At 43.5% G+C, this 143145-nt stretch overlaps 6 protein-coding genes and 1 long non-coding RNA gene across 11 annotated transcripts in view; 5 read left to right on the top strand and 2 right to left on the bottom strand.

Moving 5' to 3' along the window:
• mpl (MPL proto-oncogene, thrombopoietin receptor) overlaps positions 1-1351 on the top strand; it is a 7451-nt gene extending 6100 nt beyond the window's left edge. The window contains 7 exon segments of the mRNA XM_035524035.1: positions 1-42; positions 204-277; positions 279-320; positions 322-364; positions 475-553; positions 664-751; positions 887-1351. The exon segment at positions 1-42 is cut by the window's left edge and continues 102 nt beyond it. Coding sequence (XP_035379928.1) covers positions 1-42; positions 204-277; positions 279-320; positions 322-364; positions 475-553; positions 664-751; positions 887-1351 — 833 coding nt within the window.
• A 1113-nt stretch (positions 1352-2464) lies between these two features.
• orc1 (origin recognition complex, subunit 1) lies at positions 2465-11638 on the bottom strand. 4 transcript variants are annotated; one of them, XM_035523957.1, is made up of 19 exons: positions 11567-11638; positions 11219-11321; positions 10872-10999; positions 10610-10782; positions 9641-10001; positions 9202-9442; positions 8855-8977; positions 8469-8531; positions 6027-6116; positions 5672-5915; positions 5355-5461; positions 5033-5134; positions 4763-4934; positions 4574-4681; positions 4321-4470; positions 4050-4169; positions 3741-3907; positions 3569-3656; positions 2465-3478 (listed from the first exon to the last, which is right to left on the bottom strand). In XM_035523957.1, exons 2-19 carry the CDS (start codon positions 11314-11316, stop codon positions 3284-3286), a joined length of 2730 nt encoding a protein of 909 aa, XP_035379850.1. In that variant the 5' UTR covers positions 11317-11321; positions 11567-11638; the 3' UTR covers positions 2465-3283. The 4 variants fall into 4 exon arrangements, 3 of the variants coding, with proteins under 3 accessions (XP_035379850.1, XP_026854643.2, XP_035379851.1); XM_026998842.2 differs by having other exon boundaries at positions 11455-11610; XR_004775782.1 differs by lacking the exon at positions 2465-3478 and having other exon boundaries at positions 3572-3656; positions 4042-4169.
• A 53-nt stretch (positions 11639-11691) lies between these two features.
• prpf38a (pre-mRNA processing factor 38A) lies at positions 11692-15677 on the top strand. Its single transcript, XM_026998859.2, has 10 exons — positions 11692-11895; positions 12418-12577; positions 13340-13461; positions 13562-13647; positions 13755-13865; positions 14120-14226; positions 14600-14626; positions 14832-14935; positions 15127-15175; positions 15358-15677. Exons 1-10 carry the CDS (start codon positions 11766-11768, stop codon positions 15401-15403), a joined length of 942 nt encoding a protein of 313 aa, XP_026854660.1. The 5' UTR covers positions 11692-11765; the 3' UTR covers positions 15404-15677.
• A 393-nt stretch (positions 15678-16070) lies between these two features.
• On the top strand, positions 16071-24596 carry pomgnt1 (protein O-linked mannose N-acetylglucosaminyltransferase 1 (beta 1,2-)). 2 transcript variants are annotated; one of them, XM_035524734.1, is made up of 22 exons: positions 16071-16179; positions 16666-16816; positions 17011-17113; positions 17485-17600; positions 17928-17993; positions 18372-18485; positions 18604-18721; positions 18844-18942; positions 19246-19373; positions 19656-19726; positions 19818-19893; positions 20013-20096; positions 20247-20288; positions 20665-20723; positions 20932-21004; positions 21191-21319; positions 21495-21620; positions 22157-22221; positions 22334-22378; positions 22666-22801; positions 22903-23012; positions 23090-24596. In XM_035524734.1, exons 2-22 carry the CDS (start codon positions 16685-16687, stop codon positions 23169-23171), a joined length of 1974 nt encoding a protein of 657 aa, XP_035380627.1. In that variant the 5' UTR covers positions 16071-16179; positions 16666-16684; the 3' UTR covers positions 23172-24596. The 2 variants fall into 2 exon arrangements, with proteins under 2 accessions (XP_035380627.1, XP_026854683.1); XM_026998882.2 differs by having other exon boundaries at positions 16661-16816.
• A 42960-nt stretch (positions 24597-67556) lies between these two features.
• Positions 67557-77246, bottom strand: LOC118241023. The gene is made up of 3 exons (XR_004775787.1): positions 77157-77246; positions 74161-74268; positions 67557-68910 (listed from the first exon to the last, which is right to left on the bottom strand). It is a non-coding gene; the product is annotated as an uncharacterized LOC118241023 (long non-coding RNA).
• On the top strand, positions 77213-116117 carry LOC118241022 (phosphatidylinositol 3-kinase regulatory subunit alpha-like). The gene is made up of 5 exons (XM_035524015.1): positions 77213-77463; positions 78349-78722; positions 114487-114579; positions 114960-115037; positions 115503-116117. The coding sequence occupies exons 2-5, from the start codon at positions 78398-78400 to the stop codon at positions 115511-115513; spliced, it is 507 nt and encodes a 168-aa protein (XP_035379908.1). The 5' UTR covers positions 77213-77463; positions 78349-78397; the 3' UTR covers positions 115514-116117.
• Positions 116118-123578: 7461 nt separating this feature from the next.
• Positions 123579-133336, top strand: LOC113570437 (phosphatidylinositol 3-kinase regulatory subunit alpha-like). The gene is made up of 5 exons (XM_035524031.1): positions 123579-123756; positions 125915-126046; positions 129379-129580; positions 131458-131543; positions 133254-133336. Exons 1-5 carry the CDS (start codon positions 123579-123581, stop codon positions 133334-133336), a joined length of 681 nt encoding a protein of 226 aa, XP_035379924.1.
• The last annotated feature ends 9809 nt before the right edge of the window (positions 133337-143145 follow it).

Below are 143145 nucleotides of genomic sequence, written 5' to 3'. Positions count from 1 at the left end.
ATGAGGTCCGATACCAGCTCCAAGGAGAGACTGGATGGAAGGTGTGGAATTAGCATATGCAGCAATCTTACTGCAACAGTAATAAGACTGTTGAACAAAGTATGATTGAAAGCAAAAAGAGTAGAGATCGGAATAAGCAATGAGGTATCACTGTTTATTTCTGTACCTAAGGAAGCATATTAAACTTCTTAATTTTTCTACAGATTTCACAATGAGGAATGCCAAGACTAATACTTGTTTGGATATACAAACAGGTAGCCAGTATGCCATCCAAGTTAAAAGCTATGCCCAATGGATTATTTTACAGGGGGCAGTGGAGTCCTCTGGTCCAAACCTCTCATGGTACAATTGCCACCAAACACAGGTATTCAAGCTTTCTCATGCCCAGTCTTTGAAAACATATGAAAACCATCAACTAACAATTAGACTGTTATAATGGGGCATGATGTTACCAGCATGTCTACACCCATTCAGGGTCGCTGTTCTTTGCATGTGTCCTGATAAGCTTGCTCCTTTCCATTGTGTTCTTCTCCTCCTTCACCATATATATCAGGTTGGCTTAAGAACAGACATGACTTATTTTAAAATAAAGATGACACAAAGAAATGCTCTATATCTATTTATAGCGTCACTCATTTCATGTTTCTGAACATTGTCCATCAGTAAGCTCAAGCAGTTCCTGTGGCCTCCAGTCCCAAACCTTAATGAAGTGCTGGAAAACTTCCTGAAAGACATCAATGAGCAAAACTGGGTAATTATATCTTGGCATATGTACAGTGTACTACTACCATAATTTAAACTAAATTAGATATAGATATTAGAAAATTCAAAGTATGTTCTATGCATTTCTCTAAATACTAGCAATGACTCTGTGCCCTTGACCTAGGAGCCCAAGTTCAGCGTCAAGATGTGTGATGACACACCTGCCACAGTGGTAGAGGTCATGTCTGAAAGTGAGAGTCAGCTCATGAGGAAACCATCCAGGGCATCAAACTGTCCTCTCTTGATGCCACAAGCCTCCATGGCTGCGGACAGCATCGGCGAGTATTCTCAGGATGGTTTGGAGGTGAGCCGGGAGTATGTGACTCTTAACACCAATGTTCTCCCTTGCTTGACTGGAAACGACTATGTGTACAGTATGAATGCATCACCTGACCTGGTTGGGGAGAGACTGTGCTGTTGCTCGTCCAGCTGTTCTACAACCTTCTCAGCATCCACCACCAGCATCCTTAACCACTCCTATCTGCAATCTGAGTTTGGAAGAGTCAACCCTCCAGCCTGCCACTACACCAATCTAGAGAACACTGAAACAGCTAGGGTGAAGTCAAAAAAAGAACAAGAACAAAAATGACTCCTCCCCCCCCCCCCCCCTCACATGTAAAGCTACTTTATTTGGTGGTTGTTCAAAATACCCTGACTGTCCTAAAAGTGGTTTTCTTATATATATATATATATATATATATATATCTTTTTTTTTTTTCTAGATACTTTAGTGGCAGGATTTTTGCCAGTGCTAATAAATCCATGGAATCTTAATCACAGACTGTACCTGCAAACAACATAACCAACCAGGTCCTAACTTCTGTGGTTAAGGTACTTGATTTGTAATTGGATGGTTGCCAGTTCAAGCCCCAGCAACACCAAGTTACCACTGCTGGGCACCTGAGCAAGACACTTTAACTTTCAGTTGCTCAAGTTATGTTCACTCACAAGTTGCTTTGGATAAAAGCATCAGCTGAATGCTGTAAACTTCAGTGAGACAACCTTTGAGGTTGGCAATACATAGCTTGTATCTGCAAGGTCTTTAAACAAACCAGACTGGAAAGCAATCAAAAGCAGGTGATCTTACAGCTCAGAGTTCCACTGCCACTCTGCGCTCAGGGTAAATATGATTTACCTTTGCTGGGTGACTATTACTGAGATGAAAGATGAGTTATAGATTCTCCAGTGTTTGACCTCAAAGTGTAAATTATGCTGAAGAAGTTGCACCAAAGAGCAGTTTCAACATGAAATGTGTATACCATTGCAAAACAAAAAACAAAAAACAAAAACCTCAACAGAAAGACAGTTCCTCTCTTACTTCCTGAAACAATGAAAATCAAGATGGGCACTAGACTGAAACTAGACTGTAGATGTTATCTACATTCAAATGCAAATAAAAATCTTAGATTTCAGACATATTTATTTCCTTTCCGTCACTGTTGTCTTCGTAGACAAAAACAGTGTACGGATGTACCACTACCATAACATTAACCTCAAGTAGATCTAATCAATACCAGGAACTTTTAACATAAATAAAACCATGTATGCATTCATGAACAAAAACCTTTTACTAATGCTTTCTGGAATATAGAAATAAGTTTCAATTGTACTCCCTATATTAAGAAAACTTGCAAATTGCTTGTATACAGCAAATCACAACCACTGTCTACCATTTTCTAAATGTTTTTGTTTTTTTTGTACCCATTTGATTAAATGTAATTTCTGTACAATTTTCAGTGTTTTATATTTTATTCTTTACTGGTAAAACGTAGATTACATTTCAAATGGAATAGGTAACATGTTACGTTTTCTCACATTGCTAATTTAAATAAGACATAAAAGGACTTATATTTTCTTGATCTGAACACAGCTTGCAAACTGGTATTCTAATGGATTGCAATACATTTCTAATGCTCTTCAGCTTTTAGAGTATGTAATACCTAATCTCAATGAACTGCATTCATGGTCCTACAAAAATCTAATTCAGGATCATGCTCTTTAATGGCTTTATTGAGTTCAAGAAAGTTAAGAGAAAATACAAGGGCATAAAACATTAACTGGCCCATGAAAACATGATTTAATTCTACCCACACATTTACACAGACAAGAAGGACAATTGGTCAGCAAAGAATGGGTCAAGGCTGGCTCTCCAGTGTTAAAATCTAAATGTTTTCTTTAAATGACAATGCATTTCATGCTCAACACGGATGAACAGGTAATTCCGTTACAAATACAGGTACCAATGTGGACATCTGGAATATTTTGTCATCTTTGTGTGCAGCCTTCAGTGCTTGCCAATGGTGCGAATATAATCTAAATTTAAGATTTCGTGTTCTTGTTTGTATTAGCTAGAAATCTGTCCATTACCTCAGGTGTAAAAAGACCAGCAGGTCCAATCCCTTAGTCATGCTTCACCAGACTTAACAAGTTACTGAAGTCTAGCATAAAGAGGGTTTTATGAGGCCAAGAAAACCTTATGTAGAGACGTGGCCCTTAGCCTTTCTGAGCTAGGTGCTGGGGCTCACTCAGCCTTCAGGGCATACAGCACGTCATCCTGGCTCACATTGAGGCGCACACGGAGCAGCAGGTCCAAGCGGCTGGGCTCCAACAGCAGCAGGCGGCAGGCTCCCAGCCTCTGGCACACCGCCAGGCTCTCAGACACGCTTACGGGCTGCAGCCCCTCCACACGGCACAGAGCCTGGTGTTGCACGAGCACCTATAGCGGGGAGAGAGAGAAAAATATTCAATAGTTTTATTATGAGCAACATGTTCACCTATGCACTGAATTGATGTCCATAGGAAGTACCTGCTGAAATGTAGCTTCTTCAAGTCCTAGCCGACGAAATTCTGCAATCACTGCTCTCAAAAAGAGCTGCTCTTGCAGAGATGCACACCTGTAAAAGCAAAGCCCAGCACTAAGTATCAGGGGGGCAGCAACAGCATACAATAACACCATGAGGACGCACACATGTCCAAACCTGATAGCTGTAATATAGGAGGAAGAGAACATCTCGTCTAAGGCTTCCATCACATGACTCATCCCGACCAATCCAGTGCTACCCTGCTGTCCATGTTGCTCGCAGATCTCAGTGGCGCGGCGACAGATATCCAGACAGCGGCGTGCATCGCCCGACAAGGCAGCCACCTGAATGGGGCGCAAACAAGAAACCTCCACTCAGCGGAACCAGCAGGCTGCTCGGGCACAACAGGGACGATGTTTTTTTTCTGCTTCCCCAGAACTGAGTGCATGATCGTGAAGTGTGTTTCTTTAGTACGCACTGTAGTACCTTTCTTGAGACCAGCTGAAGAGCATCTTCCTCAAAAGCCTTCACCCTGTTCAGTCGAGATGTGATGATCTGCTGCAGCTGCTTGAAAGTGTATGGTTGGAAGGACATGCGTGTCAGCCCCTGGAGAGACATGCAAGTTCACACAAATTCATAGCTGAACATACAAACTAAAAACATCAAAACCACATCATACTGCATGGAAAAAAATAATATTTGCACATATATGCAAAACATTTTACCGCTTTTAAAGTCTACTTCAAGTGAGTCTTACCAGGCGGCTGGCCACGCGGTTGATCATGATCCGTTCGGGTAGGTCCATCGTGTTGGCGATGGTCAGCACCACCAGGCGAGCGTGTTTTCTTGCTGGCCAGTCAAACAAGTTATACATGACGTTCTGTTTCCTGGTCCACAAAAGGTCCAGCTGGTCCACAAAAGTAGGCCAGTGTTAAACACGGTGCAAGACTATGAACAACAATTCTTGTTCTCTGCAGGAGACCAATAGCGTCAAAACTGGTTAAGCTCACCTCATCCACCAGCAGCACCGTGGTCTCCTTCTTTGGTGCGGGTGTACTGAACCGCTTTTCAAGCAAGGCAGCCGCATGATCTGCTGTTGCTTTCTGGTTCGTCAGTTTCTACAGCAAAGCAGAGCCAAGACAAGTCAAGGCGGGAAGACCAGAGAGCTTCAACAAGGGTGACAGAGGAAGAGGAAGCACCTGCAGTATCTGGACATATGCTTGGTGTGGGTCAGTCATCTTCATGCCGTTGATCTCGATGAAGTGGAAGGGCGGGAGCTCCTCCTGCTCCACTGCCTGCTGCAGAGACCTGATCACCTCGTGCACCGTGGCCGTCTTGCCCGTGCCAGGTACTCCTGAAATGTACATGCACCTGCAGAAGCCCCCAAGCCACAGCACCTCCCTTAATCAACATGTTTGGACTCGAAGAGCAGGAGTTCCAGAGGCTCTGTGCCTGAGAGCTGTACTCACCCTCCAGTGCCATCCATGACCTTGCTCTCCACAAAGTTGTAGATGTCTTGAAACTCCTGCTCTCGACATGGTAAGGATTCAGGAACGGAGGACACATGCAACCTGTTGAAAATTTTATAAGGATGAGCACAAACTGCCAAACGACAAACAAGAAAATATACTGCATGCTAACTGAAAGCTATTTCAAAGTGTTGATTTAATTCATTCATTCACATCAGATCCAAGGCAAGCTTGCTTCTTACTTAACTTTTAGCTTATGTAATTTAACCGTAAAGTGTAAAGAATTTTGAAACTAGGATTTCCGATCTTGGCTTTCCCTGACCTTGCACGTGCTTCCTCCAGCATGTTCCCAGGTTTCCTGGCTGGCTGGCTCCTGTTAGGAATGCTAGGGGTGGCATGACGAGGCGTTTGGGGAGTGGGAGGAGCAGCCTGCAACGGAACAAAAACACAATTAAAAACTGCACTGTGAGTGAAGGCCTGCAGGGGTTTTCTCCCCATTAAAATTGTAGTAACAACATTTCACACCTCATTAGTCACAGTTAGACCTAAACGCAGTAGGGTTCCTCCATCTGCTACATTACCACTGATATAGCATGGTGATGACATCACATATGCCAGTACTGCTACAGCACCCCATACCTTCTTGCTGGGCATTCTGCGTGGGGTTCTAGCTGATGCCCTGCTCTTGACAGTCGAGTGAGGCGTTCTCCTGCCCGTCCCGCGCCTGCTCCTCTTCACAATGAGTTCATCCTCACTGTCCATTAAGCTCTCTTCTTCCTCATCACTGCTGCTTCCCCGGTCAAGATCAGCAGGCACAAAAGAGCCATCATCATCTGCATCTTCGCCGTCGGACTGCAGGTCATTGTGGTTATTCAGCTGGCTCCTACAATGTAATTCACCAACACTTTCATTACTTCAGTGCAAGCACACTAAAATGGCAAACTAAAGACTGTGCTTGTAATTCCTAACCAGCAGGACCTATCTGAGAACATACAGCTGCTTTTTCTTAATGCGGGCCGATCTCCTCTTGGAGGAATCCGTGTGAACACTGTGTCCAGGCGAGATCTCGTGCTGCTCCTCCCTCCTAAGAGGAGAACAAGAACAACAAGCACTAAACGATCATTAAAGGTCTGGTTTCACACACACACACACACACACACACACACACACACACACACACACACACACACACCTGTTAACATCTTGAACTAAAAAAGTGCTGTGTGTGTATACAATCTTGAAACTCTAGAAACCCATGATATGAGTATTATGATTTGAACATCTTCAAATAAACTGGTTCCTCCTCATACAAATTCAGAAGCAATTTTCTTGCATAGCTGATGATGCGCCTTTGTCCAAAACATCCTTTTTCTCAGGTTTTGCACTGTTTACTGGCCAATGACCTGCACTGTGCAATCTTTTGTTTTGAAAGGAAAGAACCATATGAACCACAACAGAAAGATCTGATACACCCATCTATTTCCAGTCATAAAATGCATGGGAATAAGGGACAAGAGCCAAAATGCACTCTGGGTAGGAACAAAATGCATGGTACATATTTTAAATAAATAAATGCAGGCTACAACAATCATGAGAACTTTTACTCAATTTATTATTATTTTTTAAAAGGTGAGAGAAAAAAAGGGAAAGGAAAAATGTAATATGTGATCCTTGTTAAATTGTAATGTAATCCTGCTAATAATCTGCAATGGATTTTTTTGTATCCTGATTACATAACAATTAAATGTGTTACATCCACTACTGGCCAATGCGTGCCAAACACACAAAGTGCAAACGCACACGCACACTTTGGAAAAGCTCAAGCTAGGGTAACAACTTAAAAAACCCCACAGATTTCAACAATTCAGAAGTAAACGCAAATACTGAAATGCTTAAATGATTAAAACATGAAACTACTTCAAATAAGACACTACTGCAGTTCTGGAAGAGGTGAGAAAAATATCTATTACAATCTCATGATGGAGAGAAACACTGTGGATAAAACTAAGCAATATCAGATTTTTGTTGACGATAAGAGACTCAAACCAAAGCCAAGGTTGATGAGCTACATAAAAGACTGTGAGGTGGTGCATGTGTGTTAACCACCTCCCCAAACTGAAGGGAGGGACAGAGGAAGCAGAACGAAAGATCAGCAAGGACAAGGCCATACTGAAAGCAGAGGAGGAAATGCCATTAGAAAGGAACACCTACTCTCCAGCTCATTTTATATCAGCAACTGCTCTGCCTTGATCTCTCTCAAGACAGTTGAGGACACAGGAGCAGTGTGACAGTAAACTACTGCCTTAAATGATGCAAAGCAGCGACACTGGACCAACCCACCCCATCACACCCTCACCCAATGAAAATGTACAGCTAAGGCCTGTTAAACAGACAAACTGCATCAACATGAAATTTCTCCACCTGCAGTTTGGATAAATATACTAAAGATAAACACCTCCATGGTAAGACTTAAACACTGGAGAGGAAATTACAATCACCAGACCCTCTGACACATTAAAAATTCCAAAGGCAGTTGTACCCTCAAAAGAGAAGATGACTGATGACAGCTACCTGAGCTGATGGCCCAAATGTTGCTCCCAGTGTCAGGCTGGAGAGTCACTAAGAAACTAGACAGTCACTTTATATCGACACCCTCGCAATCACCATAGGCCTTTCTGCTGCCATTTCATAACCACTATACAATCTGCATAAAGGTAACCCTGGATAACAAAACTATTGCGCACACGTGTAACACATCTTTTGGAAAATGGTCCAGGTGTCTTCACTAGCGCTTTGACTTTTGAGAGCCTTGTAAGCCATACATTACATTTGTACTGGAGGATCATGGATTGCAAAGCTCATATCACTGCTAAACTAGATGTTATTGCATGGGGAACGGGACCATGTTTGTGTGTAGTGCACGCTAAAAGTTGGCCACTCCTCAATCATTACTTCACTCCCTAGCCAGTCAAATTCACTCACTAGGCCATAAAGGGGTGGATGAAATGATTCAGCAGTTTTCACACTCCTGGTGGAGCCATATGTTTAGGGAGCAGGCAAAAGCAATTTCTCAAAACTCTGCTACACAACACAAAGACAACCCTTTTTAGATTACACTGCTACACCCTAGATAGAGAGGCCCTTCTGAAAGATTGTAGCTCCCCTCATCTTACAACCAGACTATATTACTCTAAGGGTAAATGGGATGTTTTGGTGGTTAGACAATTTCCCTTGCTGGATAGAAGCAGAGAATCAGAAGATTCAGACTCCTGGCTCAGTTTTGACATATGTTTAGCAAGATGTAGCAGGGACAATAAGTCCTGAGGCAATACGTTTGGAACAACAGAAAAAAGTATAAGAGTGCAAATGAACAGCCCTTTCAAACTCCTAGAATGTCAAGTCCAAAACAGCACCCAGGAGAAACGCGGATACTCACAGCACAGCAAGAGCTGGCTCTCGGAGCGCAGCAGCCTCTGTTCTCTCAGACTGGGTCTGTGCACTAACAGCAGACAAGATGCACCAGTTATTGATTTTATCATTATCATTTAAAATAAAATGTTTATCCCCTTTACAGAAGCTCAAACACATATTTCCCGGGGGTGCTACAAAGTGTACTGAGTCCATGGGTCCACTGCTTAAAAGTTTTATATATATATATAAATCACCACTTCCGATAGAAGGAAGTAAATGTGATGAGAAAGTAAATTAAGAAGCACTGAAGTGGGCTTTAAGTTAGCAAAGAATGCCCTTAATGCCATCACCAAGGATGTGAGCTTCCTTACCTTTGCCCAAGTGACCCTGTAGTTCAAGAGTGAAACTTACTTCTGCCTAAGGCTAACTCTCCTTGGAGTGGCCTCTCTCCTACGAGGGGTTCTATTTTTGCTGATGAGTCCTGGCTCCAGCCTAAACAAATCATCTTCTAGGGGGTGGACCCCAATAAAGTCCCTAAGAGGACGGTGGAAAGTTGAAGACTGCACTCAAGAGGCATTTCCACAAAAGGTCAATCAGTGCTTTCCTTGCCAACACACTGTCTAGATTTCCATTTAAGATAATTTTGGATTAATCACATAACTTGCCCATTGAGTACATTTACAACTATTATAACTAAGTGGAAAGGGGAATAATAGAGAAAGATGTCATCTTTATATGCAGCACACAAGAGCTCTCACCTGCCAGAGTCATGGTTGTCCACTGTGGTTTCACTAGGTTTGTTCATAGGTCGGAGGGAGAACTTTCCCTCTTTGGTGTAAGGTTTCTCAGGAGTTGAGAGAGGGGTCAGGCGAGAGGAGGAGACGGATACGCTATGAATTGGAAAACTGCCCAGTTTGGTCACCAGGTCTTCCTGTGTGTCCTTGTCCTCATCCAATATCTCATCAAGGACATCATCTCTTGTAAGATGCTTAGCTGGACCTTGGATTACAAAACAGACATTACAATGAAGGTGTAATATTTTCCAATCTCACCATCACATAAAAAACCCTCTGCTGATATGCTATTAATATATTCACATTTGAAGTCACTGTAGAGTACAAAATGAACGCAAGCAATGCAAAGCCTCAGTCAACACATTCGAAACCACCGGCCCCAAAGAAATGCAATAGCACTCACTGCAGAGCTCCAACTTCTTTCGAATATTCGGGTTGGAAGAGACCCTGCTCCTCCTCTTCACGTTTAGTATTTTGGCGGCGGAGAGTTTGGAGGCTGAGTGGGCTGACTCGGCTTCTGCTGTGCCTATTTTACCAGTGCTCATGCAGCTGTGTGGGTGGAGGCCAGCCATGGCCCGTTTCATCACGGTGGGGTCTGGGGTGGGAAGAGCACGAGCTCGGGTCACCGGCACAGAAGGTGACGGAGATTTGGGGACCGGAGGAGGCATCTTCCGAAAAGTCTTGGTGTCCCATATAAGTTTAACGAACAGAGTATCCTCGCTCTCATTATCTGGGAAAGGATCCGCAGCAGGAATATGCTTTACCTATGATGGGAATCAGGGAAAACCAGCGACCAAGAACAGAACAACTGAATAAATAAGAAAGTCACTTACAAATAAACACCAATCATTTATAGTACTAATAATATAATGGAATGTAGTTATTTTACCACTTCAATTAAAAAGCATATTTTCCTCAATAACAAGTTATAATAGGCTCAATAAACAATAAGAAATAAAAGCAGTTAGCAATGCTATGGCAAATTTTAGTCTAGAGCCGTCATGTTTGCTTAATTCTGGCAATTATCAAAACAAATGACGCTCTCAACGCACAGTGGTGTTTAAAGTAAATGCTTGTTTTGCCTATGGGCTGACGGTAATGAAAGCTGCTCGTTTTTCTAACAACTGCAGTTGCCAACCACCAATGGCCCTAATGGTCTGCATCATCTCAGACAGCCAAAGGAAACAAGTGCTCACTTCCACTGCATTGTGCAATTTCACTCACTCACCTAGTACCATTGACTGGCTCAAACAAAACTCAGTCACTTTTCTTGTTAACAACGCACCACAGTAGACCAATTTCCCAAATGTCTGCTGGAACACGGACCTCGACTACCCTGTGCGAATTTAGCCCGCTTTATATGTGCACATACCTGAACAGCTCCTAGTATAGTTTCCACATTCACTTCACAATCGCAGGAGCCATCCTGGTAGTAAAAGACTTCCTGGGGATGCGGGTCCCTGCCCAGGAGCTTTCGCTTGTTCTGGGCTATTTCATGCATACGCACAAACCAGTGCACCACTGCTTTCATCTGGTTGCTATTAACTGGGAACATACACGTTATTAGACAATGTGTGGATGCCTCGGGACGGTGAAAGCAACGTGAAAATGGCCAGAAAAACCGAGTGTCTTACCGTCCCAGAAAAGCTTTAGAAGTTGTGCAACGAAGGGGCTGTCATCGTCGGTTCCTTCAATTAAAATGTGCTGTCCTAAAGACACCACTGCATTGTTTTCCCTCTCACCCACAACTATAGTCAAATATCTGTGGGGTTTAACATTACTTGTCAATAATAATAAAAAAAAAAACTTGCGTTAGCTAACTAAATACTTGTAAAATTACATCTGTTCTGTGAATGTGCAGCACTAAACTGCCTTAGATGTAAAGTTAGCTACTTATTTGGCTTATCCAAAACTAATGGCACGTAAATAAATACTCGATGCAAGTTCAACTCAGGGCGCTGGCTACCGTTAGCCAACTTACTGGTAATACCGTCTCCCCAATCTTCTGTCTTCATGTATAGGATTTCCATTCAAACTGTAAAACCTTCGCACACGTAACATTGCGCGGTAGTGACTCATTTTTGCTGAAATTATAAAAATGTATACATAACATTGCCAAATCCAACAGCTAGCGGCCTAGTTAACCAAACATATCTACCCAGTAAACGCTCGCATGTAAGAAACTGTCTTCACTACACAGAACACAACTACGCTTACCTTAAAATAACCCACCAACTCAAACTTTTTACATGAACACTACAGGTTATATATACATATTTATATCTTTAATGAACCCCCTTGAAAACACGACATAAAAAGTATGACTAACGTTATTTTATCTGTAGTTTGCTTCAAGTCTATCGTTACAACACCGCCGTCACTTCTTTCGCGCGTAAAAACCGTTTGCGTGACGTAATCAACGGCACTTGACCCGAGGAAGTGGATGTATGTGCACCCGGAAGCACAGTGGTTCATTTGTTTCTCATCGAACCGCATGAACGTGTTTCATTCATTTATATTTTTGTGAAATGGCAAACAGAACCGTTAAAGACGCAAACAGTATACATGGAACTAATCCCCAATACCTTGTGGAGAAAATTATACGAACGCGAATTTACGAGTCTAAATACTGGAAGGAAGAATGCTTTGGCCTTACAGGTACGAACACTATGCTATGCTGGCTAGCGGGCGGAGCTAGTTTGATATTAAACTAACTCAGCGAACGAATTGTGACATTTAGTTCGTTATTTAATCATTTAACGCAAACATAATTTCTAACAATACCTAGAGGTTTACGTAGCAACTAAAGCAAAAGTGTTTTACTAGCTGTCCATCTAAACCCAAAATAGCTGCCTTAGCTAGCTAACGTTATATAGTTACTAACCTAGGTTAGGCTAGCTAGCTAACGAAGTTGGTTTTTTTGCAAACTGACTGGCAAGTGTAGCTAACTGGGTATCTTATGTGTTCTACAGTTCAAAACAACCAAACTTAATTCCCAGCTGTAATGTTTAGCAAGCTACCTCTGAACAGCTTGCTTGCATTTTAACTATTGCACGTGTAAATAGTACTGTAATGACATCTGTATGTAACCAATTGGAACACGCACACTTTTATAAATGATTGTCTTGAGTGTAACTCTCTTTTTTTCTACTCAATGGCCACTGTATTCATCAATTGAAGCTGAGCTTGTTGTGGACAAAGCAATGGAACTAAAGTATGTCGGTGGAGTGTATGGTGGAAACATCAAACCGACACCATTCTTGTGCCTGACCCTAAAGATGCTCCAGATTCAGCCCGAAAAGGACATCATTGTTGAGTTCATCAAGAATGAAGATTTCAAGTATGCAGTTCACTGTCACACGTTAATTAGTTGGCCGTTGGTTTCTGTCTGTTATCTAGTTTGAGATTTCCTGGGGCCTGTTTCCTGCAGCAGGATTTATTGCTTTGTCAGCTAACGTTTAAGCTTATTTTGATTTTATGGCTTATAAAGAGCTATTGAACCAATTGTCAGCTGTATTGAATTTAACATCCCTAGTATTCCCTTTGTAAAGCACGATAATATCAAAATATTGGCAATATCTTCAACTATGAAAACAAATTAAGAGTTGATTACTCAAAGTAAACAAAAGGAGGGGGGGTGTCATGCAAAAAGACTGAAGTTCAACGTCTGGAACTTATGGTGGAAATGGAAAAGATTTAAATTAATTTCTGTTAAATTACTATCCGGACCAATTAAAATAATGTCATTTTTAATGCCATGGTTGTCTATATATTTATTTAGTCTAATTTTGAGCGTTGCTTTTGCTGAAACTAGACTTGTTCAGTTAAATTTTGTCTTTTGTGAAGACTGTCTGAGAGATGTTTATATTCTAAGCAATCAATTCTGCTTCATGGGATGGGGCCCCAGGCACTTAATATACAAAAACTCTACTTGTTAAGAATAACAGGCAGATTTTGAAGCCCAGTTCAGTTATAAAAAAAATCATTACAGGAAACAAAGGGTCACAGTGTGGAGATGCAGCTAGATTTGGCATATGTTTACATGGTATTTGTGAAGAGCATCTGTTTAATCATATCGGACTATTTCTTGTGTTCTTTCCAGATATGTTCGCTTGCTTGGAGCAATGTATATGCGCCTGACAGGCACCTCAGTGGACTGCTACAAGTATTTGGAACCACTGTATAATGATTATAGAAAAATCAAAAGTCAAAACAGAAATGGAGGTAAGATGCATATTTGCACAATAAAACCGATGCACAAATTGTCAACCATGTAATATTTGCTAAACAAAGGGGTCTCCTAAACTATTTTTTCTTTCCTCAGAGTTTGAGCTGATGCATGTGGATGAGTTCATAGATGAACTACTTCATGGAGAACGTGTGTGTGACATTATTCTCCCAAGGCTTCAGGTTGGTTTGTCTAAAATCTGGAACATTTGTTGTTGTGTTGTCACTTTGCTGTTTTAAGCTTGGGTTTGTGAACTCATGGTGCTGAGTACTCGTTGTGAATTTTCTAGAAAAGGCAAGTTCTGGAGGAGGCTGAGCAGCTAGATCCTCGCATCAGTGCACTTGAAGAAGACCTAGATGAGGTGGAGTCCAGCGAAGATGAGGATGAGGAGGAGGAGAAGGTAGTGTTCAATTGTCCAAGTGATGTCAAAGTGTTTTCTACTACTTCGCTTGGTTTCATTTATACAACAAAGGCACACAATGCGGGGGGGACAGTGAGTTAGAACCATAGACATGTATCAGAAATAATTAAATCTGTTTCGTACACACCTCACTTTAGCTTGGCGAGATGGACACCAAATAGCAATCTATAGACAAAATGAATTATCAGAGTTATTTTAGAAACATATTTGTAATTTTTTCCTCCTTTGGCTAGCCGGAGAGGGTCCAGACGCCAGAGCCACACAGACGAAGTTACAGAGATATGGATAGGCCTCGAAGGTCTCCTTCTCCACGCTACAGACGCAGCCGTTCACCCAGAAGGTCCGTGTTTAGCACCTCATGTCTTTTAGCTATTCATTAATTGAAAGAATGCTCCAGGAAAATAAATATAATTATTACTATAAAACTACAATTATGCAATTCAGTCACACTTCACACAATTCTTAAAACAGTGCTTATCTTTTATTAAACTCAAACTGAACATAAATTCCAATGCGTTTTTTGTTTGTTTGTTTGCTAAGGGTTGAATTTTGAAGACATTGAACCAACTACTTGACTTTATTGAGTATTGTAAAGTAATACATGGATGAGTCTTTAAATAGATAAAGGGCTGAATTCATCATGTTTAAAGTTTTGTCATTGTGAACAGTTGGGTTGACATTCACTGATTACTTTCATATGTACCTTGATACAGACGAAGCAGGTCACCCAGGAGACGAAGGTACACACACACACACACACACACACACACATCTATAGCAACTCTATCCACCTCATTTCTGCTTGCTATACTGCTTTTTTCTCATTGTTTATAAACACAGTGAAAATGTGAACCATACTTGTCCTTAGCTACAATGTCACATGCTGAGCACCAGAATAATACTGTTTGAATGACTACACTGCTCTTGAACTCTGTGTTCCCACAGCCCGTCACCCAGACGTGAGCGCGAGCGAGACCGCCACCGCAGTAAGAGTCCCCGCAGACACCGCAGCAGGTCCAGAGACAGGAGGCACCGCTCCAAATCTCCAGGTAGCCTCTTTCTCCAGCCATATTTCTGCTTTAGTACTGCGGATGTTCTGCATTAGAATGTTTTCAGTTATAGAGGATTTAGTAAATTAATTAGATATTTTTTTCTTTATTTTTAATTGTTTGATTTGTCTATTGGTGGTGGTGTTTTTCTAATGATATAGTTGATCTACATATGCATGATGTTATTTCAGGTCACCACAGAAGTCACAGACATCGCAGCCACTCAAAGTCCCCCGAAAGGTAACTGAACACTAGTAAAGAATGGCTCAGCATTCAGCACACTACTTGGATGAATTTGTAATTTGGGAAATTTTGTTGTTTGTGTATATTTATTTGGTATTTATTGTTTTTGTTCATATGCACTTGTATGGATAATATACATTCAGCACTTTATCTAATGTATTTGTCTGTTTCCAATGTAGTCGATCAAAGAAGAGTCACAAGAGGAGTCGAAGAGGAAATGAATGATTGATTTCTTTAATTGTTTTTATGTAATACTTGTATTAGTAATGTAAAAAATAGATTCATGTTGTTTATCTTCTCGTTTTGATGCTATGATCTACCTTTTATATTTGGGTGGTTATAAAACTTTTTTTCAGACAATTTTTATTCTTAAAGTATATTGCAGTAGTCCTTAAAATATATTGTGATCATAGGGTCAATTATGAAACCACAATAAATCGTTGCTTTGTGATTTTAACATGTCAGTTCCTTCATGTTGCATTAAAACACCATGTATTTAGTTTTTGATGCCTTTATATAATTTATTCTTCCATGTTGTAGTTACCTTTTAAATTGGACCAAGTCAGTGGGGCAGTGATTAAGGTACTCAACGTTTAATCAGAAGGTTGCCAGTTCAAGTGCCACAACTTCCACTGTTGGGTATCTGAGCAAGGTCCTTAACCAAGTTGTATTGGATATAGTTATAAAATAACTACAACACTCGTTGGTTCTTGTTTCACAATGGGACCAAGCACTTGTATTACAGACGACCTAATGGCTCCTGCATGAAGGTCAACCTGAAATTGCTTCTAAAACGTATAGGCCGTAAGACTCTTATTATGAAAAATAAACCAGGCGGCAGCCAATGAATAATTAGCAGTTGTTGCCTTCGCTCATATGTGTGCGTCCAGATTTCACATGCAAACAGCCACTCTAACGGTGCTATCCTTTTTCGGCACTAGAAATATAAGAATCCAGTCCGTCTCAGCATGCGTGCATTCGACACATAAACCGCAGTAACGGTAAATCGTTTTAATATACCATGTACTCGCGCCATTTAGTTTTCTGTCCAATGTAAGTCAGCATTAAACAGTTGCATACTGAGGTATTAACAGTAGTTGGCTAGCTGTTTTAGCCAGGTTAGTTTGCTTTGCTCGCTAGCTCACATTCCTGCAGTGGTTGCAGTAATGGTTTACTAACAGCTGACTTTACCTTTCCAGCTAACTAGCAAGATAATTTTAATTGCAACGAGTTGCAATAGGAACTAACGGTAGGCGAGTCTTTGTACTTTTGTATTTGCTACTTTTTCACTTTTGAAATTCCGCTCCACTGCTTTGGCCTTACAAAAAAAAAGGCTGTTCGGGTAATGTTAGTCCTTTAGAGTAGTTAAAAGGCAAAATAGAATGTGTTATACGGAATGCATGGTGGTCCCGGCGTCAGCAGTAAATCACCCCTGTAAATGTTCAAGTTTGACTGAGGCGCTGTGTTGGATTACATTGGCAGCTCAGTTGTAACAGCAGGAGCAGGATGTTAACAGGGATGGACACTTGGACGCCCAATCCACGAGCGAAACCTTTCATCCCCAGACAACAGCGCAGCTTCTATCTTACATGGAAATACAAACTCACCAACAAACGGGCTATCCGCCGACTTTGCCAGGCAAGCATGCATGTGTCTTCGTTTATGCAAATTTAGTTGCACCTGAGTATTTTTCTGGAGCTACCTCAGTTTCCTCCTGTATGGTTTGCCTTTGCCTTGCTCCTTAAACATCTCACCAGTTCACATGTGACCTGCAGTGAGATTGCAGGACAGCACATTCTGCTTTCATTTGAGTTTTGTTTTCATGTCCTCAGGCCGGTGCAGTCCTATTCCTGTTAATTACAGTAATCGTAAACATCAAACTTATTCTTGACACAAGGAGAGCAGAAAGCGAGCAGGATTCTGGGCGGGACTATGGTATGTCATCAGTGCTGACAAGTTATCCCCTTAAGCCAGGGTTGCCTGAGGGATCTCCCGCCCTGCATAGTTTAGTTCCAGCAAACAAAGTTTTAGTTGTGGGTTTTGTTTTTTTTTTAGTGCTGGAACTAATCTCTGCAGGCTAGTAGATATCCAAGACAGGTACCACTTGTACTTTAACAAAGTCCTTACATGTGAAGACCTAATGTTCTGCATTTCCAAAGTAATGAATATTTTTGTTCTGGTTCTAAGATTAGACATATCCCTTAACAATAACAGATTATTGTTGTTAACAGTAGAATAACAATATAATGATTGTTGTTTGCATTTTTGTTATGTGGGCAACACATCATCACTGAATGCTTTCTCAGATGATTCTTTGGTCAACATGGAGACCCCACGAAGACCAGCCAGTGGGCGCAAGGTGTTGGACATTGAGGTTTACTCCAGTCGCTCCAAGGTGTATGTGGCAGTAGATGGTACCACAGTAAGTGAGACTGTGCACTATTACAGCTTTTCTCTGACATGGTTCATTTCTGCTTCAAGCAGTTTTTTTTATGCCAGTCAATTAATACCTGGTTTTAATTGTACTGCATCATATTCTGCTGGGTGATTCATTTAGTTAGTGTTAATACAGAATATTAGTTGGGGAATATAACTTGGTTAGTGCCCTGTGCTAACATGCCTGAAATCAGTTAATCAGTTAACTGCCACGTTAACTAGGGTATCAACCCTGAAGCACAATCTGGATCAGCTGCTACTGTACTATCTTATTGTACTGTACTGGACTGTCTGATTTTTGGGTTTTCTTTAGGTACTGGAGGATGAGGTGCGGGAGCAGGGAAGAGGCATACACGTCATCGTGCTCAATCAGGCCACTGTAAGTAGAGCTTATTTGTGTGAAACCTCTTGACTTATTGGTAAAGCAATAAATTATTGTTTTTAATCCCAAAGTTAGTTTTAGTGTCTCAATTAAATACCACAGTCAGGCAGACTTTAGAAGATCTGCAATGTCTGTAAATCATTATTGTAGTCTGTGCAGTTTTTTGCAGTCATTGCAGTTTACTTGCCTTGGGATAAATGTTGGCTTGGAACCAAGTTCACTGGTTTAAGCCTTATGATACATGAAAATGCTTGTTGGGTATTATTTGAGGAGGTCTCTTGTACTAGCTGGTCCCCAGGGCTTGATCTACGGCAGTAATCTAGTACTACAGCAAGGAATGAAAAGTTGCCATGATGTGTTGTCTTGCCTTCAAAGGGTCATGTAATGGCAAAGAGAGTCTTTGACACCTACTCACCACATGAGGATGAAGCGATGATCCTCTTCCTCAACATGGTCACTCGGGGCAGAATCCTCATCTTTACCGTCAAGGTTACGGGAAGCCACTCCCTCAAATACGAACACTTTTTAAAAGTGCTTGTTGCAGTCTTTTTCCTGAGCATGTGTCTGACAATGCTGAGTCTTGCTGACTGCTCTGTGTGGTGCTCAGGATGAGGGAACGTTCCATTTGAAGGATGCTGCCAAGAGCCTTCTGAAGGGGCTAGGTAGCCAAGTGGCCACTACTCTTAGCTGGAGGGATATGTGGACTCTGGTAGTGAAGAAAGGAGGTAGGTCTCTTAGGTGACTTTGCCAATTTCTTGACATACAAGTGGGCTGAAGCGCAGGGATCAGGGATGTGGGTTTTATGCTCGCAGTCCTCTGGCTGCTAGTTAACAGTGTGTGTCTTAAGGTCAGGTGTATGGGGAGAAGCACTCAAAGTCACCAGCTCTCTCTACGTGGGGAGACCCTGTGCTATTGAAGACTGAGGTTCAACTCACTGCCTCTGAAGGTACAGACCTGCATCACTGGTTTGAGTTCTGTGATTGCTGGCTTCCACTGCATAGTGTGGGTCCTTAGTCGTAGGGAAATTTTACACACTCTTGGGGTTTGGCAGTGTACAAGGCTGTACTGAACAAGGTTAACGGTACAAATATTCATCTGCATTCACCCAGTTGCTCACATCCCCTTGGACACTAGTCCAATGAGCAAGTGCTACCACACCCACTGGCAGACAGTTAATGAGATGGTTATCATCCCTTACACGGTCGCACAGTGGCCTAGCAGCGTTCTGCATCTCCATGTTCTCATGCAGAAGCAGAGTGTCGCTGGGCAGACACGGAGCTGAACCGCAGGAGGAAGCTCTTCTGCAGTAAAGTGGAGGGCTATGGCAGCATCTGCAGCTGCAAGGACCCAGCACCCATAGAGTTCAACCCAGAGCCGGTGAGGCCCCACTTTCACCCAGCTGCAGATATATGCGTCCTGCAAACCCGGAGTGGTTTGCATTTGTGGTTGTCTGGTATCTCAGAAGATGTTTAATGCATTGTGTAAGAACGTGTTGGTCTAGGTATAGAAGGTTGCTGTATATACTGTTGTTTATTGTTCATATGATGGCTATAGTATATTTAATTTTCAGTGGTTTTGTTGTTTATACACAATAATATTGACCATTTAACCCTGTTCAGGCATCAGGTTTTCAGCGAAGTCCTTTTGCCTCTTATCTAGCTCCCAAACAATAACGTCTACAGTGTCCCGGTTGCTGTCATTGCGGGGAATAGACCGAACTATCTCTACAGGCAAGTAGAGTTCCGTTTCATTAGCCCATGCCAGTTACCATATGGTTGCCAATGAAGGAATGTTTATGTATGCGCGTGTGTGCTGATGCAGAATGCTGCGCTCTCTGCTGTCAGCCCATGGCGTGAACCCACAGATGATCACCGTGTTCATTGATGGATATTACGAGGTAGCTGCTTGCTTTTCTTGTCTCCTCTGTGTACTGATGATCCTTCTGCACTTTCCCATCACGGTCAAACACAGGAAGGCACATGCAGGTCTTAATTACTGATTGTTTCTTTTCTACAGGAGCCTATGGATGTGGTGGAGCTGTTTGGTCTTAAAGGGGTTCAGCACACTCCAATCAGCATAAAGAACGCACGCGTGTCACAGGTGACTTTTCAGATGGTGGAAAGGGTGCATGTTGATTGCCTCTTTAAATGATCAGTTATAGCACATTGCTGTCATTTTGTTATAATTAAAATCGGCATCCTAGTTAATGAGGACGCATGGTTGGCTAGATTTGCTTTATGTTTCTCATAGCATTACAAAGCCAGTTTGACTGCAACTTTCAATCTACATCCGGTGAGTATCATCCCTCCCAACTGTACAGTAAAGCCCTGTAAAACCACTGCTCAGCAGCGTGTGTGAGATTCAAGTTGTAGTCTATACTTTCAGTGCCACAAATGGCTTTCCTTTAAAGAATAGGAGTGATGTCTTCTTTTTTTACAAAGTAGTAGCTGATTGGCTGTATAATCTCACTGCAGTGTTGACTGTATCTTCCAAGTGCTTCACAATGCAAATACTTGTCAGAAATGCACAGCCTGTAGCTCAAGAATGTTCTCCCACAAATTCAAATGTTACAGGAGGCTGGCACTACTTGGAGTGATGCTGTGACAGGAGAGCATTCTGTGGCAGGGTGTGGGAGATTTTACATGTTTTTGACATTGTTCATTTTTAGGATGCTAATTTCGCCATTGTCTTGGAGGAAGACCTGGATATTTCCATAGACTTCTTTAGGTATGCACGTGCTTAGTGTTTGCAATTGCGGCGTGTGCTCACTAGAGGGCAGCATACTCCCTCACAAAGGCTTGCAAACATCCTAGGCATTTGTCTTTTTTTTTTTTTCTTAGAGATGCGAAACCTTAGATAAGTACATCAAATATTGCATCTTTACTGTGTAGATACAGTAGTATTCATGTCAACCCTCACCTCCATTTGTCCAAAGCTTTCTCAGTCAAACCATTCATTTGCTGGAAGAAGATGAGACCCTCTATTGTATCTCTGCATGGAATGACCAGGTGAGTATTGCAGTCATATCCTGTTCTGTCCAGTATATTGTGTATGTCATAAATAATGGACATTGATGATTAGATTAACCTGTCAGATTAAGATGTGGCTTGACAGTGACTCTGACCTACCCATTGTTCCTGCCAGTTATTGTGATGGCACAGTAAAGCAGCGCTTGTGTTGGATATCCTCTGCAGGGCTACGAGCACACGGCAGAGGACCCGTCCCTGCTCTACAGGGTGGAGAGCATGCCTGGGCTGGGCTGGGTGTTGAAAAAGAACCTCTACAAGGATGAGCTCGAGCCCAAGTGGCCCACGCCCGAGAAGGTCAGGAAGCTCCGTGGAGCTGTGTGTAGAATTCACCGTTCTGTTCACATGGCTAAATTAATAAAGCAGCCCTGCTTAATATACCTTTCAAGACAAGTTCCCTGTCCATATTTTCCCACCGTGATGCCTCCTTGTACACGTTAACGCCCGGTGTCCCGCGCCGTCTCTCTGGTAGCTGTGGGACTGGGATATGTGGATGCGGATGCCGGAGCAGAGGAAGGGGAGAGAGTGCATAATTCCTGACGTCTCGCGCTCATACCACTTTGGCATCATTGGCCTCAACATGAACGGCTACTTCCACGTGAGTGTGCACTTGCAAGGACCTTTTATCACGACTTCTCTTCAGTTAATTTGAGTTAAAAAGCTGGAACACCAGTAAATCTTTTGCACTACATGCACACACCATGCTTACCCTGTAAAAATCAATACATTTGCCAGTTAATTAATAGGGTGCTGCACTGATGAATGTGGGCTGTTGGTAGTCTACTCCTCCTGCTTTTCCAGACAAATGAAACTGCACATATCTCTAGTGCCACTAGGCTTGCGGCTACACTATGGGAGTGTGGGTGGGAGAGGGATTTAGATTATTTTAACTGGGGCCATTATGCATGAATGTCAGTCTCGAGAACATGGATTGCAACCATGCATCCATGCCGCCACACACCAGAGATGGTTATGAATGTCTGCACCAAAGTTCGTGTTTAGCCTAGGGTGCTTTTTACAGCATTTATTGACAAGACCACACAACCACATTTTCACACAACCCCAGGTCCATTTAGAACCTAGAAAAATGTGTGATTATGAATAATTTTCTAATATTCTTCATTTTCTGTGTAGGAAGTATACTTTAAGAAGCACAAGTTTAACACAGTCCCAAATGTTCAGCTGAAAAATATTGACGGGTACGTAAAAAAGCAAGCTCTTACGTTAGTGTCATTTAAGTTGCTCTAAGCACACACACATTTCCAATATGACCTCATTTTGTCTGTATTTTTCTCTGCTTTCTCTCAACAGTTTGAAGAACAATGCTTATGAGAAAGAGATTCAAAACCTGTTACGGTAAATTAAATCCACATTCCTTATCAGCATTTAAGGAAGTACTCAATAAAACAGATGACCAACTCTTAACATTTAAAGTAATTGACTACTAGTAGTAAACTTGTCTTTCACATATCCCAACAGTAATCCCCTAAAATATGTACAAGCAGATAGACAGGGAGGGATCTAAGGCAGAGGGTTAAATTGAGATTTAGGGTTAACCCTATTCTTACTCCTACTTCTTTAATGGGTGCCAACAATTTCACACGTTGGTCATTGTGTGCATATTTGTGCGCATGTGTTTGTAGTGAAGCGGAAGTTCTGGACCATAGCAGAAACCCGTGTGACGACTCCTTCATCCCTGACACCGAGGGAAAGACCTATGTTATGTTCATCAGAATGGAACAGGAGTCAGACACCAGCACCTGGACTGAGTTGGCTAAGGTAGAGCAGTCTCCTGTCCTAACCAAGACCAAATCGACCCAAGCACTGGCCAAAGATGAAAGCTCAGTGTCACAATTGTTGGGTGTGTTCTCCATGTGCAGTGTCTGCACGTGTGGGACCTGGATGTTCGAGGCTATCACCGAGGGTTGTGGAGGCTCTTCAGGAAGAAGAACCATGTGCTCGTTGTGGCTGTTTCAGTCTCTCCTTACTCGTGAGTCCTAAAACGTTTGTTTCATATCTCTCGCTCGCTCTCTCGCTTTCCACATCTTACAAAATCCTCTCCCACAGCATCAGGAAACCTACCCATGTCACCCCGATTCATTTGGAACCTCCGCCCAAAGAGGAGGGAGCCCCTGTGGAGCAGATGTAGTGCAGCTGCCGCTGGTGCCCAGGCCCGCTCTAGGGCCAGGGCTTGTCGCCCAGGCTCTGTTGTGCTGGAAGAGCCTCCAGCGAGAAGCTGGGCCAGCCACCACTGCCTCTACTTCACCAGGGGAGCAGCTGGTATTATGCTGCTCACGGGCACTGCAAGCTCTTGCGTTGTATGAGTGAGGATAAGGCATGTAGGGCTCGTTGCGTTAACGCGAAGTGTTCCATGATGGTAGCAGCCCGTTCATAAAACCTCCGTGGATGATCTTGCCTCTGCTTGTGCAAAGAAAACTGACTTTCTTTCAGAAAGGAGCAGGTAAACATTTCATGGACTTGATTTGGTCTCATAATAAAGGACATCGCTGGGTAGTTTTAAGCAAAAGAGAAGCCAAATCTAGATATCAGAGGAACGCTTCACCAGAAGGAAATGGCTGAATCTAATCACTATTTTTTAACACTACTGAATGAGTTCTGCTGTACTGTACATTTTAACTTAAGTCTATTTATTTTGCCAGTATCAAACCTGTTGAGGTTTCTTATTTTGTTAGAGTTCACTTTTATCCAAGAACAATACATTTAGAGACAAAGGCCTAGCATTGTTTCCGATATAAAGTGCTATAGATATATATTTTTTAAACAAAATTATCATATTTTTGTCATACACTTTCAATGAGAGGAGTGCATATCTAACTATGGTTATATTTATTATTTATCAAGTGTTCCCCACAAGGAGATCCGTGGCTGGCTGAGAGAATACGTGGTGCTCCTGTTAAAATAAACATTCTCGCCTTAGGTGATAGCTTAATTCAAGGCTGTATGAAGTTGCGTTCTTTTAGTAAATTAAAGCAAATTAAAGTATCTCTCTCTCTCTCTCTCTCTCTCTCTGGTTGCACAAGATGTTCAATTCACGTATGCCCCATTTAAAATATTACATCCACTTGATGTTGAGTAGATTACTGGTCTGTCAGAGGGTTCAGAGGCTATCTGAAGTTGTGTTAACTGGCAAGCAAGTCAGTGGAGAGGATTATGGTTTTTTAGCCTCAAATACATCAAGTTTGCCCTGTGATATGACTGCCTGTATTTGATGATAATCATATATGATCATGCAACAATGTCCAAGACATTTCATGACCTGAGGTTTCATTGTCTGTTGTAAATTAGAACGTTGTAAATTGCAGGCACAAACATGAGTTGTTGTTTTTTTTTTTTCTATGTTAAATCTGTTTCTGTATGCAAAAATGTGTAATAGCTGAGGGACTGTGGCACATTAGGGATTTTCTTTAATTTCCTCTTTCAAAGTAACTGGAATATGAAATGAAAATATCACAAGTTACAAAGAACATTAAATATGTCTTTCCTTTTGATTTTCTGTTACATCTGTTTGAATTAAGTTTTGTTTTCTTTAATAAACTGGAAAGTTTGGTTAATATTTGGTTAATGGTTTTTAAAATTTATTTCTAACACTTTTATGCTTTAAAGCACACGTAATCAGTTGCGTATACTTCCGATTGTACACTTTTTGTATCTTCTTTTGTAAATCTTTTGTAATATTCACTATGCTAAAGCTTCTGAATCTAAGAAAACTGGTATCTTTTAAGGCAGAATTTGGATGACCTTTATCCAGTGTTTCCGATTAGTTACCTAAACGTAAATAAAAAAAAAATATATATATATATATAGGTAACTCCAGAACTAAATGGTAACACAAGTAAATCTAGGGTACAAGGGTCACTGAAAGTAAGGGCGTCAACACAGTAGTTCACAGTACTGAGTTAATTGACTTAATTGCGTTAATTCCATTAGGCTTTGGGTTGTTTTAAAAAGCCAGAATGCATTTTAGTTATAGTTAAAAATCAAGTTATCTGTGATTTTGTCTACTTTTAGTCTCTACCTCTTTACATTTCTCTACAAAGTTCAAGGGCTTTGTGTGTGTGTGTGTGTGTGTGTGTGTGTGTGTGTGTGTGTGTGTGTGTATGAAGTATCAGTGTGTAGAATATTGGGTATATGGAGTAGCGGTGTGACTCTCATCGTTGCAGTTTGTGGCTCCTGTTAGGTAGTTCTTCAGCACCACAGGCAAATCCCTTCTGAATGCTAAATTGTGCGTGGGCATTGAAATTCAGGCAAATCTGTGCCTTACTGAGTTTCCAATGTAAATGTGTTTGGCCACGGTGCTTATATATATGTTCATGTAGGCTTTATGATGCACTAATCAGGCCAAATCCTTAATGAGACACAAAATGGAATCAGTCTATTTAGCCTTAAACAGTCTATTTTGAGCATATTTGGTGCCGTGATATATTTTTCTCTTTTATTTAGACCTAGTTTCCACATACACATTTAGCAGACAGTATATTATGTATGTGTATATCTGGCACAAATTAAAAGTCATTTTGCCTGTCATTTATTGACTTCAGGATGAGAGAACCATGTTTTCCTCCACCTCCTGTCAGTCTGAGTCTGGCTTGGCCTCATGAGAAAGTGGGCGTGTACCTTTCACATTCAGTTCTAAGTTTCAGAGCCCTTTAGGAACACCAGTCAGGCTTATTTCGGCCTTGGTAGAGATGGTCTTTGAGCAGGGAGCGGGTGTACATCTGCTTCAGTTTTCTTAAGGCACGCACAGTAGCTGACTATGCTCTCACATTCTCAGTTTCTATTACTGTCAGTAGTGGATAGACTGAAGATGCTCCAAGTACTGTTTTCCACTGCACACTCAGCACAGACATCCGGGCAGCCTTAGTGTGCTGAGATTGCACCCTGCCTTGGATGCCTTGAATCACAAGGGTATTAGGCTGGCTAACCTTTGAAAGTGCCAAGGTACTTTCACTGACTGAAAATTCAGCAAATTTCCAGCAAATTACTGAGATGTGTGGAGGCGGTCTATGAACAAGAAAGGAAAATCATTTATTAAATTTTTCCATGTTGTTGCTGTCATTTCAGCATGGGTGTCTCACTCTTTAAGGCATTACTTAATTTGGTGCACTGGACAGCGTTTGATTCTTTCTCCTGAAAGACCACTTCACTTCAGGCATACTGTTGAACCAGATGAACGCTGTGGTACCATTTATAGCGGGGATGAATAGACTACTGAAGTTGCATGTCATCTTGAAGATGGTATAAGTCCCATATTAGGAACTCTGGGTCTAAAGGCTATGAATCAAGTAAATGGTGTTTTTGAAAAATGTAATATCCTTCTGCAATTTTCAAGGTTGATCAGATAATTATTAAAAGGGGTGATGTTTGGTTATATTGAGCAGTGCAGTTTGGATGCAGGTTCACTTGTAGGGCTTGTTAAAAAAAGCTATGAACATAAGGGAATGGTCTATTATATCAGTGGGCATCAGACAAAGAAAATTAACTAATTGCATAATAGCCTGTATTACCTCTTAATGAGAAAACCACTAAGAATTAACTTCCCTTGTAGGTGCCCTGACACTGTACATGAAAATGTATAACAATGGAATTATAATAAAACATATTGCATAAAAGTACACTGTTATGAACAGATAGACCATCTGGCCAAAGGTTTATGCACACATGCTTACCCAGTAGTTCTTCTGAACTCAATGGTATTTTGTAACCTTTTGCTGCAATAACTGCCTCTTCTGAGAAAGATTTGCACCTAAATGAATATTCTTGTGTGGATATGGCTGCATTCAGCCAAGAAAGCACAAGTGAAGTCAAGGTACTAGTGTTGGAGGATTAGTTCTACATCACAAACTCCACTCTGACTCATCCCAGAGGTGTTGGAGAGAGAACACAGAAATCCAAGTTCCACTGCTCAGCATCCATGTACTGGCAAGCTATAGTCCACTCAAGCCAACTCTTGGCATTGGATAATGTTTTGGCAATGTTTTCTATGACGATTCTACAAGCTGTATGCACAGTGGAACACCTGTGTCCACGATGGGTGACCTTAATGTAACTGAAAACGTGTCCCCAAACGTTTGGACAGATGCTGTAGATAAATAAATTGTATATAGTAAAATACTAAATGGACCCAACCAACAATTTATGGAAAACAGTAGAGGAAAACACAAAAATAAATGTAGTTAAACAAACAGCACATATGTACACATAAACACAGTGCAAAGATTTCTATAAAAAGCAGAATACAACATGGATTTAAGCATTCACCACCAGTGTTATGCTGGATTTTTGTTTACCAAAGGGGGAAATTGAGACAAGTTTAGAAAACTCATTTCTTTTTTCTCATCGACACAAAACCATTAGACCCAGATTACCTTATACGGCTGTAAAGGCACGATGCAGACAACAGACAACAGACAACGTGATCTCAGAGGATTGTGCATCCACCATGGACTAGGGACCATTCTGGTACAATGCCAAGTAAATCCAGCCAAAATGTTTCTACGATTTTCTTTCTGAGAAACTGTATTCAGTAAAGCCCACCAAGAGGGAGTTTTGGCAGTGAAGCTGTATTTTGGAAGAGTGGAGGTAGTTATAGGAGTCAAAGGCAAACTGGAACAGTCAGAGGGCACCATTCTCATGAAGAATGGGGGCACTTTTTAGAGAGGGAATTGAAAGGTGTCTTCTAGTACCCTTTCCTTTTCACATACCACTGTTACAGTTCAGTGGGGCTTGAAAATAGCACCAGACCGGCACTTGTTCCACTGTCATGTTCCCTGCTCCTCTCACGATATAATACTGACATGGTCCTCGCCAATTGAAATCCTGCTACTGACATGCAGTACACCTAGATTGTGCTAAAATTGTGCTTGTGGCCAGTCCCTTCACACCTAAACCCAAGCCCCATGGTCATGACCAGTTGGAAAACATCTTGCACCAACAGTTCCAACCATGAACCATGAGTCCTGAACTCTTTGCTTATAGAAGACTTCTATTTGTCAAATGCCTGTCTGTTCTTTGCATTCATTTGGTTTGCGTAATACATTATAATGGATTTTTCTCCCCACATGTATGAATGTTCCCCTGTACCTATTCATTACTAGGGAAATTGGAAGTACACATCTAGTTCAAATCAAGCCCATTTTACACATTCCAATCTCCATTCTTTAACAAAAGCCTTTACCTGGTCAATATACTATGCTCACATAGTGTACAAGCCCCTGCAGAGTGAATTATTGAGTGGCAAGGTCTGCTCAGCAATCGCATGTCCATTTAAGATAATAACCCCAATCTTCTGGGGTCTATTGGTAAGTTGTCTCCTTTGACCAAAATGCAAGACTATTCATTCTCTGTACTATCTCAAATAACACTGCATCACTGCTGCGCTGTAAAATTACTGGCCAATAGTGTTTCTTCAAGTGAGACAATCTGAAAAGGCCCTTTACAAAAATAAATAAAAGAAATTATACCAACCAAACACAGCTCTTTATTGACTGAAGCAATGAATGTGACAGCTTATAAGTCTTTAAGCACTGGTTTGATCCAATAATGAAACATCTATCATGTACTGTGATGTATGGTTGTCACTATAAACATTATTTGTTGTTCTCAATATGCTTCAGTTGTGAAAGCATTAAATCCATAAAAGCTTTTAATGCTATTTCAGTATCAATGCCTTTCATATGTAATGCAAGATGCTCAAATTGCTTAGCATATTTTTATTTTCTTGCAATTATATAGGATATGCTTACAGTAAATGCACATACTTATCTTGATGAATTAAATTTTTCTGCTTTATCTGGATAAGATGTTAAATTTCTGGTCTTACAGCAAGAAAATATGTACATACACAAACATTTGTGTTGAAAGCCTAGGCTTTCACTCATTTGGTAAATTGATTAGACTTACATGAACCAGAGTTATAATAATTGTAAGGGGTATTTATGCGTGGGAAGCCTCGGCTGCTTTCTTTGTCTACGTAACAGTAAAAATACATGGACACAACCATTGCTGCCAACTTAAAGACAAAAAGACAGAGACAAAATAACAACTTTGCAGATAATCATTAATGTAAATAGCTCAAAAACAAAAACAAAAATGCTCTAATGACATGCAAAATTTTAATTAGACATAGATGCTGCATAATTCAGTATGGCATAGGCTTCAATTCAGCTTTACTTGTACTTTATACTCGTATAATCATGCACACTATGTTATAAAAAACCTCTTGTATTTATTAAAATATTTATAAAAGGTTGTTGTTTTTCTTGGAGTGCTAATAGTTGTACCAGCATGACTGAGAAAGCCCCGCTGAAGAACTTTCCATTGTTCTACATTTACCTTAAGAACACTAACACATGCTGCTACTCCTCTCACAATGAAGACTTTCTTCTGTAGGGTCAACACAAGCCACTCATAGCAGCCCTGGTGATGGCAACAAGTGTAAGCTCCAACTTTACAGTTCAATATTAATACCATTCTAAAAGCTTCAGTTCGGGTAAAACCCTTTGGGTGAAACTGCTGCTGTTTTTGCTATGCTTCAAATAATTCAGTTCATTTAGCATTGTGCTCGCTCACCTCCATTGCACTGTTCAGTGCATCCTCCAAGTCATAGATGCTTTCAGTGTGGTTGTAACAGCTGGATTTGAAGGCTCCACCGCGGGTCTTAGAATAATAGTAATCACTGAAGTCTGTGTTGTTTATAAAGCCCCAGCACTGTAGCTATCACACATCACAACATGAGAGATGGCAGGTAGTTAGTGGCAATTATACTGTTTATAGATAGCCTAGGTGGTGTTTTATGATAAGAATGAACTTGGTAGATTTATTTTACTGGGTTAATGTGGCTGTCCCTTCATGGGTACATGGCTGAGTATTGATTCCTATGCACCAGGTGGATTTTCATTACTCTGTCAGGTTCCCTTTGGCAGTTTATTTAGCAGGATAATTTTACATTTACCTTCACCAACCTCATATTGGCCTGTGGGGGGTTATGGGGTGATCTAGTGTGGAAATATGACTGATGAATTTTACCCAGCCGCATACTGAGCCGCCCCAGGCCTAGATCAATGTGCACTGGTTTGTTCGGTGGTGGTCCCGGTGTATGGCAAGATGTGCTTTGATTAGACTTGGCTTACCTTTGTCATGGTTATGTTCCACATGTCTGTGACTACACTGTCTTTGCCATACTGCTGCTGCACAGCAGGCATGGCCCATGTCTTAAGGATGTTTTCAAACTAAAGAGGAAATGGACATGGTAGTGGCAGATAGAAAAACATATGCATTATGCATACTGGCATGCATTGAAATTACAGTGTCAGTTAAAGGAACCCAATCGGTTGCATAAAAGTTATGACTGAAATATTGTGTACAGGACCAATTCTGGTAGCCGTGAAGGTATTCATAGTCACCCAAACAAGTGAAGAAAAAAAATATATATAAATGATTATCTTTTGTTGATCCTGATCATAGACAAATTTCCATATATATTGATGCTTCTAGTTGGCAAGGTTTCCACCAATTATATTTCATCAAATTATCATTTCATGCAGCAAACCATATAAAGGGGTGCACTGATGCAGCAACTGTCTTTGCTGAAGTGTGTTGCCCTTTGTGTTGTGCCCTCTCTCTCTCTCTCTCTCTCTCTCTCTCTCTCTCTCTCTCTCTCTCTCTCTCTCTCACACTATCTCTCTCTTTCTCTCTCTATCCCACTATCTCTCTCTCTCTCTCTCTCTCTCTCTCTCTCTCTCTCTCTCTATCTATCTCTCTCTCTCTCTATCCCACTATCTCTCTCTTTCTTCTTCTCTCCCCACATTAGTTGAAGTGCTGTGCTGACAGAAACAATGAAAAAAGCCTAAATGTAACATTCTGTGAGACACCCACCCCACACTCTCTCTCGCCGGTCTTCCGTTCCCACTGTGTTATTCGTTGCAGTTTAGATTAATAAACCCTGATGAGTTTCAATCACACAAAGCCTCATTTGCACGAGGGTAGGAGTGCTGGTGAAAGGGAGAGATGGATGGATCAGGGTTGTGGGGGGTCAGTGCAAGCAGTGCTCCACCAGCCTGGGAGGGACATGCAGACGAACTGCAATTAAAAGACCCCCCTCCATCTGCCAAGAAGAAGGGAGAGGGACGCAGATCAGTATGGTTATTATGTACTCGCTAGGCTAATCCATCACTGTCTCTAGTCATTCCCTCCCATTTGTGGCCAGGTACAGTGCTGTGGGGAGTATGAGCCTGCTAGGAGCTGAGCTGAGCTCAGCCAGTGCTAAACAGGATTGGGTGCAGCTCAGAACCACCCAAGACCTCAGATCTGCTGAGAGTAGCATATTCTACCATTGTAAGGACAAAGGACAATACATGCCACGCTTATTCCACACTAATAGGAATGTGTCATATTACATATGAAAGCAGCACGTTTTATTTGCTACATAGGTACAATTTATATGTTGTATTATGTTATATTCATATTTTATTTCTTAATGTTTACTTATTATACACACAAACATTAAACACATTTAACTTTTTCATGGGGGTTTCATATTTGCGATGCCATTGTGCACAACTTTTTTTCTGCTTAATGCCACCTGAACATCTTCCCAAATGGTAAACAAACTGTTCTTGAAGGAGTCAGTGCACTTTGTTATCTGTTATCTCTGTCTGCTTACATTAGGATTCTGACCTGCTTTCCGCAGTTAGAGTGCAGCAGGGAATAGAAGTGGTGAACTGTAGTACATAAATGACAGAAAGATGTTCCTACTCCTTGCATTCTTTTATAGATTATTCAGGTCCATGCATATATTATTCAAATTCATATTACAGAGTTATTGTTATGCCTATGGAATCCGTGCTTCACAGAATTCCAGATGAGGCAGCTGGTTACAGATGAGCTTACACAATTTTAAAACAACAATTTTGTTTGTCACTAATGAATAAATGAATAATGAAAGAATAAATTAATGATTAAATGGATGGTGGGATATGAATGATAGTGATAATAGTACAATAAATGTGCTTGTGCAAGTCTAATGTTCCAATAAATGACTCATGGTGTCTAAAATTCAGACATATGTCCTTCCTACTTCCTTCCTGATACCTGCTGAATATCTTTAGCATCATCCGATAGCCAACGCACAGAACTGGTCAGTCTTTCACTCAGATTGCTGTGTAACTAATGTTCAACGAACAGTCTGATTTCTTCTTGCAGAAATAACTAATGGACTATTACAAAAACCAAGATAGACCCCCACACCCCCCAATAGGCCAGCACATGTATTTTCACTAGGTTCGTCACAGGATTTGAGAAAACACAGGAGGGGCAAAGGACTATTCTCACTGACAACTGAACATAAACAAATCTTAGTATTCAAGAATATTCCACCTCTGGCTTTGACAACTGATATGCATTAGCTGGTATTGTTCCACAATGACAGACTTATACAGTAATTCGAACGAAAAGCTTTATTTTCTTTATTAAAATGCATTATTCTCTTTAAACGCCTTCAATAACTCACTCAGAATTGGTGTAATTATTATACATTTCAGTAAATGGGCATAGCTATATATGTAAATAGCCTATTTTGCATATAAAATGCTTGAACTTCAGTGGTAGAGCAGGATAAATTGCTGAGAGTGAGAGTGGTGGCATAAAGCCTGGAGCAATCATCATTAAGAGGCAAAACGTAGTGGAGCATCCACAAGCTCCCCTTATTTAATATTGGACAAAATATGATATGAATTTGCACTGACATAAAACAGACAGGAATGAGAAACATAGGAGGAGGTGAGCATCTCAGAGTGAAACTTACTAATGGAGAACAGCTCAGAACAATCATTGCAGTTGTCAGCTCAGAGATGAAAACTACCAGAACAATGGAAAAGAACTCTGTGGAAAAGGAAAAGAATATATATAATGAGCATGCCTGTATTATCAAGTTATCATGAAGTTAAAAGACAATGTATTCAATGTATTGGAGGATGAAATGTTGATAGTAAAGTAATTTCATTTTAGTTCATTTATTTCACACACACACACACACACACACACACACACACATACACACACATATATATATATATATATATATATATATATATATATATATATATATATATATATATATATATATATATATATATATATATATATAAAATAGCCCACATTGGCAAAGTGCTTACAGCACATCCATGGAGAAGATCAGGGACCTCCATCCACACTCACCCAAATGGCTGCCAGGGATAAACCTGCTACCTGCCAAAACACACATTTAATTATGCTTTTTTTCAGAGGCAAAATTAATTGGAGTTTGCTTTATTAAAGCCCTTTTATAATGAAAGTTAAAGAAAAAAAAGAAAAGAAAAACCACTGTTGATTTAAACAGTGATTCAAATTTAAAGGAGACTGATTATTAAAAAACACCAGATTCTTCCAATGTCAAACACTGATAAAAGCAATCATTCTAAACATGGTTAATTACCTTGGAGAATGCCACATCTTCCCCGAGGCACTACTGGAAAAGGTTCATCTGAGCCTGTGTAAGACTGTGTTGCCTATGGGGCTAGCTAGCACATCTTTCACACTGTAGCCAGTCTCTCCTAGTCCCCTTATAAACAAGTGTCCTCCTCAATGGGATAATTGTCTCTTTTTCATATTTTCCCATGACCTTCCTTTACTCATCATTTATGTTGGTATTTTATGCAAGAACTACTCCTAAGTGATCCGACATTGGTGCCATACGAAACTGGAAGTAGATCATTAATTCATGGTAAAAGGCACAGTAGAAAACACAAAAGGTGTCTTTACATGGGTTTAGAGCTTGTAAGTCACTCTGGACAACAGCGTCTGTTAAATGATGTAAATATAATGACTTTTCAACACCTTTAAGTGTATAAAGAAGAAGAATTTAGGAGAAATTAAATTGATATGGCTCTCCATTCTAGTTCCATTAAAACATCTTACTGTTTTTTCACTGCTGCTTTGCTAATCTTGCAGTTTTGCAGTACTGTTTTTATCTTTCCTCACCAATCAAATGTCAAAAGTTTACAGCTCCAAATTGTATTTTGCTTCCTTTTTGTGCAAATGAATTCTGTTTCAATGACATGAGGGTTAATGAGAGGGTTGACTAGTGCGCTAGTTCAAATAAGGCACTGTAACTGTCTCTGAAACCTGACAGTTTATGTCACATGCAATCACAGCTGTCACGGTGGCTCCTCTGTGGTTCAGCTGTCTGCCATGTGACTCTGTGCTGCCTCCGTGATGCCTCCGTGATGCCTTCACATATTGCCTCTTTACTTACGCAGCTTCCAGAATAGTCTGCACATTTGCCACATGACTTTCTCCCACCTGCTTTTGATAATCAGCACGGCTCTTGGCAAATCAGATATGACAGGCATATCACCCTAAACTTCTCATCTCCAAACGTTTCCAGCTGCCTTCCATAATTGCTCCTGGCATTCTCCTTTTTTCTGCAAGGTAGGCCTGATCCTTTAATGAAACGCCACATGTGGGGACTGTTGTGTCAGGAGACGATGCATAGAAGAGATTATATATGAATCAGTTTATGGCAAGAAAAAGTCCGGAAATGAAAGAGGGTGCAGAGGAGGATGGAAGGCTCACTGCTGCTGGAGGAACGGACGGCCTTTGCGCAACATCACAAGGCCACGGAGATCCCTGTAGAAGACGATTCGGATGAAGTGGGGAGAAATAGAAACGAAGGAGACGTGGAATAGATAAGAGTGTAGTAGACATCCATAGATAGGAGGGACCTGTAAACGCATGAATCTAAAGCACGAGTGAAATATACATTTTTAGCGGATCTTCACCAGGGATTTGATTTGCACATAAGGAGGCCTGTGTCACTGAAGTGTTCTTATTTTCTCATATTTGGGAGGGACTATGGTGGGAACTCCCATTACCCCTAACTTGAATGAATGAATCCTGCATGAATCCTGCATGAATCCTGGCACATGGTTCTTTTTTAAACCACCAGACTGTAGCAGGCAAAATGTGGCACTGGGGCTAATTCTGATGTCGTTATCAACCCTGCACACTATGTTTGGTCATACCAACACACACGAATAGCATTTAGATAATGTATGGAAATGCAGAACAACCCATAGCCCTAAAGGGTTACTAATTAGCATTGTACTTAATATGATTTATAAATATATTATACATCTTTTAATAATGCATTAAAACAATACACAAATTAATAAGACACAGCTTTTCTAGACCTCAGAAAAAAACAACAGTATCATCCAAATCAAATGGTGAAAAGATTTGATAAAGAATTCTATATAGTATTCTCACAATTGGCAAAATGGCACTTAAATATCACCTCTAGGAAACCACACTGTGCATTATTCCATTAAATGCACCATATTGAAAGCACATATAATGGGTAAGAGGTTCAACAGCATACAAAAATCCACATTATTATAGTGAAGTTTGACTTGATTTTGCTGATGTAATTAGGTAGGCATAATAGCTAACAACAAAGGTGGGAAAATTGGAAGCTTTAAAGTTAATGAGATGAAAATTGCAGTATGTAAGAAAGTGTGATTGCTGTGTTGGTGATGTAGGCTTCAACACAGGGTTGTGATATATATTCTGAAAACCCCTTTGTTATACGTTTGTATTATCGTGGGTGTAGACCCCTTTGTTATATGTTTGTATTATCGTGGGTGTAAATTACTTTCTGCACATTCAGAGGCAGACTGAATTACCTTAATACTTTACACACAACATAAAAATCTTGGGCAATAAACATAGAAAAGCAATTACTCTTTTAAACACTCCATCCCCCCTCCCTTCTTAGGGTTATATGGAAACATGCTATGAGGAAACATAACATGCTTACCAAGATTAGCAAATTGAACAAAACCATTATAACTTTGACAACAAGCAAGTTTGTGAAAACAAGCAATAAAGATAAATTGGTGCCTACTCTTTTCTATCCTGTTTATACAAAGAGAGAGAGAATTTGTGAAATATAAGAATGTATTTAAATGAATCAAAAAAGAAGCCCACCTGTTTGACAGGAATATGTTTGTGTGTGCTACTCTAGAGGTAGACACAGGTGCGTGGGAAAGAGAGAAACAGACAGAGAGAGAAAGATGCATACACAGGTGAGATGGGTGTGGTTAGGTCATGATGGAGTTAGCTGGGGCAGTAATGTGGCTGTTGTCGGCAGGCTGCTTTTCTCATCAGTGCTGTGGTCCAGCTCTTAAATGGCCATACCAAAAAAGTACTTCTTAGCTCACACGTGATGATGAAGCTCCATTTAAATATACTTATACCCATAAAGTGGTCGTGTGGAAATTATGGAATAGAAAATGTGACACTGTTGCTGAAGAAAAAGTAATAACCTAGACAAAGCATGAAACCTCATACTGTCAGTATCAAAGTAGTTATCACTGCAGACAATACAACAGCACAATACAAAACCAGGCACCATTTATAGTTAATAGGTCATGTTTGTTTACTCCTTGATTTCTACAGAGTAGCAGTTCCTCAGGTTCCTTTGTGTGCTTTCCTTTGTTCTTTTGTGCACAGCTCCAGATGTTTTTTCCTGTTTCCACCTGTAGAGGACAGTATTGCAACATTTCATTCAGGCATGCTAGGCTTCACTAATTCACCATTGTGGTGTCTGTGGTTCATGGACTTGATTGATGTCCTCTCAGAGGAGGACAGTGTCTTTCTTTGTCCAGTTTTCTCTGTGAGAAATGCCCAACTCAAAACAAAGAGGTAATCAGATAAGCCTGTGGGAGACTCCAAGAACTGGGCAGTGACCTACTCTGGGCGCCGAGGTTCTGGAGCTGGCAGCCTCTTCCATTTAGATGAGCAAATGAATACCTGGTCTTTCTTTTTAGGATAACATAGCATTTGAAAACAACTTTTGGGCTACAACTGGCACAATAATTTACTGTGGTGAAATAAAAATATATAACGTTTTGGAGACAAGAAGGGGAAAAAAATCCTTGTTTTGGGTGTAATTGTTCTTTGTCCTTTGTTAAAAGAAGTAGCTGAACTTGTATAAGGCTCCGTTGTTGTCATTCCTCACCTTGCAACTGCTTCTCCCTCTGCACATCTCTCCTCCAGTCCATTCCATTCTTTTCCAGCCGGCATTCCAACATGTGCAATCTCATTCTCTCACCTGCACTCTGATCCTCCCCTCACTCTCGCCCCCTGTCATCATGGTCGGTATTTGACATGACATCCAGAGTGGTAGCCCACAGGTATAACGAAGAAGCAAGATAGATTGCTTGGTACCACCATGCTGAAGTTAAATGTATATAGCTCCATTCCTCTCTATAATGCCCCTTTAATGGTCCTATTGTGAGTTATGCCAATCTCACCCACAGCATCATTAAATCCCCAGCTCTTAATCTTAGTGAGAAAAGGACCCATCATGCTTTGCACTACTGGTATTAAACCAGTTAGTAGTTTCCATGCATAATCCAGCACTTAGGAGATGAAAGGAAGAAATTATTATTTTGGTCATTTTCCTTCATTCTGGTAACAAGAAGTGGAGAAGCCGTGATGCTGATAGAGCCAGTAAAACATGGATGTCTATAATGAGATTGGCGAGATTGACCATTACCTTCTGGCTCCAGGGCAGGTGCGTAGGTGATAGATCTCTGGTCCCTGCGTGGTGCTCCAGAGAAGCCTTGCCTCATGAAGCTCCTTTTCCCTGGGACAGAGCTCTCTTTATAGGCTAGCCAGGTGATACAACCCTTAAACCTGCAAAACAAGTGGTGACGATCTAATGGAGAAGAAAACAGCTGGACCAAAGCAGATAAACAAAGTGATTCTATGTCATGGGAGATAACTAGTAGGGAAAAAAAGCCAGAGAAAATCCAAAGTTATGATGTCATAAAAAGAGGAGCACTTTTAAAAGGACCTCATTCCCTAAATCATGATTCAAAGCCCACCATCCAGCTGATAATTGCACATTATCCAAAGCCATAAAAGAATGGCTGTAGGGAAAAGACACATCAGCACTCCTTACTAGAGAATGAACGTAGTGATACACAGCCCTTGTATAGCATTCACTATAATGACTGTTTGTAAACATATAATGAAGGTCCACTTGTCTGGCTTGTGGTTCCATTGAGGTGAGAAATTACAATAACAGTAACACCCAAAAGCTGTGGTGACTACTCCTAAACACAGAGGCTCCCCTGTGACCTCTATTGTCTCTCTGAGTCTTAATTCATCACTGGCAGATGTAAGCAAATGCATATTAATTTTAGCGGGTCCTCAGTGCCATAGGCGACTGGGCCAATAAATCAGACCAGGAGAGGTGCCTAATTGACTCCAGTTTATGGAAGACAGCGAGAGAAAAAGAGCAATGCAGAGAGAATACTGTGGAACGGGGGTCAGAGAGAGAGAGAGAGAGAGAGAGAGAGAGAGAGAGAGAGAGAGAGAGAACTGGGCTTAGTGGCACAGACTACATCTTTCCTTTGTTCTCTTTTTCTCATCAGTCTAGATGGCCTCTGCAGCGAATATAAAAGCACACTGAGCCATACTGAGCCATACTGACACTCAGTTTAGTCTTCACGAAACCTTCACAAATATGTGTGCAAATATGTTCAGTAAAATGGTGCCTATTATATTATCTCTGGCCTCTCCAGAGATGCATATTCACCACATTACATTAAGTCCCAATATCCTAAATATTCTGAAATAATCATTTGCATAAATATATGCCCATGAATAGCTATATATGGTAGCAGAAAGAGTTGCAGGGATTGTGATTCTTGTAGTGTCTCTGAGGAAAAAGCAGGAGGAAAGGAATAAGCCTATTAGTGTAAACTAGATTATTGCATTAAAAATTTATTCACCTCAGCACATTTGATTTTGCTGTGTTGCCTTATGATGTCATGGTAAAAGACTTGAGAAGTAGATGATTTCCTATTACATCTGAATAGTCCACACACAAATTATTCTCTAGGTCAGGTTGCAGGTCAGGTTACAATGATATCTGAAATCATTGTGGGTGACCTGAGGTGCGCATACACTGGGTATCTGACAGAGTAGGTAGAGTAAGGTGCTGGCAACACCAAGGTCATGGGGTTCATTTCCAAAGGGAGCACACAAACACGATTATATTGATAAATATATGTAAGTCCCTCTGGATAAGAGTGTCACAGAAAAATACAGAAAAAGAAATGAAATCTTATGAAGCATGCACTGAATACTAATGCCTTAACTACAAGTGGCCTGCTAATCTTGACTGCTGTTAATGTAATTTTTCTTTTGTTTGTCTGTCTGTTTGTGCAATGTGCTGCAAAAGCAAACATATCCAGCAAATATATCCAAACAGTCCTCAGTCACAGTTCCCTGAAATTACCATGTTCAGTTTCCTGAGAAAAAAATATTTGCTCTTGGTTCATTCAAATATAGAGCTATTCGAATAGTCATGGGTAAAATATTGTCTGGAGCTCAGTGGATCACTTCTCTATACTGAATAGCAGACCTGAGCATCTGCTGGTTGTCCATGTGTTGTGAGCATCATTAAATACTGAATCTGATGAGTTCTTCTGCAGAGATATGTTTATGCAAATTGAGTGCAGAAGAGAAGTGAACTCCTCTCTGAAATGTCTCTTTATAATTTCACATGTGCGCTTTGTTAAAAAGAACTAATTAGTTTCAATTCTTTGAAAACATCAGTAATTTCACAGTCCAGTAAAACCTTCACAACAGTTAAATCATGTATTATTATATCTTCTTACTTGAGTCATGGATTAGATTTTTTTGAGTTGGTGCCCTATGTAATGAGGTCCAAAGTGATAGATGTGAATTCCCCTCCTTTTAGACTGCCTCTCTTTGTTGATCTTAGCACACAACACTAGCCTCTCCTTCCAATGATGACATATCCAGTTACATCCTCAGGTTCACTTGTCTGTGGTCAGTATGCAGTCTAGCTGGGATTCCAACTCATCCCAGCAGTGGGCCTGTATTAATGTATCTACATGCCCTATTCGGGTCCACAACGATCAGCAATGGACTTTACAAGGAGACAGGAGAAAAGTAGAGGCAAACATTTTATGTCATCTGTCCCCTGTACGTGATGAGACAGTGAGCTCACACTCTTACCAATCACTTTACGGGGATAGATGCTGTTTAAAGGCAGAGAGGGTCCAGCTGTGGCCTTCGGGGTGCCGTGGGACCTCCTTGGCAGGGGGGCTGCTGGCGATATGGAGCCAGTCATGCAATAAATGGCTTGGGGCAGCGCCGAGATGAGCGTCGCTGGCGAGTGGCTTTCCTTAACGACGCCACCCCCTTTCACCTGCGGAAATGTTAACTACGTCCTCGGGAGCGGTGAAGCAGAGAGATGGCCAGCGGCCATATTTCATGCAGATGGCCAGGTTAAATATGCCAGCCATGCATTCAGCGGCGAGCCACCTTCCTCTCCTTCTGCTTTAAATCGTCTTTTTAGGCTCTTTTTGCTCTCCCCCTACTCCCCGAGGCCAATCCCCTCTTTGAGTTTCATCGGGCATGTGGAGCGTCTCACTAAGGCGCTGTGAGAGATCGACCACTGGAGCTTCAGAAAGGTTAATGTGTGGGACGATTGTAAATTGTTTGGCTATTTGAGTGGACGTACAGCGGGTGGGGGAGTTGAACCGTAAAATTTGATCGCCTTCACAGTCCTGCTACTTTTTTTTTTTCACTCTGTCTCCAACAAGTCCCCCCCTTTTTTTTGGACCACTTCCCCCCCACTGCTCTTTGTCTCTGCCAAGCAGTGGCTGAGAAAAGGCTGAGATGAAGAGAGAATGGGTTTGGAAATGCTGTCCAGATGAGAAGCAGTAAGGGCCCTCACAGACTGGAGGTTTAAGAAACAGGACCTGCTGCTGTGTTTGAGAGAGTTACACAATTACACACAGTTCACTGTCAGGCACAGGGGCAGGCAGCTATAATAAGCACAGACAAAAGCAAAGGCTTAGTGTGATTGGGTGATAGTATAGCTCCGCATGGTTTCCTGCTACTAATAAAACACTGAGACATTTTATGTCCTTTTTGGTTCAGGTTTTACACATAACAGTCTACTTTACCGAGATGGCTGTAACCAGTGCAGCCTTTGTTCAGTGGCTTATCAGCAAGTATTTTTCAAATGAAATAGACCTTGGTATGAAAGAATGACCTAATAATGTAGTAATGACCAAATTATGAGAACAATATGTCACACTGTGTGCTGAATGTGTGGGTCATTTTATATCTTCTGTTCTCCAGGAGAATTGCACCCTGCTTCATTTAATGAACTCTCACTCACTTTCTAATTTCTCTTCTCTGTCTTCTCCTTCACTCTGCCCATCACTGCACCTCCAGATTGTATGACTGTGTATATATGTATATGTATACCTGTGTGCGTGCGTGTGTGTGTGTGTGTGTGTGTGTGTGTGTGTGTGTTTGGTCTGTTGCTCTACAGAGAGTGACATTGCCAGTGCTATTGGAGATCTATGAAAGGCCTGAGGCAACAGCACCAGTCATGAGGCTCTCACTCTGATATCATCTGAACAGTTAAACAAGCCCAAGGAAGTGGGAGGGGCAGAGATCACAAGGGTATAGTTCCCTGTGGCCTGATCCATACACACACACACACACACACACACACACACACACACATGAAATGCTCTGGGGCATTTTGCTATTCGTTCTCTCTCAGAAAGAAAGATTTTGTAATGAGTCGGTGTGTTTATGAGAGTCAGTGAGAAAGAGAGAGAGAGAGAGAGAGAGAGAGAGAGAGAGAGAGAGAGAGAGAGAGAGAGAGAGAGAGAGAGAGTTTTTGACAGTCTCCATTCCAGCACTGGCCTGCTCAGACCACTATCACCTCAAATTAAAATTTAATCTGAGGCGGCACGGTGTATTCCTGTAAAATCGAGATTTATTATTTATTGGACATACAGAGCTAGCTGAGCCTCGTTAATTATATGTCATATATACATCCTCTTTATATAGACCCATATCGCAGATATATGAAACTCGTAAAAATGCACGAGAGCCGAACGGAGGGGGGAAGCCCAGAGCAATGCCAGGTGCTTTCGGTGATCACGTGCGCTACGCGCCTGCCACACAGCTCTTTGTCTTTCTTCCCTTCACGCCCCCCCCCCCCCCCCCCCCCCCCCCCAAAAAACCCCCGCTGTCCTTGCCGTGCGTGCGCGCCCTCTCAATGCTAATACCCTCTCCGCTTCCCCGCTCAACAGATGGACCGCTGCCTCATTAACTTTAATGCATCCAACATCAATTAAGAGGGAGTTAATTGGGATGCTCGGAAGGTGATTGCCAGGTAGCGCGCGTTGTGCGCACGGAAGCCCCGCGCTTAATAAATGAGGCTCGTCAAGGCGGAATATGCCAGCGGCGGCACCGAGTCCGCCCACCGCACGCGGCCGCACTGGCCGAGATGAGCGTGGTCGTTTCACGGCCGCGGCTGCGCTTTGTGTCTTATCCCCCCCCCCCCCCCCCCCCCCATCATTCATGCGGGGAGGAGCTGACCTTGCCAGAGCGCCATTAGCCGCGCAACGCCGCTCCCGCACGTTTACCCCCGCCCTGCTGACTACCGTTGCCTCACTTTGTTGCACTTCTCTTTACAAATGCGAATACAACATTTTTGTATTTCAAAAGAATTTTGTATTTCCCAAGGATGATACTTTTGACTTGTTCTTTAAGTTGATTTGCGAGAAAACGGGTATTTTTGTTGTTTTTTTACTTTTACATTTTCCCATCTGCTCTAAATACTAGATTAGTTGCAGCTTCTCGGTCTGTCCGGGCTGATGAACTCTTTTGGTCTGTTCTGTTCTTCCGTTGTCGCCGTCCCCTGGCCGCCGTGGACCCCGTGGGACGGGGATGGGGACGCGGCCGTGTGTTTGCTTACGCAGAGCTCCGCGGGCACCGCTGTCTCCTGGAGCAGGTGCTGAGCGGGCGGCGGGAGATCAGAGGCTAGCGCCACAGGTGCTTCATTAAAAAAGATGAATGGGTTTGTTTGTGGTGTGGAACTAATGTAAACACTGTATACGTTGAGAGAGGGCGCGCGGCGACAGACAGATAGGCAGCACGATTCTTCTGCTAAAACTTACTCTCACTATGGAGTGAGAGATGTAAAATAATATTAAAATATGATATGCCAGGTTTTCTTCATGTTGGTATACTATAGATCTCAGTGATCCCTTTTATTGCATTGGGAAGATTACTGGACAATTATAAAGAAAAAGGAAAATATTTTTAAATTGACTTGAACATGATTTCTGTGTGCGCTGCAGTTATGCAAAGACCATATGATTAATACAGAAGTATCAATCAAACCATGGGTGCTATACAGGTTCAGAGGTCCTCAATGTACATGTCATAGGATGACATTCAATTAAATGCCAAAGAGCTGTTGTTTGATCGACCCTTGAATAAGGCCTGTCCCCAAGTCTTAAAGAAAAGACCATATCCCATTTTCACATACGGACTGGGGTTTAGAGAATCCTGCAGAGCCTTAGATAATCATGCTTTGACAAAGCTCCAAACCACACTAAGGGTGAGCTTAATGGGTCTTCAACTGGGACAACCTAAAGAACCACAAGATGGTTCTCCCCAGTGCTGTGTCTTTTAAGAGTCATTACTGCCTATGCATGTTTTCAGGCCCACAAATCTCTTTGGATCTCAAAGGAGGGGAACCTTGGTCAAACCTGTCTGTCTGTGTACTATAGGGTAAAATGCCCTTTACAGTCCCTATTTGTCCATGAATAGCTAATCCCTTATGTACTTATTTTAAAAGGAAAGAATCATTAACCTCTGGAAACTGGGTAAATAAACAATGCCGGAAGACTGCATGCCCCATGTCACCCCTACAGTGCCTCTGGATAGATGACTCATTACACCTGTGCACTCTCTCTCTCTTTCTCTTGCCCTCTGTCTCTCTCTCACTCTCTCTCTCTCTCTCTCTCTCTCTCTCTCTCTCTCTCTCTCTCTCTCTCTCTCTTTCTCTCTCTCTCTCTCTTTCTTCCCCCCCCCCCTTTGATGAATGCAGTGGACCACACCACTAAAGCTGACCTGCTACCTAGTGCTTCACCATGGGGAAATTTGCATGTGCACTGACTGTAAAATTGAGAGCTCCCATAGAATCAAGTCTTAATCATGCAAGCCTAATGATCCTCTATTGGGATGAGATTCATTTTGTTCTCTTTCCTCCTGAATCTGATTGTATTTATAATAGGGCATGGATGGATAGAGAGACTATAATCCACCTAAACTTTAACCCATAGCCAGAATGGGGAGCCCTGGACATCCTAGTATTCACTTTCCAGACTACAGTGCAGAACGTTTATCAGAGCATTTTAATACTGGACCTTTGTTCACCATTAAGATCCACTGACTTTAACCCCATCAGCTCAAAACTGGCCAGGTTCCTTTGGACTCACCATTATGTGTTAAGTGATACTGAGCACTTGATCAAGGAATTGGGGCAGCACGGTGGCACAATTGCTAGATGAATGAATGAATTCATTCATTCATTTCTGTATCAAAACCAGTCAGTTACTGTCATATGGCATGAAATGCTTTCATAGTATTATTAAATGCTAGTTGATGCACAATGACAGGAAACACAGTTAAACTGTTTATGCTGAGCACAAGAATGGTGTGAGAACAAAAGACCTGCAGAAATAACACACCTGTTTGTTGTTTTTGTTGTTTTTACAAATGACCACATAGGGGCGCTGTGTATTACATTGAGGAAAAAGGCAAATTCCTAGCCTCAGCAGAGAATGTTTCATCTCAATATGTTTTCAGTTAAGTTCACACACACAATGGAAAATATCTTGCTACCACACATATGTGGCTCAAGCAACAACAAAAAAAAAACTTTCAGTGAGCTGAGGTTGTAATAAATCACAGCTGATTTTCAGCGCATTCTCAGTGAAACTGAGGAACCAGACAAAAGGTAAAGTATTAAAATTTACCTCCACTTGCAAGCTAGGGAGAATGTCATCGTTTTCTGTGTGGTAATTCATTGTAAAGGCCTTTATTATCACCCGTGGTAAACACAGAATCGTGTATTATCAAAGACACATGGAAGATGACTCAGGACCTGGGTATTCTTTACTGCAGCATACTACCTCCGGGCATAAGTGCAGCCAGGCGATTGTGCCCTTGCATGCTCGTTGTCTCTGAGATGTGGGTGAAAGGGAAAGCAGTGGAAAAGGGGGTCCAGTGTGATGCAACGTGTGAGCGGGCCGGAAGAGAGCAGCGAGCGTGATGGCACCGAATATGGGTCAGAGGTATGCTCACTGAACCATCACATCGAGTCTGGGAAAGAGCTCTGTCTCTGGGCCAGTACCACGCACGCGCACACACACACACACACACACACACACACACACACACACACACACACAGATAGAGAGAGAGCGAGAGAGAGAGAGATGCTGTTTGGACACAGAGATGGGCATACAGAAAGGGGAGATTGAAAGAGACAGTTGGTGAGAGGTGATTGGATGAATCATAATATGAACAGATTGTTGCAACAGGTTTCTCCAAACCTTACAAAGACAGATCAGGCAAGTGTCCGCATTGTGAACAGTCAGCATACCTCATCTCTCACTCTCTCCCGTTTCTCTATCACACACATGCATGCTCATATGCAGTCTCAGAGCAGGGGGTGAGAGCACATAAACAGATCAAATAAGACATTACAGGGCAGTGCCGAGATACATGGCAGGAAGAAGATTAGCTCATAGCCATATGCATGACCTCTTGTCCCACAAACAGATTAAAATGTTTCCTGACTGTGCATATACTACACTGGGATTAGTCTTATCTTAGACACAGACCCCTTGAGCAGGCAGAAAGATCACATCTAATAAGCATAATACACACACCATGAACACATTGGATGTATTTTTGAGTGTATTGTCCTCTATGGAATGGTGAATTGCATACTACATTTTGCCCCCTCAATATAGATTATTGCAAATTATTGCATAATTTGTCTAATCATGACCTACTTGTACCCCTGTGTTGTTCATAATTTTGTATGCTTAATAAATTATGTCACTGGACTCCTTTTTATAAAACACATTAGGCCTGTTTATACATGTGCTTCAGAATTCAGTTCTGATTGTTTATGACTACATGCTTCACAGTAAAAGAATATATGATGAATTGGAATTACTTTTAATATATAAGCCATTTACAGTCCTGAACTACACAATTAAGCACTTGTTCTATTTTCACCATGAGGAAGTCTTCCCAACAGAGGTCAGACTTACTTTCTGTGTTATGTAATTTTCATTCTCTTTATCACTTTTTTCCCCATCTGTTTCATATTTTCCCCTCCATTTTATGTTTTCTCTTATACATTCCTGTTAGCCAATGGCTATTCTATGTCTGGCTATCTAATATTTAACTTTTTGCAATCATATTTAACCTCACAAATACTCTCTTTGCTCCTGCACAGTACCTGTAATGTGATTACGTGTCCAAGCCAGGGAGCAGGACATAGCTGACTGATTCATCCCCTTCACTGTTTTCGTGTTGAAGGACGGATGTACGCTTGTGTGGCTCTGCTTTACGTGTTTTGAGTTCCACGTGCTGAATAATACATTCAGACGAGAAGCACCCGGCACCAGAGCCAGCTGAGCCATGGCAACACGGCCTTCCTCTCATCTGGCCCACTGCCACTTCAGTGTACACAGTACATCAAGACTCTCCCCAAGGAATCTCCGAGTCGTAATGTCTGCCGTGTTAGGGTCTGCTGGGGTTTACTGCCATTTAGTGCCATTTAAAGAGACATTTGCTGCCACTGGAACTTGCTAACGAACACTGCACGCCTGTCTCAAATCCCAGGAACACGACTCCAGGTGCTTAAACAGCCTGTAAAAAGCACTGCCCACTGTTAGATGGACTAGTAAAATAAAATGTAAAAAAAAATCTCTTTGGGCCAAACCTTAATTGCTATTGAAATCATCATGAATTTAAATGCAAATGAATCTGAGTAGAAAATTGGGGTGTGAGGGGGGAAAGGTAACCTTTTTAAATCGGTTAAAGCCAATCAGGTAAACTTTTTTGATTGGCAATCCTCTAAAAGATCCTAATCAGCATATTAGGTTTAAATGTCTTGCATTGCTTTCTTTTGTTTCTGCCCGAAGCCAAACAGTATCAGCTGTCATTCACCCGGCTGAAGCGAGGCTAACGAGACTAATGGCCTAGAGAGAATGTCAGTAAATAATAAAACTCCCGAGGTCAACAATGAATATTTAAAATGACCTCTGTATCAAATTAGTGTTGACCTTGAATATGCATCTCTGCCTGGTGAAGCTTAAAGGAATTTTAATTTGCTATTTCAGCAGCTTCTTCTGGGATTCCTGCGAGCTCCTAAGCATGGCTAAAAGGGGTAGCGGTCTATTTGGTGTTGACATTTGTAGGGATGAAATATTCCGAAGAAGAACACTGGAACTCCGACTTGAAAAAGAATGTGAGAATTTAAAAAGTCCTAACAAGGAACAAAATTTGATATGCTCACGGACATCCACGTAGGCATTTGTCCAGCATTCAGATACCTTGCTCCGACCTCCACGAAAAGCACAAATTGCTAATATGTCCCAGGCGAATAAACAACCTCAATAGCAAGGTTCATCTGAAGTAAGTCTGAGAGCCAAGGATGCTAAAGGCAAAAGATAGTCCTGATTTGCGCCAGGATTATACAGAGGCTGGAGAGTACCTCTCTCCCATTGGCCTTTATGTCCGCGGACAGTTCGCCGATCCCCGCGCCGGTGCATGTGTGATTTATGTGGGGTCACCGTTTTACAGCCTCAATGAGGAGCTGCTTCAATTTGCTGCTTGACATTCCTCACTAAGCTAAATGGGTCACAACATCTGGTTTGAAGCAGCGTGAAGCAAGCCTGTCGGATTCGCCATGGACATAAACCGCCATCGGCGCACACGGCTGGCGAAGGTTAAGCGGGGAGGCTGTTTAATTTTTGGAGCATTTAAATGTGAGCTTGACTTGGGAAGGCTTCGATAGGCCACATAAACAGATGACACAGTGCACTCCTGGGCCTCCCTGGAGCTGCTGCGGCTGTGACAGCCAAATCAATCCTTCCGTCTCCTTAACGGCCTGCCGCGGGCCTAGCCCACCACAATTGATTGCCCGCTGCCTCAGCGCCACATCACCGGCCCTTCTGAGGGTTGTCTAATGCTCTGTGTTACTCCGGTGGGCCTCAAGTGCTGCTTTTCTCCTCATCTCCATTCAGCCTCATTCCTTTAGAATGGATGCAGATTCTTTCAGGGTAGCCACTATGCCCCAATATGGGATGCTGCTGCGTATTTCTCATTTCGATCATGTGTTTTTGTAGCAGTTCTGGGACAGATGTCTGTAAATGCCCCTGAAGTAGTATGCATTATTGTATTTAAGCTCTTCCACATCACTGCTAGTTGTATTTACAATTAGCCATAAAATGCGATATTAAGCACTTACGATATTATCAATATCTCAGTATACTTGGTAGTTGCTCGAGGCACTGTTAAAAGAAACCTTAGGCAGGACCACTTTGGGGGGTTTCAGGATGTGACTCTAGAGGGAGTCTTTATATGGTGTTAAGTCAAAGTCAGTCAAAGAGGAGTAGTTCCACCTGCCACTAAAGGGTCTTTAACCAATAACCCCAAAGTGTGAACTTGGATGTGACAAGACTTTTTCTTCACAACTCAGAAAAAAGCTCTATGTAAGGATACGATGCCTGCAAGATAACTGGTTGTCACTCCTAACTCATTGCAGTGTGAAGCAAAATACCTTTTTGATGTTGTTACAAGCCTCCTGCAAAGGTCAAATGGAAATATATAGTAAGTGAACCATTCTGCTAAACTATTCATATGGGGAACTCTGTGAGTGTTCTAATGCATGTTCCCCTGTGCAGTGAAGAGCAGATAGTCCAGGATGAGTTACTGTTCAATTTTCCCACCACTGTGCCTAAATAGCCGGGAGGAGGAACAGAAGCAAGAGGTTAACAGATCTGAACCTCAGTGAAATTCCCCAAGGACAAAATCCAGAGAACACCTTGATTATGATGAAAATGAATATGAACATCACTTTGAGAAGGAAATTCAGTTTGAAGTGCACTTCAGAACTGTACAATTTTATTACAAAATGATTTGTGGAATGCAAATTCATGATCCCTGGTGAAGATCTCTGTGCTTAGGCACACGAGCTTCTGCTATGTATGTTGCCCACACAAGCATGTATGCATAAGTACACTCGTGTGTGTGTTTGTGTGTGTGTGTGTGTGTGTGTGTGTGTGTATGTGTGTGTGTGCACCTTGGGAGAGATTTTTCTGGCACATAAACACTTCACAGTAGGACTTGTGGGTTCACATTCCCAGAAAATGCAAGTCCAAAATCCTTAAGTCAGCAAAACCAATCTGGCCAAATGTTTAAGGCTTCGCTGCCAAGAAAAAAAGGGCTTAAATAACAATCATGAGGCTGTCAGTCAAGCTAGCAGCTAAGGCCTGGATAATTCCAAGGTGATGGATCTACAGTATGCCAGTCTAGCTTTACCCTCTCAGTCTCTCTCTTGGCCTGGCCATTTGAAATTCAGATATGACGGTGCACTCCAAACACCATACGCAAGCTATGAAATGATCCTAGTGCCCTTTAAATCTGGGACTGACAGGTATTGGCTGCTGGGGGAATGGGAGGAGGGTAACTGAGTGGGCTTTTCCCGGAGATGTGTGAGAGCAAGAATGACAAACAGACCTGACGCCGGCTCACCATACAGTCCGATGTGGCGGAAATTAAAGAGAGAGAAAAAAAAATCACCAATCATAGACTTTGTCGTCGGTCTTCTTTGTCACTGTCTCTCACTTGTCTGTTTCAGTGCCATAATTGAGAATGTGTCAGGTTCTGGGTTTTTTTTCCTTCTCAGCATCAGCCGCATTCTGCACCTCCCTTCCCTGCACTCTAGACATCGCCATTTACTGAGCAATTGAATCTACGGGATGGAAGAGTAATTGAATCTGGGGGCAGAAAGGTTGAAAGTGACAAAAAAAATAAACCTGACTCAGCTTTAGGACTAAAGAGCAAAAGAGGACCGTGGTGCCATTGGGTAATGGGCGCCCAGGGTCTGAGAAGTGTAGTGGAAGGGCTGCGTGGAAAAACGAGAGCAGAAGGGCCCAGCCTTGACCTGGCGCGCGGAAACCAGAGGCATATCTCTGCATGCAGAGCACGGAGGAACCTCCACTGGCACAGGATATAGAATACCAAAACCCCATTATGCAAAGGGCTCTTTTCTGGAATTTCTTAATAACTAAGGCTTCCTAAGTACAGTGTAGTGCAGTTTCTCAAAATCCCCATTAATGCAGCCCTGGGGTTAAAAATATGCCTGACTGCAGTTCGATCGTGGTGCTAAAAAATCCAGACTGAAATATATCATAGGAAATTATCAGGATGGATTCAAATAGAGCACATACCTCTACAAAATTTGCTACACTGAGAAGATGAAGGTATTTGTGCTTGTATGTGTGCATGTGTGTGTCACAGGTAAAATATTTCCATCCGAATGCAATTGCTCAAAATTCGATGTGAAGCACAATAAGTCTTTATATTAGCATGGGCTGCCATTCCCTAGTGCAAGTTGGAAATAATTTAAGATGTGTGGAGACTGTATGGAGCCAAGAATAGCTATCCCTGATAGTTACTGAGAACATATGTGCGGCTAAGGAATTCCAGCCCTTGCAAAATAGGTGCATGGTGAGTTTCTGTGTGATTTGTGTGCTTGGCTTTTGCCACAGCTGGCACATAATTTAGTTTCTGTGTGGTAACCTGTCGCGGGTCAAGCGCATGCTCAGTGTATGAGTTTTTACGTGCCATTTTGTGGCAGCGAAGACGTGCGCCACGTATGATACGAACGAAAGGGAGCTTGCAAGTTTCCTGGGACGGACCCATCCGTTGTGTAGCACTGGATATAGATCTTTCCCACCTTGGCTAGATTTTGCCTCAGGCTGTCCTGCAAACATCTATGTCAGCCAATCTCTCACTCACACTTTAGCTGTCAGTGAGCCTGAAACTGCACATTTGTCATCCCTCCAAGACTCCTCCCCCTCCGTATCTCTTCCTTCCTCCCTCCATTTCTTCACCTCCGCTTTGCCGCTGTCCCTGGCAGTGAATTATAGTTCAATTAACCTTTTTTCCAGGAATGCTCGCTGCTACTGACAACCACAACATGAAGTGGGACTGACACACACACGGCTTCACTTCTCCAACCACCCCCACCTTTTTTTTTAATTTGATTACGCCAAAGATAAATGGCGCTCATTCTGTGGTGCACCCTAGGCAGGCTACAGAAGCTTTCTGACAGAAGACATAGCCACGGTTCTTGTGTGCTGCATAACCACACAAAATGAGCAGTGAATTTAGTATCCAGGTGTAATACTAAAGTCAACCTTTTCTATATGTTCATGCTCCTGTTAGTCATTAGGCAGAGTGTGAAAACCTGTCAGCCAGTTGTCATTTGCATTATCGCTACAGTATAATGCAAACCATGATGTTTATAACTAACTTACTTTCTGTGAGTTCAGACTCACAGTGCTGTATGGTCACTCTATGCCTGGTTATTGCTTAGGTAGCTTAGATAAATCACATAAGATGCTTGGTAGTTACATTGCAAAATTATGATTGGAGTTTATGGGTCATGTCATTTTTGAAGTCAGTTCCATTATGTCTTCCTTTTCTTACCATTATTTCTCTCCCCTTGTATGGTCTTTAGCGTTCTCTTGCGAAAATAGCCATATCCATCTCCCCAATTCCATCATCCTATCAAGTTGTATTTTAGCCAATGGAGATGAGCTGTAGAGCACCGTTTACATAAGAGAGGCAGTTCTGAAGTGGGATTCTGATGCCGGTGCTGACACAGAATGGGCTTAAGGCTGCATCAAAAACAAACAAAACCCCCAAACATGACCACCTCCTAACTCAGCCCACAGCCTTTTCTGAGTGTGACTCTTCATTGTGAACATGTCTAATACATCTGGATACTTGCACCAAGTCTGTATGCCAGGCTGTTTGATGTCAGTGCCTGCTGCGTTGTGTCTTCCCAGACCTGGAGGCAGAGATGCCAGTGTGAATTAAAGATTTCAAGGCTGGTAGATGAGCGATTGGAGGCCAGGCCAGGCCGAGGGCTTTCAACAGTTCAGACAGTGTCTGGGAAACAAAGCTGTGCTTGTGTAACCTCGCCAGGTTGGCGACTGTATGTGAACTGGCAAGCGTTATTAAGAAAAAAATGCTGAATTCCATCCCATATGGAAGAAATACTAACAGAAGTTCCATTCATTTAGCTGTTTGCAAATCACATTACTTGGGAAACCATGATGTTTGTGTGATGTTTGTGCTTAGGGACATTGAAAGTTAATTTGTTTATGTTCTGCAGCCATGATTGTGACATTTGATAGAAAACTGTTATGAATTGTTATGAATTGCATTCAATTGAACAGTTACTTCATATCCCAAGTTATACATAATATCTTGGCAAAAACCCAAGTGGTTTGTGTGTTAAGCAGAATACAAATTACAGACAGATCGAAGTGGCATTGATAAGCAGCAGAGGCATGAGGAAACAGAGATGGATTACTGATCAGGCCAGCAGGGAGAGTGCCCAGGGCCCTCCGACTACCAAGGGTCTCAGAGGGCCTCACACCACAAGGCCCTAGGCTGCTCAAAGACTGCAGGTGTGAAAATTAGGTCCCTGGATTATGTACAAAGCATTAAATTGGTAAAATATAAAAGAAGCGTAATGCCCTAAGGCCACTCAGTTCATATAGTGCCCACTGAGTTCTGGAGTCCCTGGCCACTCACAACTCCAAAAAGAGCTAGAGATTAAGCAAGCCATCTTCACAAATAACTACACATACACACACACACACACAAACAAACAAAAAAAATAAAAAATAGATATTAAGGAAACTAGGTTTGCTGTGTATTGGTATTTTCAAAGGAAAATGGAATGACCAAAGTATGAGCAAAACAACAAAAATGACTGGTGCTTGGAATGCAGTCGGAAGTTGTTTGATGGTTATCAATTTTATTTTGACAGAATTACATTGGATCATAAGTACTGAAATAGTATTCAAAAGCTAAAATAAAATGGAAAAAAAAGGAAGCATGGGGCAGTTTTACTTAATAAAGGGCTTTTTTTCCTTTTTTGAGAAAGCCGATAGTTGTGATGCTAATGTCATGGAAAGTTTAGCACTGAACAATGGGAACAATGAGGTTTCTTGAATGAGGCAAGTTTACCGCCATTGCTAGTTGATGTTGACAACAAAGAACCACCAGTGTAAAGCCAGGAACTTTAGGTGGAGTGACAGCCAGGACCAGAAGGAATGACCTCTCGGCTTTTAAGTCAGAGCAACAACAGCTGGATGGTTTGGATGATCATCAACAAGACCTAGCTCTGGACAATTTTAATTCTGTCATCGACTTGAGGAATTCTGGTGTTGACATTCCAAAAGGTTGCTTTGGACAATGTATGATCATGGTACTAGGTACTTTTTGACATTGTGTATAATGTGTCTTTATGAATTTTACACATCTGGGGCGGGGGGGGGGGGGGGGGTGGACTTCAAAGATATTTGTGCCCAGAAGCCTTGCAAGACCTTGATCCCGTTGGAGCTAGAAGTGAATTATCTCAGCATTAAAATATCTTATCTACAACTCACACTCCTCCAAGGAGGTTTTACTGTTGCATATTGGATACAAAAACTGGCCACCCAGGTGCAGCAATTTCTCTTAGGGTTTGAAATGTTTCTCCATAAAAGCCTAATTAGCATTCTGCACTTGTGACTCATGTGCCCCCTTATGGTTTTTCTTTGTTAGAACACAATTGTAGGCCATTCTGTTCCAGACTCTTGAGCTTGGTATTAAATCTCACGATTTTAAAAAGAACCTTGTTTCTTGAGGGCATGCCTAGGTTTTCTGCCACAGTAAAAGTAGCTACACAACTGCGTCTAACCTCTCCTACCTCCCACATTTTCCAACTCTGTGGCTTTCTCAGTCTTATGCTTTCAACTACTAAATTAGCTACCATCTTGTAACCCCAGTGAAAAACAACACATTGTTTCACAAGACTGCAGTAAACAGTGGAGCCCATGTAATGACCTTGAAAAATTGATTTATTTATTCACCATTTTCATTTAGACTTTTTGAAACTAAAGATTTCTACTTAAGGTTTAACTGCGGAGAGCCCGTCTGCTACTAGTGGCCTTCATACTGGTTCAAGCACTGGGCCTGTGGGTCTTCACCAAGGCTGGAGACCTTGTGAGATCATGCGTATGAATAATGTCCAGACTCCTTCCCTCGGGGATCACAGAGTGCCTCGGGGTCCAGAGCTTCATGAGCCTCTCCCTCAGCTGGAGACTTAATAAACCATTAAGGGTGTTTATGTAACACCAGCCATGCTAATGTGCTCCCTTTGACATTGGATGGGCCCATTAGGCTAGCTTCAGCTCCCAGAGCAGCCAGATGGATTTGGTCCATTCACTCACGTCCTCGCCGTGTATATTACATTACAGTCGGCTGGCCGTGGGGATGAGTAATTCCTGTTCGTCTTGCGTGGAGGCTGTCTGGATGATCACACTGGTACCGGACTGTACGTGCAAAGTACAAGCAATTAGCCCCCCCCCCCCCACCTGCTAATGTGTGTGCATCGATATGAGAGCACTAGGTGGAAATGATAAACAGATCAATTGTATCCACTGAGCGTCTCACAGGTGTTGCAGTGACATCACAGTGTGGAAAAAGTTACACATCAAAGCAGCTCAAGAAGAAGTTACTATTGAGATCTCTTTGTCTACTGAGCTTGGCCAGCCAATGGCACAATGCCTCAAAGCTGAATTTTCTAGCAGATATCTCAAGAAAGGAGCGAGCAGCCCTGTTGTTCCCCTTGCTGTATGGCCGCCTGCCGATAAGATAGCGTTTGAGCCTTGGGGGGTGCGTGGGTATGTGGGGGAGCAAGCGTCCTTGGGAAATTAAGCAAGGAATTAAGTAACAAAATGAGGTGACCGCCGCACTTTCACTGAATGGAGATCCAAAGCTCCACCTGCGCACAGCACAAGCTGCTGTACCTGCAAGAGTTCCCGCCATCCTGCCCGATTCATCACCTCCAGACACACCCCCCCACCCCCCACCCAACCGCTGCTTTCACACTACGGGTTTAATCATGTGAAATTCATGAGAGCAGTGAGCTGGCAGCAGGGAGGTTAACGAGGAGCCACATTAAAAACTGGGGTGCCCGCCACACGCTCGCTGCTTTATCTACTGAGCCAGCTGCCCACAACTTCGCTTTCCTTTCTTTTTTAAAAAATGCACACTGGATTAAGGATTAATTTGGCTTTATTTTCCATATTGAATAGTGTTGGAGGCTTGCGTTTGGTGATGGTAATTATTGGACTGATATTCAATTCACATAATTGACTGAGTCCATTTTACCATTCACACTGTCGTTATTGTGCCTCAGTGAGATGAAAATTAATTAGACAAAGGATTAAAAAAGCACTAAAGGTATGGATGTGAGTATTGTTTTTGCTGTTGGTGGGGCACAGAAGCCATGGTACCATATGTACAAGCTGTACTGTGAATCAGAAAGAGAACATCGTGCCTCTCCCTGGGTTAATTACATTACAGTGAAGCTGATGAACCCATTTTGCCGGAAGATTCATTAGTGCAGCTCACCTCACATCAACTGACGAATTAATCTGTGTACTGGGAAAAAAAGAACAGCATAGTGAAGGGACAGGAGAGGGTGGGTAAATAAGGCCAACGCTGATGTCTTTTGGTGAAAAGACAAATTAAGCAATGGCTCAAGTGTCATGTGCAGGGGTTCCATCCCCTCCCAAGCACACTGCCGGTGTCTGAGACAGTCAAGGCCCCCTGCTGAGGCAGGATGCACCTCAGACCTCCAGAGAGCAGCAAGGCCCAGCGATGGCTGGTCCAAACCAGCCCACGTCACCCCGGACCTCCAGAGTTGAGCGAGGCCCAGCGATGGCTGATAAAACACTGGGAGAAAGGCCAGCACTTCTGAACAGGACACAGGGAGACAATAAATGATCCCTAAATTGATCTGACCTTTGCAGCAAATGTATTCGGCTCGGCAGAAAGCCGCCGCCTTGGCTGGTGCAGGCATCCACCTGGGACGACTCAGAGAACAGATGCCATCCCCAACTTGGCCCGTCTATCATGGAATTTAATAGGCCATAACAATAAATGAAGGAACATTGGGTACGCCCATGGGAAATCAACAGTGTGCTTGGGTGGACAAGGCATGGGCAGAGCTAGACAGAGAGAGAGACAGAGAAACAAAAGAAGGAAGAGAGGCTGGCCGTAATTAAAACACGCCCGAGTCTCAGATGAGGTTGAGTTATGCATGTTGTTGCTCGTGCCAGAAACATACACTGTAGTGTAGACAGAATAATTGCTTAAATGAGAGAAATGTGATAAAAGATAAAGCTCTTTTGTTATAAAGGTCTGATTCATTTTTTCAGTTAAAAAGAAAATGCATTTTGCAAATGCATGATGTTAAAGGTAAAAAAAAAAGTGTTACTATTTAGCCTTTGCTTAGTTGGACTGAAGCTTCACTGAGTCATCCTGAAATTCAGTGCTGAGTAAGGCATCATTATTTTTTACTATCCACTGTGGAATGATGTCATCTGCAATGACAGTGGCTCTGTCAGAGTGTGTGACCAGAGATCATTGATCATAGTGACGTATATTTCTTTTTTCTTTTCCTTGATTTTTTTCCTGACATTTTCTTAAATACATGTGTGCTTTTTATGTGAAGATGATATACTGTATACACATAAAGTCTTTAAGGAAATGGTTTTGACACTTGGCTGGTGCACGGGGTCCCTGTAAGAACACACAAGCACGCGCACACACACACACACGCACACACACACACACACACACACACAAACACACAAACAGCTCTGTGTCCTTCCCTCTCTCCTTAGCCATCTGGCACCTGGCAGGTCGTGGTATATGAATGTGTGTGTGTGTGTGTGTGTGTGTGTGTGTGTGTGTGTGTGTGTGTGTGTGTGTGTGTGTGTGTGTGTCATTATCTCTTTGTGGGGCCGCTAGCCCTTGATTGGCCTGGGTTAGTGGAGAACACTGTGGTGTTATGTCTGCAGGCCCAAAGAACTAATCCCCCTTTAGTCACTGTCTGGGTACGACCATGTGTTGAGAGGCCGGTGACATATAACACTTCCTAACATATGCGCACACACACATACACAAATACACACATTGAACCTTCATACACCACACGTCCTCAGCTTTCTCTTGTGGTTGACTGAGCGCGAAGTCTTATAACCAGACGTAAAGAATTTCATACCTGGCAGATTCATCTTCATTCACTGGAGTCAGAGACATTCAGTCTCCACTAACTGCATGCACTTTACTCTTTTACTCACCCACTAGTCACATTTCAGCGTGATACAGAGAAGCAGCAAAATGTGTCAACTCATAAATTATGAATCCGTGGAGTTTTCAAAGCCGCACTGGAATGTTTCACACACTGATCTGTGGCTCCACCAAACTGTGTCAATAAATGGCAGAGTGCGCCTGGATGATCACAGAAGTAAGGTGCTGGGGAACATCCCGAAATGCCCCCCCTAGCCACTCCTCCCTCTGCTCTCTCTCCGTTACTTCCCCTGTCTCACTGGGACACTGGGACACTGGGATACTGGGATACTGGGACAGGGTCATTACGCTATACTTTCAGCTTCCATCTCTGTGCAAAACCCCGAAAACATCATTTACATTTAGGTTAGTGCCTTTAATGCTCCTATGATTCAAAGGGTGTCAGAAATAGAGGGGGACATGGAACCTTGAGGAGGAGCGATGGGTCCTTGTTCACAGACAAGAGCAATTTGATAAAATTTCAGAATGGTCAGCATGAAGTGGTGTCATATTGATTTAGAGGTGACCCATTCACAGATGTTTTTTTCACAGTTCAGTGCCAAGGCTTTGTGTGTGTGTGTGTGTGTGTGTGCCCCGCTTTGTGTGTGTGTGTGTGTGTCTGACCTGGTTTGTGTGTGTGTGTGTGTGTATGTGTAGGCCAAAATCAAGCATTTGTGGCTTTACTGGAATGCAATATCCTACCTGTCAAGCCAAAATCATAAAATCATAATTAGGATCATATGCCATTAATGGTAATAGTGACAATGGATATGCAGGCAGGGGTAAATATCTATTTAATTATTATTGCCTGTCCAGCAGGATAAAATCATCAGGAGACGTAACACACATATCCCAAATTTACTAATGTGTCTCAGCTTCAGTGCTGGACTCATTCACACTTTGACAACAATGGCAAATCCAGAGAATATCTAAGCCGTTTCTTCATCTATCAAAGTGTTTAATGGCCCATTTTCTTTGGTTTACTCTTCAAATCTGTGTGTGTGTGTGTGTGTGTGTGTGTGTGTGTGTGTCTGTGTCTGTGTCTGTATCTGTGTTTGTGTGTATGCCAAGTGTGCAGAGGGTCAACTGTTTCCATGTGTGCACATACTGCTCTTTTGTGCGGCTCTCCTAGAACTGGCCTGTTTAAGACGGCCAAGCAGAACACTTCAGCAGCCAGGCTGCACTTCTCAAATTTCATATAAAATAAAAGGTCCCCACAATACTTCTGCCCATGCATTCAGCACCCTCACTAACGGGGGGACAAAATGTGTGTGTGTGGGTGTGTGTGTGTGTGTGTGTGTGTGTGTGTGTGTGTGTGTGTGTGTGTGTGTGTGCGTGTGTGTGTGTGTATCATCAGCAATTCTGTGGACCTCTATGGAAAAAAAAGTTCAGCTAATGTTACCTGTTACCTGTTACCTCTTGGCTTACATTTGGCTTTGTCTTTTCCTCTTTTGGTCCCAATATGATATTCACGAGTATCAGCTAAAGCAATTAATATTGCCCTTGCTTCATAACCTGAAAACTATATTTGCTGGTCTTGCTGTGTTACTGTATACACGTTTGGGGCGTACACACGTGTTCATGTGAGAGCCTGGACAAGCAGAGGCAGGCCAGCACTCCCTGGTCCCCTGGGTATGACTGATGCCCTCAGTGCTATCAAACAGAGCTGACAGCATCCAATTTTAATTTGGCGTGTTGGGGATACGAGCGCACCCGCAATGCTGCTGCACGTGTTGGAGATGTCAGAGAGATGGAGAGCTGCCTGGGACACTTAGGCTGTCCAGTGGGACACACACGCTCGACTGAGGGCATCATCATCATCATCATCATCATCATCATAATCGTCAACAGGCTCGTTGTCATCACCATTGTCATCATCATCATCAGTGTCAGCTGAGCGCAGTATGGGGCGTTTTGATTAAAAGTGACCTGGCAAGACCCTGGTCATCATGCTCAATCACCATCAGCTCCACTCTTCCCTTCAGCTTCACCTGTTTGCCGGAGTTTTCCACATCTGTGGAGGGAGCTTTGGCACACTGATCGATGTTCCCACACAACTGTGTCAAAAAGTGTGCCAAGATTAGCCCTGGAAGCTAGAAGAGATGCATAATGACCCATCTCCCCTGGTTTGCAGCTGCTCACCCTGCCTAGGCCCCTGCTGCCGACTAGCTATTAACGCCCAGCCGCTCGGCAGGGCTGCGGGGTTAAAAAACGACGCTGGGCGCCTCTGTGCTGTATCAAATTGACAGTAGATTAGGTCCTCAGTCTCGTCTGCTGTTGGAATCCATCTCCACCAAGCAACGCTTACTGTCAACGACGACAGGAAGCACTGACCACCGCGTCATATTTTAACAGCCTCCCCTCTCGTTCTCCTCTGTGTGTTTTACTGAGTTCCCCCACTCTCTCTGCTCTCCCTGCTGGGAGCTGAGATGGTGACTCCACCTGAATAACAAACAGGGGCGACGGCGGGCTGGCCTCGCTGTGTGCTGGGTGGAGGCTGTGTCGGGCCCTTACCTGGCGAGACAAATGGGCCGCATTACTCACGCTGTTCCGAATGAGAACACAGGATGGGCAAGCTTTGGAATACATCAGCCACACCGGATACATCAGGTTTCGTCTCCTCCCCCTCCGTGCATCCCTGGATTCAACCTAAATTAAATGTTTTCTTACAGGATGCATTCTATTAGGTCATAGGCCTCACCTGCTGATATCTTTCTCTCTATAGATTCTCTCACTCCCTCACTTTCTATGTCCTTTGTTCTCACTTCTCATGCTCTCATCTCTTCTCAGGAAGAATTTCGCGGTCCAGTGGACATCGTTTTTTGCTCATACTATAGAGATTGATATACAAGGACACCTAAGACTCCCCCGTGTCTTCAGCCACTTCTTCCATGATCCTATGCGAGGGTACAGTGCTGCCTTGCTAATGCCCACTCATCAGGTATCCTGCAGCTAACACAGATTCATATATTTGACGAGATTTAAACAGAGCATCAGGCAAACACATGGCTAATCCTAGTCTACTGATTAACTGTAAAAAAAAACATTTAGACAACATTCAACAAAAGGTATTTTCCCATTCAGTAGAATGCATAGTAGTGCCCATTCCCTACAAGCTCAGCATGCCTTGAGATGCCAGAGTTGCCAATACAATATTCCAGCACAATAGCATTGTAAACGCCCTTGAGATTACGCTCTCAGTTACCCACTCACACTGTCTGCGAGCCATGCTGAATCAATACGGCTGTGTCCATAAAGGCCGTGTCCTCTCTGTGTGCGGCTTCATTCATCTGGCTTGGTTAGTAATTGCTGGGAGCGAGAGGAGAGGCTGGCCAAAGGATGTGGCTCAGCGAGATAAGGATTAGCTAGCCTATAAGCTAACAGCGCTGATCCCCATTGATTTCTCCTGGTGCAGCAGGCACTGCCTCAGACATGCACACTTAATCTCCACGCTTGTGAAGGAGATGGAGAAGGGAAAAAAGGACAGCACAGCGAAGGGGAAACCGAGCTGAGGTGTGTTCCCAGCTTACAGCCCATCTCGGCGCCTTAAACCTGGCTAAGCTGAGAACAGGGGTGAGGCCGTTCGGCACTAACCCACAGTGGAGCTTGCGCAGAGCTAACCGAAAGGCCTCGGGACAAAAGCATACATGTCATCTGATCTGAATTGGAATTCACTGTTCACTGTTGATTACTGTTTGTGTTAAGTGTCTTTAAAAAGTGATGCTGGCATTCTGGTGTTCAGATGGCACTAGGTGTGTTGCTGTAAATCATTTCTCATCTGTATTAACTTGACATTTTTTTGTAGTGCTTATATGTTGATGCTCTATTTAATGAGGAGACTGGAGTGTCCACATTTTTGTTGATTTTTAATGTGGTATAATATTTGTCTACACTTGACTGATTATAATGAACGAGCAAGTTTTTATTGCAGTGGCTCACAGCATGCATCGCTCTACACTGCCCCCAGTGGAGACTGCATGCAGAGCACAAGCCTTTACACATGCATTTGGCGCACTTTGAGAATATTCATTCATTTCCCCACACGTCCTCTGGATCCACCGAATTGTCTCCATGTGTGTGGCATTAAGAGCCACTGCGGGTTGCCTCTGCTTAAGTAATTAAAAATTTGTGAAGGGAAGCACACAGCCCATGCAGATGTGCCAGTGTGTGTGTGTGTGTGTGTGTGTGTGTGTGTGTGTGTGTGTGTGTGTGTGTGTGTGTGTGCGCGCACCAGTCTCCAGGGTAACGTTCTTCCATAATAATCCCATCACCGCAATCATTAAAGTATCTGTGAAGACTTGGTCTTGATCACACATCCTCTCCAAAATCATCCAAAATCCACAAAGTAGTGATCCTCCCTCTCTGCTTGTGGTCTAGAGTTGGATTTACATGCTAGAAAGGGGAGATTTTGCTGGTGGATCAGTGATAGCCTCTGAAGCTCCTTGAAAGATGGGTTGACTGGAAACCATGCTCATGCAGTTGTGTGTTTATTTAAACTGTGTTTATAAAGGAAGTGAGTCGGTATTGTTGTGCAATAGTAACGTTAACCTCATCATAGCCAAGCCTAGCTTACATGCATAAGTAGAGCTCATTGCCATAGCATCATTATCCTAGGATATGCCATCATCATTATACACTCAAGCTAGTGTCATCATTACTGTCATTATTTTTAATGTCATTTGAGGTTCAGATCTTTATGTGAAGGATTCAAAGCTTGTTTGCATACTGTGGTGAAAGAGAACATCACCCCTTGAAGGAGAGAGGGTGATGTGATGGGAATTGTTACGTCATGCAGGTGAAACAGTTGCTCTGGCTGTTATGCTAATGAGCTGGCTTTTTGGTGTGGTGGTCAGGGCATGTGTTTATCACCTCTAGGACCTAGGTTCAAGACCTGAGTGGGGCTGTTGCCCCCACACACACTAAATGAGGGACACAGCTCCTTACACATGTCTGTGCATGTCCATGTGCAGGGAAGTAGTCACAATTGAGGCTGAAGGTAGACCAGGCTGGCAGATGTCCATTGTCTGATAAGATTAGAACAGCAGGCTGAATGGGGGGCACCCGGTGAGTCCTGGAACACCCAAAGGAACCTGTTCCTTCAGTGCAGTTCTTACAGGCTACAATAATTGTATTTATGCTGAGCAGGCTCCAGAACAAACTCCACACGTTTTCCTTCTCCCTTCCTCCCAGTTCAGTAATATCTGCCACCGTATATTTCCAAGGTTAACGTCTATGTCATCTGTAGCACACAGAGGTATGGCTTTATATACTTGAGCTTCCTCGGTTGTTTTTTATTTATTAGATATGACACAAATCTTTATACTGTATACCACTCCCACAAATATACATGCTCAAATCAATGGTAACATTAAATTCTGCCATAAAAGAGAATCTCTTAATTAAGGTCAAGTCGAGCCATCCATTAGATTTCCCTAGATTAGCTGAACTGTAATAAAATGAGATTAAATGCAGCATGTGTAATTAAAAATAGGGTTGGCAGTGCCCATATGAACAAGTAATGGGAAACTGAAGGAAATAGGATCATATATTCCAAAAGCAATAACAGACCAACTGGATGACAAGAGTGGTATCACATGTGATATCAGATATAAGTGGATTGCAGAGACATTCAGCAGATATGACACTGGATCAAGCAGTTCTTATTCAGTTTACAAGATGGATTGAAACTAGAGAGACACCTTCATAGATGTGTTATCAAGGCAATAAACTGTCTTCTGGATATAACAGAAGAGGCAACTACATGACCTTGTCCCTTTAGTATGTCAAATGTGGTCAATCATTCTTTGTAGACCGAACATTGTCTCTTTATAGAATTTTGTAGTCTTTAATCATTCGTGGGTTGGTCATGACAATAGACTAGTTCATATCAGAAACTGCATATCCATATCCATTCCTGAAAACAAGATGTAGCATACCAACAAATAACCTATCTCATCCATCTTTACGCACTCTTAGCTTGTTTTCATAAAAACTGCCGTCAGGTAATAATGTGCTAATCTGACCTGCCAGTAAACTCTGCTCTAAATGAATAAATGTCTGGCCAAGAGTGCTCCTGTCAGACTTTAGAAAGTATCTACATATGCAAAACAAGTCATTCATGTCCACTTCCTGTCTTATGGAGGAAGAAAAGACAAACATTTCTCTCTTTTTCTTTCTCTCACTGTTCTAAAGCGTCCATCTGTTTTCACTTTAAAGTTGGGACCTGCTTGGCATGTGTGTGTGTTCATGTACCCATGAATTTGTAAGTGCGTCAGTGTGTGTGTGTGTGTGTGTGAGGGGGGGGGGGGGGGGGGGGGTTCCTGTGCCAATGCGACTCTATCCAAGCCATTCTTGTTGATTTTCCATGAGCAGATTTCCTGCTAATGTGGCCAAACACATTCCATCAAAACTATTAAGATCAGAAAAGTTAGGATGCTATCCTGAGCTTTAGGAAATTTACTAAATCATGCCATGCAAAATAATGTGTCTCCAATAGTAAAAAGCTCCTTTATTTTCCTAGTTACCTCAAAACGTAGCACTTATCATTTAATAATAACTTTGGCTGTGGTTGGTGAGGCATCGTAAATAGTTCCATATGTCAATTTTAGGAGTTAGAATTTATGTAATAAAGTTCAGAAAGTGCTGAGCTGGGAAGTGTGGATGGTATTCATTCGGTTCACAGGCAAGTCAAGAGACCATCCAGAAATCAAGAGTGAAGGGAATGCCAAGAAAAGTCCTTGCCCTGAGCAGTCGAACATCTAGTCAATTTTATCAGCTCATTGACACTTACAGCAACTGGCAGAGTGACAATCCCAAATGAACAGGTTGAGTTTTCTCATCTAGTATTGTGTGGGTGCATAACACTCAAATTGCCAGAGGTGTCTCATTAAAACGTTAGTTAAAGCTATATGAGGACTGATTTCACAGTATTTGTATTGTTTCTCACAGGACATTTCCCTGAATTGTTCTTCCACAAATTAAGGAGACCGCTTTGTTTATGACCCTCTGAAGAAGGTGCCTGAATACCGTGCAAGGCATTGTCTTCCATTGCTTTTCCTGAGATTGACAGTCTTTTCCCTTTCGTGCCATCTAATTTTGAGCTGGAGCCTGACCCAGTTTCTCTGCTTTTTAAATCTCTCTCAGCAGCAGGCGAGGAAAATAAGATAAAACGGCTCTAATGTACATATGAGAGAGTGAGTCTATTTTTTTTTATCCCCCTGTACACTATTTCTGATTCAGAGGCTTCCAAAGCAATGCAAAATGCATCGGATATTGCTTCTTTTTTCATCTGTTATTTTGTCTGTGTGTGCAAGAAGCATCTAAAAGGTATCAGACAGCACAGAGCATTGAAGAATGGTCAGAGTGGAGGTGGGGGGTAGTGGGGGGCCCGATGGGCCCCTGAGGTTACACTCCCCACACGGCTCCCCCACCCCCACCTCCCCCGCTCTGGTGCAGGCCTCTCTGTCATTCAGCTGTCGGCTCTTCCATGTGCGAAGCCGCTGTGTGAAGCACGCGCTATTCAACCACTCCCACAGCAGCCCACTCACTCCCCTTCCTGGCAGTCGTCGCACGCATCCTTCATGTGCTGCGCGGCTCACTGTGACATGCCGAGGAAGGTCTGCTGGATGAATGAGTCCTTAGGGCCCTGGCCTGCAAAAGCGCACCAACTTGAATGAGCCCCCTGTCACGCTTAACGTCTCCCCTGCCCTTGGGTGAAGGCACTGGCCGGCATGCTAACAATGAAGAGAAATGTCATGCAGGCCTGTGTAGGTGAAACCCTTATAATTTAAGTGCACTGTATAGAATATGGATGTAGAAATTATTGAGTTGATATGAATGATAGGCTTACTTTCCCAAAGGAATACTGGAAGGCTAGGAAAAATAAAACACCAGACACTCAATAAGAGATGTAGTGATGTGTATGAGCACTGGTCTAAAAGTCACACAGAAGACCACGTATATTTATTATCATTCAATAATACCAAATATAATCCAGTCTCACAAAGAATTCATAGGAAATAAATCATGTCTTAGGGTTCTATATAAAGGAAGAGCTTTGACCATACACCCACTGCTAGCCATATCCTAAAATGTAAGTGTTTTAAGAGAGTTGGCTCATGCAAATTATTGCAGTTGAATTTGTAAGCAATATTGAGATAACATATACTTTATCTTGGTAACAGTCATTTTTCATCTTAGTTGCTTACAAATGGTACCCAGCCAACATCATCTAGTTATTCAACCAAATTCAATTCAATTTCATTCCTTAAGGTTTTTATAAGGTACATATTTGCTTACTGAGCAAATACTCACAATTTTGAGTATGTAAATGACTGAATGTTGAGCATGTCTGTACTTAACCAGTGTTTTTTGTGCACAGAATCTACTGAGTAGTTTGGTGTTAGTTCTTTGAACTTCAGAGATTTCAGTCAGTCCGATATGCATAGCTGTGCTTGCTCCTGCTTATTCTGCCTCTGCCTGTTGCTACTGGCCAGGATGTCAAGGGATTATTACCAGCCTCCTCACGTGCAGCGCACCAGTCCTGCACGTGAGGGTGAGCCCAGTACGGAAGGATGATTAAAACGAGCCCCTTGGCCTTGCCTCTCCCCCCCTTTTCACTCCACATTTCCCACAAGTTCTCCTTCCCTTTTCATTTGCCTAAGCAGCGTGATGAGGTGGGAGTGTGGCAGAGTGCAGGCCCTGCGCGAGCCCAACAACCCCCCTCCCCGTGCAGATTTACATTCTCTCTCCCTCCCTTCTCCCACTCTGTATCTTTCTTTTTCTCCCACACACGGACAAACACGCCTGCAGTCAACTAGTTAAATATTTAATGGAGCTGTCAGAGCAGGTTATGCTGAAAACGGGACACAGCTTCGACTTACAACGTGAATGCAATATTTATACACCCAGCTCCAGTAATGGCAGGGGCCTTTGAAGTGGTGCATTGAAGTGGTGGCATGGGCCAGAAAACAACTCGGAGGAAGTCTTGCCCGAGAAGAAAAGGCGTGGCGGCGGAGGGCAGTGGCGAGAAGAAAATAATAAAACACCCTAAGGATCATGGCAAAACAGGCATCCACTTTATGAATATTAAATAAGAAAGCAAGGAAGCTTTAATTGATGGTAATTCCTTTGTGTGATCTCAGACTAACGAGACAGCACGCGTCTTTTTTAGCCTGCGTGTCTCTCGTGTACCTTCTCTACGACTATGACTCTCACGACGTGTTACGTGCCACTGAGCAATCTGTGATTCAGAGCCGTTAGACTCCGGGCTGATGTGGTTCACTTTTTTTAATGTAGGCTATAGATAAAGTAAAACGTAAGCAGAAGCAGAAGGCAAGAAGCGAGCAAGTCTCCGGTGATTTAGACCAGATCCCGCTTTCTTTCTCACTCTAAAGTTCAGATAGACTTACGGATCCTCCTCAAAGCCTCGCGCCTAGTTATCTCTCTGGCTGCACCCCATACAGCCTTATCTGCTGCTGAGATAAGTGTGTGTTGTATGAGAGGGTCATCTGCCTTAATATCACCGTGGAAATGAACGTTGTGAAATATGGGATGGAAATGCAAGTGTTCTTATTATCTCCAAATACTACTCTCAATGTCTACATAACAGCACGGAGTAGTGACAGGATATTATATGAAGAGAGTTTGTTATAGTGCATCTGTTCAAATTCAATCTCAAAGTCCAATCTCACCATATGACCACGTATATTGACGTCTTCCCTTTGCAAATTAGCGACCATGAGTATTTGATTGGTTGTGCAGTCTAATCTGCGTTATGGAAGCAGCTTGCGAATGCCATTTTGTCAATAACTGATGCTCACCTGCGAATGTAATAAAGTCATTTGCAGATAAAAAGGCATGCTGGATGAGGAACTCCATTTAAGGAGACAAGGTAATATATTATTTTCCAATGCTTTCATTACACATACTTTTGCAAGTAATGTGGTAAATCGGAATTAATTGCGTTGCTGGGACCATCTATTCACAGCCGTGATTTCATTGGTGCTCAGCATAATACGGTTGGCGCATATTTCGAGGTGGCGTCCAGTGCAAATTAAAGACACAGCATGTGGATATATTACTTAGTTTATTTTGTATAATGCGTCATGAATTGAAGTACAGAAAATGAAAGAGTGGTGTATAGGTAGGAAGACACAAAGAAACTGAGGGCGATCATTGCGCCCTGCACTCTGCTGCCGCGGCACTGCTCATCAGAACGAGCAGAAAACAAACGCAGGACAAACAACACACAGCCCTCACATGGCATCTTACCTCATCTACAACAAATGTTCTAGAAGGTTCCTGGTGACATTCTTTATTAACCCTTCATGCCGCTGTCACTGCAGGCACGAACTGAAGCACGAACTGCAAAACGAAATAAAGCATCTACTCTGAGTGTAAAGGGACATTAGGGGTTTCACACTGAGGCTAATTGGGATATGGTCAGAGCCTCTGGCATTTCTGCTCATTAGCAGAATCTCTGAAGGCGATGCCCCAGGTAGGTCAGTGCATCCCACCCCCCACTCTGTTAAATACAGGCAGGAAAAGGATGGTCTGCCCCACACTGAGCCCCTTTCCTCCCTCTGGGATTGATGCAAGAGGCCAAAGTTTCAGAAATCCCTATCTAGAAGGGTTACAGACTCACCCTCCCACTGCTGGAGCAGCTTCTCTCTGGGGATGGATACTGATAGGTAGCCAGTGAGGCACTCGCACACAGTGGAAGGGTACAGAGAGGGAAATTAATGCTTTAATGGTGAAAGTGTGAAACATTATGCTCTGAGACAAGTGGATATAACATGTAGATGTTTAGGATTTGAATGAACACCAGGGAATCCACTCCAGGGACTCTGCTAAAAATAAAAGAAACCAGAGGGAAAACAAACTGTCAGTTTTTCAACATTGATAGCCACATTAGGCCAATCATCGCTAATTTATGGGAGCCCTCGTGACAAGTTAGTGGCAATAAAAGGTTCTTCTAAACATATGTAGTCTTCAAATATTTACTGAGCATCCTTTGTGTGCATATGTGTATAAAGATGGGAGTGAGGGACAGCATTAGGAATTAGGGTTATGCAAACTATACAGCTGCCCTGAGGGTGGAATTCTAATTGGTCATTTTTCTAGAGGCATAGCAAGCAACTACATGGCTCATCCATCCCAGAAAGAGGCATTTTAGAGTAGCAGTTGTATTTACTAAAAAGGCATCAAGCCATTGTATATAATCTGTCACCACATCTGCCATTGCGGCATTTGCTGTCTGGCTGAAGCTTCTTGGAATAGGTGAATCAGGAGGGAGCCAGTGTAGAGGACAACCTTCAGAGTAATTCAGGAACAGGCCAGGCCATCTGTGTCCGTCACAGCGCTGTCAGAGTGGAACGACATCTTCCTCGCCCTCTGCAAGCCTGACGTGATAGAGGCCAGTATGACCTCTTGGATAACTGGTTTATCGCCTTTCCCTCAGGGATGGAGAGAGAGAGAGAGAGAGAGAGAGAGAGAGAGAGAGGATCTGATTTGTTTTGGATTGATCACTCTGTTCTCACAACAGCTCATCCTCCTGTGCTGATTTATATGATTATGTCTGGAACTGCTGTAGACTTCACTCCAGGAACTTTTTTTCTGAAAGAAAGGCACACTTTGATAAAACCTGTTCAAAGAGAATGCAATCTCATAACCTAGTCCGCATAAATATGAAGTAATGATTTCTTATGTTGTTGGCGTCAGGTCTCATGCTGGTATTTTGACATTATTTCAACCTGCTCCTCTAAGTTCAACATCTACTACAGATACATTATGTAGTATGTAATGTACTTTCAAAAGTTAACTTCCCCATAATATCATTAATTTCAACAGAAATTAATAACAAATCAGAGTCAAATGACAGCGCTTCATTCACATATAGGATAATAAATATGACATCATTGCAACGAAACTCTAGACAAATCTGTATTACAAAGCAGGGGGGAAAAAATGCTTTCAAAAATATTCAGTTAGATCATCTTTACCCCCTGCTGTCATGCTTGGTGCTTTTTCTTTTGCCTTGGTGTGTGTTTGGGCTGCTGGGGTAATTGGGCATGGTGCAGGAGAGGGAGCAGATGAAAGTGTCTCACTGCAGAGGAACGTGAGAACGAGAGAATGAGGGAACAGAAAAGAGAGAGACGCTCTCTGGACGCATGTGAGTGGGTGTTGTGTGACAACATTTGGCAACAATACATGATGAGCACTGCTCTTATCACTATTAATGAGCAGTGAACGTGCGTGTGTGAGAGAGAGAGCACTGCTCCATCAGTATTAATGAGCAGTGAACGTATGTGCGTCTGTGTATGCATGCGAGAAGGATTTTGGATGCAGAGATCATCTGTGAGGCCGTTCTCTCCTGCGGAACCTGCATGCGTGTGAGAGAGGTGATGGCGCTATTAGCAGAATCGCCATCTACTGTTCTGGGGTGGTAGTACAGTGGGAATTCACCAAATGTTATTTGTGGTTTTCACACATTTGTTAGAACAAATTTAAAAACCCTGTGGGAGTTAAGAAATTTAGTTGACGGTTAAATGATAGTGATAATTTAGCTTTTGTTTTGACACGTAATTTTTTTTTTTTTTATATAATATTCACATTTGGATGTTTTCAAACACATTGCAGGCCTGCATTTTAACGTGGTCCGTGGGCATCTCCGGGTCAGATATAATACTTTTAAAGACCTTTTAATGCTACTTCAAATGTAATTTAAGACCAAATTTGCAGTGAGGATATACAAAAATTAAATAATTTTGAATAATTAAAATATACTCTCACACTAATGTAGGCTCATCATTTTGAAGAACACTAAATAAACCAAATGGGCAAGAAACGGACAAAAAATCTGACAGAAAATATAGCTAGATAAATTATGCACACTAAAATGTATACAAAAACGGTAGCACAACGACGTTAGCAATGAATGCAGCTCTATGTACACGATGCTTTTTTATGGGTGATAGTAACCCATGTTACTTCATTGTAGCTAGATAAAAGATGATTTCTAAAAGAATTTCAAACCACTTCCGCAAAACATGTACCTAGCTACACAATTATAAATTGAATGAAACATGTCGAGATGGACAGCGCGATGTAAAACAGCCTAACCAACACCTGAGCCACATTTTGATAACATCAGTTAGCTAGTTTCCTCATACCGGCGTATGTGCTAACAAGATTTAACAGGACCGGAAAAGGATATAGGGTAAACAAATTTAGTCCTGGTGGTACCATGCATTTGATGGTTTCCTAAAGGGATCTAAAGGTGGTTCTAAATTTACCCTCGAAGAACCAGAATTTTGGAGTGTATGAGTTCAAACACCAGTAAAATAGCCCCAAAACAGATATACCAGCAGGCTACCAGTAAACTACAAGTCATTTCCCAACATCAGTATTCTTTTCAGCTGTCACATAAACCACATGAACATATGCTAGTTTAACAATAGATTTTTAATGACCTGTTCAAGTTAGATAATATAGTAGCCTTATATGAAAATTAGTTATCTAGCTAGCTGTAAATTGTAATAAATAGTAAACTTCCTATTCAGACATAACAACTGCCTAATCGTCGCAGCTGTAAAGTTCATTTTAGCTCAGTTCGCCAGAACCATCACTACGAACACAGCTAACGAGCTGTTAATACTAACACTAGGTTTCACTAGCTTTTCTAGTTCGATTGTACTATTACTTGAAAACTAGTTAGCACAAAATACTCAGTAGCTTGGTAAATATTTCTGCCATATCATTCACGTATGGCCGTCATAGCCGGGAGCTAGATGGGGCATATCTCAGTGGAGAGACGGACCGATTTGTGCCTGTTTGTGTGCCTGAATGCACGAAGGGCTCCCACAGGCAATACCTTGTCAGGTTTTGGTATCAGATATAGGCTTGGATAAATTAGGTATGTTGGATATAAAATTCACAAATGGGTTTAAAAATTCTGCTTTGTTACTTCAGATCACTGATAAATGAAATAAATGTAGTATGTAGTAGTGCCAAGTACAATGTTATCATTTATCTCTTTTAGATCATTTTCAGCATAAGTCTTATATGCTTTAATTACAATTCTCTTATGGCTTATATTTTGCCATCAACAGAATGTAAAATAAAATCTGAGTTTTAAATGATCTTAATGAATATGAGCAATCCAATTGATCCTAGCTGTTGTTATTTATTTGAGTTGTCAAAGCAGCTATGTTATTCTCAAAGTGAAGAATTAAGAAGTGCATTATGCACTGAAGTGAAATCAATATGTAAATATACTATGTCATGGCACTGGTTCAGAAGACCCAATCTTTCTCTGTGCCAGATGAATCCTACTCCGTTTTTGTTCCTTGCTGTGAGGACATATGCTCACCAGTAGATAATCCAGGCCATGCAACATGGAGCAGTGGGGGCCCATTTCTCTTGCTAGGTACATGTAAATGACTTCATTAAAATATTTAGCACACTGAGATGTTATTCGGTATTCAGAAAGAGAATGTGCATGAGTTTAGTATTAGGTGGAATTGAATGGTGACATTCCTGCTGTTCGATATGGTGACAGGTAGCATGCAGAACACACCTGGCATTGTTTCAAAGCAACAGGCACTGTATCCATGGATGGACTCCAAAGAAAAAACCTGTTCTCCCTGCCACCCCCTTGATGAGGCCTTTTTCCTAAACTTCCACTCACTCACTCTCTCTCTCTCTCTCTCTCTCTCTCTCTCTCTCTCTTTCTCTCTCTCTCTCATTCTCACTTTTGTCCTTCATGTCTCCTTTTCCAGCCTACTGCTGTGTGATGACATCACTGGCGTGCTCTTGGAACCAGTCCTTTGCCTCTTTGCGCAGCCTTTTAAATTCATTGCGTTTTCTGATTTTTATTTTGGTTGGGTAAGAGCTCTTTAAGACCCAGGCTGTAGGCAGTAGGTGACCCCTCTCTAAGAGCTTCTCAGTGCCCCTACTCCTCTTTTTTTATGCTCCCATTGTCCATCCCTCCATCCTTTGCCCCACGCTTTCCTCTCACTGCCTCCACCCCTTTTACATGATAAGAAAACCAATGCATAATTTTCTATTATTACTCTGTCTTTCTGCACAGTTTTTTCTTTTTGTCTTCCTTTCTCCTTCTGACACTGATACTCGCACGCACCCATGCACATGAGCACTCACACACCCACGCATGGATGTGCATGCACACCTAATAAGAAGCTGGAGTGCATGAATTTTGACTGTCCTGTTTTTTTGGATAGCACGCCTTGCAGAAAGCAGGATGTGAGAGTTGAATCCTATACTATGATGGTGCAGCCTGGAAGCAAATTCTAATACCATGCGCTTGAACTCTGAATTAGGCCATTGTGTAGAACATGCTCATGGAATTAGTGGAACTATGTGGCACGAGATGAGAAAATGAAATGAAAAGAGTGAGACTGTTGAGGATTTTCTCTTTTTTCTTTCACTGTCTTTCTCTCTCTGTGTGTGCGCGCGTGTGTGTGTGTAACCCCTACACACACACGCACACACACACGGAAAGAGAGAAAGGAGCGGGGTGGGGGTGGGGGGACCTCAACATCTCACTGTAGTGCAAAGGCTTCTGGCACAAATGAAGCATCAAACTCAAAGAATGCACCTACTTAGCCCTATGAAGGGTTCTCTAAATCCTAAATCAACTGTGAATTTGAATGGGAATGGGAACAGGATTGGGAATATATGTGATGTCTTTTCATTACAAACCAAGAATTTAATTTTATTCAATAAGCAATAATAAAATTGCAATTCTTTTCCTTATACTTTCATTTGCGTAATGTGAATTTATGAGATTTAACTGAGATTTTAAATTGCAGCCTTTGGATTATGGTGTTCCTACAGTAAAATATATACATAAATGACTGTACTAGTATCTGTTTGAGACTGCAAAAACCTTGGCTTCCTTTCAGATTTCAAAAGAAGTGGGGTTCTGTGTTGAAATAGGTCCATCCAGAACTTTGCAAGAGTATATGTTCTCGTTATAATAATCTTCTGTTTAATTTAAAAAAAGAAAATAACATTTTTTAGTCTTCAACATACATAGATGTATTAAAACTGTTCAGATTTTATTTAATATTTTTAAAATAAATTTTTATTATTTTATTAGCTACAATTTATTGGCTTTGGATCTGGAGTTGACAAATAAAACAGGCTAAGCTTTCAAATAAAACTCAAATCTCATTGAAATGTAAAGGATTCCATATATAATGGAACACTTCAGTAGTTTTCCTTAGAATGTATGACATTCAACATAAGAAAATGTTTGAACTGCTCTGAAGCCTGTCCTTAATCCTGACAATTTTAGTAAATTGAATGGTGAGCTATTTCAGATAGGCTCCTAATAGGCGTGTTCGCTCTTGCTTAAAAAATGTCGGCCCTGCTCTTACCTGATCCCATATAGATACAGCCAGCACGCTAAGCCTTTTTGATACCTCCTATTACACACTTCATCAGTCAGTGTTTCTTCTTATCGAACTCAAGACACATGTTTTCATACGATAACAGAAATAAACATTCCCTACTATAATTTTAGAGTAATTGCAGCACAGACAATATTGACGTATCATTATCTGCTTTGCCAAATGAGCAGCTCTGCCTGTTCCCTGGCTTGCTCTACCCATTCAATTACAGTGGGGTGCTATTCTATTTCCCTGGTGCCAGTAGCACCAGGCTCACCGATGAGCTCTTACCTCTGATGGGTGGAACTCATCTTCCAGCTGTCACCCAGAGAAGGACAGTAAAAGAAATCGTGCAAGCATCGGCATCCTCCCTGAGGGCTCCCACGTGTGCACAGCAGACTGTGAAAACCGATATTTGAATTGGCTATGGCATTGGGGCATATAGGGAAACCACACGGTATGACAGAATTCACATATATAAATTGCAATTGAATGTGACACATCAAGTAGTTCTGCAGATACGCATCATCTCCAAGACCTAGCTGAAAGTGCATGTCTGGGGATGTGCTACCCTGCCTGCTGTCCAGCCCATGCTATGCCCATCCACATCCTGTCTCTCCCCTCAGTGCTGGACCAATTAAAAAGGGCCTGGGGTTTGTTCCATACCAGCACTGGCTCTGCAGGCAGCTGAAGGCAGATGTGACCCTCCGTATACCTGGCACTTTGTGTGTGTGTGTGTGTGTGTGTGTGTATGCACACTCAGCCCTGTTTGCCAGAGAATGACAGGTGGCAATAGCTTCGTTACACACTACTTGAGGAGAGTGAGTGTGTGTGTGTGTGTGTGTGTGTGTGTGTGTGTGTGTGTGAGAGAGAGAGAGAGAGAATGACGGGTGGCAATAGCTTCATTGCACACTGCTTGAGGACAGCGGCTTTTGCAAAAACACTGAAAGGGGATTGGTTGGGCTCTAACCAGAGACGCTTTAAAAAAAAAAAGTGGCTCAAGTTGCTGAGCTGTGCTTGGAATCTTGTTTTAAGCACAGAGTTATTAACTCTTACTTGCCACTTCAGGCTCTTTAGCAGTTAGAATGAGTCAGCCAAGCTTCAGTCCAACAGCTTAGACATGTAAAGAACCTGGAAAGCAGCAGTCCACAGTGCTGAAGGCAACATTTACTTAATTTTATAAAAGTGTACTTTGATTTATGTGCTTGACTTAAATACAACTAATTTATGCTGTTGGTTGGTTGAGATAGGGTATACGTTTCCTTATTTCTTATAGAAAAGCAAATGTTGCAAGTCAGGAGTTTGGTCAGGATGCCAAAAAGAATTCCAACATAATGATTGCTCCAGAGTTTTATACACATTATAGAATCATTTGGATTTAATTAATCTCCAATCCCATTTCAGCATTAGAGAGTATTACAAAGCTAAAGTGGGTCTGTAATGACGTCGACAGTATTTTAGCGAAACTGAGCGAGCTGTGTTGATAAAGGGCTGCATAAATACCTGCATTACATGCTTCAATTATTCGACGCAGACAACAAGTGAGAACGTACTTCACTTAGATTTGTATACAAGAGGGTACCTCAGGACATATATATGCTACAAACACTAATCAACGTGTGGATGCTAAAATCTACACTAAACAATCTCTGTACATATTCGTGCATTATATGTCATTACGATTAAGATGAAAATCCAGCTGCATGACTTTCAGGTTAATTTGAGAAACGACATAGCAGTTGGTATCAGGGGACATTTGATGTTATTTTGCATCTTTTTCCCCATTTAGTTTCATTTCACGTTTTTGCTTGTTATGGGGAATTTGTTCAGCAACATATGGAGACGACATGTGTGAAGACCCACATCTGACTAGGTACTTTATATTGATTATATCGTATCCATCTTTCAGCACAGTGCAGTGATCACTGTCTGTCACTTTTCATTTGCATATAAACTTCATGCTGGTCACAGTAACAATGTACCCTGGTTTATGCACTTTTAGTCTCATGATTCCAATTTGATTCCAATTAAAGATCTGTAATGATAAGTAATGGCAGAAGCCTCAGGGTATGACAGTGATAAGTGGAGCCAGGTTCCTGGGATGATTGCCTCTGAAGACTAAGAAAGCGTAACTGCTCAGGCCTTCTCTTGGTAAAGTTAATAGAGGGTTATCAAAAGAGATGGGAGACTGCTCAGTTTGACTGAATAGGAAACTATCTGGATCTGCAATGTTCTTATGAACAGATGAACTGATTATAAAGAAAGTAGCCTGATTTTATTAATTAATTTTTTTTATTGATGTACGTTTCACCAAGATTCTTGACCTTAAAACATATCAATATCTTTTGTTTTAAATACTTGGCTATTTATTTTTGCAAAAGCACAGAATAATATATCACATGTATTTTTACTTAAAAAGGTGAATATGTTATGAAGGATGATACTTTAACTTCTTATAATCCAAGGACATGCCATTGAGTCCAGAGCTTCATTCATCACTGTAGTGACATGCTTTTTTACATTAGTATCAAAGTCGTTCCTGAATAATTCATAGTAGTTAGAATAGAATAATATGAAGAGAATAATAGAATAGAATAATATGACTTAAGTTTAATAATTTAATAACAAGTTGGACTTTCAGAAGTTAATCTATTATTATTATTATTATTATTATTATTATTATTACCAATTCTACATTAATATTTTATGCAAGGGTATTTTATTTATTTTTATTTATCTATTGATATTTATCTATCTGAAACATTGGGCTGCTATAGTTCTGACAGAAACTATATAAAGCAGCCTATAACAGGCCGATTGGTTGTAGCAGCCTATTTTACTCAGTGGCGTGGGATTAACCTTCAACATTTGGGGGACATTGCTTACTCTACCCAGCCTAACAAATTATATGAGTAATGTGAGCAGGACGTATTGGGAGGGACACGTCCCCCTTGTCCCGCCAAAAACTACGCCTATGTATCAGCTGTTAAATTAAGCTATAACTAATTACTGGTAAATAGGCTCCCCTGCCAGACTTTTAAACAAAACTTTAAATATTGCTAGTTTAAGTGAACAAACAGACGTTTATGTAAGAATGTAAATGAATTACAATAAGAGGTTACAATGTAATTTCCAAACACATCGTAAGTTCCAGGGACAATAAATTCAGTAAATCTTTACTTGACTCGTTATGTTCTTCTGAAGTGTTAACTAACGAGCACTTTCACCTCGTCTACATTCTTTTTCACGTCACGTCACACGTGAGACACATTTCTTCCATAATTTACCGTTTTGCGAAAACGGTGATTAGGTGATGGGGGATAACGTCGAAATGTAGTGCCAGTTAAAGAGGGTAGCATAAAACTCCACACTTCGGGCAAGCCGCCTTGCCCCGCCAGACGTCCTGCGCTCGGCTCCTTCACGACTAACCGGGGGTGCGGTCTCTGACATCACCGAGGCAGCACTCAACTCCAACCCTAGTCTGGCCGGGCGTCTTATTCCGTCAAATTAAACTGCCCTTACCACCGCCTTCATTTGTCGTCCGTTGGACTATATTCGTTCGCGGTCGGACGGTTTTGTCGAGCGTGAAAGAAGGTAAGTTTCGTCCCCGATTCTGCGTAGTAACCAGTAGCCGAGTGGAGTTTCTGCATGCTAAAGTTGCCACCAGTCCATCTCTGCGACGCGTCTGATTTGAGTACTCTCTCGAAATAGCCAGTTCAGGTAACCTGATGGAAAATGGTCTAAAATGCTCCCGTCTATGTAAGCGTTTGCATTGCAGTGCAAAAGTTGCTGCAACCGTTCAAAATGATAGCTAACCTACTCAAAGTTGACTGGTATGCAGTCTAAATCATTGCGTAATGAAGGAAATGTACATCAATTCATATATACATTAAAATTCTTTGTTTTTTTCATGCATTGTAACAATTTAAAAAAATAACTTTCAGGTTGCAGTAGAAATCTTTTGGACCACCAAGTGAAGTTAATTGGAGCAAGTATTTGGGTTAAACGTACAGGAACAGCTCATGCATGTCTGTCTTTGTGGCCACATCTGAGACCAGCTCGAGAGGATAATTTTAATACATGCTGCTTTACCATCTTGGGGCTATTGCCAACTCTGCAGGACTGACAAACGTGCACAGTGCTTGTGAACCTGACCCCCAAATCTGCACCTCCGTCCACGTGCACCCTCTCCCCTCCTCTGTGTCTTCCTTTAATGGGACTGGGGTTACTACTGTACCTGCTATCCATAGTGTCATTAAAACTCCTGTATACAGCACTACGGGCTGTCAGGCATTCCTTGGGCGCATTGGGGAAGCATGTGCCAGTGGCCTCCTCCCAACCATATGGGCTCGTAACCTCTGCGAGAAATTAATCCAAATGTTCTCCAACTCTCAGGATGTTCTGCAAGGACATAATTTGCTAATTTAGGATTGCAGAGTTTTTTTTGTTTTTTGTTTAACTAAATTTTTTTTTTTAAAGAATTCTAATCCAGAAGGCGCTTCAACGCCCATGTAAAGTGCTGCACGTCATGAGCTCGGACAGTTTTCAGTACCGTGCACTGTTTGAGTACAAGCGAGAGAGGGGCGACGACATCTCGCTGCAGGCTGGAGACCTCCTCACCGTCAGCAAGTTGGCTATCCTGACACCCGACTACCAGGATGGAGACGAGAAAGACCCCAAAGGCTGGCTCCATGGCACTAACGAGCGCACCAAGGAGAAAGGAGACTTCCCAGGCACCTTTGTGGAGTACGTGGGGGTTGTGAGGGTGGGCCTACCTGCAGGAAAGCCTTGTCCTAGGCCTGTACCTCCAACACCTGTAGGGCCCCAGCCTCCAGGGGCCTGTGCGTCAGGGGGTAAGTGTTAACATGCGTAAGCCATGTGTTTTATACGGGGGGGACCGTGGACTATAAAATATGAAGGGGATTTGAATTGGTTTCGATTATGAATTTTGAATATATACGTTGCTGTTCACCAGCATGCTGTGGGCAGGTTTAGTGGAGAAACATTGTGGAAATAATGTGAGAATTGTCAACTTAATATTGTAATTGATAATGGTTGAGGGACGCTCCCAATTTTATATGTAGGATAAATGTCACTAACCAATGAACAAACATTTTAGGTGAAAGGAATGAATCAGGTGGGGGAAATGTTCATAAATCTGCCATTTAGAGGTAATTTTTTTTTTTTTTGTAATGTAGTTAATTGTATCTGTGCCTGCCTGGACTAGCAATGCGTGTGGCCAGACTGGAAGAGGAGTGGCATAGAATTGTGGGTGTTCGTATGCTAACTAGGTCAGACAGCTAACTGTCTGTCCCAAGATGGTTACCCTGAGTGTATGGCATGGTCTCTTCAGTGTGTTGGACTACTTTTTTCACCACTCATGCTTTTGATAACTCATTCTTAAGTGGTCTGTGCCAAGTGTGACAAACAGGACAACTCCGTAGCACTGTAACGGAGGGCAAAAACCACACTCTTCTTGAATTATTGATCGTTGCATTGGGTGGCTCACATTCTACACACAGCCTACCAATGCCAGAGACTCCCCATAGAACATCGTTGATTAATGCTGTGAAAGATTTCTTTACACCCAGAAATTAGCCTGGTGAACATTAAGGATGGAGGGCAGGAAGAAGGTAAAAAAAAAAAACTAAGAGTTCAGGGTTACCTTAGTACTGCTAATTGTATCAAGATGTCAGCTTTTTTCAGGTGTTGACATAAGAAAAGAGAGGCCGCCGGACACTGAATAAGATATAGTGAATGTGGATGAGAAAGGTCAGCCACAATGAGGAAGGCCACGCCCTGCATGCTTAGTGACAACGGCTGCAAGACTTTAGGAGACTCTGCTCCGCCGGGAGAAAATAGCTGCCTTATCCCTGTCCCATCGGTAAAGTAAGTAAGCATGGATTAAGTGTTGGAATCCTGTCATGGCATTCCTTTTGATCGCACTTTGCAAGGGATGGCAGATGAAAGAGATTAGAGCATATCCGTTATTAATGAAGGATCCAGGGCTTTGCTGTTCCCACAGATACCATCAATGTGATATCAAGCAAACGAGGAATTGTAGCACTCGCTACCAGTAAATCAGCTGCTCTTCAGTAATGGGATATAAAGTTGATGACAGCTGTCAGAGTCCTATAACCATTTGCTAGTACAACACAAAAGGAAATGGAAGAATATCTCTATTCACAGAACATTATGAAGTGCGATGACTTGGTAATGAGATCTCACACTTCACCTCCACCCACACGCTTGAATGTCATTAAAATGAAAGGCATCATTTGGAGACTGACATCATACATTCCAGAGCTCATTAAGACAAATGACACCTTAAGCACAGGCTATTCTCACCTAGTCGTTTTGGCTTCATTTGCGTAGTGCTGGGTGGCCCTGATACGAGGATTGAAATATGCCTACAGAAAACCCTGTTCTGTCTGTTCCCATCTTTTTTCCACTAAGGCTTCAAAAGGCTTCGTGAGGCCTGCTCTCCAGCAGAAGAACACGAGGAACTGAGGAAACAGGATTCTGGAATCTGCGTGGATGCCACGGCAATGTGGCTTTTCATTAAGTCAGCCCCTAACGATTCTCATTACCGATTTTTTTTTTTTAAAAAGGGCAGGCAACCCTCATCTAATCCTCATCAGGTCTAATTGACCAAAGATTGGCATTTATAAAGATGTGGTTACTTAGATATTGGCTATCACTTTCTGTACCAATTTCAACATGCAAGCTACATATTAAGGGCAGGCCTGTTTATTGAGTTGAACATAACAGTAGTGCCAGTGTTGGCTGGCACCATGATATTGTTGCCAAAGGTGAACCCCTTTTGCTGTATCAATGATTCTTTTTCTCTCTCTCTCTTACTACAGTGGACAGTCATGCTAGACACTTGTTGCATATCGGTGCTGCACAGTATACCTCACTCAGTTCCCTGCAAGCATGTAACTAGGAGCGATATATATTTCTTTTCAAATGTGTCCCTTTTAGCCTCTTTCCAACACTGGCCCTGCTCTCCCAACAGTGGTCTCAAGTCCACATTATACCTCTTTGATTGAGAGGCTCGGCTCACCGAGGCATTGCAGTGTGCTTAATTGGGGCTGTTACTTTGGACGCTGTCCCTTAATCAAGCCCACTGAGGTGTGCTAATGGCAGCAACGGTGGGCTGATCGCGCCTGGATCTCTGCTGGTGGTGGCCCAGACGAGTGCGTGAGCACGTCTCCTCTGGTGTCGGCGTGTTTGCGGCAGGGATACGTGCAGGCCAGGCTTCAGGGCCTCATTTCTGTGGCTATATTTAGTGAGGGGACAGGACAAAGTAACACACTGCTGCAGATAACCTGCTGCGCCCTTGAACTGGTGCTAAAGGAAATGTTAACGGCAAAAAGAACATTGTTTCGATTTGCTTTAGGAGATCGTTTATGCATAAGGGATATCTTGATTATTCCTGATTTGAGTTGAATCTCTTCTTGCATGTCATTTTACAACTTGTATTTTTGCAGATTGAGAGCCGTGCTGATTAAGCCATAAAACTGCCCTGTGCTTTGACGCAGAATAGTCCATTTTTATTGAAAGTCAAAAAAAGAAGAATCCTTCTCTTTCCCATGTGCCTCCTCTGTTTTGGCAGGCACTCATGTACTGTTTTTCCCACCCACTCTGCTTCGTGCTAAGTTCTGAGTTTGTGACCGGAGCTGCACAGCTGTGCCTCATTCATTTCTCCTCCACACTCCCTTCTCCCCTGTGGCAGGGAGGTGCAGATTCTACTGACATTTTGGCAGAACACTCGTTGGCCCTGTGCTTCGTTACTCCATCTCAGCTCCATGGTGCCTGCAAATAAATGTGGTGGAGCAATTTCAGCTAGTTAACCTTTATAAAATATGATTAGGCCCTCAAGATATTACATCAATTAAGGTTTTCTAACCCAGAGGGCTCTGTGAACCCAGATGGACGTAGGCCAATTGGTTCTTTCTAAAATGGAGAAAAAGCACATTACCAACTTGTCATGTTATGAATAGCAGGAGTCTATAACAGAAGATTTAACAAAACAGTCTGGTTAGGAATATATGATAATCAAGTAATTAAAATTTTCAGTTGTTAAGTAGATAAAGCATTCCTCTTCACTCTATATAAATGGCAGGCTTGGTTTTTGGGGAAATGTGGCAGGTCCCTTATGGATGGTCGACTCTGTCCCCAATACGTGAGTGTTGTACTGGTCAAGTGCCACATGATAAACAGGGCTGATATGTTTAATCTCTGCAGTGCTGTAGCATTTTAATGTTTCAGAGACGAATGGCCCCTATTTTAAGTCATTTTCCAGAGCCAGGATGCACTTTAAATTGGTGGTTTATAGCCATAACATGGTGGGAGGTTATAAGCATTGCTATGCAAGAGAAACAATCAAGCATGCAGATCTCTATAAGCAAAAGGTTAGTTTAACCTGGAAAAAATAGCCATGGTGTTGAGTTGTTTGGTTAGCACTGTCCTTATTTGTGTTGGACTGTGGGATTTTCCAGTGTGATACAAGCTTGTGCTTAGAGGGGATAAATTGGTGACCCTTGACCTATTGAACTTTTTCTTCTGTAAAGCCAAAGCAACCAGAATGGCCTTAAATAGTTTTCGATATCTAGCTATGATATCGAAAAGAAGACATGGCATTGTCCCCTACTGGTTCAGAATAATGAGCATGTTTCTGTAAATCCCCATGTCTTCCAGAGCGATACCAAGCCTGCATGAAGCCTGGGGTCTGAGCGCACTGTTTCAGGTCGCACTCATGTGACTCCTGCGCCTGTTTTCCACGAATCCTGCAGGCGGTGATAAACAGTTCCTTGGCGCAGGAGGACGGCGTGCCATAAATCTGGTTTTGTCTGCGCTGGTGTGTGATGGCCCAGGACCGAGGTTTTATAAAGTCATGGGTATGAAAAGGCCAGACCAGTTGAAACCATTTCTCAGTATACCCTTTCACCAGCTATATATGATCACCAGTAAAGAAGATGAATGCTTTTTATCACCTTTTTATGTCCCCTTCAGCTGTGCATTTTAGATGTGGACTGAAGCCTCGGGATCCATATGCATCTGTTTGATCTGACCAGCGTAACTTCCACTAGACAGATTTTCAGTGTAATGTCTGAGAAGCAAATGTAATTTGAGAAGCAAATTTATCTTTTGCTGTCATAATATAAAATGGCATGTAGACAGTGGGCATGACCTGGCTTCAGGTGAATTGAACTGAAGATTCATCAAATCTTCAATTGCAACTTCAGCAGCATGATCAGTCCATTTAGCTTGGTATACATCTAAGCCATTCTCATGTTTGCTTAAAGGAACACTACATAATATTTTCTAGTTTTAACCAGTATTATTCACTTGAAAATTCACATGGTTAGTCACACACACTGAACTCCATTTTGTCCCTGACCAATGGAGGGGGGGGGGGGGGGGGAAAAAAATTGTTTTTTTTTTTTGTTTGTTTGTTTTTTTTTTTAGTTCATAAGCTTTCATAAGCTTGAGCCTCTTTTTTACATGTAAAATTCTTGTTGTGGCTGTAATCTTTTTGCTGCAGCTGAATCGAGAGGACTCTGCTTATGTAAGACTGCCTTAGTGACCGTCATATGAAATGGAAAACATTCAGTGACAAAGTCCATTTTACTGATGCACTAATGTTAGTAACTTGCTGCATGCCCTCTGCCTTTTTAATGGGTAGCTGTTTCATTAAGTGGATGTGTAGTGGGAAGAATGAGGGCAGACATCAGCATTACCTTTCTCTCTGTGCAACACAACTCGCTCTCTCTGCAGAGGTCATGTGTTCCAGTGCACACATTGTACACAGTGGCGTCATGTGCACATGTCCATTTGCATTAGCTGCGTGAACTGCGTGGTCCAGCCCTTCGTGCGAATGCATGTCTGGAAGATGAAGCTTGCTGCAGGGCTGGTCTGGCCAGGGCCCTGCGTTCCTTCCGCTCCCTCGGAGGGCTCTCGCAAGTGCAGAGAACTGAGGATTAGTCCTCACCATTTTTGGAAGCATGGAGACATAAAGATGGAGATGCAGTAAGAGCCCAAGTCTACAAGACCGAGGAAAGCCACGGGAGGCTTATCTTGGTATATATTTTGAACTGCACATGCCTGCGCCAGTTCTTCCCCCTTGGACTGAATGGGCTTTTTGTTTTGGTGTTTAGGAGCTGCGGGAAAGGGTGCAAACCGTGCCACGGTGTGAGGGGGGAGAGAGGAAGAGTTGGGCCTACCCAGTTGTGAGGTGAAAGCATGCCAGCTGTCAGTGTGGCTGGGGAGAAGCGAGCCTCTGTCTGCTGGGATATCCAGGGACTAGCTGTCCAGTCTATGTTCTTCACACAGAGTCAAATTCCTCATAATAATCCTTTTTGCAGACTAAAAGTTTTTTGTTTATTATGATTAATTACATTTTTCGTTTGGGGAAGCTGGAATTTGTACCAAGTATGTCATGAGATTATCATTTTCTTTATCTTCCTGATTTACTAAAGGAAGTCTAATAGAAAATTGGGGGTTCTTTTGTACTTTTTCCCAGTGCGAGTCCTTTAATGAGCTCCAAGTGTGCCAGAGACAGCAGTTTGCCCATCTGCCTGCATTGTGCCCTCAGGTTAAATCGCTGCTCTCCATCCCCTGCCTTCTGTCTTCTTTCATCTTCTCTGTAAACCTATAGTGTCTTTGGAAGAGGCTGCAGTCCAGCTTCAGTAAATATGGCTCAGGGAGCCATGTTGACACAGGTGCTACTCTTTTGCATTGGGCCCCATCCTCAATTTGCTTTCCTTGCCCTAATAACTAACTTGCTTCAGCTCTTCCCAGTGTTTTTGCCATCTTCAAAACATTCAAAGCCACCCTCACCACAAAAAAAGGCCTGACGGATTTTCAGGCAAGGGATTCCAGGACGACTTTAAAGCTGCCCTGATTATACACACACACACACACACACACACACACACACACACACACACAGCAAAAAGCCAAAAACATCAGTGTATTTGCTTTGCCCACCCAAGACCAGGCTAATCCAAGATGACCCATGCTGACTGTTTACATGATTGCTGCTTGCCAGGGCACCTAAGGTTAGGCAGAGTGCTCCAGTACGAACAGGAGCGCCTGATCCAGGAGCGCTCTAGATCACCCACTCAGAATCAGGTGCTCTAGAAGCTGTGTGGGATGAGCTGTGCAGCTGGCACTCTAGACCGGCTTACTGGGACACTCGCTAGGACCCAACCATCTCCTGGGGTCCACGTCCTTGTGCAGAGGGTGTGCACATGTTGCATACAAATTATATAAATGGTACAAATATCCATGTGTAGTTACGTGGATATTTGTACCATTTAAAGGTCAAGTATTAATGTGGTAGCTCAGTGGTTAAGGTACTCTGCTAGTAATCAGAAGGTTGCCAGTCCACCACCACTGCCAACATGCCCCTGAGGAAGGCCCTTAACCCTCAACTGCTCAAGTCGTATTCAGACATAATTGCAAGTCTCTTTGGATAAATGTCTGCTAAATGCCGTAACTGTATATGCAAATTTAAGTCAGGCTGTGGCTGTTTCTCTTCTCACTCAGAGCATGTCTGTAATACATGACATTTACTGCTCAGACTTCAGATTCCCCATTCTTTCTGTACACCACTAATCTATCTTTTCCTCCAAGGCACTTTTATCCTTTTAAGTCTTGTTCTGTCAACAGAATGTCTTGTGACCTCTTTTCAAACACCATCAGTCACAAAAGCAAGGTTGCTGAAGATGGACTCAAGGCTCGCAAACGTTGCTCTGCTGCTTTTGTACTCTTTGAATTGCAAGGTAATAATGGATACAAATTGACATCCGCTAAATGTTGCATTGTTGCTCGTGTGACTTTGCTTGTTCCTCTGGTTGTCCTATTAAGCGATGTCCTGCATGCATTGACCGTCTTCCTCACGTGCTACACCAAAGAGTTGTCTATTGATCAGTCACGTCAGAGACCTAGTGGAGCTTGGAACGCAGCGACATCACTGCTGATCGATTTATTTATAACCTGCCGGTGTTTCAAGACTTCCGAAGCTGTCTCGGTGTTGCAGCCTGGGAATGCAACTTGGTGTCTTCCCCTGAGACATATATACAAGCTCACTTGGATGCCGTTTTGTTTTTGCTGCCCGCGTTTCCAAGGCTTGGTTTGAACGGCCCTTGAACCTCCCTTATGGGTTTTGGTCCCTGTGCTTCCCTCTCTCTGACCGAGCCCCCCTGCCTCGGCACGGCGTCTCTGGCTCAACCCTGTCCTTAGTGGCATGCCTGTGGCTCTCGCACTCCTTCCGTTGGCGCTTTCCTCACCAGTAGACGGGCGTAAGCGGGGGGGGAGCGCCGCAGAAACCGGAGTTGATGGATGAAGCTTTTCTTCATGCCGTCATGTTCTCATCTGAATGGAGGTGAAGAGAGAAGGTCACTGCTGCAAAGAATCAAATTCTTTTCTTTTCAGAAATGTTCTGTTTATGTCCTTGATGCTGTCTGGAGCCTGACTCCGTGGTGGTTATATACAGGAGGGCGTGCAGTCCCCGAGGAGAGCTTGGCCTATTTGAAGCACATGCTCTGGTGACAAGGTACTTCGCGTCCTAATCAAATCAGTGAGCGCAGGAAGTTCTGAAAGTTCACTCCAGCGCGCTATTGGCAGTTGGTTCTAGCAGGAAACTGCCGCTGAAACCCCATTTACGGCGTCTCTCGCATTTTCGTAACATGGATTTATGATGCGTTTTCTTTCAGGTCAGCTGAGTTTCCTGGCTTAAGATAAAAATGCTGATGTCACAATTAGTGACATGCATGCTGGGGGAAAGATGAAGTCTGATATTTGTATGTCGCACGTATTTAGAGCTTGCGGCAGTCTCCTGACATAGACATAAAAACAACATTTGTTGAAAGAAGCTTTAGTGCTAAATACGTTGCATGACGAATGACAAAATAAAGCTTGGAACTGTGTTGGCAGGAATCACCCCAAGAGAAATGGAGAGAAGCACTGGCCGCATTGAAAAGCTCTGTCTGCAGATCCAAGGCACCAATCGGTTTGTCGATCAGTGTAGAAAATGCAGAGCAGCTGCCATGGTGACAGAACTGTTGCTGGTGCTTGTGGTTTGGGCGAGTGGCTGACTCCATCCCGCACGGGCCGCGTAATAGCAGGGTGTGCTCAGCCGAGGCCCTCCTTCTGGCCCCTCAGCCCCAACGGGGCCCCTCGCTCGACGGACAGCGGAACAGAGCCAAGCTGCAGTACTGCTCATCCTTCACCACAGAGGGAAATTCCCCGGCCTAACGAGCATGATGTGTACCTGTCACGCCATGTGGCCTGGACCCGGGATTAGGCTTGAGAGCGGATAGGATGAGCAATTGCTTTTACTTACAAGGGAGTCTGAAAAATACCATTTTATATGGAACATAGAAAACGGTTCGCTTCAAACGACGGCTTGCTTGGCTACGGAGATGTATTGCTTGACATTTTCCATAATTGCCCTTTGTGGCATTTCCTCGGAATAGGAAGTTGCTTCTTAAGGGAATGCCTGCAAAGAGTGATTTGTGACGTGAAATCCCCAGTTGACATTTCCCCCTGCTGATGACTGAATCTGCTTGCCCGGGTCGCGCTACCCTGACACCCGGAGTTTTATCTTAACATCATAAAGACCATGGAGATGTCTAGCCCATAGTGCTGTGTACCGCTGGAGCGAGAACATCAGAGAAACGCGACATGGCAGCTGCACTCTCTCCTGCCCAGACAGAGATGAGGGCCAAAGGATGTTACCAAGCTCATGCCTCTACTTCACTGGCTTCTTTCTTCTTTCTTTCTCTCATGCTTCCTCTGTGTCTCTCAAACTTTGCAGTTCAAGTTTATCTGGCACGACTGTACATTTCTGCATAATTTCCTATGCATCTCTTCCCCCACCCCAGTCCCACTTTAACCAGAATCGCACTTTTGCCCTTAAACATTTGGCAGCAGTCCACTTCTCAAGTTCAGATTGCATTTAATTTGATTTGTGCCTTTGCTTTGCTCTTTCTTCGGCGTGCACACAATTTCCGTGTAATATCCATGAGCTTCTTGGTGCCATCCCATTATATTATTTTTATTTATTTATTTTGTCCATCATTGTGAAAATGCACTTCAAACAGTTTCTGCAAATGTCAATGACTAGCTGGATTCAACTGCAAAAGCATTTTCTGAAATACTCCCCCAGAGTAAAGCTGCCTGCTGTCTCTTTCAGTGGGTGTGATCGTATGACATGTTCAAAATCCAGGAATTAAGAGGTTTGCAAAATTTAAGGTGGGAATGTGAGTGTTCACAAACCAACAGAGGGTCCTGATCTCAAGGGGAAAAAAAAAAAAAAAGTAAAGTTGGAGAGGAAAAAAATGTCAAAGGCAACACTTCGGCACGTACAGTGGCAGCCTACAATAGTAGGAAGACATTTGGGTGTTTTTCTGTGAGAGACTGGAGCAAATTACAGTCATTTAGTGAACAGACAGCTTCAAGTACCTTAAGATGGAGCAGTGAGGAGACTGCAGACTGCTCACTTTAGCTCCGTGGACGGCACACTCTGTAACCTGGCTCGCTGCCATTTCTCAAGACTTGAGGTGATTCTGGTTCTCACTTGCCCTGCCCTCAAAACTTCCTTCCACCTTCTTCCTCCACTTCCTCCCTCACTCATTCTACATTTTCTTCCTTATCTCTCTGCATGGCACCTCTGCCAATTTGCTTCCCTCATTGCTACGCAGGAACTGTGATTCTCCTGCTAGTGTGCTTGCGTGTGCGCGCTCTCTCTCTTTGTCTCTGCCTTTTTTTCCCTCTCACCCCATTCTCATCACACTGAAGCATTTGAAGAGCAGGAAATCATCAGTTTAGCTTGGGCGCATCCCAGAATAGATCTGCAGCAGTACAGATAAAGATCAAACAGCATGCTGTGCTTATGCCTTGGCCATACCCCTGTGCTCTCTCTGCCTCCGAGTCGCTTTTGGTAGAAATGGGGCATGCTGAGGCGGGGGGGGGGGGTGTGCATGTGTGGAGGAGTAGATTTGGGGGAACAGGCTGCATGGTAAGCCTTGGGGATAGGGGAGTGATTAGGATTTTAGTCAAAATTGGAAGAGAGGAAACACAAGAGGGAAGGTTTTCTCTTGCATTATTGAAATGGGAGCAGATTTTGCTGCCATATCAGAAAATGTAGCTAAATCTAAATTTCAGCTTAATTAAAGCATGCATAGGATTCAGTTATCTGCCTGAGTGGGTGTTCAGAGATTTGTCTCTCTGAACATTCACAAAGGATCCACATATCACATGGCCTTGAGTTAGTCATATTTCTTTTTTCTGTTCATTAAAATGTGAACATATCCCTTCCATATTTACAGTATAGCTGTGTTCATCCTATAGGTCACCTGTGAGCATATAATTTGTAGGCATATTGCAGGTAGGCATATACTAATTTTCCTCTAATGAGAGAATGATTCTTGAGTAGGTCTGTACAATTTGATAACTGTTTTGTATCTGTGATATTTTAACTTGCAGAATTACTTTGCAATTTTACATGTGACGCAGTTAATGGTGGAACTGCAGGACATTTGACACGACTGACATTTGGCAGATGCACAGATGTCATAAACGACAGAACCACAGGACTTTGGCATGGTTGTCATTTGGCAGACTGCATGAATGACTGACTGTGATTTGTCAGAACACTCGCAGATCAGTCATCAAGGTGACGTACTTGCATGCTCAGATGGTGCAAGCACAAAGCACACACTGCAAATTCTCACTATTGGAGTGCCCATTTTTGTGTGTCACTGTTATAACTAGGAATGTTTGTTTTTATTTTGATGCACCAGATGTCATTCCAAGGGTCCGTTAGGAATTTTATAATATTTGGGTGACAATTTAAATGATTTAACTGGGAAACAGAACTGCTTTCTATGTCTTAAGAGTTTAGGAGAATTTATCTGGTGTGGCAATGAAGGCATGCGCTATCCTACTAAAAACAAAAATGCACCTTTTACAATAATGGTGTACTTTCATCCTAGGTAAATCACATGAAATGTAGTGATGTAATTTTTTTTGTAATGTCACTTTGTGATTTCAGCCTATTATTTTTCAACTCCCAATCTCCCCCCCCCCCCTTCTAAACCCAAATGTGTCTAAAGATTTGAATATTCATGCAAACAATACCCAACTCTGGCCATGTTGGAGCAGTAAGCCCCAGGAGAGCTCCAGCTTGGTTCAACTACCTTTTTTTTTTTTTTTTTTTTTTTTTTTTTTTGCTCGCGCTCATGCTTTTATATCCAAGCGCTAGCACATCCTTTGTGTATTCGGCCCCGAGAGTTTTAGACCTTTTAGCAAAGCATGTTGTTGCTTCCGTTGCCAATTTAGAGAATTTTGTGGGGTTTTTTTTTTTTTTTTCCTCTGTTCTGTTCACCCCCCTCCCCCCCTGTTCCCGTCACCCCTTTGCTCTCCAGAGGAAAGAAGGAGACTCAACAGGAAACTGATGCTCAACCACACTATTCCCATTTCCTGTCGGTGCCACTGCTACGTCCCTGCTGGCTCTGTGGTTGCAGGCATGGAGGAGCGATTGGGTGCGGAGAGACCAGAGGCTTGCCCTTGCCGTAACCGTTGTCCCGGGAAGCTGTGTACCTGTGCGCAGCGATAGGCTTGTGTGCACACGGCACTCCCTTTTGTGAGCGATAGGAAAACTCATCCATTAAACAAGGGCAGGCCTCACAGGTAACTTCTCCTCTCAATATTTGATGCCCTTATGGCAACACTCCTGTTCCCCATGCTTGTCAGCCTCTCGCACCAGCAGGAGGGATTTCTTTCCTTTTTGTGTTGATTCTCTCTGGCCTTGAGGTTTTGGAACTAGCAGAGTATCAAATATGGGGTATTAACTATGCATACCCAAGTACAAGGCATTGGCCCATATGTGTTTGTGGGTGTGGACTGTTTGAATTTCAGTATCGTTTCCTGTGCCACATGGATTAACACGCATCTTTCTGAAACATCTTTCTCTTGTGCACATAAGCGCTGTAATCTCGTCGCTGGATTAATCTCGCAGTGCTGTTTGGCTCGCTGGCTGAATTTGTTGAGCTCGCCCAGATGTAGTCATCCCACTCAGCAAGCACACTGGTCTCAGTTGTCTTCTTTACATCGCCGCTAAACAAAGAAGCCAGTTATTGGCATTAGAAAAATCACTCGCATCGCACACCTACAGAGCATGCACATCCGTGCGCGCACACAATGCAGTCACCCAGTACCAGAAGGATATCTAACTGCTAGTACAATGTGATGCCCTGTAATAAAGGAGGTCTCTAGCTTTTTTTTATTCATAGGTTCAGACACTTTGTTTCTGAATGCATTCTTACAGACATCCAAACTAGGAATCTACTGGCAACAAGGAAAACTCTCAGTATAGCTAAAACTCAAAATGACTAAAATTCAATGAAGGAGCACAGCCTCCTCTGTAAGGGTATAGTCAGAAATGAAGTTTATGAGTACAGTATAAAGGCTGTGCCCAATCTCTGCTGATGTGCCGACCTACCCCCCCATCCTGCAAGTCTAACTAAGGAAGCCCTTTCCACGGACAACCGAGAGGCAGGAAAAGTACATATGTTTACTATAATAATGATTAAAATATACTTTCATGTGCCTTTGTAGAAACGCAAGGACACCATGGGAGTCAGAGGTGTCCTAAAGCAGACTACACAAAAGCAGACAACACAAAGGAACAACTCACAAAAAAATAATGCTGAGTTATATACACGTACTGGTAAGAGATGCTGACCTTTATGAAAACATGGACTACACTTTGAACTATAGCCATATAATATCCATAGTGGCAATCACACTTTAGAGTTGATTAACGGTTAAACCTAGCGAAATCGATACCATTAAGGATTTATCTCACTGCTGCTAGCACAGACCACTTGTTTGATTAATCTCAGCATCCAACCATCAATCGTGCAGAGTTTAAAGCATCCGTCGGTATAGACATGGATTGCTGACCTGCTGAAACAGTTATCGAAACATCATTATCACGAATCGGGGCCTTGGTCTGTGAATAGGGACTGATTAGACACACTGCTTTGTTCTCGTCACCCCCCCACCATAAACTCCCCTGGCCCTCTAGCTCACCTTAGCCTTGCCCTGTGATAAGTGAAAGACGGATTTGTGCGTATGTGCGGGTTCCTGTGCACGCCTGCATGCCTTTGACGGCACCTCTATTGTTCAAGGACTGCCGGGTACGTTGGCTCACCACTGCCAGCCAAGCCTGCCTCCCTGTCCGCCTGCATCACCGTTGCGGCAGATGAGAAGGCACAGAGGTCTATCGTTCTGCTGCTGTCGTTCATTATTAACAGCAAACGCCACATAAAGCGATGGAACACAATCCGCCCACTGATGGGCTCCGTCCCACTGGGACGCCTGAAGTAGTACTCTTGTATTACAGCACGGTAGAGGGAGATGGAGTGGGGTGAGTGGCGGGATATCAGACCTGCTTTTGTTTTCTCTCTTGCATGGATTTCATATAGGAGTACTGGGGGGGGGGGGGGGGGTTCAGCCAGTTTGCATTCGTGATCCTAACTAGAGAGGACAGTCTTTGTTGTCTATAAATTGGATCCAACCTTTCAATTGGATCGATTATTAGCATCAGTTGATTAAAAAAAAAAAAAAAAAAAATCGAAAACCCCTTTGACTTTGATTTCAAAGATTGAAATTGTTTAAAAAGGACTTGCATGAGAGCAGTGAGCACATGCTTTAGTGCACATGCAAAAGTGTGTGAGTTTGCACAGAGTAAGGCAGCTGCGTGAGCTTTACAGGGCACTGTAGGGTACATTAGTGCAGGGCAAGTACCAGATATCATCTCATGTCAGAGTGTATCATTACAAAATCTTCCCATGAACATGTCTATAATCTTTGTGATTTCAATTATGAAAGCAAGTGTTATGCAATATCAAAATCATCAAACATAAGCTTTGTGATGCAATCTAAGATGTACACTGGAAAATGGAAGTTCCCTCTTTTTTTTTTTTTCTCCCCCAAAAAATTAACAATGTAATATGTTCAACATTAAAACACTGATATTTGTATACAGTAGACGCTCTCTTACACTTTTCTGTGAGGGGAATCTCGGTTTATGCGGTGTGAGTGGTTTGGGCTCTTGGACGGGGCTTTCAGTGAAGCCCTGTTGGAGATGGATTTACTTTGTACCAGCGCACCAGGGCGTGTGTGCTGGCGTGATTCATCTATTGTTCAACGCAAAGAGAACAAGCACTCCTTTTTCTCTTCATGCTGTGGTCAGCAGAGCAGAGAGGGGGAGAGTAAGTGAGAGTTGAACGTTCCTCACGTTAGTGTCGGTATCTCTGCGCAGACTGAGTATTGGCGGGTTAGATGTCATTTATTCTACATGCTCATAGGATGTGAGGAGTAAGCGCTTAGCTGGCTCTTTGTCACTGGATGAGAAGTTCCTGAGCCATTAACTCTGGTGTCTACCCTACGCCTGCCTCTCTCTCTCTGCATGCAGCTTCTGCCCATTTCAATGCAAAAAGAGCCCTGGCAGACATATTTCCTTTTACTGTTGTTAATCTCAGTCTGTTTTTTTGTATGTAGTGTATAGTACTCTATGGCATTTAATATATTTTTAATCTTTTATTGGGTTGATTGTAGAGTTGGATATACCGGTGTTGGCAAGCTTTTTACTTCTTGTCAGCATCAGTCAGAAGTTATTTTGGAGCATTAATTAAACAGAAGTGATGATCTTTCGCACAGATTTTGATGTCCTTTTTTAGGATGTGTTCTATTTGCTGGTGATGGGGTGGGTATTGGCCCAGTTCACAGTAAAGTCTATATGACGGATATTTCCGATAAAAAATCCAGGTTTCCGCAACACACGTGGATGTGTGTGGCCAGCTGCTGGGAAAGGGTGAAGGGAAGCCAGCGCCGATGAAGGGGAAGCCCGGAGCGTGACATCTGCTCGCTGCGCTGACGTGGCTTTATTATAAAAAAAAAAAAAAGAGAGAGGAAAAAAAAAGAGGGCATATCTGTTCTCATTAAGTGAACAATTCATGGGACATATCCACCCCAGGTCACTCCTGTAGTCACACACCCACACACAATCTCCAAAATCAGGCAGAGGTGAAGAGGTTCAGAAACAGGAAGCGTATGGGAGAGTAAAGTGAGGCCGGGGGGTGCGCACGCGTGTGTGGGTCATGAGTGCATTTTAGGCTAATTGCTACTCTCCAGTTTGCAGGGTCTGTATTTAATTGGCTCCCATCTCCTATTGGAGGCAGTTGGAGATGATGTGGTGTGCTGGCTAGGTTTCAGCTCAGTAGAAATGCACAGATGCGAAACATGTGCGCGCGCGCACACACAGAGGTGCACCCACGTCCGCCACTAATTTAATAATTCAACACAGCTGTTTTTAGAGAAGCCTCAGGCCTTGAAATGTGCAGGTTGGGGGACTCAGCATCTCTCCTGTGTCTTTGAGGAATCCGGGGCACAGCTGCATAAATCTCCACCTTACACACACACACACACACACACACACACACCATGCATGCACATATCCCTGGAGATGTGTGCATAACCATCACCTGGCCAGTGGTACACTCTCCATAGCGATTCTTGTTTGCCCTTTATCTCCAGGGGATACACAGGCCTGGTTTGTATGATTTGTACTAAAGTGGGCTCGACTCGGTGTTTTGTGACGTGTGTGTGTGTGTGTGTGTGTGTCCTGTTCAGCAGCCTGATCTTTCGCTCATTTTCCTCTGATGTTATTGGTATTACTTAAGCTTTTGTCAAGCACTGCAGTGTCACTGAGGTGGAAGTAAATCTGAAGAGCTAAGTGTGAGCTTTTGATAGACAGCCAAAGGCGAAGCCTCCCTGCTCTCTATTCATGGGGTCTTCTCTGGGCTATGCAGAAGACCCCGACATACCCAGTTTAGGGTTAGAATTACACTGCACCACTCTGTATGCTTGGTACCAAGCTTCTCTCTTTTTTTAATCTAATTTTGTTAATGATTATGTGAAAGTGAACATGGTGTTTTATAGATTCGTGTAATATTTAAACAGTATGCCAGGTAGAAAAAATGAATTCAGTTTATTTCAAAGATGCTCTTTGTTGAAACGTTAGTATGTGCAACAGTGTGTGTATTAGTTTCAGGGGGTGGTTTGTGAAATCGGCAAGAGGCAATTCAGTGTTTTGACTTGCTTGCTGAGAGCTGATTAGCTGCAGATGGTACAAATGTCACCTCACTGGTGCTAATGGCAGGTAAATGGCTAATGCAAAAAGTGTTCTTGGATTAGCATAAGTCACTGCTCCCCTCATCTGACACTGGCACATCTGAAAGCAGGCCGGCGAACCCAAGCCACATATCCGCTCACGTGAAATGGCTCTCCAAGTGCTAAAATTGCCTGAAAAATGCAATGCAGGTGTGCACACACCTATGTATATGTATTTAATATGTATGTAAATAAGGTGATGCCTCGGACATGGGCCCATGCATTAATCGTAGGACGTCGTCTTGAGTGGAGACAGCATTCCCTCAGGCATTCGATATGGGAAAATGCTATCGGGGGTGCGTGTGCATTTGCGCGTGTGCGTGCACGCGTCTTGTGCGTCAGGTTTTGATTTGAGGCTGGGTCGCATGTGGGGTGCGGTATGGAAATGAAGTTACCTGCAGGCCCTGTTTCTTCCCTCTTTCACATCCCTTTTACTCATTTCCATAATCGCCCCTGTATACGCCAAACCATATTTCCCTCGGCAATTGGACTTAAGCCCGCATTCTGCACCGTTCATCCAATTATTGATGAATATACGTACACTATATTCATATAGCGCCTGGTTGTGGGCCTTGCGGTGTTGGTCAGTGTCGCCCTCTCACGTTGGGAATCAAACTCGACTTTCAGTTAGCTCAACCGGGCGCACATTCTTGCTCACCTACACAACGCTACAGTTGCTGAGCACCTGTTGTGTCTGCTCATCCAAAACACAGGCTTCTGAACCGTATGAGCTCGGCATAGCTCGGTGTTGGCTCACACTGGAAGTTTGCACTCATTCTGTTTCAGAAATGCCTACTATTTTTAGTTCTGTTACCCAAAAGTGGGTAATGTGATCTTATGATGGGCTGTCATTGTCAATCATTTCTTCTTCTTTTTTTTTTTTGAAGATTTGAGGTTTAATACTAACCCTACGTTATGGGATTGGAGTCAGATATGGTTGGGTTGAGTGACTGGCCCGGTAAGACCTACTCATGCCACCGGTGTGCCATATCGTCCAGTAGAACAACCCAAAGTTTGACCTTTAAACGTCTCTTCACTGGATGCCATCAGAATCCATGTCCTTCGTAACGCGCTTGGCAGGTTTCTATTTAAATGACAATCAAACCGTTTGTGATGTCAAATGTATTAGTAAATGTCACCACTCTGCTGGTGGTGACAGGTGGTGTCTAGACAGGGAACAAATCCAATATATATTTGACAGTTATATGAACTGAAGTGTTATGTTCAAAGCCTTTCTGATTTCTTAGCATTGCTTTCTTGTTTTGTTCCCCTCAATTTAATTTAAAAATATTTTAATTCTTGTTACTTTGTTATTGTTTCAAAATGTTTCATTTCCGAAAGCCTTGTTTCATGTAGATGATTTATCTTAAAATATGAGCCTGTTCTATACAAGCAACAGGTACAGATTTCTTGTATGTGTGTGTATATATGTAGTAAATGGAATACCAACCTTGGGAATGGTTCTGTTTGAACCAGAAAGCTGTTTGGTACCTCAGCCTAGAGCTGTAACCTAAACTAGTGTTCCAGTTGCGTTTCAGCTACATTTATTAGGCTCGGGTTAAGTCAGTAACTGTGCAAAAGTATATTTTAAATATATTCATGTTATCTCAAAATGTATTCATTGGTTATCTTCATGAATGCTGAGATCATTAAAATTCTAACCTTAAGTGTTGATTATGAATGCTTCACTTTGGTAATCTGATTATGTAATCCAAATTACACATACTCCGTAATTTCCCGGTCCTATACACGCATGCGATCGCGTACGTTCTCTTGGGAGGAGTTTAGGTTCTTCATATGTACGTATGAAGAGGCATAACATTAATGCGTGTGCCTCTTCCACTTTTCCTCCATCACACACATTCGTGCACACTCCCCTGAGGGACATTTGTGGCCTTTTATTCTTGTATAATGTGCTGATATGCCTGGTGGGATCGTTGGTAACAACGCATACATATTTCATATCCTCCTCTGTACCAACAGTGGGTTGTTGCAGGCTGTGCGCTCACTTTTGTAGGGCAGTGGAGGAGACTCTTTATCCCTGTAGACGGGCTTTGTCACCGCCTCTCACCCTGATGACTACACGCCCAAACAGACTGCGGATCACCTGAAAACCCCTCTGCCCTGGTGTCAGTGTGTCCAGAGGGGATTCTAGATGAATGATTAAGCTTCCATTTCTTATCTGCTGGTTTCTAGTATCCTCCCTTGCACGCTCTCTCTCTCCTCTCTCTGCCCCCCCCCCCCCCCCCCCCTTTCCTTTGTTCTCTGTGTTCGCTCTCTTTCCTCTGTGCTTATGCTCTGCCGGGTCGGTCTGCCTTGCTGGCGCTCCGTGCCAGTCGGTGGCACCGCGCACCTGTTCCCGTCTCCTCCTCCGAGTCCCCCTGGCAGCGCCTCTGCCGTGGCGCCCTCGGCCCTGCCCTTTCTCTCCCTCCCTCTGTTCCACCCTCCTTCCCATCAGGCCAGTTTTTATTCCTCCTGCCTTCATCCGAGTGCTTTTATTAGCTCGTGTGTTCTTAGCTCGGGCTCTTCGCAGTGCCTTTTGTTCTGTAAACAGGAGCCTGGTTCTTGCTTCCCAGACATCCTTTACACGTGATCTGTCCTTTTATACCCTGGCTCGCTGCTTTCCCCCCTCCTCGTCCAGAAGTGCCTTTCCTGTTTCCCGGAGAGCACTTTAAGCCATCACTTCCTAGCTCTTTTATTTTATTTATTTATTTATTTATTTATTTATTTATTTATTTTTTCATGGATTCATACATTTCGTCTCTATCACAACTCTTTCTCCCTCTCATGCTCTTTATGCATTTGCTGCAAATTTCCACTCTTCTAACATCTAGTGATCCTCAGGATATTCAGGAGAGATGCAGAAACCCCCATTGAAATAAAGTGGTGCTTTTTGCTCCCTATGGGGAAAAAAATGCGTTTTCTAGCTAGCTTTAAACTGCATCTCCCAGGCTACTTCCCTGCACATAGCAAGAGGATTAGAGGCAACAGGCCACTGGCAGCATTTTGCACTAGGACATATGAAAATGTGGTTTTATAAACTCGGAACCGGGATGCATTCTGGAGTGAGGGATATCCCCTCTTTCCCACCACTCCAGAACCCACTATTTCCAGCATTCCTACTGATTCTCCTCTCTTCTTTCCCTTTTCTTTGTCTTCTCTCATCTCTCTCTTCCCAAATGGCATTATTGCTTCTCTTTGACCCACATCCACTCTTTCTCCGTGGACATAGTACATGGGTGAAAGGTTTGAAATGTGGCTTAAGAGGTCCTCTGTATATCTCATACACTCGTGTTTACATTGCGTAGCAGGCTTCTTTGACCTCAGCTATGTGCAAGTCTGACTCACAACTCCGGCTTTACTGGAACTGGCCAGAGAACACACGTTCTGTCTTACATAAACAGCACGCCACAAACACACACACATGCGCGCACCCCCCCCCCCTTCTCTGTCTCTGTGACACACAGACAGACAGACAGTCATTCTTGCTCTGTACAGACCGGACTGAACAGCAGTAGTAGAACAACAGCAGCTGCTCTGTCACGCCCCCCCCCCACCCCCGTCTGTCTCCTCTCACACCCCGCTATGGCTCCTCTCACACCCGCACACCCCGCTATGGCTCCATTTCCCATAATACACTTGGCGACATATAGCCTCCCTCCAAGCAAGTGTTAATATCACCAAGAACGCAATGTGTCGAAAGACCTGTAGATTTATTTTTTTACGCAGTGCACTCACATTGCTGCCTGGGTACATTTTAAAACTTGCCACAAAGAGGTGACATCACTGTAAAACAGTATTATGGAAAAAAAACCCAAAAAAAAACCTGGCAGTCACTTTTGTGGGGCTCTTACGAAACTTTTTTTTTTTGTGTGCTGCTTTTCTTTTGTCTAGCTGTGCAGTAAGTTGAGTGGATGCAGCTGGACTGAAGACCAGTGCGCCAGTTTGCCATCGTCTCTTCAGTTGTATTCTGTTGCGTGCGCCTCTGTCATGTGCCGTGCATGTAGCTGACTCGCTTGGTGTTTTATGCACATTTTTGCCACTTTGCTGTTTTTCATCTCTTCCTTTCCTTTCCAACCCCCCCCCCCCCCCCCCCCGGACCCCCCGTCTCTCCCTGGCATTATTTCCAGTGCAAAGCAGTGTCGTCTGCCCTGTTAGGTGGAGATATCTCCCAGGGGGCTTTGCGATGCCCACCTGCAGCGTTTGAGGGGGAGGTTTAACCCACCTCGCTCCTGCACCTTCTTTAAATAGGTCTTCAGCCTGCATCTCCGGATCTCCACCCCTGCTCCATCTGCTGTGACCCCCCCCCCCCCCGGCATGATTACAGCACATCCGGCTGTCATGGAGCACCCTTGCCATCTGCTCCACCCCCTGCCCCGTGCTGCAGTGTGTTCTCGTCTCAGAACAGCACCACCTGCCGCTCTATCACAATCACTTTTCACAGGCCAAATTCGTGAAGGGACAACCCCATCATGTGAGGCAGAGCTGCAGAAGCAGCCGTGATGCCTTCCATACACTGCTCCTCCGGCTTGGACGTGGCTGGACTGAGGAGGCTGAGGGGGAGGTGTAGGGGTGAGCAGTGGCAAGATCAGTTTATGGGGGTTTAAGGAGATGGGACTGGAATAACTTTGCTTCCACTCTTAGTTGCTGTTTATAGACTTCTCCACTGATTAATTCTTTATTGCGTGTGTGTGCGGGATTGGAGCTGGCACTGACCCCAGTAATGCAGGCTACATCTTCCATCAGTACAGCGTCTTTAGCAAGGGGTATGAGGTGCAGGTTAATGGACACCTCACTTCTCTTTTTGACAGCCCACTAATAACTGCTATGAGAGAGAGACAGACACACACACACACACACACACACACACACTCCTGGCACTGCGAACTGTGCCTTTGCATACCTGGGTAGTTTACAGTCAAAAATGGACAAATGCGCAGAAAGCAACTAACGGGGTTCATCACCTATCAAAGTAACAAAGAGGAGCTTCTAGAGCCTGATGGGAAGAAGAACAGAAGGCACTGTTGCAGCTACAGAACTAGCTTTGGCCCTGCAAACGTTTGTCCCAAACCATTCCACTACCTTTCCCCCAGGCCACCTAGTTGCACCGACAGTCAGGTGCGTAGCAAGACATTCCTCCCTGGTTATTAGGAGCTTTTGAGAGAGATTGTGCAGCTACGCACGAACCACCTGAACATCACCGCCAGAAGCTCTAATAACGCTTTAACAGCCCAGCGGTCAGTCGTGAAGAGGTGCTCCGTGCGCGAGATGCTGGCAGTCTCAAGGTTGATCCGGTACGGTGGAGTGAGCCTGCCTGCGTCTTTTCCACTGCATCAGCATAAATCGTGTCTTAAGGAAAGGGACATTGGTGGTGATTAATGCATCTTACGTTCCATTAATCATCCCGGTGAAAGGTTTGTGCGTGTGGAGAGGGAGATGACGAGAGTAAGAGCGATTCTTCCCTTTGTTGGCCATCCGGTCACTCGCACGTGATTTATGATCTCCAGCAGTATACGGCAGCTGAAAAGGGTATAAAAGGCCCCAATCAAACTGACAAAGTGAGAAGCGTAAAGGCGGTGAGCTCACAGCGACCATTTTCATCACCGGCGCATGCTGGAAGTCTGTCAGTAATTGTGTGTACTGTGTCCTTCGCTTAGAGGAGTGTGACCAATTAGCGTTGCTCTCATCTTTTAAGAGTGTAGCAGCACGCCATGGCGAGAGGAATGTCATTGTCATTACTTCCATGAAGGTTTAATTAGAAAAGCCATTTTCGCCCTAAATGATTGCAGGGTCAACAGTTTGATGCGTTTGCGCCCCGGATGGCATCAGGTTCAGCTGCACCATACACAGGGCAAATCTGTATTCACTGTCACTTCCAACTCCGGATATGGAAGAATGCTCCACATTTTCAGTGTGTTGCGTACATTTTTCTTTCCTTCTGAGAAGTGTGTGTGTTCCCTCCCATTCCCGTAAGGACAGAGTCAGTCCTCGGATAAGGAAGAAAGGATTAGCTTGTGTTTATCGGCCCATGAGATTTTATCATTTCCATTGCAAACATCTTTCACCCTTGTTTGCCAGTGTTTAGAGGAGGACACCTTTCCAAATGCACAAACATGTTCCCAGGCCTCCAGTTCGTGCTTTCCGTTTTAGCTTTGCTGCAGTTAAACTTTTTTATTTAGATTCCATTTGCTTGCAACATGTCACCCAGCTGTTTTTTGTCTTCTTTATTTCTTTTGCCCCTGAGGTGGTCCATGCTTTGGAGGAATGCGGGTAACAAAATATGCTGTCGGCTTGGTTCAGAGGCATGAAAAATAACCTCTGTGTCCATTTTTCTCATCACCTCTCTTAATTAAATGCAAATGTTAATAATTAGATCCAGGCGATTCCTCTTTTGAATTCGCTTTCTTCATTTAGCATCGAAGCAGCAGTCTGATCTTCCCACGTGCACACATAGTTGATCACATGATTGCCACCTCGACACATTTGGGTCTGTGGATTTATTATTGCATTACTGCATATATTAAATATCAATCCAGTGAAAGGGGAAGGAGGACTGAGCATTTGGTAAGACAAATTAATAATGCAGATTTCAGCATCCACTGGATCTTATCTTAATTAGAAGGAAGATGACCTAGACAGTTAAGAGGCAAGAGGAGTCAGGGCTAATAAAGTTGTGACACTCTTCTAATCATCCTGCTTTCCCTGGGGAAAATGGGCGTCTCCCAGGATGGAGGGCATGAGGGTCTGGGTGAAACGAGTAGAATGATGGAGCGTGCTCTCTCCTTTTATTCCTCTCCCAACAAATGTCTGCAGGGAGGAGGAGTTAACGCTGTGTGCGTCTTGCTTGACTTGAGTGAGTTGTTAGTGTTTTTTTGTTTTTGTTTGTTTTTGGTGATGGGTCTGTTTGTGTGCGTTCTTGTCCTTCTCTGCTTTGCCGACGGCTGCGGTCGGAGTGGCAGGATAGTGTGGTGCAGTGGTCCGGTCTCACACTGTCCACAATAACGGAGCCAGTGGAGGGAGGGGCTACAGGGTTGTAGCAGAGAGAAGGCATGAGCTATTCTTTACCCACACCAACATCCTACACTGTTCAGTACAGACTCCAGAGCCATTCTAAACGCCATTCCGACAACACTCAAAGAAAACAAGCTCTCCCTTCCCAAATGACTTCCCATTTCACCCAGCGTTCCATCCTCGGGTCCTTCAGTGCTGGCTTCCAAACCACTCCTAAATGACTCCATCATTAAGATAGCATATTGTCTGCGTTCCTACCCTGAGCAAGGGTAATTAGTTAATGAGAAGCTAGAGGCAGGCTAGCTGTAATCCAGGTCTGGTGGCGTGAGGGTGCAGTGTGGGAAGTGCACGTAAGGGGGGTAATTAGAGTGGGGAGCACTCTCAGGGGCTGGAGGAGACGGGAGGCAGCCCACTCGGTGAGAGGAGGACGAGCGTAGTGAGAGAGAGATACTACCACGGTGACAGTTGCTCAATGGAGCATGGAAAATGTCGACCATGCCGCAGGGAAACGCACACAGCAGACTTGCTGATCCGTGTCCCGGGACTGCTTGCACAGATGAACACAGCAGCACACACAAAACACACAAGTGCACAGATTCGCCATAAACATTTTGCTTATCTTGGTGCCCACCAAATTTGGGATTGCAGAACAGTTTGTCTAAGAGGAAGTGCTGAACTCCAATGTAGGTGGGGTCGAATATGGCCACTTCCCCATGGAGACGGCACCTGAGAACCCGGGATCCCTCCGATGTGATGTCTATTCCAGCACAATTTTACAGCCCATTGCCTCTCCTGCAAAGCCTCTAAAAATGATTAATCTAGCTCTTAGCAGTGAGAAGTGCCCCTCACTCCATGGGACAGAGGTGAAAGTGCTCTGGGTGGAGCTCCCCTCCTACCCCCCCCCCACTGTGAGCTATGGTGCAGTTCCTGCTGCCAAGCACGCCTCTCAATATGGCCGTGCTGGAAGTTGTGGCTGAAGGGAGAGAGAGGATATGTTCCATCACACATGGCAGGCCAACAGAGGAGACATGCTAAGAAGGAATCAATTTTCTTACATAGTCTTCTTGCTTTATATCCCAAATGCTAACGCGCCCTAACGCGCCAACATGTAGGTGATTTCTTGTTCTGAGATCGTGCATGACAGTCAAATTTATGGTTGTACTTGGGTAGCCACATACCGAACAGTTTGCCTTGATTGGTGCTGATCATAGGATGCTATGATGGTGGGTGTGCGCACACATGTACTGCTTACACATGCATGTACTGTATTCTTGTCCTGAGAATGTGATAGGACGAGGGCCGTACAATGAGGTCATACATGACAGACGTGGCGTGTCATTCTTCCCCCCCCCCCCCCCAGTGCAGGATTGGCTAATGTTCGCTCGAGCCTTGTATATGCGAGTGCTGATAAATGTGACGTTTTGATTGAGCCTGTGCTTACAGCCCGGCCTCTGTCCGAGTGGAGGTGGGAATTGGTTTCAGTGTCTCCGAATTCCTTCATGTCTCATATCAAGCATACATGAAATTCAGCCTGAGCTGAATACTCCCACTATATCTGCTGCTGTTATTTACACAGAGTTTATTACAGCCACTAGATCAAACCCTCCTGCGTGCGCGGGACAGGGAGTTTTATTTGACGTAGCCTACGTGGGGCTGTATTTTTTTATTCTCTGCGGCGTCCTAGCTCTCTGTCTCCCTGACGATGTAGAGGCTGCCGCGGTAAGCTAACTACGGTGTTGGGCTAAAGCCTATAAAAACTCATTAACCCACCTTCGCAGGCACTTTAGCTGCTGCTGCTTCACCGCTAGTCCTGTCAGCAAGCCTCGTCTGAGAAGCAACACAAACACAGAGGGGGAGGGGCGGGTAAAATGACACAGAGACATTGTTTGTCATCGTTGTCTGTTATGGCTGGATGGCGGACAGACTGAATACCCAGAAAGGCTTGGATCCCTGAGTCTGTCTTACAATCGTGGTTTCAGAAGCACTAGATGCTGACAGTTTCAGAGTCCAATCTATGGTACTTGGAGACCTTCAGTGTAGAAGAGAGTTTATGGCCAGGCAGAATTGTGAGGGGCAAATTGATTCAAGAACTAGTACCAAAGTGTTCGTATTTTCCCCAAAACGTGTACATACAGCCAGTCTGTCTCCATTCGGACGTGTGAGTCAGGTTCACAGGGTCTTGGCTCCAGATGTATCAGCTATTAGCAATGGAGTCCTTAATAACCTTAAGCTGGCAGTGTCACACCTGTGAACGTAATGAGGGTGTCCTTAATGAAACGTAGATGTAACAATTACTGTCCGTCACCCAAAGAGGTATAACGGCCGCGCTGAACCGAGGAAGCTGCTCTGCTCAGTAGTGCAACATGAAGTCCCTGCTACAGAAACTCTTCTGCTCGACCCTGTATGTTCTGTATGACAATTATTCAATAAATGATTGACTTTGTCTCAATATTCAGTATGATTTACAAAGAAGGGCAAAGTTAGCGTTACCTGAAGCAATAGACCAAGGATATCAGCAACAATTGTAATCTACAGAAATCATGGTGTGATAAAATGTACGTGGAGCTGGATGCAACTAACTGCTATATGAATAAATAGTATAATTTCAAATCACTGCATGTTCAAAATATTACATTTTGGCCTCCGAGCATTCCAGCAATAAGCTTAAAGCTGCTGCCTTTTGAAGCCCTGCACACAGGCTTCAGGACCGCTGGCTTAGAGGGCGTCTGTCTAAAGTGTTCTGAGAAATGGAATCACACTCCATATGAAAACAATTATAAAAGAGCACCAGAGACCCAAGCCAGGTCTTCCCAGGCAAGGCTTTATCACGTTTCAAAGCCACAGAGGTGGCTCACCGTTAAATATTTTATAAACAACGTTCCATTTTCAGTGTGTGTTCTTAAAGGTCTCTCCCATGTTCATCCCTGTTCTTTCTTATTTTCTCTTTCATTCACGGTTAAAAAAACAAAACCGGATCCCGTCTGCCAGGGCCTGCTGAACACGCGCGTCCTTTTCCCTGTGTGCTTATCTGCAGCACGCTAATCTCTTATCTCTAGCCAGTCACAAAACAGTACGCAGATGAGGCAGAAGGCCCCGAGTCTCCAGATGGTTAGCATACAACCTCCCCTCCTGCACTAAATACGTCTCCGTTAAGAGACACCATAGCCAGAAACCAAAGAAACCCATTGGACTGTTGCATACCATACTGACTATTTAATTCGAATGCAGGCTCTTGGCTGTGCTGCTTCTCATTTAGTTCCCTTTGTGAATGTTGCGCTTGGGTCGATGAAGGCAGCTCTTTAAGAACGCTCTGCTGCCCCTCCCTGCCACCTTCGTTCACTCTCCCACCACGTGCAGGGCAGCTCCTAAAGGCGGCAGACACCTGGTCACGTCTCGTCCACCGAACGGCGAGCAGCGCGCTCCAAGACCTCAATTTTTCTCTCTGCTTGCTCCGGGCCTTTCACACCTGTACACCTGTATGCGCAGCAACCAGGTCAACCACGTGCGGCACGCAGGCTGCTCCCGGCGGACTGCTCCTCCTCCGAGCGTGTCATCCTCCCACTGACCCCAGCCATTCATCCTGCCTACACCTCCCTCTCCCCAGGACTCCCTGGCACTGTGGCTGGACCTGAGCTATATGTTAGCCTGATCAGACAGTGGGGGGAGATGAACCTATGTAGGAGACGAGCCATAGCTAATCTAACCCAGGTGTGCTAAACAAATCATGTGGAGGGCTGGGTGAGTGTTTGTGGGAAGACGCGCTGTTGAGATGACCCGTGCCTACCCCCACTTCCATTCCTTTCTCTGTGTGTGTGTGTGTGTGCATGCGCGCGCGTGCATCAGGAGTGATGGGGTTAGGGTGCCTGTGAGGGGAGTGAGCTGTGATCTGTCTTTGTCTGTCAGTAGCCAGCAGAGGGAGGGGGGCAATACCCTAACAAAGATGCCTACACACACCACACATGAATGACACCAACACCTTGTTCAATCCCATCTCTGCGGCAGTCCCCTGTTGTGCCACCTTCTGAAAATGCAAGTCAATGAAAAAGAAAGTGGTTTCTCATTCTGGGAAGAAAGAGGCAACACAGCCAGTGGACATAATGAGACTTGGTTGGTACATAAAGGATTTCAGTCTTTCCAATCTTGGGTTTGTTTCTGCATGCACTCGCTGTGTGGGGGGGAGTTACAGAACATTTGGTTCCTAAACTTGCATGAGGAAAGGCAGTTAAATCTCAAACAGACTTTTAAGGATTTGTTTTTTTTTTTTTCCCCTTTGACGCCTACATCAGAGTTGATGATAAACTACTGCATCTCTGTGTGTAAAGTAGCAATTATTGAATTATTGGAGCAAATGGGAGACCAGTATTAATGTGTTCCTTTCTCCAGGGTCCTAAGCTTAACTCTAGTAGAATGTGCTCGAACAAATGAACAGGGTTTGTTATGCCATCAATGCAAAGTAGACTTGCACACGCTAGGGAGCAATGATTCATTGATCTCTCACTGCAGCCCACAGCATTTCTTGTTGGCTATGTACAGAAACTATCAGCCAAGAACAAAGACACACTGATGACATTTGGCCTCATGGAAAGAGTGCGATCGATATGTACATTAGAGCCCCAATTAGGTACAGCAGCAACTGATGCATTGTGTTACCACAGCAGAGGCTATTAAATGAGTACTACATTACAAGACCACATGCACTTGCATCTGTCAGATGTTTACTTATCACTGAGGCAGTGGGTGCTATTTTTGGACTTTGGGGGAGGGGATTTCGGAAATAACTTCAGTAAATAATTCTTAGAATCTTTAAAAAAAAAAAAATGTTGAGTGAATTCTATTTGTCGATGAAGCAAGTCTGGTTTAGAGCTTTCTACTCAGCATCAATGTTTGTTATGCAGTCTGGCAGACATTCTGAGGGGGAATTGTTACTGCAGCATCTGTTCTGTCAACATTTGGCTTTTATACTCAGTCTCTTAAGTAATATATATTATGGTGAAGTCAAGTTGGTCGTAAATGTCTTTCTTTTGACAGGAGCATGGGTCTGTTCCCTTGTTGTGAGCAATCCATATGCTGTTGCCATTTCGTCATAAGGAAACATCAAGTACTTTTACCACCATGGAAATCTCATTTGAAACGATATTTATCTATTTAGGGTGTAGTTATTAAGGCATGCCTGCATAAATTTTCAGTTCCCGAAAATGCATTTGCATGAGAGCCATTTAAGAACTTGGAACTTCCAGCTCAGTTCTCCCCCACCCCCCACCTACAGATTTCAAGTTTCTTTGCCCACTGCTGTTTCAGGTAGTGAAGGAAACGCCTTCATCTGTTGACCTGTGCTGATTCATGTGAAATATGTAGATTGTGGGCAATATGTGATGCATTTAGATTTGGGGGCCTTTGCATGGCTTATCACCCATGGGACTGTAATGATTGGGGAGGGCACCTTTTGTTGCCCCTCCCACCACTATAAAACTGACTCACTCCTCTGTTCTTCCCTCACTTTGTGTTCTTTAATGCTTGCTTTTCATGCGAGCCTGCATCACTGTGGCTGCTTGCTTGGCCCAGAGAGGCTTGGGAGCCGAGACGTGGTTTGAGTGTAGCGGGAGAGAGCTGGTCTACATTTACGTTCTCTGCTGCATCTTTTAAGGGTGCCAATTACTGCAAGAAACGTGACGGACTAATCTTATGCCCTCAAATGGAGGCTCGCACGCAAACGCACAAAGGCTCAGGTTCTGAGCGCACACAGGCACAAATGCGCTGCCCATTTGAGTGGCAAGTCAGTGGAGATGCACAGGGTTGAAAAAATAACTTCAGTCTGCTTTTATCTCCACTCCCTTATTAATTATGCATGCCCCCGTGGTCTACAGCCAGGCACTCATGAATGAGTACATTTGGGGCCGCCACACACACACACATTCTAGCTGCACTCTCAGCAGAGGAGGTCTCTAATAGCTCTATAACGAGCCCTCACTAAATGAGCATTATGTTCACACTGTAGAGTATGATGACTGCCACCCTGCTGCCCCTAATTCACACACTCTTCAGGGCTACCCCCCACATGCACACATGCTTTCAGCCAGGCCAGCCCCTGACACACACTCATACCGTTCACACACTTAACTACTGGCTGTGCTGTGTGGTTTGCTTTGTCTGAGCAAGCCCTTTGCTCTCTTTCATTTCTTGAGCTAAGACATTCCATGGCACAAAAGATTACATTCATCTACCATCTTGATTTCTGTTTTGTTGTTTGTTCACATTCCTTAGTCAGGCTTCAAAAATATCGCACCCCCCCCCCCCTTTTTTTTCTCCCTCTTTTCTAACTTTTCTCTTTCTACCTCTCTCCATCTTTCTCCCTCTTTTGCACTCGCACACTCGCTCTAATTGAAGAGGCATGTGCTCCACACCCCTCTCATGGGCCACTGTCATTGGCTGCAGGGGAAACATCCGAGGCCGGGCCCCTACCAGGTGGCGTCTTTTTGGGACGCCCACGGTCTGACCTCCCTCTCCGGGCAGCTTCTGGCACCTGCTTCTCCTTTCTTCCTGCCTCCCGCCTCTTTTCCTTGCCCTCTTCCTTCCTCACGCAAGCTCAGTCACTTTTTTTCTTAACTTTGTGCCGTCTCTCTGTGCGTCTTCTCTCTGTCCCTACCCAGAATTCACATCTATGCCTTATCTTTCTTCTATATTCCTCTGCTCCCTCCTTCCCCATCCACTTGCTGTCGTTATTTTTCCTCTGTGGTGGTTTTTTTTTTTTTTCTCCCCCTCTTTCCTTTTGCGAAGAGAAATGTGAGATGCATATGACAGTAGACAGTTTGAAAGACTGGAAATGCATTTCAGTAATATTTGCGGAGCAGGCAAAGTGCACTGTAGGTATGCCTGTCTTTTTAAGGGACTCATTTGATTATTTATCAAGATGAAATTCTCGAAGCCTGTTTGAAATTTAATGGACCGTCCTCATGCCATCAACTTTGTGAAGCTTTATTTTCATTTTAATTCTTTGCTGCATACACAGGATAAAATTTGCAGGATCAATTGATTGCCATAATCCGTTTCCTTATTCCTCCAAGAACAGACAATGAACACATAATCAATAGGGGCTGAGACGCACCATCTGTCTGGAAACCTGCTCCGGATAAAACCTCTTAAATTCAATTAGTTTCAGTGACACATTTTTGCCATTATCTAAACGATCCAGCACACATCCATGGCAGTCTGGGGATGTGTGCGTGGTTGTGTTTGCTGTCTTGTAAAATATCAGGTACTTTTGGTGAGGTTGCAGTATGCACTGTTGAAGCAGGGGACTGCTACCTCCATTAGGGAGAGCGGCAAGAAGTGTAGGCGTGTATGTTTGCAGGACCCATTTGCCTGTGCATTTCTCTATTCAGACCTTTTTACCAGGTCTGTTCCAGATCAGGAAATAAGCTCGTACTGAAGCCAAAGTGAAAGCAGAGAGTTTACTAAGCATGATGCATTAGTAGAGCTAGAAGGGTCTACAGATAAGACAATAAACAGTGCAAAACCAAACACACTGACAGCTGATTTAGCGATATGGGTTCTAAGTGTTTGGGCAGCACTGCATAGCTTCAGGGCTCTGCAGCAGTGTCTCCACTCATGGGAGAGATCCGCTCTCTCTTTAGCTGAATTCGGCATGCCACGCGCATTTTATGGAATCCACAAAACGTGGAGGCCACCAAACTAAAGCACATTTTCAACAGAGAGCGAGGTAATCCACTCTTTATTCACCATTGACTTCCCACTCTGTGAAATGAGAGCGCAGACGTTTCAGGCGTTTCCCCTTCTTCTGATAGGATTACTGCTTTATGTCGAAGTTGGAAGTTGTCCCTTTTATCACATCTTAATCATAAGCTATTCTTGATCTCAATCTTAGATGGGGCCCAGATGTGTCTTATCATTAATTGTCATGTGTCTCCCGGGGGTGGGGGGGGGGGGGGGGGTTGCTGGTGAATGTGGCGTGACCAGATCATGTGCAGAACTCAGGACGTTTATGTTGGATTTCTGATGTGTTTTATGAAATCATCATTGTAAACTTGCACAGATTCTTTCACATTTCAGAATGCACTCTGTATTGTAATGTACGCTTCATGTCGGGTAAATATGCATTTACTGCATCCTCACTGTGGCATCTGTATAATATTCGTAATGTGCTGACATCTTTCTGTTGTAGGAGGTGTCAAACAAACTGCATGCTCACAGAAGGTCTTTATCTGAGTAGGTGTACTGACCGTGTTCTTACACAACCAGGAATGGCTCAGAAAACGTTAATGCTAATTCTGCCTAGTGCTTCGTCATAAGGACACGTGTGACTCTGCAATTGTTTTTGTTTGTGTGCTACAAAGCAAGTGGTTGTTACCTGTTCATATACTTACTACATACATATACTTCAGATATAACTGTCCCTGTAGCAGAGTGGAAGGAACATTTTACTCCCTCTCCTTTTAATGCTAATGAGCTGCTTGCTTTGTCTCCTGCTGTCCCTTTGTCTTCTGCTGTCCCTTTGTCTCCTCACCAACAAGATAAAAGCCCCTCACCCTCACACCGAGGTACACATTCCCTTTCTTTGCAGCACACAAAGACTGCCGTGTGTACAAAAGTCCGGAGATATTCGGTCGCCCCCTAGTGAGGGCTGGGGTGCGCTGCACTTTTCCACGGGGTTCTTAGGCTTGTCTTAGCAGTGTAGGTAGGGTTGATTTGTGACATAATGTTTCATCTTAGTGCATGAAACGTGCTTAGGGAGGAAATCGGGGGATTTATTGCGGTGTTCGGGTATGGTATGCCTGTATCTCCTGTACTCTTAGTGGGCTGACCCCCGGCTTCACCCACTTTAATGGCTTTGTGCAGAAGTGCTGATCCTTTCAGTAATTCACACTGACCACTGCTGGGCCGCCTTGTTAAATGTGTACACAGACACATGCGCATGCGCACGCACACACACACACACACACACACACACACACACACACACACACACACACACACACACACACACACACAAATACTCACCTAGCAATGAAAGCCCAAGAAATTGCTTTCTGTCCACTTAATAGAAAACGGATAGCATCTGCTAGGCTCCTGTGTTGTCCTAAAGCATGGGAGCTCCTGCACTTAGAGTCAGCACTGCAACAATGGGTGCCTTGCTATCTAACACCGCCATGCTTCATTCTCTCCCAAACAGCCATTATAGCAGCACCAACAATGGACATTAGCCACTCATACAAATATGCTGTGGAGGCCGCTTTTTTTTTTCTTTTTTTAAACGTCCTCGATGCTAGTACATCATTACTCACATGCTGTTTGCAGGCTTGCATGCTAACCTAATAGGCTGCCGTTGCTTACAAATGGCACAGCAGATGATGGACTGATGGAAGGTAGACTCACCATGTTATATGGAATTCAGAGACTGTCATTAAAGTAGTACATTTATACACAATCAGGTATTCGGAAAACCTTTTTTTTTTGTTTTTTTGCATACATTAGAATTCCTACTAGATTCCATTTTCTTCAACATTATATCTTTTAGCATATTTGGAAAATGAGACGTTTAAAAGTGAATCGAAGTAGTAGCTTCTCTGCTCTTTACAAGCCACACAAAAGACAAAAAAAACCCAAAACGTATGTATATTTGGCTGTGCAACCAAAACTTCTATTAACAACCAAGAAAACGTGCTCCGTAAAGCACCAGAACTGCCTGTTTCCAGGAGTGAGGAGTGTTTGACCATGTTAGTAAGTTGAAATTCAGCACGGACATCCAGGCTGTAGTGCTGCTGCTCTCAGTCAGGCAGGAGCTGAGTGCTCCTGCACAAAGGCCCCTGGTGCCCAGGTCCCCTCCTAGTGACCTGCGTGCTTCATGAGGGATTGCTCCAGTGATGGGCTGTGACAGCAATGCTAATCGAGGCACTGTGCAGAAAATACACAGCTCTCCAATGGAAAGGAGGCAGTTTCCCTCCCCCCCTCTTCGTCGCTCTATACACAAACGCAGCCGTGAGCGCGCGCACATACGCAAGCGAAACCTCCACACGTACGGCTTAACTGGTGCTGAATGCATACATGCCTTCTGTCTCATATGACAAGTGCTACTTTGTCTAGCTTTTCCTGTCAGTCACATTCTGTGTACCAGAAACACAGGGACGGGGGGTAGGAAGGATCCTACAACAAAGGAGAGCGAGAGATAGACACAGAGAGAGAGAGAGAGAGAGAGAGCGAGACACACACACACACACACACGCGCAAAGGGAGAGAGAATTATAATTCCAGCTCGGCACCCTTGCCTCTGTGCTCATTCATAAGCCACAACGCCATGTCTTCTTGGGGTCCGTAGAGAGATCAACAGGATGTGGAGCAATTAAATGTGCTGTGTTGCTGGAATACCAATGTGCTCCGGCGGTAACATGTGTAATCCCATCCCCTTCCCTATGCCACCTGCATCGAAGATCTGCTAGAAAATCTGACTTTTCTTTACAACACTCCTTCCTGTTCTTTCACCTTTCTCTCATGTTTCACTGCCTGCCCCAGAATCACACCAGGTTATGCATTTGCATAATGATAGTTCCACAACAGTGGTTTCCCTATTCATTTCCCCTTGTTCAGAATTGCGGTGTATTCCCAACTGCCGAAACTTATATCTGGCCTCAAGTTTTCAGCTGTATGCTAATAGACTCTTCAGTGTAACCTCTTCCCGCTCGATTCAGCGAGCAAGATTTTGTTGCATTGTCTAGTCACTTCACACAAGTCAATCAAGCCGGCTAGAGGCTCTCGGTGCGAGGTTTCGCCGAGCGGCACCGGGTCCCGCTGCCGTGGTGATTTGCATGGCGGATATGCACGCGCTCCCAGAGAGGAACCTTTTCCTCCTGTCAACAGATGCTGCTGCGCGCGCCTCAGCTAGGGCAAACAAATATTCCCTCATTATGAAATATGGAAGGAAAGATGGCACGGTAGCGAGACCTTAGCAAACGCTACACATCAGTGCTGATTTGGTCTCATCGCCAAGGAGATCTCGCCCAGGCTCGGAGGCAGGCATACAGGTGCGCCGCCGTTCCCCGAGCATCAGTCCGGCCGTGCAGATTGGGGAAAACCTCGCCGACCCCGAACGTCTCGCAGGACTGCGTGCAATTACGCTCATGCTAATGTGACGCTAATGCGCGGGTGTGTATGGAAATGTGCAGCAATGCTGCGGCTTTCGCGCTGATCGCGCGAATGTCACACACGTTTGCTGGCCCTCACGCCGCTTAACCTTTCTGCTCTGCAATGCTTTTTGAAGGGAAACTAACAATGTGGACACCTCCCTGGTGTGTGGTACTGTAAGACTACGAGATGGTTTTTATGGCAGGGCTCGTGTCATTTTGGTTTAATCCACGTGTTTCTGAAGGTGTGCGTGTACCACTAGAATCCTTGTTCGGAGTGTGTTGCTGGAATCAAGGTGTCTCCACTGTAGGACTGACATTTGGTTGGTCCTTTGTCACATCTGCCTTGCTTGGATGTGTGTGATGGGTGACCATATCATTGGCTCAGTGTTACTCATGTCATGCAGTGGTCTGGGAGCGCGTGCGCGCACACACACACACACACACACACACACACACACACACACACACACACACAGTGCACAGTAAAGTTATGGACACGCATTTAGCTTCTGCAGTGTTCCGTAGGTCATTACCAACACTGTACCATCATGTTCACTTTGTTACAGAGATGAACCAGCAGGCAAATTACTATAATACATGGACACATGGGCCCTTTAAGGGCCAAAAATGTAACAAATACAAATAATGTACATTCGTTAGCTGTGTGTGTGGGGCGGGGGAGATATATGGATATATTCATTCACAATAGCAAAAGTACATACCTCATATTGATCTGTAGACAGTGTCAACTGTTTGACTCTGATTTCTTTTGGTTTTAAAAATGAGAGGAAAAAAAAAGCCACAGTACTATTTCACTCGTCTTTTAGGAGACAAGAATGCTCTTTCTAATGACCACAGAGACATTTTTAAAATCATGCTTTCGTTCCTTATTATGCCCCCACCCCATATTAATTATCATTAATTCCGATCATTTGTTAGGATGTACTTTGATGCTGTCCATTGTTTAACGTGATTGTTGTGTTGGTGTGGACGTTGTCCTGTGTATCTGTAGCCCCAGTGTGAGTATGACAGCCAGTCTCTTCCCTGGGGAGAGCTGCCATAGTGGGTTACATGCAGGCAGCTAATCAGGGAATATGGTGTGTCACTGGTGGGCTATCTTGTATCTCCCTCTGTCTGCTTCTCTCGGTCTCTTTTGTCTCCCCTTGTGAATAATGGTGGATGTCTGTAGTTAATGTGTGTGTGTGTGTGTCGTTGACAGGCTCTGGACTGGGGGAGCTTGTGGAGCAGTGTGCTGTGCCTGACCAGGCTCCAGCCGTGGTGCTCAGATTGACAGAGGCTCTGGAGAGACCAGGTGAGTTCTTTCGTGCACTCATTAAACACAACAGGCTCAGTAGCACACCACACACACTCATGCACTCTTACTTTTTTTTATTGAATGGATCACACAAGCTTGGGTTTCTTCAAAATGCTGCCCACTGACTATGTAGCTTGAACGATAAAATACAATCTTGTACTTTGTGAACATGGTTCATCTTATTTAACTTTTGATAATTTACAGAGATATTGTAGATATTATAGACCTACATTTTTTTACCTGTTGAAGGCAATGTGGTTAGTAAAGTCTTGTTTGCTATAAATTCTTCTATCCCACATGAGTCATGTACCTGTGATATTGCTGTCCCTTATAGCTGTCACTCATTGATCTTTTGCTTTGGGTCATGTGTATTTCAGGCTGGGAAAGTGAGCCTCTGCACCGGATTCCTCCTGTTTCCAGCAGTCCCTCAGATTTCCGCCAGGCTCTGGAGGCAGGTCAGTGCACATGTGGCTTGACCACATGCGGCTCAGACCTAGCATCTGTTAGATGTTTGCTGCTAGTTTATTACAGCCTGCTGTGTTTTTGAGAGGTGGCCTGTGCATTAATATTGTCAAAGCTCAAACATGATTTAAGTAAACGTTTGGTACAGTGGTTTTCACAGTGGATGTTTAAGAAAATCAGTTGCTTTTCATCCAGTGAACGTGTCCAGTATACAGATACGGTAGTTCAGGTACCTCGTGTAAACATCAGAGCAGGTTGTGATGGGCAGAGGTCCTCAGCTTCATTTAGTCAGTCACATGCCCTTCAGTGAAAACGTATATGGATTTGTCATTTTATAAATATTTCCAAATGTAATACTTTGCTTATGCTCAAAGAATTTGCGTTTTTCCTCTGTTAAATTTGTCATTCACATTTTCTAATGAAAGTTATGAATTTCATTGAAGTTCCTTTTTTTTCAGATGTGTTCTGATGGCAACCGCGTTGGAATGGTTTTGCTGTCACCTTTTAGCTTTACCATTCTAGCTGAGGCCCACCCTTATGTTCCTGTGCTGGCAGATAACGACCATTCAAGGAACATTGTGGCTGGCTGATTTAGTAATGACCATTTTGTATTTACAATAACCTTAAGTCGAATAATCACTTTCTCCTCCTTCTCCAGTTATTGCTTTCAAATTTTACATTTGACTGAGACATTATTCCAGTGAAGTAACAATGTTGTTATGCCTTGAGTGTGGTTTTAGGTTCTGTGGACAGAGCTGTAAAGGATGAGCTAAAAGTTTGAGCTGAACTTCTTGCTAGCACCACAAGGGAGCACTCTGGTTCTCTACTTTTTTTTTTGGATGCCCCACCTCCAGAAATAATTTCGCAATGCTGGCAGAGGAGTTAAGAGTGAACTTGCCCTTATAAATATTGTATAGGCTTTACCCTGTTCTCATATAGGGACCCATAAAATGGAAACAGTCGTCCAAATTAAAAACAAAATTGCTGCGTTTTCGTTGTCACCTTGACCAGTTACAGATATGCCTTCTTACGTTAACTAAGGCCTGTATGTATTAAATTCTCAACATTCTCAAGCAAAGAATTGAAGGTTTGATTTGTACACTTGTGGAGAACTCCTGATGGTTGTACCAAGTTCTGTGCAAATGAATTCTAGTCATCTAGTGTGATCAGGTCCTGTGAATTACACATGCGCACAGAATGCTGCCCTGTTCACTTGTGTTCAAAAATCCATGGCTGAAGTAAGAGGATGGCCCACAAACTTTAAAAAGTGAACAGTAACGCTTCATATGTGGAGACTAATACAGTATGAATGCATACACCGCTCACACAACCCGACATGTATGTGTGCTGACACCTCCACTCACGCAAGTCACCACCTTGACAGAGAGGCAGGCATGCAACTGCCAGGTTAACTGGTGAATGCACGCACGCACACCGCTAGCAGAGTGGCTGACGTCTACGAGCTCTGACAGTGGAGCATGGCCACTTCATACATGTCAGCTCTGTTTAAGATTCCTTTCCAGGGTTATTTTTAGATTCCTTTCTGAACGCACTACTAAAACAATGCGGTGCTTTAGATTCCTTGTTAGTGAGAGACAGTGAAGGCAGTTTCACGTGTGACTGAAAATGGTAAGTAATACAGGTCTTTTGATGTGGGCGGAGGAGAATGGTCAGAGCCCTTCGTTGAGCTGGCAGTGTTTTCTCACGCCGAGTGTTTGGACTTCAGCTTCAGCATTATTTCCAAACTCCTGTCGTCTTCCCTGTGCTTCCTTGTGTGAACTACTCAGTGGGAGGTTTCAGAGGAACCACCACTGTGAGAGCAAGCCACACCGAGCTGAATGGTAGGCTTCTCAGCAATTCCTAAAGCCTCTGCAAAGCGGAAGACGGCTGTGTTTTTTTTTTGTTTGTTTGTTTTTTGGTTTTTTTGGTTTTTGTTTTTTTGGTTTTTTTTTTTAATATCCCTTCTCTCTCTATTGGGTGCGTCTTTGCCGTGACGTAACAGGCGAGTTGGAGCGCGGAAATCCTCACGCCATTGCAGGTCCGCTCTCGGCAGAGTCTGGGCAGACAGCGTCTACAAGTGCTGTTTGCGAGGATGGCCAAGAAGTGGCGTAGTCGAGCGTGCAGAGCGGGCGAGACCAAGCATTACCTCACCCAGAGCAGAGCGGCGCCGGGCTCTTTAACGCGCTGCCCGTTTGTAAAAACGATGGGGTGTCGTCATGGCGATGCCTATCTGATTTTAGCCAGGGTGTATACACTTTGGAAAAGATGTCAAAGACGGAGAGCAAAAGTAAAAGAAAGACGGAGGAAAAGAGGAGAGGAATGTAAACGGAGAGAGGACTTGGAAGTGATGGCGCAGACACATTCACCTACGTATAGATCCCAGGAAAAAAAAGATACAGCCCGTGTTGGATGAGTATACATAATATGATGCATATGGAATGTAGCACTTTGGAACACACGCACGCACGCACGCACTGCTCGGTAGCAGCCAGGAAAAGAAGTTCCGGTGCCGGTCTCCCTGGATACAGTGCCCACTCACCAGTATGACGGCGGGCCTTCTCTCTTCGCGTCGGCCCCTTCCCCAGCACCACTCCTCTCATTCATGCCTCTCTTCCCCTCTCCTCGTTTGGACAGGAGAAGCTGAGCTCAGCAAAATGCAATTTAAAAATGCTGTTCTCATCTTCCGCCTTTCCTGTCCTCCCATTGGCTGCCAATGATGTCATCCTGTCCTGCATGCCACAGTCGATAACCTATTAGAGGCCAGCGTTTTACAGTCAGCTGGGCCAGAAGGAGGCTTCTGCTGCCTAAGCTCTGCCATCCCTTTTGTTTTATTGGAAGTGTTTAGTGAGTGCCTTGATTAACACACCAGCGTGATGGACCTGGAGTCCAAAAAGATTTCACAGGAAAGGTTGTAAAAGGCCTCAGGGAGCACTTTATATTGGATGTGGGGTTTATTTATTTGTTTATGTCTATCTACCAATCTTTTTGTGTAATTGGTTGTTTTAAGGACGTTCAGTGTTGGTGTCGTATAAAAGCATTTTCTACAGAAATACATTTTTTTTAATGCAAAAATATTTTTCATTTCTGTTTATATACACAGACAAACAGGTAGATGGACAGGCAGAGAGACAGAATTACTACTCAGTGGGTTGCAAATAATTCCTCACTGGCCATGACCTTGTGCCTGACCTATCAATACATTCTAATCTAGAAAGCAGGCCACTGTAATGTTATTACACCAGATGAATGTGAGAGTAAAGCTCACATCGAGCACTCTTTCTCTCTGCATCCCTCTCTCACAGACCTTTCTGCAGATGTCACAGGAAACGCATCACTGGCAATGATGTCATCCTGCTGATTTCTCAACCATGCATATGCACATGTCCACACACACTCCAAACTGTCATTGCCTGAGAGATGTTCTGATTGGCTAACTCGCACACACAAATGCCCAGTTCACATACTGTCATCAGTCAACAGTCTTCATAGACTCTTTTGACATTACTCAATTGTACTATATCTTAACCTTTTTCTGAATTCCCAGTAAGAGTTGATTAGATGGAAACATTCAATGGATAGCCCAAACCACAGTGAAATGAAATTCAAGTACCATCTTAAATGAATTTTAGAGCAGCTTCAAGTGAACAGCTCTCTCTCTCATATGCACATATTCCTTACTTTATATGTTCACTTCCCTTGCCTCTGACCCTCCTCCGTCCACTGTTATAATGACAACTTACACTATTTCAGACACATTCTATTTACTCATTATGTCTGCCCAAAGTCAGCCTATTCACTAAAACTGGAAGAGTAGTCATTTGGCAAGAGCATATAATCTAGAGTATGCTTTGCTGCCTTTTTTTTTTTTTTTTTTTTAAGAATATAATTGCTTCCTAAAGTGGCATATCATATGTTTCACTCTGTTATCTACAGGACCAAGGTCTGCAAGTGGTTCTGCTATGAAATGCAGCCCTAATCACCTGAGAGTTGGTAGACACAACAGTATATAATGATGCATACTGTATTTAGGGCAGTAATTCTATACTGTAGATCACCGAGTGTTGATGGGGTCGAGGCTGGGTATATCCCTCTGGGGTCTGGGGTGGCCACTTACCCTCTCCCCCATCCCAGAGTGTTTACACAGAACCCTCCTCACCACATTCTTGACACTCATCAACTTCTATACACACACACACTCTCACACTATCCTGGAGGGTAAACAATGGTATGGCATGAGCCAGACCCTGAGATAGACCAAGTCTGCCCTTGACAGCAATGTGGCAAGACACCGAGGCCCACGCGAGTGAGCACGCACACCGAGATTGCTGGCTGATTTGACAAAGACTTGTTGTTGTGGTGACACCATTCTTTTTTGGTCCCTAGCATCCCAGCATAGGGCATTCTGAGAGACACCACAGTTTACTCTTTATGGTCTAGGGGGAAGCAGAGAAACTATGTGCAGTAATGCTAAGAAAGTTCTAAAGAGTTTTTCCAGGGAAAAAAAAGACAGACTATGAACCATTGGGCGGGTTATAGAAATAGTACCTTGGGGGCCCATGTTGGTCATGTCATCACGCAGTGTTAGTCAAAGGTTTGTGTATACTTACATGAAACAAACTTCAGTTTCTCGTATTTTGTCATGAGTTGTTTCTGTAGATATTTGAATTTTTTACAAAATAAAGTTTAGATGGTTCTAAAGCAAAGTTCTGAATCTTAGATTGCACACATCTTACAACAGGGGCCTTCACTATAAGATTTGTGTACCACAAAATAAATGACTCCACAGCCAATAATCCAAGCAGAAAGAGCAACCACATCATTATTTTTGGTCTTCTGTTGCATTAAATAAAATGAAGAATTATTGTTGCAATACAGGTGTATTGAGGCACAAATATTAGAATTTTAATGACACAATTATACAACTGTGTCACTAACTGTCTAATGCAGTGAGGTGGAAGATGACCACTTTTCCTCCACTAAAATACAGATTGCCTGTATTCATGAGCATTAGACATTTTTAAGCATCTGTTTTGCATGTGTTTGATACCTGACCAGGTTGTGTTACTCAGACAGCTAAGAGAGATTTATTTCCAGCAATTTGGTAATGTTGTTAACTTGTTCGTAAATAATTCCTGTGCCCATAGAAGTAAACGGGACTGTGAATTAGGCAGAGTGGGTCAGTGGCTGACTACTCCTGCACTGCTCGTGCTTCTTACCCCGGAAAGAGACCTGTCGTGTCCTCTGTTGTTCTCCTTCAGGATCTACTCGACTGCCTTCCTTCATCATTCAGACAAAGCTGCCAGCTCTCAGCATCAGGATTAATAGTAACACAAAGAGGCTATGCTACGTACATGCCTATATCCACTCTAACATACAAACACATGCATATCCAGCAGGTCAGGAAGTGCAATCTTAATATTTTTTATTAAAATAAATGACTCTGAAAAGGCACTGCCAAAATATCTTATCTAGGACCTAACCAACCTCTACCTGTAGTTGTGCTCAGGTCTGGTGCTGGACTGGGGTGAGTTTGGGCTTTTTGCTACCCAGTGGCCTCCTATGGCTTTCAGCTGGTTCCAGCCCCCTTGGTGACCTGTGTCAGCAGAATGTCACTGTGTCCATTCCTGTCTATGAGCGCACTCTTAAATAAGAAGCACCAAAGTTCATTGGTCTCTTGTGCTGCACCAGGGGTGGATAGCTAAAGATGGGAGAGGTGATGGAAAGGTTGAAGCAAGAAGTCAGGTGTCTGGGTTGGGAACAAATGTTGGATTAATGGGTGATTGGGAACTGTGTTCAAGATAAAAGTAAGGAAACGCTATTGAAAGGTTGACCAGCATTAGTCTGGACTGAACTCCGAGCCCTAGTTCCTCTAATAGGACACATGTTGCTTATGGTGAAACCAGCACAGATAGAGAATGGACTGGAAATGGAGTTCCTTGGCTCAGCTTTATATTTGTATAGTTTTATATTCCTCATATACAGAAGGTTGAATTCTCTTTTTTTTTTTTTTTCCTTTTTTTTTTTTTTTCCTTTTTTTTTTTTTCCCTATTCTTTCCTCCAAACAGTAATAGTATTTTCTTGGCTTCTATATCTGTATTTACATTAATTTGGATATATGTTTATACTTCACACTTCAGTTTAGGTACCAAAATTAGCAATTAAAACGTCTTATTTGCACACTTATATGCATCAAGTCTCTTTAAAAGCGACTGCTTTTATTATTGGGTTTCTCAAGCAGATTAAGTGTCTGTACATGAAGAGCAACTTTGGCCCTAATATCAAGTAAAATTGATGGTAGCTGCTCTAGTAATCGTATAGCATGAGGTGAGCAGAGTGTGACTCGTAATCTGTGGAGGAAATACTTTGATTTGTGAGTGAAAATGAAGAGTGACGCAGAGAATGGAGAGGAGAAAAAAAATGAATTCAGATCCATCTCTGTCACAGAGCTGGGCCTTCACACATGTGAAATCACATTGCAATACATCAGGCTGTCATGCATTCTGCATACAAACGCACACTATCAGACATCCTCCCACTCTCTCTCCCTCTCTCTCTCTCTTACACTCTGGCACACACAGATGCACAAACACACCCATAAACATAGATGCACAGATGTAATTCCTTACTTAAGATTCATCAGGTTTCTACAGGTATGATGGATTGGAAATCTATTGAATGTTCACTCTCTCAATTTCAGTTGCTTTATTGCTGCATGCAAACCTAAGATCACCCAACAACGGTTTCCTATAAGGAGACACACATCTGTGTGTTTATGTAATTTGGCCTCTCCTTACGTAGTAATTAATTCCCGCACCACAGCAAGTGTACACTAGGTAGTTCAGAAACAAGTTTCGATAATTTGTCTAGATTTAATATTTTGTGATGGGGCATATATTCTTTTGCCTGGGGTGACCGTATTGTTCATTAGTTTAAACGCCAGCGCTTGGATTATACCTCTAGCTCATATTCTCATACTGCCCACGTCACCTGTTCTTGTCATATCTTATGAATGCAGCATGGATAGGTCAACCTTCCCATGTGATCCCACCGTCCAGGCTAATGTTACACACACACACACACACTCACTCTCTCTCCTCTCTTGCTCTTTGCCCTTAAGGTTTATAAGAATTTTATAAATCGATAGCCCAAATTATGGACTAATCAGATCTACATTCTCTATGGCAGTAATTCACTTAAGGCCTGCCTTTTGATCTAGAAGCCAATGGCTTATTTGGCAACAGGGCACTTTTTCTGAAACACAGTCGCAGCATTTTGTGCTACACAGTTGCAGCATTTACCACAATGAACTGCTTGAACGTGTTCCCATGGCATGACACGAAGCTGATGGAAAGATTAGATCACTCGGTAATCAGAATTAAAGTGGCGATGATTCTGTTAAGAGTGAAGAAATGCTGTCCCACTTTGACCATAACAGCATACTTCAAGTCTTCCCATTAGGTTAGATTGAATAATTTTCCTGGAAATTATTCTGATAATTTGACCCCCCCCCCTTGTCCTTTCGATAAGGCCTATTATGTCTGAGTGGGGACAAAAGGCTAATCCACTTTGGGAATCAGCAGGACAACAAGCACTACTTTTGAGTTGCATTAATCATAGTTGTTAAGCATTGAGAAATGTAATAATGTGTTTACTCCATAAACTTTGGTGAGCTAAGGCATTTTGGTGTTTCACTATATCGCATGGAAGTGTTGCAGATCAGCAAGTAGCTTGTGCACTGACCAGCAAAGAAGGTAAATGTAGTTGCTAGCTTCATTATAGCAAATGGGTTACTTTGTAATGGTGAAATCCTTGATTTTTGCTTTAATATTAATAGGGTCTTGGTTTAGTTTTAAGAAACACACATGTATGTAGTCCAGTATTAAAGGTTCCCATCCCTTCTGGGAAAACTTTAGTTCTAAGCAAAACTGTATAATAGTCTTTTCCTTAGGGTTCTCATATTTAGTCATTGCTCTCTCTCTCTCTCTCTCTCTCTCTCTCTCTCTCTCTCTCACCGGATTCGTTGACTGCTTAATGTCAGTCAGATACTGGAGTTACTACTTGTACTTCTGCACTATTTTATTCCTCCATGGAGCCAGAGCCATCTGTGTGGATAATGAGCAACAAGAAATGACTAGCTGGCAAAGTTTTACCCTGAGCGCCTCATGACGCCTACCTAACAGGTCAATGTGAAGTCATTTCTACACTTCAGAGCCTGCATAAAACCTAAAGTCCTTTCCTTTAAAGGACTGGCACCCAGGACATTACTGCGTGCCCTTAATCCTGTATGAATGAGGTCTTTATCATGTATCCTCTCTAACCATATTTTAAGCAAGCAGTACCAGAATGCTTTAAGCCAGCGGGAGGCTGGGATTGCAGGGTGAAGGGCCTGGCCTAAGCCGGGCCGGCTGATTGGAGCTTTGTTCCCAGATGACCAGCATAAGGCGTTAGGTACACAGATAAAGCCCACGTGGATCAATGGGGCCGGAGCAGATGGATCGGACGGCCAAATTTGACAGTGAATTCAATTGACAGGTATGGCCGAAGTGGGGGGCTGGCGCAGGAAGGAGGCGGCAGGCCAAAGTCTGATTGATGAGCTGAAGGAGTCTGTTAGCAGAGGGAAGGGGGAGGCAGGCATCGATAAGCGCACCCAGAGAAATTCCAACCATGTATGGATCAAGCCGTGCAGGAAGAAACGATCGATCTGGGCTCGTGGCAAGGAATGAAAAGCTGAGAGATGGGCATCCACTGTGGGCTGATTAGAAAAATAAGAAATATATGTAGATGCATTAACTGGTTAGGAGGACCAGTAAATGGGATTCATTGAGAGGGGTTTGATCAATAGGGGTTAGTTTCTCGCTTGACTGTGCACGTGTGCCGCGGGAAAAAGCAAATAGCATGGAATAGCTCTTTGATAATGCAGCTCTGTTATAGTCCAGCACTGGTCATATAAGCAAGTTCAGAGAATATTGGTTGACATGAAAATATAGGCTGACTTCGAAAGAGAATACACTCCTCATCACAAATAGACCAAAACAACGACTGGACTGGTTATCATTTGCTGGTGTAAATGGAAGGTTTGACATTTCAGTTCATGTTGCCGGCTGCCCTGGGTTTCCTGCAGTGATCCTGCCTGGGCTGTTGACTTTAGTTACTCTATGGTGGTGTGGTTTTGTAGAAGGGATCTGTACATTGGCCTGAACCTGTGAGGATTAAACAGCTGTCACTGGTGACTCTAACAGCGTCAACCCTTTACCACTACCCAAGAAATGGAAAACCTTCCCTGGATGGAACGTAGAACGTCTTATCCGCTAAGTTTTGAATTCGCCAAAGTCTGTACGTGTCATATGCCAGTATTCACTGGACGTATTGCGACCTGCTGGTGTTTGCCATGTTTTACATACGGAGTGTATGTGTGCGCCCCAGACCTCTGCATTGGTAGCATATGCAGCTGCAGGTCTACAAACCAATCACGTTTGCTGAGGGAGAAGGTCATCAGCAGAGCTTAATGGGCTTTTCATCTCACTGGAAGCCGATGACGGGGAAACTTCACAATTAGGCAGAGGGCCGATCAATGCTATTAACTATTTAGCTGCAGTGTGGAGGTGGATGACAGGAGACGACTGGGGTGCAAAGGAGGGGAGAGGGAGATGCAGAGAGGAGGGGAAAGGAGAGGAGAGGAGAGGTAGAGAGCAGGGGACACCTAGATGAGGAAAGAAAGCTGGAACACAGAAGAGGGTAGAGGGTAATGCTGTAGAGGAGGGGAGAGGCAGAAGTGGAGAGAAGCTGCTTTAGTTTCTCAAACAATAGTTGCCATCCTCTTCATATGGCTTCGTCTTTGATTTCTCCTGTGAGTGTACCACGTCTGAACAGATGGGATTTTGTTGTGCTGCTCGGAAGCCTTGTATCCATGTGAATATCCTTGTCTGCAGTTTGTCTACAAGTGCCCCCAGGCTAACATGGGTATTCATTCCTGTTTTCATCTACGCCAACAATGGCCCTCTTGGACAACCCTCGACCTTCGCCGTTCGGTTCTCTACAGTGGAGAAGAAAGGCTCCATGATCTAATGCAGACACTGTGTTGCAAGCTGCCTGAATCGTTGCTGAATGTATTCTGCCAAGGTCGCAGCCAACGAAGGCAGTGAGGGTGGCAGCAGCGAGCTCCGACTCGGCTCCAGTTGTGCCATGTTCCATCCATGCCTAGTTATCCTATACAATGTGTCTAGCCAGTTGCTCCCACATCAGTGCTGTGTAGGAGGTCCTTCAAAGGGATATAAGTCTGCAGGCTTTTTATGCAGAGAAGGAAGCACATGCAAACCTTTTTTCTACAGATTTTATTTAGAAATATTGTCTGCTGCTTAGCTTGTCTTGCATTTTAGTGTGCGTGGTTTAATCTTTGCATGTCATTTAATTGCATAAGTACTTTCTCTGTTCTTGGCCTGCTATTAAACATGCAGGAGCGATGCATAAATCTACAATTATGTCCTAACTATAAATTACAAGGCTTTCATCTGGAATACGTGCGAGAACAGTGAGCCTCTTTTATGCCTTCTCAATATATCAATATGCCTTTATAATTTCAGCACAATGAAGGCCCTTTAAAAATCCTGCAGTATAATTGCACGTGTCCCGAGCTGCCATTATCTGAGGCAGTGAGTTATTGACTGGAAGGCTCCCACTCGGAGCTGCTGTCTCAGTGAGGCATGCCACGGGCCAGCGGCCCCTGGAGGGGCACCTCAGCTGAGAGGAAGTCACTGCTCGGAGTGGACTCCTGCTCGCTTAAGATGAATAATAGAGAGAGTATGTAATGTGTCTACAGTTACACCTCTCTCTCTTTCTTTCTCTCTCTCTCCCCCTCCCTCCCTCATCACAGACCCTGCTGCGGTGGACTGTGAGCAGTATGCCTTGACTGTCCTGGCAGACACCCTGAGGGCTTACCTGCAGGACCTGCTGTGCCCCCTCATCCCGGAGGTGGTGTACAGTGAGCTAGTCTACACTGCTCAGGGTAAGCGCTCGCCACGAGCCCTGCCACAACATGCGCACACAGGGGAAAAAAAAAACACAGCCGCTCCGTCCGGGACGGGCAGGCAAGCTGTGAAGTGCTTCCGTAGCGAAGCTGCCGTGGCAGGCAGGGCATGTCGGTGTTCCTGGGCGCCAAACTGTCAGTTGCAGAGGACGGCTTCATCATAATGGGATAAACCAACATGTGCGTGTCCTGTTCAAAAGCAGGTGACTTTGGTGGGTGTGTGCACATGCGCTGTGTTTGTTTTTGTGTTTTAACAAAGGTGCTAACATGCCCACGGGTGAGAGAACACCATTTCTCTCTAATCTCTTTCTGAATTACTCCTACTGAAGTCAACACAGAAAACACACTCCCTTAGCCCTTTCTGACTGCTCCGGAGAGCCGCCTGATTTAGCTGGGACTGACTGGGTGAATTATGTAAGCTCTATTCTCTCAGCAGTGCCTCGTGATGATGACGGTGCTGGCCTTCATCTCGCCCCTTTTCACAGAAGCTGTTTGCAGTGAATAAGGGCAATTTTAGGTAATTTATGAAAAACGTCCAAAATAAGCCCTCTAAATCCAGACTTATTTCTGTCTTGATTTACTAGTTACTTGCTTGCAAACTGCAAATAGAAAAGAAAACCTCCTAAAATGTTTTATGTATTGTGTGTCCTGTAATTTGTATACATGATTCTTAAAGCATAAACAATGAGGTAATGCATATTTAATATTCACACATTAAACATTTGAATAATTACACATTTACATTTACAGAATTTAGCAGACGCTCTTATCCGGGGGGGGGGGGGAGTAGTTTCTAGGCTATAACCAGCCTTGGTCGCAGTTTCTCTGAACGTTAATTCCTGCTATTCCTACCCTGTCCTGTAGCTCAGGCTCACTCCAGCTTCACAATTAAAAAGTTTACAAAGACTTTATAGATCCGTCGTAGTTTCCAGCAGATGTGGTGCTCATAGTGACGTGTGGTTCATAGCTAACGCTAATCTTAATGGCACCTTTCACTGTTATCTGTCAGGCAATATAATCTTGAAATAGCAGGGCACATCTGGCCTATGGGGGTCTGCTGTGTCCCCTTGCAGGAATGTGATTGGTTGTCTGCTGGGCAGCCCTTCCCCCAGTTGCTTCATGCTGAGGCCAGATGGTCTCGGCCAAGTTCCTAACAGTAGCTGGAAGCCCTTGGCCCTGACCTTTACTGAACAGGGGTCACTCGCCATCGATCATGGCCCACAGGGTTCAATGTTTGTGTGTGCGTGTGCATGTGTGATGAGATGGAGGCTGTTCTTCAAATGTAATCTGTACATATTTTAAGCGCGATGGCTGATGTCTGAAGTGTGTTTGTGTTTGCGGCTGCATAGGGCATAGGTCTGTCAGTGGTCTGTGGGGCCTAGGCCAAGGTCAAATTACTAACCCACATTTGAGCTGGCAGATTGTCAGACATTCGTCATTCGACCCCCCGCTGCCTTTCACTGCCCACTGCCTGTGACCTCTGGACACTTATCTTACACATAAGCGCCGCGGTTGAGGCGACTTAACTAGCCCCGCCTTAATGTCCTTCTCACGCTCGTAATTCACAGTGGAAGTGTAATTGGCAGGAGGTTGAGAGGTTGTTCGTGTTTGTGTGTGTGGGGGGGGGGGGGGGTTGAGGTGCTTTTAAAATTTAGTCTTTACTTACACTGAGTGTCATAACGGGTAAGATTTACACATTCTTTTTATGAACTGGGCTATCTGTTATCTGCCTGTATGTACAACCTTAGACATTTTGGTTAGTTTATTATTGACACATCTTTTAAATGTATTTAACAGGTCTCACACTGATGCATAAGTGGCTCTATAGGTAGGTTATAAGGTACTCCTCCTAACTGTGGTTTTATCTGCTGTCTCCATTGTGTTGGCTCTAGGTGACTGGAGGAACATCACTCCAGGGTGATGTATGATCACGGTGCTCTTTCAAAACTGGGGCTGAAGAACAGATGTTGGCCTGTTTAGTGTGGCTGCGCCCACAGGTCTCATTAATGCCTCGGGGGCAGTCTAAATAAGAGCTTTGTTCCCCGTGCTGCATTAGCAGACAGCAAGCCGCGGGGCAGCGCTAGGCTAGCAGGTTAGCCTCGTTACAGTCCCCCGTGCATGGCTTTATTATGCAGCTCCATCATCGGTGGGGCCATCAGAGATGAGACGGTAATGCACACGACCCATACTGGCAAAAGAAAGAAAGTGGACCATATGTCTGCTGAATGCTCCATAGTGCATAATTTATCATCAGTAGGTGGAGATAATCCTGGACAACTATAAGATTATTTTTGTTCTGCCCACATTATGGCTGATGGCTACATAGTTTTCAAGTGTGTGTGTGTGTGTGTGTGTGTGTGTGTGTGTGTGTGTGTGCGCGCGTGCGACTAGTATGGTCTGTGCATGTGGTGTGTCTGTCCATCTGTCTGTGTGTGGTGTGGAAACTGGAAAGGGGGGGGTTCTTTGCTGACTCAGCGTCTTTCTCCTGTAGTTCTGCTGTCTGCTCCTCCGCTCTCTATCGCTCTCTGATGACTAGCATGCTGCCTCTATGGCGTGTTCCAGTAATGACAGCCTGTCTCCCCCCAGTGTGTTGTGCACCGCAGAGCTGCCTGTGGCCTTCAACGCTGCACACCCGCAGCATGGAACACGGAGGAGGTGCAGAACTGGCCTACAGAATTAGGCCAGTGATATGACATCATGGCATTCATGCGAAACATCAGTGATATGACATTGTGACACATGCAAAACACTGCCAGTGAGAGAAAGGTACTGATGCCAGCTAGCGAAACACGTTGTCCTCCCCCTAATAACGCTATACATTAGCGTCGGTGACGGCCGCTCGACAGCCGTGAACCTCTCCTGTGTACATCTGCCTGCTTCTGCAAGCGAGAGATGTTTACTTGTTTTAAATACACAGTAGGCTTATGCATCTTCTCCGCCATGTTGTGGGTTTTAGGGGTGGGAGTGTATACATAGTGTGCAATGACATCAAATACTGTTTCATGCTGGTAAACACTCCTAACTACCAGAGGTGCTCCCTGAAGCTCACACGGAATCCGAGCAGTGTGAGTCTGGAGTCTGGAGCCAAGTGTCCCGGAGCTGCAGTTGTCTCTATTAGCAGTGGGGGTGCTACACTGAGCAGCGTGACTCTGTCTTCCCAGACTGTGTTATAGTCATGCAGAAGGGCCCGAGAACACAGACACGGCTGAACTCGGGGAGAAGTAAAATATACAAAAAGGCCGAAAGCCATAAAAGATCCCGACTGTGAAATGAGCCCCCCCCCCCCCCCCCCCCCCCCATCTCCCTCACAGAAACTCAGAATTTGGAGGAGTGTGGTCAGCAGCTGAAGAAAATCCTGGACTCCCCCAGCGTTCCACAGTCTAACCACCAGTTACTCGTCCATCTGACCCGGCACCTCAGCAAGGTGGCCCAAAGTGAGGGAGCTGCTCAGGCGAGTCCCAGGCTTCTGGGTCAGGCCTACAGCGAGGCAGTCTTCAAAAACAACCACTTCAGGTAAGAAGCCCAATGAAAGACTGTAGTTACCACTCTCCTGGGCTTTCAGCACAGCTATGCGAGAGAAAGCATCTCTGAAAGTGGTAGACCTAGGTCAATGGAAAATAAGTTTTCCTGAACATATTTTGTGTTTCCAAAGAGATGTTAGAAGTAAGCTAACCATTACAAAATTACTTTCCTTGTTTGTTTTTGTTTACATTGCATCACATCAAGTGTGTTTTGTACAGGACGACTGGGTTAATGAGCTGTGTGAGGTTGAGGGTTTAAGTACACAAGATGGGTTCACTGGTTATGGTCAAAGTAATTTTTTTGTGTGTGTGCATCATTTATTATTTTATGTCCATTTGTATCCAACTGCATAGGTACAGGTAACCTTGCTTTACATTATTCTGAGGTTCCACCCTCCTTTTTGTCTGTCTGGTAGGAGTTTGTAACATACTGATACCTGAGGGTCTGTCTCTCCATTTCTGAATGTGACTCATACCCAACATTTAGTTTGGAAAACCAGCGTGACTGTGTGTTTGTGGAACATAGCCTTCAACACTAACTTTAGGTGAGACCAGTGTACGTTAAATGCATTTCCAATTTAATGCTAATGTAAGGCAAAGAGAATTTCTTTGAAAAACCAGTTTGTGCATTGAAAATTGCACAGAATTTCACATGCGCTTGCATTCTCTTTCAAACTGATGCACACAAATATACCTACCTCTTGAATATGACATAGGGTCTAGTCAAACAGGTGTTGAAAATCCTCTTTAAAATGCTCTACTTTAGTGAGAGGAGTTTAGTGCAACACTGTCTGACAAGAGCCTAGGCACACAATAAAAGGGCTTCTAATGTGCAAACCACATTTTCTATATTATGAACTGGATGACAAAATGATAAAACTGTGTCATAACCGTGGAATGTCATAATCTTGTTTGTTTTACACAAAGGACTCCAAAAATTGTCTTGTTAGCACAAATGTGTGTGTGTGTATATATAATGTCAACTACATTGTTGAATAAAATGATTCTGTAGTGTGTGATGATGATGATAAATTCCCGGCTGCGTTAGGCGTTGCTCATGGTGGCAGCACTGCGTGGAAACCACTGCAGTCTAATGATTATCAGGAGCTTCCGGTCACAGAAGGATTCTTGTGATGCATTGCTGATGGTTTGAAGCATCCCTGGATGTTGTTGTTTGTTTTGGTTTTTTTTTGGTTTTTTAAGGGTTCAAATATTTGTCACATTCGATCACATTTACTTAGTAAGCACTGACATCATATACCCTATCACGTGCTTTCCTGAATAGAACCCTTTAAGATACTTAATAGGGAGTAGTGTACGAGGGAGTCATTGGGAACACAGCCTGTGTATTGTGCTCCATTAACTCACCTCACTCTTATTTGATTGTGGCTCGCTTCCAAGTGAGAGAAGCCACGGAACTTCCCTTTTACTGCGTGCCATCTACTGTCCTGTCCGTCTTGTGCAATTAGGGCCAAGGAGCGAACTGGCTCAGACGGTCATTTTGTGTGGTCAACCGCCGAGGTCATATACGCCTCACCGGCCCGAGGAATAAGAAATTAGCATCGGGAATCGGGCTGAGCTCTATCCCTGAATATGGGCTCGCAGGCCTTCCGGACGCCGCATTTCAGGATGCGATCCAGTCCGTCGCACTAAGCGCTCATGCGTGTGGGCCGCGAGACCTGTGCGCACACGTTCAGGCACCCACACTGTAACCTCTGTAACCTGTAACCTCTGTAACCTGCCTCCACGCAGAAACTGAAATCTTCTGAAAACCGAATGTTTGACCTCATGTTTCTTTGTTTATTGGCTGTAGCCGACATGCAGTGTTTTTGTTTTCTCCTCCCCCTCCCCCACTCCTCCTGTTTCCAGTGCGGACGTGAACCCCGAGCACCATGTGAAGATTCTGGAGGCCCTCATCTCGGTGGGAGGCCTGATGGAGATGCAGGCTGCCCCAGGTAGGTGTGCCCTCTGTGGGGCCTCCTCCTCCTCCTCCTCCTCCTCTCAACAGCTTGATCTGCTTCATAACTGCGAGACAGCGGAAGGTTCTGGCTCCGAGCTCCCCGCGCAGTCCTGCCCTCAGCACTCAGCCTTCTTTAGCAGATGTGCACCGCAGCTTGTTTTCAGAGCTGATGTCAATTACTAGACTTTTGCAAGTAATCGGAATTGTTAGTGGTAACGTAATCGGTATCTCTTCCTTCATTGGGAGCGATTGGTCATTCCTGCATAAAATGAGCAGCGTGAGTCTGATTGTGCGTGGGTGCACTGCTGTCTTGGTGGCTGATGGAGGTGGCTGAGAGGCCAGTGAATGTTTGTGGATAGATGGCAGAGTATAAGAGTGAGGAGAGGAGCAAGAGATGATCTTCCTCTCCAAGGTCTGATTCAACATAACTGACTCCTTCGAGGCCCAGCAGCAGTCTGCTGTAATGAATCTTGCCTTCCTGTCGGAGCTCTTGGCAGTTAGGGCTCCCTCCGTGGTCTGTTTTGTGGTTTAATGAAAAGAGTTTGACTTAGTGCCCGATGGAGTTCTCGGGCTGAAGTTTATTTAACTTATGGATGTCTCCCAAAAGGAGATTCACCAGACTCCTCTTTGGAGTACCATAATCTAGAGTCAAAACATTCAGTTTTGGTCATGGAACCTCCAAAATTACCATGAGAAGATGTGTATGCGCATGCAAGGTCGACATTTTTCCGATTTATTTAGTGAGTGCTCATAAATCTGAAGTTTATTTTTTGAACGGGAATGCGATTTGTTTATTTTTTGACTGTGAACGCGAGTTGTTTTTGTGCATGATTTGAGTGGATGAAGTATGATCACATTGTGTTGGAGGCCTTCATTTCAGCATCACATTGGAATTTCTAATTTCATTGTGTCTTTTTGTGTGCCGTATAACTCTGAGAGTGTGTACGGGCTGGGGGGAGGAATGTTAATCTAATGCCTGGTACGAGATGACTTTGTGACCTCAATCAAACGTTATTGTTTATATTACCCAAACGCAGCACCCTCACCACACCCCACCTCAGCCCCCATTAGAGAAAATAAAAAGCAAAAGATTTATGGAGTGCTGTTACAGCTGAGGGCACTGTGTGGGGACTGGACCGATGGTGTGTTCAGCAGCAGGGTGTCTGTCTCCCACTGCTCTTTGGCATCTATGCACAGATTCCAGAACCCAGAATAACCTACTTAAGTAGCTCATGTTCCTGACCCAGCACTGTTGGCTTTGCCCAAGGCTAGCAGCGTTGCAGTGTGCGTGTGTGTGTGAGCGCGCGCGTGTTGGGCCCAATCCCCCACACATACGCCCAGCAACGCTCAGGGTGATGTGCGACTGGCAGGCAGGCCAGCAGGAGTTAACATTAACCCACGGGTCAGACGAGACCTCGGGGACAGCGTGGGGAGGGCTGGCGGAGCCCGGGCCGGGGAGGGCGGGCACACCTGGGCGGTGCGGGGCTGCTCTCTCGCGTGCACCGAAGCAGCCGCTTGACGTTCATGGCTCACTTCAGTCTACTGCAGGCAGTCAATCTGTCAGCGATTAGGCGAACATAATACTGCCCCACCTCCCATTCTACACATGCACACACAAATACACGAGGAAATAAAACAACCCATCCATTCACATTACGGCTCCTCATTTATTCTCCCAGTTATTTCTTGTTTCTCCGTCCTAAAGGCACGCAATGCTGTGCCCTCAAACGCCTGGCTGCCTCGCTGCCTCGCTGCCTCGCCACATCTCGCTCCAGATTCGGCCTCTAATGTGTTCCAGCTTGCTGAGGTTTGTTGATGAAATACTGTGTTTAAAGAACAGTCTTTGGGGGTTGCTCTGGACTCGCCTACTTTTGGATGACTGTTAGGCTTGTGTGTGTGTGTGTGTGTGTGTGTGTGTGTGTGTGTGTGTGTGTGTGTGTGTGTGTGTGTGCAATACATGAAAAGATGTTACATAGCACCTCTGAGGTGTAAAATAATGTGCAGATGTACAGTAGACTTGCATGGAGGCTTGTGTCGGTTTTTGCACTGCTGTGCAGTTAGGTCACTGGTAACTGAAGTGGAGCATACACACAAAGAGAGCCTGATATCAGAGCAGTGCATAGCAGTGATCTTCACCTAGCCATGTGGCACAGTACAGCAGCAGTTGTGTGAGTGTGTGTGAGCCACCGGAGTATGAGTTCCAACAGTTCTGGTGTGGTGAGCATCTTCTACTTAGAATTCTGAGGTCATTTAAAGGTCATAATATGCAGTGACTAGGATTACAACAGGAGAAAGACAAGTTTCTCCTCTCACTTTGTCTGACTCTCTCTCGCACTCTTTCTTTCAGTTTAGTCCAGTTTATTCTCTGATTATGCTCAGTCATTTTACCACAAACTGTTCTCGTTGTCCTAAAGCCCTGAATTTAACTTATACATGCACATACACTAAACACACTGTTCCCACTCTCTCTCACACACACACACACACACTGAGGGTCAGGATGTGACCTCTTGGAATTCCCCACTAGCTGCCCCTCTGTCCCAGCTGACCCAGTGAAAATGACCACTGCTGTCCTCTCAGCTGCTCACAATCACATGCTTCAGCGTACCATGTAATAATCTCTTAACTGCACTGACTAAGGCCTTTGTTCTGCACTTTCAGCTCTCTGCTCCTCTTCTTCCCATCGTGCAGAACCATTTGTCAAGCCAAAGCTCAAAGTTCAAACTGTACATATCACATGTCTTGAAGTGTCTCAAAGATAAAGTGTCACTTCAGGATTAATCCATGCAAAATTAGCTGTTCCTTGTAAATTTTGCAAAGGCCTGTAAATTTTAGCAGCCACAATTTGTCTACGTGAAGGAGAAAAAAAATGTTTTTTTGAGTCCAGCGCTGTTATAATGAAAAACTCTCTAATTAAATCTCATTTAAACAAACATATTACCCTTAATAGACCATGCTAACACTTGAGTGATTGATGGGCCATTGATATTAACAAAAGCTCTCTCTTGTCATACAAAATTACAGTTGACAGATATTTCACTGTGTTGAATCAGAATGCAGCTATTCAACAAGTACCAGCGATCATGAGTTCTGCAGTGACATCTGAATTTTGTTTCGTTTTCCTGTGGAACTGTGTGGAGCCAAAAGCTGATTGGCCAATGCGAATCGTGCAGAGAAACTAGCAGATCTTGCCCTATTTTTGAGGTAATTTTGTTGGCTTGGAGAAAAAAAGTCTGGTTCATATTTGCAGGCAATGCTGTCAACTGCAAATTGAGGTTAGGGATAAAGTAATTGGTCGAGGAGCTTCAGGTCTGGCCTGCACACGTCACCATCAGCTCAGCTGTCCCTGACTGACCCCTACGTTTGAACAAGTGCCACCAAATGTATGGGTATCACCATTTACTTTCTAGAAATCTCAAATAATCCTGGTAAATCCTTGAGGGACAGATTTGGAATAGGAACAGTTAAAAAAAAAAAAAAAAAAAAAAAAAAAGACCAGTGGTGTAAGGTATCCTATAGGGCTCGAGGATGTGGATCAAATCTCGGATCAGGTTTCTCCTCTGCCTGTTGTAACCTCGGTGTGCCGAAAGGCTGGAGTCACTGTGTGCTGAAGGGTCGGACAAAGGAACCGCATTCCTGCTCTGAATCGCTTTCTCTGCATCAGCGTATATCCTGTCCGTTGACATGAATATACCTGTGTGCTTTCTGGCCTGCGTTTCCGCTCCTCTGAGAGGAATGGTCTTGAGCCATCATGCAAGTTGTTGTGGCATCTATGCCCCCCCCCCAAAAAACCCCCACCAAAACTACTTTTGTGATCATAACATTGAGCTGTCCCCGTTCACTGTAAACTAATCCAAGCTTTTCATTCAGCATTTACATTCCGCTCTAGACCTTAATGCAGAAGCATATGTTAATTCTTTCTAATTCACAAGCAAACCCATTTCTTGTTTTCACCCCACATCGTGATCTTAAACACACATGTAAAAGACCGAGGACAAAGCAGCGTCCACCTCCACACTCCTCCCACTGCCTTTCTGATTACGCCATTTCTTCCTTAAAGAGATACCAATCTCATTAAGTTTGCCTCAGCTGCACTTTCAACCACATTAATCTTCCATTAAGTAGACTGGGCCGGTTCCATAAGGCCGGTGGAGCTCTGGTTAGTGTGACGTGGCCGTTCCTAAGCCGGTTAGCTGGGTTTAGCACCGCTGATGAGACGATCACGAGCAGAAATGGCAGAAGCTGTTTGTTGATGAAATACTGTGTTTAAAGAACAGTCTTTGGGGGTTGCTCTGGACTCAGAACATCTGACGATGTTCTGCAAGCTTCGCGTTAGTTTACCCTGCAGAAGTCATTGCAAACTCTTCACCAGGGCCCTTGTTGGATGGCATATAATGTTAGTTTTACTACATTTACTCATAGAAGCTGTGCTGAAAGCCAGTTGGTTGAAAATATTGCTAGATCAGTGCAGGACAAATATTTTTAAGATTTCTTCTGGAGTATTGAATATACAGTTTAGTGGGACATTTGTCGTTTGTCATTACTTCATTATGTAGGCCTAAGGCAGTGTGGAGGGTGAGCAACCCTCATGAACACTTCGCCCGTGAACATTTTCCCCTTGTAGTTTTTCAAGCATAAATTTCAAGAGGAAGATTGACTGACTGTTGGCCTAGTTCTCTAGTTTTTTTTTTTCTCTAGTTTTGTTGACAAATATAATACATATTTGTAAATAAACACCTTGTTTAAACAAAAAAAAATCTATTGCCTTGTCCTGTGTTTTCAGAAGTGCTTTCATTTTATTTGCTGGTGTTGGTTTATTTACAGCAACAACAAAAAAGGAAAAGATTTCTGATGTTTCTGGATCAGTAGTGAAGGACTGAGTCCTGTCCAGTCTCATTTAACACACATCAGTCGCAGTGTCCATACTGCTCCTCCTGTGGATGTGTCAGCTTCACTTCAGAGCTGTCTGACAGCTGTTCGCTTGTGGGCTTTTGTTTTGTACATAATACTACATGTCAATGCCACATATACCCCCAACAGCCGCTTTTATTTACAGTATGTTGTAGGGAAAATGCCTTTTTGTTTTTCCCTAGACACAATACACGAGACTCAAATCAAGCGCTTTAACAAAGCCCTCTGTGGCGAGCCATAACTACTTAGGACACCTCAGAGAGGGGTACTCTGTGGTCACTGAGGTAGCTAAAAGTGTCTTAGTAATAGTTATTGTACTTTTTATGCATGTGGGTATAATACTGAGTTGAATCTTTGATAGAAAAAAATATGAGAACTGAGGGGAATTCAGTTTTTAATTTTGTCTGTATAAACTATGCATTGTATCTTTTTTTTTTATCTGACTGCTGGATCCTTCCCTCTATACAATATTATTTCCACACACATTTGTTTTTGAATCTTCATATGCTTTTTTTTTAGATATTGCATACATTTATATTATCAGATTCTGGTTCTTTATTATTGAAGCATATCTAATCCAATCCTTTGTTTGCCAAAAACGTGCTTCTCTGTCAGAGAAGCCTCAGCAGTGGCAAACCGGACATGCAAACCAGAGTGCTGCGAGTCTGTCTGATCTCCTCTGGCGGTATGTCAACTAATCTAGTCAAATGCCTAATATGAAATGGTCAGTGTGGAGAGTGTGGAAACAGTCAGATGGTTACCATCTGCATGTTTATATTGCACATCAGGAGTGATCAGACAGCCGATGAAGAAAGCTCTACATGTGCCTACTCTAATCCAGTAGCAGAGGCCTACCAAAGTCAGCTGCATGCGTTAGAATCCCAAAAACTACAAATGACTGGAAATACTCAAAAAAGCAAATATTGTATACCTTATATGAATCATCAAATTTGCAAGTTATCCACAAACACAATTTAGGTCATTGTGCGCCTATACACTCTGCCACGGATCAAAGAAAGACACGGTTACGTTTTTATGTGAAATCTTTATTAGGCTGAAGCTGGAACATCTGGCAAGATGAAACTGCAGAAATTGCATCAACTACTGTATGATGTTAAAAGAAAAGAAACTTTCTTCTTTTAACATGGTGTTATAATTGAGAAATTATCAGTTTTGGTTTATTACCCATTTTGCTTCCTAAATAACTTAAGCACAGTCTTAGAAAAGTAGAAATTTTGGTTAACATGTTAGACTCTTGATTTATATGTGTATGCCATAGCTGAATTGATTGGGAGACCTATTTGATATTCACTATGTGTGCAGTAATAGAAATGTTCCCATCCCACCCCGAGTCTGTTCTGTGTGTCTGTCTGTCTGTGTGTGTCTCTCTCTCTCTTTGTGTGTGTGTGTTTCTAAATTTACATCATCACTTTATTTTTTCTCAGCTCCACCCAAAGGGAGGGTTTTGTTTGGATTCTAATAACATTCCGTTCAAAACAAAAGGAAGTCTTTTATCATGGGGCTGCAGTGCGTGAGTTACTGAGAAGGCTGATCCAGGATCAGTGCTGCGGGTCTGAAAAGCTGGAAAGACAGCGGCGAGCTTTAGAAGTGTTTTGAATGTCATGCGACTGGCTCATAAAGCCTTTCTGGCCGAGAGGGTAGGCTTCTTTGTCTCTTTGTATGGTTGTGTAAATCAGTTTAACATTAGTGATTTGTTTAGGGCAAGCAATACACAAGTATATTTCACCGTGTGTATCAGACACTCACTTGGGGATAATTAAGACATTTTCTGTGCACTTGTTGTCAGCCAACACATGAATCTTCCTGTACCAAGAAACAGTAGTTAGACATTTTGCTTTCTATTGCAGCATTGTAAGTGTTATAAAAATAGTGGCAGAATATTAGACAGGATGAACACCACTTTTGAGGTAGTCATTTCAAGAGTCCACAGGCATTACAGAGCTGTGAAAGACGGATTGTAGCCTTCGGTTAAGATTTTTTACTTTGAAACATTTTGCACTGTTACTTTAGGCGATCATGAATAAACTAATGGCCCACCTCCCAGATGGTGTGTGGGGAGTAAAAAGGCTTTTCAAAGATCTCTGCTTCCAGAAGCTTCTTTCTTACCCTGGCTGTAATGACTCTTGCTGGCCACACCAAAAGGTCAAGAGCAAGTTCAGAGGTGAGACCTTTGCTCTCTTGGGAGGCCAAGCTCATTACCCACCAAGCCATTTTTAAGTACACTGTGCACATGTGTGCGGTGTCTCATTGTAAAAGAGTTAAATGCAAGTTTCTCACCATGTTGAAGTTCTTTAAATCTCCTTCGTTTAAAGTTGTCATTCCAATTTACTCTCCCCATGCAGTCTTGCCCAGCCACACCCCTGTTCACCGTCTGGGGAAATTCTGCTCAGAAATGCTTGCGGATGACTTCTGTTGTTCTCTGTGGGAGTGGAGCTTCTAGTTCCCATTCTGCAGCAGAAATGGGCTGTAGTTTTGCCCCTAGGCAGCCCGTGTCTCTGGGGGCCTGTAACCAGGGTTTGGTTTGGCCGTCCTCTCCGTAGAGCCCATAGCCAGTCTGCACTTACTCAACTGCCTGTGTTTTGTGTGCATTTAGAATAGACTGCCAAAAAAAAAGAGCTCTTGATGGCTTTTGCCGTCTCAAATTCTAATTATACACCCTAGACCGCTTTCTCTCAGTCTTGGTCAGGTCAGATTTTCTATGACATATTCAATGGAGATTTTCTGTTGAAAATGTATTTTAGGCAGTCTTAATCTCTATCTAGGAAACAAATGTTAAAGTTAGTAAATTAAGACTAATTGAACACTTTGGCTCATATATTACTGTAATCTATCTAAAGTTATTCTAAATGTATTGTCAGCTAGAACCCACCTCCCAAGAATGAATCAGAACATGGAGATATAGAAATGTAGAAAAATCCCAGTATCTGGAGACCTAAACATGTCCCATTCAGCATGGTCAGCACTAATATTAAAATCATGGCCAACATTCTGTTTTATTCAGTTTGGGAAATTTGGGATGTTAATAGTGTGACCAAGGAACCGTGTCTGACCAACAGACATGGATTCAGCAAAGGCGCGCAGCTTCTTGAAGATGTGTAGTTAGCAGCCCAAGCGCTGTGCGGACCATCTCTTTCGTTGTGCTTCTTTTGGTTGTGTGTGTATTTTGGATTGATCGTTAATGAACACTGCATGGCTTTCTCCATACAAACGGATGGAGTTTCAAACCGATATCCTGTTTTCAGCCAGAATTCAGCCTTACCAGCAGGAGGTGAAGATGAGTGCAGAGCCATATACTGCTCCACTCTAATTTATCTTTAGCTTTTTATCTTGGCCATCTACAGACTACTGTGCAAAACAGGACTTCCTGTGGAGGCACTTCTACCTGACATGAAAATGGCATGCTGCTACCTTTACTATGGAGTTTTCAATGGGGAAAGACAAAAAAGTAAAGTCTGGTAACTTGGATACTACATGTTGCTCTGTGTTTGTGTGTGTGTGTGTGTGTGTGTGTGTGTGTGTGTGTGTGTGTGTGTGTTTATGCACACTAGTGTATCTTCCCCTCCTCTTCCTCTGAAATTTTCTGTACATTGCAGTCCCTCCTCATGGCCAGAGGTGGAAGACGGTGCAGCGGAGTTCATTAAGCAGTTTAATGATATGCATGCACAAATGTCACATGCAGATAAACTGGCACTGTGCCAGACTGAGGAACCGGTTCAAAGTAACAAAAGAAAATCCTGTTTAGGTTAGGCTTGGTGGTAATGGGGCCTTGTGGCTGGGAAAATGGTTTGAGGAGCCAAGGAAAAGAAATGTAGAACATGATTAAACATGACCTCTGGGATGCTGAGAGTTGAAAGATCTGTCTCCGTACACTGATGTCTTTGTTGAATAAGAAGCTGCAGTGTAGCACATTGCAGTGTTTGTTATCAAACAATAGGGATGATTGATGGCTCAGTACTGCCTGCATCTGAGCCATCATATGACCTTAGCAGTGAAAGAGTTTTTATCATTTGTTTGCCCATGCCAAATGTTTAAATGTTTCCTAATGTGAATGCATGCATGTATGCGTAGCTTTTGTGCGCAACTGTGTCCGTGTATTTGCGGTTCTATATTTATCTGCACATGCATGCTGGTGTCTGTGAATGTGTGCGTATTTATTGCATTTATGACCACCCAGTGTGCTCATCATACCCTGGCCTCTGCATGTGTGTGAAGGCAAGCTCTTTCGTGGCTCATAAAAAAGAAAAAAGTGCGTTGTATGAGCGCATCCAAGCCATCTGTGGCTTTTTGTAAGTGTTTCCAGTTAGTGTCCTCAGCTTGTGTCAACCCTAATCCATAGATTTATTGTACTCGTTTGTTTGCCCCACTTCCAGTTTTAGTACTAGCGTTTGAAGTGCAAAGCCGTGTGTAACTCGGTTCCATAGGGAATGATGGGAGTTTTCAGTGTGTGTGTGTGTGTGTGTGTGTGTGCTAATGCTAGCATGTCTGAGCCCAGTCAACAAGGGGGAGTGCAGGAGTGAAACGGGGCCAGGCCGTCAGAGGCGTTTGTCATACCGAGTGCTTGTTACCTGAGATGGGAGAGTGGGGCCGAGCGATGGATGTAGACAACAGGAGGACTCGACACAGGATGGTCAAAATAGGGGCATGAAAAAATAACCGGCCCATGGTGACTCCAATTGCAGCCGGGGAGCTCGCCCCAGAGTTGTTTGGCTTTTGTCTCGTCTGCCTGAGATCGTAATGCAGTGATATATGAGGCTCAGCCCTGGGTGCTGTTTGACGAGCTTTACGTGGATGAGCGGTTGGGTAGCGCGGTTTTACAGGTTGTCTGCGGCGGGGCTAAACCCACCCCACTCCCACACATGGAGATTAATGGGGTGACATTATGGGCCCTTCGCAAACCCAGGGAACAGTGGCTCAAGGTGAGCCTGTATGAAGACGTGAAATGGGCCCTGATATTGTCCGGAGCGGAGATGTGTAAAAATAGCCCTGATTTCTGCTCACATTTCAATAAAATGGCGGCTTCACCTTTCCCTTCACACTGGGCGGCTTTACAGCCTTTCTGGAGATCGTAATGGCCAGGGCAGGCACACAACAGCCAACGGCCAATTATATCCCATCTGAGCATCACCCGCACATTCACGGGCTCCTCCAGAGACCACACCCAAGTGCACACACACTCATAAATGTGCTCGTGCTCTCAAACCTTTGCATCAGAGATGGTTTTAAAACTGTGTGTGCTTCTCATGGCATCACAATCAGAAATGGTACGTGCAGATATTATAATTGAGTGTTGGGTGGGAGGATTGTTTTGTGAGGCTGTCATTTGCTCTGCGTTTGTGGCGACACGTTGAAACACCATCTCAGTAGCTGCAACCGCAGAGTCCTTCGATGACGTAGGCCACTGGGGAGCCATACTGGAGCCCTGCTGGTGGGCGGGAGTGGAGCAGGAGGGAGTGAGGTCATCGCTGGCAACGGAGACGATTGCCCTGAGTGCGCTGCAGCTGTCTCTCTCCTTCCTGCTGTCCTTCTCTCCCGACGCGCTCGGGCCACGTCCGCGGCACGGGCCGTGGTGCTCGCCGGGAAGGCCTCGAACCTCCGTCGTGAAGATCAGGCGGACCCGACCTGCGAGCCTTAGGGGCGCCGTAAACAGTGCACTGTTTACGGCGCCCCTATCACCCCGGATGCCTCCCCTCATTCCATCACTCCCTGTTCACTTCAGGGGAAACACACAATCACTCTTATCGCCGTTTCGGAAAAATAGCGCTTAGAACTGCGCAATGCCGAGATTTTCTACGGCCATGCAAACCTCAGCGTACAGCATCTCTTCTGCTTTTGTGTTTTTCATTGTTCCTGTGTTTTTCCCTTAGGTTATATACTTATTGCCCAGTCCTGTAGGTCAGATTTACCCCATTCTTATCCAGTGTAGTACATAAGGATCAGAGTCGTATTATCGGGGTCTTTCCGTGGAATGCAGTGTAAATAAAATCGGTTAGGCAGTCCCTACACCAAGTACCTCTCCTATAAATAATTACCAGCATCTCCTATATAATTATTATATAATCTCCTGTATAATTACCAGCAAACAAAAATCTGTTGAATTGTTGGCAAGGGAGTGTTGGAGATTATGTAAATCTGGTAACCTAACTCTGGACAAGAGAGTCTGGCTAGGAAGTGGTGTGGGCTGACTGCAGAGGCGATTTAGTGTTTCAGAAGTATTTGAGCTCAGTGCAGCACACAATGGGAATCCCTCGCAGTGGCTCCAGTAGCTATAGCAGCTCCTGCCGCTCATGTGTAACATGAATCTGTTTTGTTTAATTAATGATTAGAAGTAATACCAGCACCCTTTCTCATTCCCAAGTCTGACTTCCAAAGCCTGGCGTTAGAGGTACAGAGGAAGGACATTCAGCAGTTGCACACGCCGTGATGAAACGCTCAGCTTCCACTGTTTCTGAGCAGACAGGCGAGAGCTCTGCCAGTTTCCTTTTGGTTCGGTTTCTTTTGCTTTGGTTTCGGAATTTTTTTTTTAAACACCACTTTGTGTCCCAAAAGTCCACAAAGCTCAATGCCAGCTCCGCGTGCATTGTCTTAAGCACATGCGCCTCCTCCCATGTAAAGCCACATTGCAATTACGTTCCCGGGGCTTGAGACTTCCTATATGCTTCACCCAG

Source organism: Electrophorus electricus, chromosome 3 (genome assembly GCF_013358815.1).
Source record: "Electrophorus electricus isolate fEleEle1 chromosome 3, fEleEle1.pri, whole genome shotgun sequence".
NCBI lineage: Eukaryota > Metazoa > Chordata > Actinopteri > Gymnotiformes > Gymnotidae > Electrophorus > Electrophorus electricus.
The sequence above is the reverse complement of the archived record's forward strand: the minus strand, read 5'-3'. Positions and strand labels throughout refer to the sequence as shown.

Excerpts from the sequence above, each read along its gene's own strand:
- orc1 (XM_035523957.1), bottom strand. The coding sequence starts at position 11,316 with ATGAGTCACTACCGCGCAATGTTACGTGTGCGAAGGTTTTACAGTTTG. Across the intron at positions 3,657-3,740 it reads TCCTATATTACAGCTATCAG|GTGTGCATCTCTGCAAGAGC; the intron begins GTTTGGACATGT and ends TTGCTTTTACAG. Across the intron at positions 3,479-3,568 it reads AAGAAGCTACATTTCAGCAG|GTGCTCGTGCAACACCAGGC; the intron begins GTACTTCCTATG and ends TCCCCGCTATAG.
- LOC113570437 (XM_035524031.1), top strand. The coding sequence starts at position 123,579 with ATGGCCGAAGTGGGGGGCTGGCGCAGGAAGGAGGCGGCAGGCCAAAGT. Across the intron at positions 123,757-125,914 it reads ACGATCGATCTGGGCTCGTG|ACCCTGCTGCGGTGGACTGT; the intron begins GCAAGGAATGAA and ends CCCTCATCACAG. Across the intron at positions 131,544-133,253 it reads GGAGATGCAGGCTGCCCCAG|GCACGCAATGCTGTGCCCTC; the intron begins GTAGGTGTGCCC and ends TCCGTCCTAAAG.
- prpf38a (XM_026998859.2), top strand. The coding sequence starts at position 11,766 with ATGGCAAACAGAACCGTTAAAGACGCAAACAGTATACATGGAACTAAT. Across the intron at positions 14,227-14,599 it reads CGCAGCCGTTCACCCAGAAG|ACGAAGCAGGTCACCCAGGA; the intron begins GTCCGTGTTTAG and ends ACCTTGATACAG. Across the intron at positions 14,936-15,126 it reads GCACCGCTCCAAATCTCCAG|GTCACCACAGAAGTCACAGA; the intron begins GTAGCCTCTTTC and ends ATGTTATTTCAG.
- pomgnt1 (XM_035524734.1), top strand. The coding sequence starts at position 16,685 with ATGTTAACAGGGATGGACACTTGGACGCCCAATCCACGAGCGAAACCT. Across the intron at positions 20,289-20,664 it reads CAACTTTCAATCTACATCCG|GATGCTAATTTCGCCATTGT; the intron begins GTGAGTATCATC and ends GTTCATTTTTAG. Across the intron at positions 21,621-22,156 it reads ACATGAACGGCTACTTCCAC|GAAGTATACTTTAAGAAGCA; the intron begins GTGAGTGTGCAC and ends TTTTCTGTGTAG.
- LOC118241022 (XM_035524015.1), top strand. The coding sequence starts at position 78,398 with ATGAGCTCGGACAGTTTTCAGTACCGTGCACTGTTTGAGTACAAGCGA. Across the intron at positions 78,723-114,486 it reads AGGGGCCTGTGCGTCAGGGG|GCTCTGGACTGGGGGAGCTT; the intron begins GTAAGTGTTAAC and ends TGTCGTTGACAG. Across the intron at positions 114,580-114,959 it reads AGAGGCTCTGGAGAGACCAG|GCTGGGAAAGTGAGCCTCTG; the intron begins GTGAGTTCTTTC and ends TGTGTATTTCAG.